Source organism: Syzygium oleosum, unplaced genomic scaffold (assembly GCF_021117445.2).
Source record: "Syzygium oleosum isolate NSW1041296 unplaced genomic scaffold, Sole_v2.1 Sole_v2.23, whole genome shotgun sequence".
Classification (NCBI taxonomy): domain Eukaryota; kingdom Viridiplantae; phylum Streptophyta; class Magnoliopsida; order Myrtales; family Myrtaceae; genus Syzygium; species Syzygium oleosum.
In genome coordinates, this window is record NW_026607507.1 from 4,025,824 (window position 1) to 4,147,719 (window position 121,896).

The 121,896-nt window shown below is 40.6% G+C and overlaps 16 protein-coding genes and 3 pseudogenes across 23 annotated transcripts in view; 5 read left to right on the top strand and 14 right to left on the bottom strand.

Annotated features, from left to right (window-relative positions):
• The window catches only part of LOC115682382 (uncharacterized), a 2,542-nt gene extending 1,655 nt beyond the window's left edge, over positions 1–887 (bottom strand). Inside the window, exon 1 of the mRNA XM_030606595.2 lies at positions 1–887. This exon is cut by the window's left edge and continues 601 nt beyond it. Within this exon, the coding sequence (XP_030462455.1) occupies positions 1–542 (542 nt within the window). The 5' untranslated portion in view covers positions 543–887.
• Positions 888–4,998: 4,111 nt separating this feature from the next.
• LOC115682321 (uncharacterized) lies at positions 4,999–6,741 on the bottom strand. The gene is made up of 3 exons (XM_056302442.1): positions 6,411–6,741; positions 6,006–6,161; positions 4,999–5,355 (listed from the first exon to the last, which is right to left on the bottom strand). Exons 1-3 carry the CDS (start codon positions 6,594–6,596, stop codon positions 5,014–5,016), a joined length of 684 nt encoding a protein of 227 aa, XP_056158417.1. The 5' UTR covers positions 6,597–6,741; the 3' UTR covers positions 4,999–5,013.
• Positions 6,742–6,866: 125 nt separating this feature from the next.
• LOC115682386 (uncharacterized) lies at positions 6,867–7,764 on the top strand. The gene is made up of 2 exons (XM_030606599.2): positions 6,867–7,190; positions 7,358–7,764. The coding sequence occupies exons 1-2, from the start codon at positions 6,935–6,937 to the stop codon at positions 7,585–7,587; spliced, it is 486 nt and encodes a 161-aa protein (XP_030462459.1). The 5' UTR covers positions 6,867–6,934; the 3' UTR covers positions 7,588–7,764.
• A 1,448-nt stretch (positions 7,765–9,212) lies between these two features.
• Positions 9,213–13,738, top strand: LOC115682385 (tetraspanin-19). Of its 4 annotated transcripts, XM_030606598.2 has the most exons (7): positions 9,215–9,605; positions 10,668–10,767; positions 10,948–11,028; positions 11,118–11,222; positions 12,329–12,517; positions 13,181–13,240; positions 13,476–13,738. In XM_030606598.2, exons 1-6 carry the CDS (start codon positions 9,445–9,447, stop codon positions 13,190–13,192), a joined length of 648 nt encoding a protein of 215 aa, XP_030462458.1. In that variant the 5' UTR covers positions 9,215–9,444; the 3' UTR covers positions 13,193–13,240; positions 13,476–13,738. The 4 variants fall into 4 exon arrangements, with proteins under 4 accessions (XP_056177473.1, XP_056177474.1, XP_030462458.1 ...); XM_056321498.1 differs by lacking the exon at positions 13,181–13,240 and having other exon boundaries at positions 9,213–9,605; XM_056321499.1 differs by lacking the exons at positions 13,181–13,240; positions 13,476–13,738 and adding an exon at positions 12,688–13,098 and having other exon boundaries at positions 9,213–9,605.
• A 4,909-nt stretch (positions 13,739–18,647) lies between these two features.
• LOC115682284 (expansin-B3-like) lies at positions 18,648–21,608 on the top strand. The gene is made up of 4 exons (XM_030606458.2): positions 18,648–18,975; positions 19,546–19,852; positions 20,248–20,377; positions 20,914–21,608. Exons 1-4 carry the CDS (start codon positions 18,810–18,812, stop codon positions 21,106–21,108), a joined length of 798 nt encoding a protein of 265 aa, XP_030462318.1. The 5' UTR covers positions 18,648–18,809; the 3' UTR covers positions 21,109–21,608.
• A 2,665-nt stretch (positions 21,609–24,273) lies between these two features.
• LOC115682282 (lanC-like protein GCL2) lies at positions 24,274–26,876 on the top strand. The gene is made up of 6 exons (XM_056321584.1): positions 24,274–24,568; positions 24,680–24,858; positions 25,405–25,516; positions 25,610–25,726; positions 25,816–26,136; positions 26,276–26,876. The coding sequence occupies exons 1-6, from the start codon at positions 24,380–24,382 to the stop codon at positions 26,612–26,614; spliced, it is 1,257 nt and encodes a 418-aa protein (XP_056177559.1). The 5' UTR covers positions 24,274–24,379; the 3' UTR covers positions 26,615–26,876.
• A 2,051-nt stretch (positions 26,877–28,927) lies between these two features.
• Positions 28,928–31,735, bottom strand: LOC115682285 (uncharacterized). The gene is made up of 5 exons (XM_030606459.2): positions 31,304–31,735; positions 30,951–31,165; positions 29,818–29,988; positions 29,478–29,713; positions 28,928–29,331 (listed from the first exon to the last, which is right to left on the bottom strand). Exons 1-5 carry the CDS (start codon positions 31,371–31,373, stop codon positions 29,028–29,030), a joined length of 996 nt encoding a protein of 331 aa, XP_030462319.1. The 5' UTR covers positions 31,374–31,735; the 3' UTR covers positions 28,928–29,027.
• A 13,410-nt stretch (positions 31,736–45,145) lies between these two features.
• On the bottom strand, positions 45,146–49,012 carry LOC115682320 (uncharacterized; annotated as a pseudogene).
• Positions 49,013–56,927: 7,915 nt separating this feature from the next.
• On the bottom strand, positions 56,928–57,776 carry LOC130141004 (uncharacterized). The gene is made up of 2 exons (XM_056321586.1): positions 57,555–57,776; positions 56,928–57,472 (listed from the first exon to the last, which is right to left on the bottom strand). Exons 1-2 carry the CDS (start codon positions 57,647–57,649, stop codon positions 57,172–57,174), a joined length of 396 nt encoding a protein of 131 aa, XP_056177561.1. The 5' UTR covers positions 57,650–57,776; the 3' UTR covers positions 56,928–57,171.
• Positions 57,777–66,471: 8,695 nt separating this feature from the next.
• LOC115682283 (uncharacterized) lies at positions 66,472–68,965 on the bottom strand. Its single transcript, XM_030606456.2, has 5 exons — positions 68,826–68,965; positions 68,471–68,685; positions 67,355–67,525; positions 67,051–67,286; positions 66,472–66,911 (listed from the first exon to the last, which is right to left on the bottom strand). Exons 1-5 carry the CDS (start codon positions 68,893–68,895, stop codon positions 66,662–66,664), a joined length of 942 nt encoding a protein of 313 aa, XP_030462316.1. The 5' UTR covers positions 68,896–68,965; the 3' UTR covers positions 66,472–66,661.
• Positions 68,966–72,804: 3,839 nt separating this feature from the next.
• Positions 72,805–76,515, bottom strand: LOC130141003 (uncharacterized). The gene is made up of 5 exons (XM_056321585.1): positions 75,316–76,515; positions 74,967–75,181; positions 73,901–74,071; positions 73,575–73,810; positions 72,805–73,429 (listed from the first exon to the last, which is right to left on the bottom strand). Exons 1-5 carry the CDS (start codon positions 75,383–75,385, stop codon positions 73,180–73,182), a joined length of 942 nt encoding a protein of 313 aa, XP_056177560.1. The 5' UTR covers positions 75,386–76,515; the 3' UTR covers positions 72,805–73,179.
• A 1,944-nt stretch (positions 76,516–78,459) lies between these two features.
• LOC115682354 (protochlorophyllide reductase) lies at positions 78,460–81,407 on the bottom strand. 2 transcript variants are annotated; one of them, XM_056302396.1, is made up of 5 exons: positions 81,248–81,407; positions 80,992–81,093; positions 80,239–80,773; positions 79,203–79,561; positions 78,460–78,832 (listed from the first exon to the last, which is right to left on the bottom strand). In XM_056302396.1, exons 1-5 carry the CDS (start codon positions 81,308–81,310, stop codon positions 78,677–78,679), a joined length of 1,215 nt encoding a protein of 404 aa, XP_056158371.1. In that variant the 5' UTR covers positions 81,311–81,407; the 3' UTR covers positions 78,460–78,676. The 2 variants fall into 2 exon arrangements, with proteins under 2 accessions (XP_056158371.1, XP_056158372.1); XM_056302397.1 differs by having other exon boundaries at positions 81,195–81,333.
• Positions 81,408–87,398: 5,991 nt separating this feature from the next.
• LOC115682353 ((+)-alpha-terpineol synthase-like) lies at positions 87,399–91,052 on the bottom strand. The gene is made up of 7 exons (XM_030606548.2): positions 90,752–91,052; positions 89,785–90,046; positions 89,328–89,703; positions 88,987–89,202; positions 88,536–88,674; positions 88,088–88,336; positions 87,399–87,932 (listed from the first exon to the last, which is right to left on the bottom strand). Exons 1-7 carry the CDS (start codon positions 90,977–90,979, stop codon positions 87,630–87,632), a joined length of 1,773 nt encoding a protein of 590 aa, XP_030462408.1. The 5' UTR covers positions 90,980–91,052; the 3' UTR covers positions 87,399–87,629.
• A 3,847-nt stretch (positions 91,053–94,899) lies between these two features.
• On the bottom strand, positions 94,900–96,405 carry LOC115682318 (uncharacterized protein At4g04980-like; annotated as a pseudogene).
• LOC130134627 (actin cytoskeleton-regulatory complex protein pan1-like) lies at positions 96,324–97,680 on the bottom strand. The gene is made up of 2 exons (XM_056302481.1): positions 97,617–97,680; positions 96,324–97,552 (listed from the first exon to the last, which is right to left on the bottom strand). The coding sequence occupies exon 2, from the start codon at positions 97,521–97,523 to the stop codon at positions 96,552–96,554; it is 972 nt and encodes a 323-aa protein (XP_056158456.1). The 5' UTR covers positions 97,524–97,552; positions 97,617–97,680; the 3' UTR covers positions 96,324–96,551.
• Positions 97,681–100,249: 2,569 nt separating this feature from the next.
• Positions 100,250–105,894, bottom strand: LOC115682352 ((+)-alpha-terpineol synthase-like). Its single transcript, XM_030606547.2, has 7 exons — positions 105,652–105,894; positions 103,374–103,635; positions 102,917–103,292; positions 102,587–102,802; positions 102,138–102,276; positions 100,967–101,215; positions 100,250–100,798 (listed from the first exon to the last, which is right to left on the bottom strand). The coding sequence occupies exons 1-7, from the start codon at positions 105,877–105,879 to the stop codon at positions 100,496–100,498; spliced, it is 1,773 nt and encodes a 590-aa protein (XP_030462407.1). The 5' UTR covers positions 105,880–105,894; the 3' UTR covers positions 100,250–100,495.
• A 4,550-nt stretch (positions 105,895–110,444) lies between these two features.
• On the bottom strand, positions 110,445–112,076 carry LOC115682392 (uncharacterized protein At4g04980-like; annotated as a pseudogene).
• Positions 111,913–113,055, bottom strand: LOC130134777 (uncharacterized). Its single transcript, XM_056302454.1, has 3 exons — positions 113,048–113,055; positions 112,839–112,956; positions 111,913–112,774 (listed from the first exon to the last, which is right to left on the bottom strand). Exon 3 carries the CDS (start codon positions 112,743–112,745, stop codon positions 112,239–112,241), a length of 507 nt encoding a protein of 168 aa, XP_056158429.1. The 5' UTR covers positions 112,746–112,774; positions 112,839–112,956; positions 113,048–113,055; the 3' UTR covers positions 111,913–112,238.
• A 2,543-nt stretch (positions 113,056–115,598) lies between these two features.
• LOC115682357 (uncharacterized) lies at positions 115,599–121,648 on the top strand. 4 transcript variants are annotated; one of them, XM_056302327.1, is made up of 11 exons: positions 115,599–115,755; positions 116,093–116,320; positions 117,284–117,377; positions 118,102–118,205; positions 118,473–118,541; positions 118,743–118,858; positions 119,437–119,491; positions 119,738–119,858; positions 120,429–120,476; positions 120,608–120,702; positions 121,281–121,648. In XM_056302327.1, exons 4-11 carry the CDS (start codon positions 118,110–118,112, stop codon positions 121,380–121,382), a joined length of 702 nt encoding a protein of 233 aa, XP_056158302.1. In that variant the 5' UTR covers positions 115,599–115,755; positions 116,093–116,320; positions 117,284–117,377; positions 118,102–118,109; the 3' UTR covers positions 121,383–121,648. The 4 variants fall into 4 exon arrangements, with proteins under 4 accessions (XP_056158302.1, XP_056158301.1, XP_056158300.1 ...); XM_056302326.1 differs by lacking the exon at positions 115,599–115,755 and having other exon boundaries at positions 115,872–116,320; XM_056302325.1 differs by lacking the exons at positions 115,599–115,755; positions 116,093–116,320 and adding an exon at positions 116,480–116,880 and having other exon boundaries at positions 120,611–120,702.
• The last annotated feature ends 248 nt before the right edge of the window (positions 121,649–121,896 follow it).

Below are 121,896 nucleotides of genomic sequence, written 5' to 3' on the forward strand. Positions count from 1 at the left end.
CCATCTTTGACCAACACGTCAGGAATCAAAAGGTCGCCATCTCCTCCATCACCATCCAAACTCTCTAGACAAGTACCAACTTCACCACCCAGGTGAGCATTATGAAGCCCATCGTGTCCATTAGTTGCGAGCTTGGAGTTTTCATCATACGGAACAATGGCAAGATTTTCATTCTTGTTCAACTCCAGCAGACTGTTCCGACCGCCGTATGCAATGTCCATCGGCTTATCCTCCTCGGCCGAACGAGCAAAGAACAGAACGCCGTCATTGAAAGGCCACGGGTTGGGTCCTAAGAGGGTAACCTTCGCGGTAGCTAATCTCTCGTTGTGGAGATTCCCCCTGAGGTGATCGAACAACACCGAATCGCCATAACACGGCGACAGGCACAGAGTACAGAAGAAAATGAACTTCCTATTATCCTCGCGAAGCTCGACGTAGGAGTGCCCCTGTAACCTAACGTTGCGAAGAACCGTCCTAGCGGCCTGTTCTCTTAAACTGTGGGCATCAGTTCGAGGAAACGCCAAAGCCCTCCTTCCTTCCATCCACGACCGCGCAGTCAAAAACTGCAAGAACGAAAGCTAAACTTTGCCCGAAAGTAACCGCCTTCTCTATACAATCCAGAGTCAGTTCCAATGCCTCCCTGATGTCAAGAGAGCAGAATCTACACGAGCCATCCTAAATCCATCCAAAAACCCCCCCGGAAATCCGCAATTTCTACTTCTAGACAGGCCTGATTCGAAGGATCTCGAGTAGCTCGAGAAACCCTAGGGAGCTCCGAATTCTCACCAGCAATCGACGCGCGCATACCAACCTCCACAAGAAAGAAACCGCCAAACAAACACACGCTAGCTCTCAAAACTAAGCAACTCACCAGCCCGAATCCGGCGACCCCCCGGCCGGCCGATCCCTCGATAACCGAGGCCCAAAGAAGAACCGCGGCCAAAAACACACACGGGGGAAGCGGGAAGCGGAAATCGCTAACTGCTGCGGGAGTGGTACCGCCGCCTAGAAACACCCGAGCGGACATATTCGTAAGCTTCCCGGTATCCAGCAACTCTTGGACGTCCGCGGACGCTGGAACTGGGCGCGCGTGCCGAAGGCCATGGTCGAGCGCGAGTCGCGAGCGGCGAGCGAGTCTTCCATGGCCATCTCCATCCGGCGCGGCGAGAGGCGGAAGGAAGGCGGGGGAGAGGAGAATCGGGGAGAGGGAGAGGGGAAGTGAGAGGGGAAAGTGGAGAGCAAATTTTTTCTTTTCGGATTTGAGGGGGGGGTGAGAGGGAAAGCGGAGGAAGGGAGGAAGGAAACGACTCCTAACCGAATTTTGATAGAGAGAAGGGATGGATTTTTACTCCTGTGCCGTCTGATCGAGCGGCGAGGACCGGGTGATCGCGGTGGGCGGTGATCGATCGCGGGGCTCGGCTGGGGCGCGGCGGTACCGGAACGAGGAACAGATTCGGGATTTCGAGCGGATTCGAAATTCGATGCCCTTCTTTGATTGTGTGTAATCGGGCGCTGGGCTTGCGGTGGTATATGGATAAGTTCTGGGCGTGGGGGTGGAGCGTGGGGGGAGGTATCCGGTGCGGTCGTACGGTTTTTTGGGGCTCGTGCCGTTCGATAGCAACGGACCGTCGGTTGCGCTTACGTCAACCCGGGCCATGTGCGGGAACCCTCCGTCGATGGACCGAATCCCAACCGTCGGATTTTGATACGACCCGGAATTCACATGGAGCCAACTACATTTAATGATTCGAGTTTATATTATACATAGCGGCACCTATTGAATCCTTATTTAACCCAACCAACCAACGGTTCTATAATTCATCGAGAAAAGAGTTTTGGAAGAGTAACCTTTTTTTTTTTCATGGCTTTATTTACATCTCTTTTTTTTTGTCGGACAAGTCACTATCACTGTCGATTTGATTTCTAATTTTCCGTCTTCTCGAGAATTTTGAGAAAATATATTTTTGGCTTCCCAATTTCCTTTTGTGTTTCTCCCGTATATTCTTTTTTCGATTTTTTTCAATTTATTTGGAATGGGTGAAGATATCGTGACTAAAGCAGATAACATAATTACCTAAAAAAAAAAAACCAAAATTAATAGATCGTGACTTTTCTTCGATTTTTTTCCATTAGCTCCGTCCATATCTTCGGTTGACTTGTGCAAGGCTCATTGACAAGTAACAGGTGTGCTCATGTGACACTCAAGAGATTTATTATTTACAATTAGACATATCATCCTAGCCAAACGACAAAACGTTTTTTTCCCTAAATTTTCAGCATAATACAGAACGCTGTCCTAGGATTATATTCTTTTTTGGCAAAAACCGAATTTTTCGAGATGAATCTTGGATCAATCTCTTTTCCACTCATGCGCCTAGGAGTTTTAGGTAGGAAGTAAAGAGACGGTTTGAGGAAGCAGAAGGCCTACTCCAGTCACAACCTCGAAACTCAAGAAAGACCCTTGAATTTCAATCAACGAGCAGCAATCTATCGGCGGGGGGTCAACGAACTGCTTTCGCCATCCTTCGTTCATACAAGAAGATGAAAATCCCACGTACATCGAACCAACAGAGAGAAACAGGGGGGGCGAATAGATAGAGCAGAGCAACAGAGCCAACAAGAATCGATTTTGTGTCAAACTTCAACAGCAATACATTAGAGAAAGCGATCAGAAAACCACTTCCAGCAAAAGCACGAGCAGTCTAGAGCAGAGATCTAATCTGATGAACCAAAGAGGTCTCCTACCACTACTACCAAACCCACACCCCCCAAAGAAAAACAAGAACACAAAAGAGAGAAAGAGAGAGAGAGAGAGAGAGAGAGAGAGAGAGAGAGAGAGGCCTATGAAACAGAAGGAACCAAACAGTCAAACAGAAAGGCTAGATCTTTACATCGCAAAAATCGAAACCCACGACAGGAACCAAAAGAGAAGAGGAGGAAGAACATGTATAGAGCGAGAAGAGACGAGGCCGCGGCTGCATGTGGGGGTGGGGGGGGGGGGAGGGCGAGAGGGCCATCAGCGCCGGATGTTCTTGACCTTGTACCAGCCTTTCTTGCAGGAATCCCCCACGATCTTGAACCCCTTCTTGAACAGGACCTTGAGCTCCTTCGCCCTCTCCTTCACCTGCTGCTCGAAGCCCGCCATCGCCCGTGCGTTCCTTCCCGCGGAGAGCACGAAGAAGATTCTAGAGACGACAGAGACAGCCACAGAGCAGCACCACCGAGTCGGATTCCAACACGAATCTGTAGGGTTGCTCTGGCTTTATAGGGAGGCCCCTTCCCTTTTCCTCCGAACTAATCGCGCACCCGGCCGGGCGGATGCGAGCTCTACGTGTGTCGCGCCACGCTGGATCCCTTACCCCCCTCCCTCCCGAGCGACCTCCTCTTTCCCTATTTTCGCCGTGCAATTCCGAGGTTTCCCCATCGTGCGGTCCAGCTCAGGCGGACACGTGGAGGGCATCGAGTGGGAACACGATGATTGCCGGGGGGGGTTAAAAGATGAGTTCGTGGGTCCCACGTGGACCCCCGATGGCGCTTTCCTTTGTGGGGGAAAACCCCCATGCCGAAGATGTTCCTTCCTCGCTGTCCCGTGGGTGCCCACCACCGTCTTAGCCTTTGGTACGAAAGGGATCTCCAGTTCACCCAATTGCTTTTTTTTCCCCCCCCCAAAAAGAAAGACATTTTGTATTTATTCTGATTATTTTAGCACCGGATAACGTGAACGGGTGGGGGCCCGACGTTTATTTTACGTGCGCCATTTCGGTTTTCAAAATATCGATCGATTACGACAGGAGAAATGCAAAATTTCTCTTACAAATTGGATGAAGAAACTCATCAACAAAATCCCTTTTGATTTCACCCACTGCTGATAGAGAGTTCTCTTTCGGAAACGGGCTTGTGAATCATCGATTGTGCACTTGGGGTCATCTAACTTAGAATCAGCACGTGCATTAAAGCCAGGGTTATGTCCGAACGGCGCTAGTTGATGAGAGTTTCTTTGAAAACAAAGAAGAAGGAAAGTTAAATTCGTTTGGACTATTTTCTCAATTCTAATAAAATGATGAGTTGCCGACTAGAACATATATGGATAGAACTTATAGCAGCATCTCGAAAAATAGGTAATTTCTACCGAGCCTTTATTCTTCTTTTAGGTTCATTTTGTTCTATGGGTACTCGTGAGAGTAATTCGTCGCACCGGTGCATATAGTGAAGATGCATAGCAAGAGAAAAGTGCTGAGCTTCTCAAAGATAATTGTCCCTTGCGCCTAGGCATTCTTTGCCTATTCATCTGTGTTAGACTCGCTCCTTCTTCGGAAGAGATGTCTATCTCACTACAGGTTAGAAAACTAACAAACGATTCATTTCGAGTGATTTGAATTAGCATGTGCTAATAATCCATCATGCGAGACTAATCACGATTAGCGGAGATGATCATGGATTCCCAGCTGGAATTGCTCCTAAACCAGCCAAATCATGAACCTGTAAAGTCAACAATCCGAGCTGACGAAATCGACATTCAAATTTTCAAATGCTTATGGTTAACTGTCACGGTCTTCAATCAACCAAAGCACATCATATTCCACAGGTATGTACAGGTGGGTGCCTAACATGGAGCTTGACATTTTTTGGGACAACATCCCATCTAGAATATTCCTCGACAATTCTTGCTGGGACCTTTTCAAGCATCGTTCTTTTGAAGGACAAAGCAGAAAAGAAAACTCGATAACTTCATCAGTAAGATAACCAGAGTTATGCACATAAGTTTCTAACTTAATCGAATTGCCTGTTTGATTCCACTTATATTACAGCAAGAAAGGTGCTTTCTCACCGAAAGTAAGAATTCCGTTCGAACATTCAAAAAGTTGCGAAAAGAGTCATATGTGAATTCACGTGTCAACATATGCATTTTGCGAAAGTTTTTAAGTGTTTTGGATTTTCAGATTGGCAAAGCACAAGGGCCATGAAATTTTGACCGAGCGGAACGATAAAACGTAAAAGTCAATCCAAAATCTTTTATGATGTATATGTTATTATGAGGATCAGTGCGTTGTACAAGGAATGAATGAGGAAGGATGTACTCAAGTCTCCGCTCCAACAATAAGAGCAGCCGAGAATGCACCCGATGACGAACAACTGCAAGGAATTCTCGCCTGAGAAGTGAACGGCGCTAAAGATAGCGGAGCTCAAGAGAACGGCCTGCTGCCACTTTGATGTGGACGAGATAGATGTCAGCAGAAAGCCCCGGTAAACAATTTCTTCCAACAAAGGGGTGATGATGCAGAAGACAAGAACACAAGCCGCTCTTGAAATGTCGCTGCTTAGGAGGATCTCCTTGAGTATGAGATTGTTGACTGCCTACAAGCGTACACATGAGAGAAGAAAGTTACCATCTGATGCTAATATCGTGCCTTAAAGATTTAAGACAGGAAGTTAACTGTAGTAAATGCTGGGAGGCACAGTTTTACAACCCACGGACATGCAAAGAAGAGAGAGTCCAGTTGGGTGGAAGAAAATCTGCTGAACTATATGACACAACGAGCCACAAGCTTACACTTACACCTCGCTCAAGAGATTTCAAATAATCAGGGTTAAGTAAATACAACACAATCTATTTGCCAGACTTCATTCCCCTGTACTTATAAAGACTTTGGCACAGTTGCCAATCATCCTCCTAAAGGAGACAACTTTGCCTTGGTACTACATTCTCGTTTAGCAACATCAGTCAACTTTCAATTGGTTTAAAAGAGAAGACCATTGCGGTCTTCACAAGTCAGATTCGAAATTGGGTGACCAATGGGCAGTCGATTCCGACATAAACCCGATAATGGATAAAGCTAGGAGAGGTAGTTCAAGTTTATTGTTCCAAAGATAAAAATGTTGAAGCAATTGAGAGAACTGGTGGCTACAAATAATCTGCCTTTCCTTCCAATCTAAACAGGTCTTGTCTACCAAAGTAGTGATCAGCTTAATCCTAGAATGCAGTACGTCAATCAAATTAAGATTTCTGTCTGTGGATCAAGAACAGGCCGGCGAAGCACATGGGCAACCACGGACAGACCTCCAAAGCTCAGAGGAATATGCAAACTGAGCAAGTAAAACGCAAACGTGCTCCACACGCCCTCACCGTCCCACGGAACATCTGACGCCAGCGCCGGAAAACCCTGAAAAATCAGGGTCGACCACCCCGTTTCGATAACAACCAGCTAAGGCTAGACAGAAATGAAGCACAATTCGCTTTCCTTTTCGCCAACAGATATTGAGCAACGCATACACACGACCATTTAAAGATCGTTCCTATGTCAAAACCGAAAAAAAAAAAACCCACGAACGATCCGGGGCCGATTTCAGTCCGGAGGGAGAAGCTCTCAGAGCCATGGAAAGAGCAGAGGAGCTAGCAAAAGCGAGCCAACCTGAAAAGAAGCTTCATGGGTGTTCTCGTTCTTGGAGCAACGGCGTTTCGGAGAAGCCGAGGGCCTCAACTTGGAAGGGAAGAGAAGAGGGCATGGCGAGGGAGACACGGTCAGAGATTTGCCCAAGTCTCTGCATAAAACGATCGGATTGGGAGAAGCAAAGGGCGGATGAAGAACTAGCATCATCCGCCAATTCCGCAGCAGAACTTGAATCGAAAATCGAAAGGAAGAAGCTTTTTCGAGTATGGGTTGGTCGTCGATTCGGAATTTTGTGCTTTTTCCAGAATTTTGGATTTAATTCAGTGGCATGGAAGAACAAGAAAGTGACAATTTTTGCTGCGGATAAATAACGCGGGATATAAATTCTAATCAGAATTTTAAGTCCGATAAGAAATAATTAAATGAATTTTGTTTTTTGATTGCAGTGTTTTTTTTAATATGAGAAATTACAATTGAAGTTCTGGAACTGTTCGTCAAAGAGTAGGGAGTGGCCCGAACAGAGCTCGGGGGGGGAACCGCCGTCGATGGCGGCGAAAGGGGAGATCTTGGAGCTGAAGAGGAACTCCGGCCCCGGCAATAACTGGGACAAGATAGTGAACGGCGCGGTGAAGATAGAGAAGAGATTGTTCCCGAAGCACGAGTCGCTGGCCAGATCGTTCGAGGAGGAGCTGAGGAAGAAGAACACCGGGTTGCTTTACTTGGAGCTGGACGGCGAAGTCGCGGGCTATGTCATGTACGCTTGGCTTTCTTCGCTGTGCGCCTCCATCACCAAGCTCGCAGGTTCTTTTCGAAAAACCCTTCCTTCGTCTGCCATTTCTTTGTTCGTCCCGCATTGGCCGTCACCTGTTTGACGCAAGTCCTATGAGAGTCAGGCGCATTCATTTCTTTTTTCGTTCTTTTTACTACGTGGGTCTCGATCTTATGGAAACGCGAACGTCGCTCACCAGTCAAAGAGAGCTGTCAGAGGCAAGGGCATGGCGGGTCACTGCTGCGGGCGGCGATGCAGAAGTGCAGGGAGAGGAAAGTGCAGAGGGTCTCGCTTCACGTGGATCCCCTGAGGGCTCCCGCCATGAATCTGTACAAGAAACTGGGGTTCCAAGTCGACAGCTTGATCCGAGGCTACTACTCTTCGGACCGCGATGCCTATCGAATGTTCTTGGATTTCGATGCGGACTGATTCACTGTCCCAAAAACGAACGATGCCTTCATCTCAGACTCTTAAAGTTACCAGTGCATTGACAAAGACTGCAACGACTATGTTGAATGCACATGCACTTTTATTGATTGGGACAAAGACTACTATTTTTGGCAAAATGTTCAATGTTTATTCAAATCTCTAATTTTATTTTTCCAATCGAATCTTCGTACGTTATACTTCTGTTTTGTGATTATCGACCTTTCCCTTGAAAAAGTAAATGAGCTTGTTAACATGGTCATTAAGTTGGCATGAGCGTCTACTGAAAAAGGTATTACTAACTACACTTTCGCTGTATTCCCTTTCTCTCTCGTGCACATGCGGTCGATTCGTGCAACACTGTGGTACTTAATTAACTCATTTATGGTCATTCTTCGAATTAAATTAAGTCGACATGTAAATTTGCATGTACTTTCTTGAAATTGTTTTCAAAAGGTATTAGGGATGATGGCATGGGTTTTAGAATCTTTTCGATTTGGGCAATGTTGTTCTCGAACTTCTTTTAGTGCAATTGTGCCCTTAAACTTTTTCGGTTTGTGCAATATTAGTCCTTCCATCATATACTTTGACACAAAGGCATATGATAGTCAAATGGTTGTTAATTGCCATATCTTACTTCTTGCGTGCCGTGCTAAGGTGACACACCTCCAACCTCAGCACATCAACAGGCTTAGTTACGGCAATGCACATCAAACAATAGCCTCGCCACGAGCCGCCAAGAGTAGTGGCCCTTGGTGCGGTTGCAGGTGTGAGGCGAGGGAAGCTTCCTCGCTGCGGACGATAGCGAGGTATAGCGGTGAGCGGGAAGGAGCTCGCCCCCATGCCATTAAACCTACTGTTTAATCATTTGAAGTTCCAGGTTTGCATCGACAAGGATCCGACATGGATTTAGATTCGAAGTCGAGACGCTGGGTCGAGTCATATCAGTAGTAGCCGAGTCGCTTCCTGTTCGATGGAGACTCGAAACTTTTTGCCTTGGGCCCGAGCAGTTTTAGGTCACTCTCCATGCAACGCGAGGCCTTGCCGAACCAAATACGATTTACGCTTCACAAGACAAGTGCCACTTTGCTCATCCAATCTTCCACATCACCGCCGTGCACAGGCCGGCCATGAGGTCGCTATCTCGCCTGCGCACGGCGGCAAGGTCGCGCAGATTCCGCTTGGTGTACAGAGCCCAACTCTGCCCATCTCTCTCTCCTAATCTTTTCAAAATAGATTTCTGTCGTTTTTTCTGTTCTTTTGTATATAAAGCTCAAAAATTATATTGTACAAAGAAAAATTTCAGGGATGATACTACAGAAATCGAAAAAAATTACGGACCATCCACGCCATCATTTAAAGCGTTACTGTGGAAAAGAATATGAAAATCATCGATACGATTCTCATGAACATATCAATTTCAAAAAGGAATAAAAAGGCGAGATTTTTGGACGGATATCTGCATTGTTTTTCTCATAGAACAATCCGACATCAATAAACCAATCATGGGTACTACGAGCTAAATCAGAAAATATTACATAAATAGTATAAAAATGTCATTTTTTTTCCCTCCGGGAATCCTTAAAAATGTCTTGTTTTTTCCCCCTCCGGGAATCCTTAAAAATGTCTTGTTTTTTCCCCCTCCGGGAATCCTTAATCTTGCCTTAGCGAGGACGGAAACGAAGCAACAGAATCACAGCGAATCGCCGTTCCGTCGCTCCCGGGCGGTCGGATTCACGGACTCCATCGCGTATGATTGACGCCCCGAAGCCCCCCACCGTGTATTTTGATCAGGATTCAGAAGCTGCGCCAATCCCTCAATTGGGTTCTGTGTCTCTCCCTCCTCTCTCGGCTTGAAAGATGGGGAGCATGGTGAAGAGTTGCATGCAATCGATTCTGAAGTTGGTGAACTCCTTGATTGGAATGGTGGGTATGGCCATGGTTCTGTACTCGGTCTGGATGATTCGGGTTTGGACGAGGCACATGTCTGATCTCGATCATTCTGCTCAGCACGCCCCTTGGTTTGTCATTTCTTGCTCTTTCGCCTCGTTTTCTTCTATTTGTTTCTGGGTATATGTTAGGACATGGTTTTCTATTTGTGCGCCTGATTTGATTGCTGAGACTCTCTTGGGAATGCGTAATTTCGTCATTTTGGTATGAGAAATGGCTTTCTTTCGTTTTGATTTCCGAGCGAGCTCTGCATCCCCAGCTGAAGTTTGTGGTTGCAGCGTCGTGTTGAAGAAGTTGGCTGAGTTTTTGGTGGTAAACGAGTTTCACATTAGAGCGATTAATATATGCTCAACTTTGATGCGGGCCATTCTGCTTTTGCAGCAAAAGCTGAACTTGAGATCTTGTTGTGTGAGTGTGAGTTTTGAGTGGACGATGCATGTGTACTTCCTTTTTTCACGTTACTTTCTCACTTTACTCTTTTTTTGGTGGGCTTTGTGGCACTATAGTGTAATGGGAGGGGGGAACAAAAAAGATGGTAACTTTGTAGGCTGGATACTTGATATTTTATCATCAGCTTTCCCAATGTATTCATTTGTCTGGTTATTTTGATATCCTAGCGGACCTAGCTGAGAGGCATTTCGTTTTGGCTAGTATAGCATACGATAGCATGTTGACAATCGAGTCTCTACGGCGTAAAAGGATCTCACTTACCAGGACAAGGCTTAGTTACTGTTGTCTATTGAAGGGAGCTGAGAGGCACTGTTTGTTTTGCTTTTTACAGCTGAAGAAACATTATGTGTTACATAGAGTTTTGATCCTTCATTTATGCTGAAAATATGGCGCGACATAATTATAAGACTTAATGACGCGTCACGTTGTCACATTGTCCTTTCGAAAATGGAAAGTGCAGTGAAATCACTCTGCCGTATGTGCATGCTGGCAGAAGTTTTAAATCTGCTGCCTTTCAATGTAGCAACTAAAGTTGGCATATAAAGGATCAAGGCCGTAGGGTTAGGAAGGTGTTACACCACATTGCATACCAGTATTAATACTCGCTATGTTTTTATTTATGAATAGTTCCCTTGCATTTGTTCTGACAAATGTTTAAGAATAGTCGATTTGTGTCTCTGCAGGTTCATTTATACTTTTCTTGGTCTTGGAGTTACTTTGTGTGTGATCACATGCTCTGGACATGTAGCTGCAGAAACAGTAAATGGCTGTTGCCTTTACCTGGTAATTTTTCTTTTAACATCTAACTTCTAGATTTGCTGTGGACCTGTAATTTTGGAGCATAATTGGATTATGCTCTTTATTCCACAGTTGAAATTTTTGGCTTTCCTGTTATCCTACTTTAGCACATTCTTTTGGTATTGTTTATTATACAAATTCATCATTGGTATTTAATACATGCAGTATATGCTGTTCATCTTTTTGCTTCTCATTCTGGAAGCTGCAGTAACTATTGACGTCTTTCTGAATCGTGACTGGGAAGAGGTATGTTAAGAATTCTTGCTAAAGTACTTGGTATTATTTCTCAAAGGCTGTCTTGGATTATGTACTTAGTAAGCTTGACATTTTGACAGGACTTTCCAGAGGATCTTACTGGGAACCTTGATCTCTTGAAAGAATTTGTCAGGTCAAACTTTGAGATGTGCAAATGGATAGGCTTGTCAATCGTATCTATCCAGGTACGTGTGCTTGAGCACGTATTTGGCTTTGGGCAATTGCTTGAACTGTTGACCCTCCTTCTTCTTTTTCCTTTTTCCTTTTTCACTATTTGTTGGACTCGGGTTCATTGGGTTTCTCTCTCCTTTATTTATTTATCTATAATAAAGTGGGCTTCACTTGATAATGCTGTCTAAAGTTGAACCTGAGAAGCGGAAGTTGACAATCAAACAAGTTGATCTTTAACTTTGCTAATAGGATGACCTTTTCTTTTCTAATCCTTGCAGAAAAGAACTCAATTGTGTTAAGCATGTTTGCCGACTTCATTGATTTCCTCGTTTAGGGCTTCCTGCCAAATTCACAACTATGAGTTGTTGATCTAAAGGAAAACAAGAGGATTGTGCTGCGATATAGTTGATTGCTCTTTATCTTCCTTTGGCAATTGCACTTAATCTTCCTTGATTAACCCAATATTGTACTTTGACACAAAATTTGAAAAGGTTACGCTTGTTATATTGAACTTTTGAATGTTTGCACTGGCATATTCTGATAGTATTTGATTAAAGTAACAGAGAATGGTTCAGTAACCTAGACATTTGCTCTTCGCATTATACCTCCTAAGTTCATGAAATTTGTTAAAATTTCACGAATGCACTATCATGAAAATTAGGATTAGAGTAGTGAAGGCATTTTTTTGTACCTTTAGTTGAAAGCGCATTCATTCCCATGGTTGAGTTGAGAAAGGTACATCCTGTAAATGGGTTTAGAGAAGTCAAGGTTTCTTTGATACCTTGGTTCAAAAGTGCATAAATTGCCAAAGTTGAGTTGGTAAAGTGCAGTAATTCATTATGACGGTTCTAATATTGCCTTCTTGCGTATTGTGAATATCACCTGTCATTTGCTTTACTTTTGAAGATGGTGCAAATTTCTTTAATTTTATGTTTACAGACACTCTTTGGTCTTTAAACAATTCTTCAAACATTATTAACATGTCATTAACTGAGTGATGATTGACATGCATGTTGCCAACCCTGCGCATATGAGGAAATACAAACGAGCAATTCCTTTTTCCTTTTTTAGCTTTTGATTTCTATTGCCTCTCTTTGACTCTCTCATGCTTTTGTTTCAGGGACTATGCATTCTACTGGCAATGGTACTCAAAGCTCTTGGGCCGCATGAAAACTATGACAGTGACGATGATTTCTCCCCTGACAGAGTTCCTTTGTTGAAAAATGCTATGGTCCCACCACCTTATGTTGTTGCAGACCCTGCTTATGGATCCAAAAGCGAGGGATGGAGCATAAGAATCAATGAAAAGGTACTGATGTTGGCACTCTTGACCTGTCATGTATTGTATACCAATTCACCTATTTTAAGTTCTAGCTTGCTGGCTTTGTCAGCTTTGGCTTCATGGAAACTCGAGGTCTGATTTTTCTGGTGCCTCCACGGTTCTATATCTCCATTTTAACCAACTGTTCAAAATTGCAGGTGAACTTGCATTTTTAGCATGTGACGGGTAAACATGCATGATTTGTCTATTGAGGAAGATTCATACTAAGGTTATCTTATCTCAGTAAATTGGAGCTGGTCACTTCTGTTTCTTTTTGTTACATTAACATATCCTCTTTATTGTCCTCAATGATGATTCCTCAGAGATGATTGGGTTAATCCTATTTTGTTCAGCCTCATTTTGGATCACAATTTATTGTTTCTAGTCGATGTGATTCTGTCCGACCAGCCTGCACTTCGTGAGGCAGACAAAATGCCTACAGCTCTATGTTAATATTTGTTAGAGGGCATCCTGAAATTGAATTTATCTGTACCGCTGGACATTTAATATTGTTCTGTGTTTGTTTTTCCGATTCGAATTAAGATTCTTCATTGGACTGTTTACATGGATAGGATATTGCACATCTTTGTTGCTCATCCCAAAACTCATAACCTGATCTTTTACGTCATATTCTTGTTACTTTTAATGTAGACAAGGAGGTGACCGAACGGGTTCAATGAGGCGTCAACTGTTGACTGGTGGATGGGACGCGTAAGATGCTGCTCTTGGTCATGCCTGTTAAACGAATTGGAGGTTCATCGTGGGATGACTGGTCTAAAATTTCCGAGTTTGTGCACTTTGTAGTGTATACGTGTACAATAATGCAGATAGTTCTACAACTGTGCACCAAAAAGCGAAATATGCTAGAACTCAAGAATTTTTTTTGTTAATAGTGTAATGCTACTATATGCAAATATGGAATTAAACTCTCATTCTCGTCTTTCAGTGCCTCTTTTATCCGGTAGCTAACCAGAGTTTGGTGGTTCGGCAGCATGGAAGCAATGCAGTTTGACATGCATCACCATTATTCTGCAGTAGGATTACGGTTGCATCAACTTTTGATCCGGAAAATTTGGGGTAACTGATGTTTATAAATTGGTGTTTGATTAAACACTCGAATTCATTCTGATGTCAGTCTAGCTAAACATGGCATTCACTGATCAATGTGTCAGTCGTCTCGCTGTGCCTGTTTTCGGCGATTCTTATACTTGCAGGTGTTTCATCCGCTAGTTGCTGATGAAGTGGCATGTGACAGGCCAACCCAATACGATGTCGATTGATTCGGTAACGAGATTAAAAGAGGCAATTACGTCAAATTATGAATGATATATCTGATATCCTCTCGTGTTGCTTTAGGACCAAAAAGAAAAAAGAAGAAAGCACTATGGATTACCTGTCGACAGATGCAAACTAAAGGTTGCACACAACGTGACTCTTATGAGGATTCAAACGTATGCTTTAGATTAGGATAATGCGAGTGCTCCTTTCGTGCCATTAGTTGAGTGGATTTGCCAGTTATAATCCTTCAACCGCAGCAGCTTTAACTAACAATTTAATCATACTTTGTCGGACAACATGAATCAAAGTCGTCCAACGACTCTAGAGCACTCTTTTCTAGAAAAGGCAGCGTGAATTGCTCATGTGCGTCATAAAATATTCAAGACACATACTTTTGATCTCCGGATTTCTAGGTACCGTCGCGAAGCATATATCAGGATTTAAGGGAGAAGAAATTGCGATTTACAACTGAGAATCACAGTTTGGGAATTTATGTTACTAGATGATCTGTTTTTTAGTCTAATTTCAGGATCAAATGTGATTAAAATTTGGTGATGGGTCGTATATAATTTTCTTTTTGGGGTTCTGGGGCACCAAGAGTGCATCCTTTTTCGAGATACGAGAGCGTTGTATAAAGGGTCTGGTGCCAACAAGGTCTTCAAGAAGATGGTCAAAAGGATGCCTTTCCCATTAAGCTCCAGGCAGATCGTCTTTTCAAGACTTTAACCCATTTGTTCCTATGCGTTGTCTTCGAGCTTTAACGATATCTCGATTCTCTATCACATGCCCACTACTCTCTCACCTTCTCAATATAGTAATCTGTCATCCCTGATAATTAAACAGCCTTTCTGCAATCTGAACGAGCACGAGGACTGACCTCACAACTGTAGGTTACAGAGGCCATATCTCTGGATATAATGAACTGCAAAAAATGACCATTACCACCGTCTACTCTTTACCCAAAAGCGAATGAAGAGTCAAATGCATGTAAATGTGTGAAAACGGAAAGGGGTGTTCTATTTTTTCACCTGTGAAGTGAGATCAGAATGACAAGTGAGAATGGGGGAAAAGGTTGGTGATGGGTAATTTTCTAGCGAGAGAATGGACAAACACGCACTGGGTGCCGATTTGTCTGTATGAGTGGATATAACGGTTGGTGCCTGCAGATAAGTCACATGCCGGCAACAGATTCACATGTGCTCGTGCCAGCTTCGGACAAAAGAAGGAAAGAATCAAGCCTGCATTTTTCAAAAGAAACTTGCAAACTTGTGAGGATCTGCCGTTTTGTTTGTTCTGGGGAAAACTGTGTCTGAGCAAAATGTTTCATATAGATTCCATTGCAGTCAGCATCCTCTTTCTCTCCCCTGAACTTCCGAGGCTGTTGGATCTTGGATCACACCCCAAATGAAAACCACCACAACACAAGGACCAACAAAGTGAAAAATCACAACTTTCTTTCTCGTTGTTGCTGTAATCATTGTGCTGCTTTTGCTTTCTCTAATGTCTAGCGTTTGCTCGACGTTGGAGCTGTAGATTATGCGGGTGATTGTGGGGGTGAGTGGTTTGAGCAACATCATTAGTGGGATCTGAGAGGTTGATGAGGAGGGGAAGCACTGAGGACTACATTTAAGTGGAATTCGAGAGGTCGCTTGCTTCAACTTCCACTGTCTACTGTAATGCTCCACCCAACATGTACCGTTTAGGTTGTCCATTCCTTTTGTTTTCAAGAGATTGATCTCAAAGATGCGAGGAAGCAACTAAAAGATAAAAAAAAAAGAGCATCATTAAGAACTCAGCAAGCCACTTTCAAAAAACATAAGCAAGATTTCTAGAAGCCAGACACACGAGGACAGCATATACACTATCCGTTCCTCAACAGAACTAGGGGCGACATGAAGGCACTCGCACTATCTCTCTTGCTTTCTCGACGATTAATTTTCACCAGACAGTAATTCTCGATAATGCAACAAGTAATTTTTACATCTTTACGCGATGCTGGAAGTAAATATGATTACGAGCAAAGACAATCTCTAGCCCACCTCCTGGTCATCCGCTTGCTGAGGGTACCTAAACAGAGCTTCCGGGGGCCATCATGTAAAAATCCAGATGATGCAACTTTCCACATGAAGAAAGTGTTAATCCCTCTAGAGCTCACGTTCATCTATCCAGCCAAGATTCAGCTCACATGGGGTGGGGGGCAAGCTCAAGCGAAATCGCCCCATGTGACCCAGCAAGATTCTGTGATCTCTGGTGTATCATCGAGTGGGCGGTCCACTCCATCGGATGCGGATGCGCATCAGATAAGGTCCATTAATTCAGAGAAACATCTGCCTCAACGGGGCCACGACCTTAGGCCACATGATTCATTACCCTTAAAGTCCTCATTCTCCTCAAATACATCTACTGCTTTAACTTGACAGAACTCAATGCATTCTCGAAAGGGTGCAGATTTTTTGCACAGATCTGATTAGGTTAAACACAGTATGAATACGAGAGTGCCCATGCACCATTGAAATTGGCTCCGTGAGCCAAAAGGTCAGCAAAATCAGCTAGACCCTTTCACATGTAACTCTTGTACTTCCATGGACAAGTCCTTTTATACCTAACAAGAGACATCGCTGGATCATTTAGTCAAAGGGAATTGGAAACACATCGTTAAATCAAAAGTTGATTGTTTAATTAATGGAACAAGGGCCCAACTCCTTAAAAAACCCTCCATCTTAAGTCTAATCTCAATTCTGCCCGAACTTTTTTTTTTATCTAAAAAAACCCTAAACATTAGGTTTGATCCCAAATCTGTCCCGAATTTTGTTTTGTCTAAAAAAAATCAACAATTTTCAATTTATTCTCAAATCTACCTTCATGGTTTAATCCTAACTTGACATGACATTTCCACGTCAATAACAAATCCACATGAGCAAGGTTACATGGAAAATTATCTCCACAATGAAACCTTCTAGAATATGAAAATTAGGGATGACTAATGGCGATTTTTGGACAGAGGGCTAATGGGAGCAAATTTGGGATTAGAGTAAAAATTGGTGATTTTTCTCTTAGGCAAAAAAAATTTTGAGGTAAATTTGAGACTAGGCTTTTTTTTTTTGATCGAATGAGACTAGACTTAAAGTTGAGTTTTTTTTTAGATAGAGAAATTTGGGGCAGATTTCAACTAGACCTAAAGTTCGGGTTTTTTTTAAACAAAAAAGTTTGGGGCAGAATTGGGACTTTGACCTAAAATTTGGGTTTTTCTAGGGAATTAAGCCATGGAATGAGTTATAGAGGGCTATAGTTATTCTTATGATCCATGCAATTAGGGGTGAGAAATAGGAACCGCCCTGGACTGGAAACTGCCCCTAATCGAATCAAACTGACCGGCTCTGGGTGATCCTAGGGGCGCTGGTCCGATTCCATAAAATTCGAAATGGGGATTTTCAATTTGGTTCCTAGTTCCAATTGCGGAATTGCCAACCTAGACCTCTCAAATCTGATCTATTATTATTTTTTTATTTCTTAAAAATCTTTAAAGAAAACCCTAATCACATATTCATAAATTACACTTGCCCTTTCCCTGTTCCCTCTCACGCTCACTCTTTCCCTCTCACCCCTCTCACGCTCGCTCTTTCCTTCTCTGCTCTCATGCCTCTTTCACAATCGCAACCTTAATCGCTCTTTCCCTCTCACACCTCTCTCGCTCAACTGTCACTCATGACTCACGACTCTCTCAGTCGCTCTCTCTTGCGACTCTCAGATTGCGCCATCCTCTCTCGCTTGAGTCTCGTCCCTCTTGCTCGAGCTCAACACCTCCCTCTCGCGGTCTTATCTCGAGTCTTGACTCTCGCTTCCCTCTCTTGCTCTGTTTTTTGCATCTCATCAAGGTAATATCCAATGCTCTGTTTTTTGCCCTTTTTCGTACAAAATACAAATTATAGGTTGAACGTGAGGCTGCGTGATTTTGCAATTTAGGATTTTACTTATAGTGCTGGAAGTGTATGGTTTTCAGAACTCATGAGATTGCGATTGGTTCCACTGGATCGTAGCGGACCGACCGGGCCAGTCCAATCTAGTTCCTGGATCACGTGGTCCAAATCCCGGTCTCCAATTAAGAACAGGACCGCTCGCAAAACCGAGGACTCTTACATGCGATGATAAAATGCGACCTCCACGTGTCGCAAGAGACATAAATGTTGAAATGTTACCAGTTGGAACTAGTCATGGCCACGGGCCAGTTTCGGCCCGGAACCGGCCCGGTCAAACCCAGGCCTAGCCCGTTGATCGGGCCAGCGGTTCGGAACCGAAACCGGCCTGTGGCCTATGGACCCGGTTTTGGTTCCAGCAATTTTGGAACCGGCCTGGAACCAGCGGTTCTGGACCCAATTCCAAAAATTTTTTTTTAAATAAATAAATTAAAAAAAAAAACAGAAAACCTGCAGCAGGGCCTGCACGTCTACAGGCCCTGCTGCAGCCCGTTGCCAGGGCCTTTGCAGGCTGCCTTGGCAACGGGCAAAAAAAAAATAAAAAGATAACCGGAACCGGCCGATTCATATATGGCCACGAACCGGAACCGGCCGGTTCCGAACCGTGGCCATGACTAATCGGAACACTTTCTTTGCCGATGCTGACCAAAATGCCCTCCCCATTCCCGGGCGCGTACGGTCAAAGCGGAATTAACGCCTTAACAGCCGGTGGGCCCCCCCCGCACGCCCCCCTTCGGGGGAGCCGAAGTGGCAAGCACCGTAAATAAACGCGTCCTCCGTGTCCACTCTCGAATTGAAAAATCAATAGAGAGGCAAAAGCGAGGCTCGCAGCTTTTCTGTTTCTTTATAAATTGGCGTTAAACAGAGACGCTAGGAGTCTGCAGCGCTACAGAGTAGTATACAGAGTAGCAGCTAACAGCGTTCTCGACCCCTGTGGCAAGTGTCGGCGAGCCTTTTCGAGGGCTTCCCTTCCCCCCTCTCTCTTAACTGTCCCTCGGTTTCTCCGCCGCGAGCTGGTGGCGGGGACAATGCAGCGCCGCCGTGGCCCCTCCTCTGCCCCGCTCCTCGCTCGGCTCTGGCTCTTGCTGGTGCTGCGGTGCGCGTCTGCGCAGGTGAAGAAGCAAGTGGCCGTCACGCGCTGGAAGCCCGCCACGGCCACCTGGTACGGCAGCCCCGACGGCGACGGCAGCGACGGTGAGTTGGTCCCGCTCCGACCCTTGGTGTAGCTACATTGTTCGGATCTGCTGATAATCGTTGAGAATTCTCAAAGCTTGTGTTCTGTACGCGAGTCGCCTCTGAGTCATCTAGAGCTAACTGGGTAAATGTAAAGGGTTGTGCATTTCGGGGGATTCATTTGTTAGGCTCCACTTCGCACTTTGCATGTAGCTAAAAATGTGCCATGAAGACTCGGTGAGTCTGCGGAGTTAAAGCTCCCTCGAGAACTCGCTAATGGGGGATGTTCTCGTTGGACAGACTCTTTGAGTCTTTGGGTTGAAAATGTGTGCAATGTGAGGAGAGAAGACGGTAAACAAGAAAACGTAGACATCTCTCTCCGTCTGTGTGTGTGTGTCTCTCTCTCCTTTTTTACATGCAACAATATGTATGACAGCGACGCCTGAAATTCAATATGACAGTGACCACTACTACGTATCATTCTTGTGAAATCTTGGTAGTTCACCAAAAAATGGTTTCCCGCGGGATCTGGAATCATGAAAATCAATTGAATGCCATCTGATGGAAACTCTTTTGGGGCTGAAAATGCAGGTGGGGCGTGCGGGTACGGGTCGCTGGTGGACGTGAAGCCGCTGAGGGCTCGGGTCGGGGCGGTGAGCCCGGTGCTGTTCAAGGCCGGCGTGGGCTGCGGGGCGTGCTACAAGGTGAAGTGCGTGGACCAGAGCATCTGCTCCCGGAGGGCCGTCACCATCATCGTCACCGACGAGTGCCCCGGCGGCTACTGCTCCGGCGGGAACACCCACTTCGACCTCAGCGGCGCCGCCTTCGGCCGCATGGCCATCACGGGCGAGGCCGGCCCGCTCCGCAACCGGGGCGTCCTCCCCGTCCAGTACCGGAGGTAGGGCAGCTCGTTCTGCTCTTTTTGACTCTGCGGAAGCACAGAGTCGCGCTGTCTCTCCGCCCTTTACTTTTCAACGGTCTTTGTGGGGATCGAGGGTGCTCTGGTCTTCGAGAAATTCAGCAAAAAATGTTGGGGGCTTCTTGAGGACACTTATTAAAGAATTCTTAAAAATCACTTGGGAAACAATTAAAAATGACAACATAAATCTACTGACTTTTGGCTTTAGCAATGAATACCGGGAATGCGCGCAACAACATCCCGATCATTTTTCAAGAAAATATTTTTTAAATTATTTATTTTGTTTTGCGAAACAAACCCACCGGAAGAGACTCTCTTTTCTTTGTTTTTTGGGTTAACGAGACATGGTTTATCGTATGATATTGGGATTGCAGGACACCGTGCAAGTATCCGGGCAAGAATATAGCGTTCCACGTGAACGAAGGCTCCACGGACTATTGGCTCTCTCTCTTGGTCGAATTTGAGGATGGAGATGGCGACGTGGGTTCCATGCACATTAGACCCGTAAGTCTTTCTCTCTGTCTCTCTCTCTCTCTGTCTCTCTTCTTTTCCTTCTGCCCTTGTGCTTCTTTGGTCCTTCAGAAATTAAAGGGGAAAACAAAAGAGTGAAAGTGTGTTGAAAGCACCACCAAAGTTAGTTTTTTTTCCATTCGATTCATTCTTTTGTCTGTCTTTCTTATTCAATTCCACCACTGAAACTTTTGGGGTCCCATGGAATTCACAAATGGTGCCTAACTTTAGGAATGTGCTCCTGTGGAAAAGTGCCGCATCTTCCGCTTTAATTAACTTCAGAAAAGGGACCTTATAAACGTGCTAAGAAAAGAGTCGCACCAAAGAGCACATGATGCACTTTGGTAAAGTCGCGCGATATTCGAATCTTTCGTTGAAATCTTTAACACCCTTTTGGAAGCCAACTCCTGTAGTCGCGGCGGATCGTGCAGACGTCACGTCGCACGGTAGTCCCTCGACTTGTGGGCTCGTAATGGTGTCCATATCGTCACTAAAACTAAACTTCTTGTCGTGTTCATGGATATGGGCAGGCGAGTTCGAGCGAGTGGGTAGAGATGAAGCACTTGTGGGGGGCGAACTGGTGCATCATTGGGGGTCCTCTGCAAGGCCCCTTCTCGGTGAAGCTGACCTCATTGTCGACCTCAAGAACGCTCTCGGCCAGAGATGTCATCCCAAGGAACTGGTCTCCCAAAGCCACTTACACCTCTCGCCTCAATTTCTTCTAACTCCATCATCTATCCGCCAAAGTCCCCCTTTACCTAGCATCCCGTCCCAAAGTAGCTTTTGCCGGTTCTCTTTTTCGAAGAAAAGTAGCGAGTGGAGGTGCATAGATTGGCATCCCATGCTCTTTCTTCTTCTTCTTCTTCTTCATTTCAATTTTCCCCCTTGATGTGTACTTTTTTTCTCATTTGGGTTTTCTTGGAGGCAAGTGTGGGCGGGAGTGTTCGTGTTGTGTAGTTGATGTAGCCCCTCTCCGAAGGAGAGAGAGCGTGCATAGGCTTTGCAATAGCATGTGTGCAGAGATTGGGTTGGTGTGGGGTTAACGAGATTGTGGGGGCCATTGTTTTGTCTTGATGATGACTTTGGACCGTTTAAATTGAATCTGCTTGTCGATCCATGTTGTGGGGGGGAGACAAAGGTCAGTTGTTGTGGGGACACTTGTTGTGAGTTTGTTTCTTCCGTCGATTCAGTTGTAGTCGAAGGTGAATTTTAATTGTTCGAGCTACTTGCAGGAGTGATTTCTTTAGTGTCTGTATACCTTAATTGACCGGTTGTCATCATGCCCAAAATCTAGGCCTAAACATAAGGCCAAATCAGGTCACAACAATATAATTCACCCATAAAGCCCACTCTATAGAATGCTTAAACAAACCCCTTGATCATAACCCCTAAAGCCGTCGATGGGATGTAATGGAGAATTCATCAATTGTGAGTTTTAAATTGACAGAGTTTAAGCGAAAATTATGACACGTGGTGTTGGCCAACTCTAGACTTGAAAGGAAGATGAAGCCCGAGTTAAGAAGCATCTATTAACCAAGGGATAAATGGAGCTAAAAGATCGTTGGCGATTACAAGTCGTCTAGACTCAGACTCCGCAATCCTGAAGTAGAGCGCAATTGGAGATTCTTGTAGATGAAGTTCGAGATGCATAATGAAATCACGCATTAAAGATAGAGGAGGAATCGGGGGCAGAGGACATCTAATATATACATGCATAGATTATTCAATAAGCTTCTTACATCCCTTCTGTACTTTAGTGATTCCTATTAAAAGGTCTGTGTTTCAATTCTGTCATCGAGTAACTATGGCATCCAAGAACGTGTAACAACATCAAGCCAATTATCGAGTTTGACTATATTGGACATGCGATGGTTAGATCAAGAAAAATGAGAATTGGCTGTGGAATGAGAAGAGCACACTTTAAGCATGACCGCAATGGCACAGACATGGAATGGGAATCCGATGAACTTTTTGGCAAGCAATAATTCCTTTTGTGGGACGCACTGTTTTGCCGGAACTTGCATTAAAATCGTCACGGATGCGCGAGTCGGGCCATTTATGTGGCCACGTGCAACCGCAGCCTTAGTCCGAAGGCAGTCCAAACGATCCCTACACAACGGTGACCGAGGAGGGACATGACTGAATGAGTAAGCAATGCGTGGCTTAGATAGCAAGGGCTTGACCACCAAAACCCAAAAAGGCAATAACACTTGCATGCTCTCGGCAGTGGCGATGCTGAGACTTGCATTCAAGTTAAGAAGAAGACTATAAGTCACTTGTTAAGCAATCAAGTTAAGAAAGTTTTGCGATTCTCAATACATCGATTGTCCTTGTAATATGCACGGCCGGTGCTTCTAAATAAGCCTACGAGCTTTTCAAAATTTTAACATACTTTCTTTGTGTGAAAATTCGTTCTAGAGTATAAGTCGTTGAACATAAAATTCAAGAGGGGTTTTTTTTTTTAAAATTTTCCTCAAGGCAGCAAGTTTGCCTTTTGGACAAGACCGCAGGGGCACGGGCACGGAATGGGAATCCTAAGAAACTCCTGCAAGTTGTAATTGCTTTCGGGACACACTGTTTGCCGACACTTGCATTAAAATAGGGCAACCGCAACCCTTAGTCCTAGGAGCGATCGTTTCCCGGTTCGATCCGGTCCGATTCCGATTTGGTATAATGGAACTGGTCAATTAGGGTTAAATTCATATTTTATTAATTTTTATTAATGAATTCATGTCATGAAGTTCACTTAAATTTAGTTTACATTTTACTAATTTTTTTGAAAAAATAAAAAAAATATATGTAATTGATCCGGTTCGGTTCCCGGTTCTCCCTTGGAACTGGAAACCGGATCTCCCAAACAACGGTTTCACTTATAGGAATTGGGAATCGGATCCAACCGGCTGGTTCGATTTGGCTCAGACGGTTTCCGATTTGGGCAGTCTGTTTTGCGCACCCCTACTTAATCCGAAGGCAAAGGGAGAGTGTGTGCATCTAGAAAGAGCTAACCATATGATGAACTCAATTCCAAAATTTTTTGAGTCTTGTCGATTGAGCTTCACCTAGGTATTTAAGTCCCAATCTTTACTCCGTAATCACAATCTTTAGAATCAAGCTCGATTATACAAACACTTTGAACGTGAACGAATCGAACTTCACTTCCCCAAACATCGGTGAGTAATAACGTGAGGCTTCAATGGCAAGGGAGTTTACTTCTCTCCTTGTGGTATTTACGTTTGGGTCTGATGGGAGTGGGGGAGCACGCCCTTAACATCTCCCGGGAGGTTAATCGGGCGAGATGAGAGAAAGCTCATGTGGACGCTACTAGACTGCCAAACCCAGTAGAGCAATGACACTAGCATGCAATGCCATGGGGCAGTGTCATTGTTGAGACCCGCACTTTAATTTAAAAAAGAGAGAAGACTTTGTTAATGAATACTACAGGTCACTTGTTGAGCAATCAAATTAAGAAAACTTTGCGGTGCTTTATACATCGATTGTCCTCGTGACATGCACAACCGGTGCTTCGCTTCTAAATAAGCCCACGAGCTTTTCAAAATTTAAACATACTTCGGGTAATGCAAAATCATCACTTTTTGACCGTATATCCTTTATTTGTGTTTATGAAATTAGAGGAAGCTTTTGTTCCCGAGTGGAAGTGTCGGCAAACATTAAAATATGACCAAAGGAGGCGGTGATGATGCAAAAGGCAAAAAGGGAATTTCCTTTTATCTTTTTTATTTGTCCGATCTTCAAGGCCCATGACATGAGGCGAGAACCGTCTAAACTCGCCGTGCCACGTCGACGAAGGTCATCGTCCACGTGTAACAACCTCCAGCGCGAATCTTCTCTTCTTCCCGGGAGGGAGTCGAGAAACTTCCATGCCCGTTGACCCCCGTCGGTCGGTCCCGCGAGGCGCGAAGTCAAACCCCCCCGCCGCCGCCCGCGAGCCGAGAGGATTTCGGTCGCCGGAGCCACCGCGCTCGACGGTCGAAGAAGATGGCGGACAGATTCTTCCCCAACACCATGCCGGACTTCGCGGCGGCGGCGACGTCTCTCGAAGGAGGCGGCGATGGAGGGACGGTCTCTGCTCCCGGAGATTCTTCCTCCCTCGCGAAGCTCCTCGCCATGCCTCACCCGGTCCTCTCCGAGAATTTCAAGCGCGCTGCTCTCGACCTCAAGGAAACCGTACGCTTTTTTTTCTCTCTTCGTTTCCCGAGCTCCGAGCGCCCCCGCGCGCGCGCTTTTTCAGGGTTTTCGGTGCGGCAGGTTCACCAGTTGTTTGTGGAAATGTCGCAGATAGCCGTGGAGACGTGGGGTGTCACGAGGCAACGCGTGCGGGACTTTACTCTGTACTGCGGTCCTCTGGGAACTGCTTTCTTGCTCTTCAAATCGTATCAGATCACGAACAACTCCAATGATCTCGCACTCTGCTCCCAGATTATCAGAGCTTGTGACTCTGCTTCTGCTGGATCCAGGTACTCTGTTTTCTCCCAGTTATTTGTCGTGTGAATCTTTCGGGCACGGGCTATGCTAATGCGCGCTGTCAAGTGATAGTGTGAGGGAAAGAAAATGAGTAGTACACAAAAGGAAGTCGCTGAGGTGTTAAGTTGATGGGGATGCGTTCTCTTACCTTGAAAATAACTATGTTATTTTTTGGAGTCTTTTCATTACTCCGTGCAAGAGTAATTTTGAGAAGTTAAAAGTGCGACAAAGCCCACTTTTAGCTTAAATATATGGATATGAAATTCGTTAGCACTGCTCGGGCACTTGCTGATTAATCAGAACTAAAAGGAGGTTTTGCAATTTTCAGAGCATTACTTTTCTTGTCTTATGTTTCCATATTTGGGAGCAAAATCTTTTCATCAAGTGTACTTATGGTTAACATGTCCGGAAGGCTCGTTGACAAGACCCTTATCGTATTTATCTTTCTTTCGGTGAAAAAAGAATGTATAGTTTGTTGGTGGGTCGACTCTTGAGGCTGTGCTGTTTTCTTAGCTTTCCCATTTTGTTATCGCCGACAGGGATGTGACGTTTATGTGTGGGAGGGCCGGTGTCTGTGCTCTTGGTGCGGTTGTGGCAAAGTATGCAGGCGATACTCGCTCTCTCACTCATTATCTAAACCGCTTTAAAGAGGTAGATTCTTGAAACTGTTTATTCTGTACTTTTCTGATTTTTAATCTAATTGTTTCGTAAGGCACGGTTTGTCGACCTGCATCTTCGCAACAGATTAAGTTGTCCAAGAGTATTCCAGATGAGTTGTTGTATGGGCGAGCGGGATTTCTATGGGCCTGCTTGTTCTTAAACAAGCACATTGGCGAGGGGACTGCTCCTTCATCGACCATGGTGACATTTTCATTGAATCTTTGATATCTCATTGCTATTCTCAATGCTTGTGCAAATTGCCGTAATCTGGCTAATGGTATTTTATGAAGCGTGCTGTGGCAGATGAAATATTCAAAAACGGGAGAGCATTGGCTAAGAGAGGAGGAGAGTCCCCACTGATGTTTGAATGGTACGGCGAAAAGTACTGGGGTGCTGCCCATGGATTGGCTGGCATAATGCATGTTTTAATGCATATGGAATTGAAACCAGATGAGATGGAAGATGTCAAGGGCACTCTCAAATACATGATTAGAAATAGATTTCCTAGTGGAAACTATCCTTCCAGTGAGGATGATAGAAACAGGGACGTTCTTGTGCATTGGTGTCATGGAGCCCCTGGGATTGCCCTCACATTAGTAAAAGCTGCTGAGGTAAACATAGCCAAGTAGTCTCTGAGCCTTCAAAAGGGTGTTTTCTTATGATACACGATATCGGCGTTTTCTCAAATCTTCTCTACTCGTAAAAAGCTTTCATGCTGATCACTTACTCGGAGTGTATGCTGCATGCCAGGTCTTTCCAGATGACGAATTCTTACGTGCTGCAGTCGATGCTGCGGAGGTAGTGTGGAATAGAGGGCTGTTAAGGAGAGTCGGTATATGCCATGGGATAAGTGGGAATGCATACGTGTTTCTCTCGCTCTACCGTGTCACAGGCAACGTGGAGTTCTTGTACAGGGCAAAAGCATTTGCTTGCTTTCTTCTCGATAGGGCTCTCAAGCTTATTTCCACTGGAGAGATGCATGGAGGTGATAACCCCTACTCCCTCTTTGAAGGGATTGGAGGTATGGCTTCTCTCTTTCTAGACATGGTAGAACCCTCAGCGGCCAGGTTTCCAGCTTATGAACTTTAAAAAATGGGGAATAGATGGAAAGAAAAGAAGGGTAAGGTGAGATCATGCTTGTGGTGGAGTTGATCGAATAAATGTTGATTACAAGTTTTATTTATATGTGACTAATGTATGTACGAGAATAACTAGCGGCATCATTGTCTGCCCTCCACATCCTCTCACGCAGGCTTCTGTATCTTAGATTTCATCTTGATGTACACTGCTTGTTTCATTATAAATAAGGGCATTTCTCATTATATCGTGAAGTGCATAGTTTAGTTTTAAATTGCTGGTGCTTTGTTCTGTTCATCCAAGTTTTTGCTTTGTCTTTCTGGCCACTTCTGCGACAACTTAAAGGGAAGATGTGTGCGTTAACTCTGTAAAACCAATTGAAGAGTGGTTACTATCCACAAGAATGTTCTGAACCAGGCCTTTAACTTTCCAGTTTCTTCCTTAGTTTGGAGGGATTGTTGTTAGCTCTGTGTTCCCAAGGGTTCCATAGTTTATTATCCCTGTTTTTACAGGGTAGGGGTCCATTGTATTAGGAGTCGTTTGTTATGCATTAGCAGATAATATCAGTCTCGGAGGAATGCAGCACATATGAATCTTATATTCTTTAATAACTAGAACTTAACAAATCCCTACCTTTTCAAGTTGCTCGAATTTGAGAAGTCAGCGAGGCCAAACAAGGTGTTAAGAATGCACTTGATGAGAGCGAAAGGTGAAAGGCATACGCCAGAGGGGCTTATTTCCTTTTATGGTCTGGAACTCCTCTGGGACTCGGGGAGTCCTAATGACGTTGGGTGCTTGTTTAGTAAGTTGAGAATGGGAAAGTTCACTTGATAGGGGAGTCGCTCACGAACAAAACCCAGATCCTGCTAAGTATAGTCGTTTTCTTACGGCAAGTTTAATAATGACATTGTCACCCAAATGACCAATTTCCTCAAGCATCATGAAGAATCCCACCCGTCGCCACTTCACGCGTACCATGCATGGTTCTGACATCGGTATTCAGTTCCGACCACCTTTCCAAAACATGCCACCTTGCGACCCTTTTGGCAAAATTTCGTGATTTGGGATACTGAACTTTGAAAGTTTTGAGCTTTATCAGAAACAAACTTCAAGGTTTTGACACTTGATGGGTGCTGAAGAAGCCATATCTCTTGAGCCCCACGCTCCATTTTTCTCTTGTTTCCTTCTTCCTTGCTCTGTGACGCGTTTCCATTCAGGAACAAGTATGAAATGAGACATCGGAGGGAGGAGAAGGTCAAGCATGAAGAGTGATAGCGGTGGTTAGCGATCTCCATTACTATGAGTTTCTTCTTTAGACTTTTTATCTTTAAATAGTCTACGGCAGGTTTGGCATATGAAAAGTCTACGTTAGCAAATGAAGCATAGAAAGGCAAAATTCAAGAGTACATAAGGAGTGGTAAGCACCATCCTTGTGAGAATTCCTCGACCGAAGTCTAAGTAATCCGAAATAACAAGAGCCCCTTTCAAACCAATTTAAGTCGAGCCCAAAGAGTGAAAAGCCATGCAAATGTACAATAATATCTTCGTTAGTCCCATAAATAACATTTTCTTTTTTTTTTTCTATTTTGGAAATTTAGTGATACTATTTCATGCTTGTTATTTTGTTTGAGTAGTTAATTTTCTTCGGGATAATTATCCCTAACTTTCTTTCTTTTTCATATATAAGGAACCCACTATTATTTTAGTAGTTAATTTCCTTCAGAATAATTTTGTCCCTAACTTTCTTTCTTTTTTCATATATAAGGAACCCACTGTAATGGACGTGAAGCAAATCCAATTGAGATTTTTTATTCAGATTTTCCAAAGAAATCAAGTGGTAGAGTTTCTTCAAGAATAATGTTGCCGTTAATTAAGCATTTTTCTATGCATAATTCTAAGAGGTATGGAAAACCAAAGTATATATCCTTATATCGTTAACTGATTCTTTCGTTTTCTCCATCAGTCTCTTTCTCCATCACACCCATCATTCCTCAGTTTTCTCCGTACACTCTCTTACAACCATCAATCCAGTTCTCTCCCTTCTCTTACAAGTGAGACCCATGGCGTTTACTACATATACTTGAGAAGAAATATATTAATTTTAGGCGATACTTGTATGTAACAGCTTCCTATTATATTGTGTAAAAAAATCTCCGAGAGAAATTGCTATTAAACTCATCCTTGTCAGCCAATGTGCATTCACAGTTTTATTTCTTGCTGCTGTGAAATGCAGGATATTTGCTTTTATTGGACTCTAATGGTTAACACTTGGCGGATCTTCTTTTTCCAAATTCATCCATTCTCAAAGCTAATGAAACACGAGAGTTCATAACTGATGATATTCAAACAAAGCCTCATTTTCCCCAAGTAGGAAGTTCAAGATTTCTTAGCGATTATAGACACTAAGAGGCGTTGAGTGATTTTATCAACTCTCAACACGGCCAACACGGCCAACTTCCGCCGTAGTCAGGGGATTCATAACTAGATTTTGCTTGTTCAGGAAGTCAACTATGAGACTGTTCACTTGGTCAGGAAGTTGCTCATGGACAAAATGGCTCCCTTCCGGCATGAAGGTGATGTCTAAGTTAGGTACAAAGTGCTTCACTTGCCCACTCCTTATGTAGTCCTCCATGCCCGGAAACTTCAGGAAGAAGTCTTTCTCTCCCATGATCAGCAGCGCCGGAGCTGTAACTTTTGGATCCACCGTGCCATATTCCTTTCCTATATTCCTAGACCAAAATTGCAACGAGTCCGATGACTTAAAGACATCAATCAGAGGGTGTTGATTTGTTGGCTTTTAGCAAGAACATTTTTGGTCTCTTGAATCAGATTTCTCTCATTTTATTTCCCCTAAATCTGGGTTTGCTATGATTACCTGTATGGAACCTGCAGGGCGAACCGAAACCCGGACTTCTCATACAAGGATGCATAGGCCGCGAGATCTTCCTCGGAGAACCATGGAGGTAGCGGGGTGGACGCGTCGACCAAGTCCATGATCTCTTGATCATCTCCAGCGACAGGGAGCTCGCTCCTGGAGAAGAGGATGTAGATGTTTCTTACGACCGTCTTGACGTCTAGCCTACTGAAGTCAGCTTCCGCTCGCCCAGTTTCCTGAAACCAATTGAGGAATTAGTAGAGAGGTGGCGGACAGGCGGTGGAGAGAGAGAGAGAGAGAGAGAGAGAGAGAGAGAGAGAGAGAGAGTTAAGAATTATACCTGCCATCTGAGAACGTAAAAGCCTTTGGGAAAGAGATGGTATTGGATGGTCGAGGATCCGGGTAGCATGAAGGGGATTCCCAGTGTGATGACTCCACAAACTCTCTCTGGCTTGACCACTGCCAATAGGTATGCTGGCAGAGCTCCAAAGTCCTTCCCCACCAGGAAGGCCTGGATTCAACACTCCACATCACCAATGGACTTTTCTTTTTAATTAACAAGATAAATCACATAATTATAGTACAATTTTGCATCTGTTTCTGTTCTCTCGACAGTTGATTTCTACTGTCGTCCTCTTGTTTTATGCTAGATTATAATCTTACTTATGCTCTTTGTAAGTGCTACGCTTGGCTAGGGAATGTCCTGACTAAGGGAGAAGGTAAGCAAATTACCATTAGTTTGACAGAAAAAAATTGGCTATCATTCGCAATGGAGATCTTTTTTGCCTTGCAGGAAACAAGCTCAGTGAAGGAGGACGTGCATCGCATGTTTGATAGGTGACCTTATTAAAAGTCTAAAATGTTCGCAGTTTTTATGCCACAGATCCTTCTTAAGATTTATCAGGTCATAGCTAAAACGTCCCAATGTTGGAAGTTAGGCAGATGACACAGAGAGATGAAGAAAATGTCCAAAGGGACGATACTATTTTGGTCCCCAAGAGTATGCCCTATCCTTTGCTTTCATAACTAAAGGCCATGTGATTGTATATAAAAACGAAAGCATTGTTTATCTCTATATGACCAAGAAAGATCCACATCAAGAAGCTCGGCCATCTCTTGATTGATGGTTCCAATGACGATTGCATTGTGTTACTGTTGGTGCCAAGAATTTGTTTCACAACGGACAAGATGTAGACTGACTGATACATCAAAATTAGCAATTGGCCAATAACAGAGAATATGCATGAAAAGCAGCAATTTTTATGGAACTACTTGTGGAGAAGGGAAAGGATGTTGAATGAATATATGAAAGATTCTCAAGTCTCAACTCTCAACAGCAAAAATTTGGCCAAAGTTAAGAAGTTTCAACATCACTAATTATCTGATCATCCCTATAATGGTCGTGCATATCAAGATTAGTACTTCTAAAAGGGAAAAAATGTAATGGAGCGTGATACATTAATATGGTGGTACCTTTGCAATGCCCAGAGCATCAAGGAGGGCAACAACATCTTCAACAAGATCGGCATAACAACCCTTCTCAGGGTCAAGAGGCTGATCGGAAAGCCCATAGCCTCTAAAATCGATGGCAATGGCGCGGTACCCGGCATCTGCGACGCCGATCATTTGGTGCCTCCATGTGTACCATATCTCTGGGAACCCATGCAAGAACACCACCACCTTTGGACCTGCAGAGTGCACCCAGCAAATTTATGAACTGGGTTATTCTTTATATGATGAACTCAGCAGCATATATGAGTGAATGACACTGAACAAGTCATGTATATGTGTGTGTGTCTCTCTCTACACTTTCCTTTATTATGTACCTTCTCCAATTTCAGCAACATGAAGCTTCACATCTCTTACTGCTACATAGCTGTGCTTGGTTTTCTCCATCTTTCCTGGAACACAAACACACAGACCCAAACAGAGGAGAGAGGTAAGCAGGTAAGGAGGAGTGACGAGTATGACATTGTAGACGGCCTTTGTTGTAATTAAATAGTTGGTTTCTACTAAAATGCCGACTAGGCAGTTTTAATTCCTCCCCAAGTCAAACAAACAGATAATTCCACTCAAAGTTGTAGATTCTCAAGAGCATCCTTGGTTTAGATAATCTGCTAATTACAGTTGTACACTTGGGTCCAAACGATCTTTCCCACAAGAAAGATTTGTTGTGAGGGTTCCCCAATTTTTTATTAAAAACTGATTCACATAGATCCTATGTATGGTCATGATTTGAAGCTGATACAATTGACTTAACTCTCATTCGAAGTTCCTATGCTTTCTTCTGTTAGATTGGTAAATCCATTAAGTCTTCGATAGTTCATGTCGTAAAAGCAAAAAAAAATTGATGTGTTTGGAGTATTACGTACCAGACAGTTTGCTGACAGGATGACATTCTAGTTGACAAGAAATGGAATAATAAGAGCCCGTCCACCAAAAAAAATATCAGAAAATCCAAGCTCAGGGTTAAAGAATGTTCTTTCGAATCGCGCTTTTTAATTTCATAATCATCCGGATGGCCAGTGACAAGGGAACAGTGAAATCACCATCTGTATATTTTATTTTTTGATGCAAAAAACAAAAAAGAAAAATATGATGCCGTGCCCAACCAAAGTTATGTTAAAAAATCTGCAGGACCTGTTTGGCTTTTTTCTTTTTCCTACTTATGGAAGCATTCAGATGATTTGTTGATGGCATATTCCTGCCTAGACAGTTAAAAGACCATTTTAAGGATTGCTAAGGCTCAGTAGAGCTCATACCTGACTATATCATCCGAAATCTAACAAACCCTCCAATATATGTCTGGGATCTTGCCGAGTCAGAGTTAACACCAATACTGCTGCTTCTACAAGTTCTCTTCTTTGGATAATAGAGATTAAATCTAATCTCCATTGGGTTATTCCTAGATGATTCAGGTGGAATAAGGCATGAGATTGGCAGGCAATTCCCACGTCTTGCTTCGTTCCATTTTATCCGAAGTCTGTGCTGGCACCTGATCACATGGCCAACCCTTCCATCATCTGGACTGATTCATCCATTATGCTTGCCTCTTGTGTGAGGTCGAATGCGACACAACGCGAAACATGGCAACAAATCAGTTAGAAGTGTTATGTACTCATCCTCTATCGAGTCTAGTCTATGCAAGCATCCCTAATGCGTAATAAGTTTTGCTCCAAGGTTATCGATAGAAGAATTGAATTATTGCCAATTTGTTTTTCATGCTAGTTAGTATGATTATTCTAGAATGTCACGTTAAAATGTTGTTACTTGAAACGCTTCTTTAACGAATTAACGAAGTCACTCTTAAAAAGCTAACAAAAAAGGAAGTACAACGATCTTTTTCTCAATCTTTTTTTTTTATATAGAAATTGAACTATTGTCATTTTTTTTATTCTAGTTAGTATGATGCCTGTAAAATGTCGTGTTAAAATTCCATAGCTCATTTGTCTAATTAACAAAATTACTTTCTAAGAGGTTACAGAAAGGCCTTGATCTTTTCCATTTTCAAGCGGTTGAAAGTTGAAGTACTCTTAATTTGTTTTTCTTTTTTTTATTCTGGTCAATATGATTCCTCTAGACTACATGAATTTTACTGACAAAATAAAGAAGCCCTGTGGAGATGGGTTTTCGAGTTCTTTTTTATTGATGAAGAGTTGAATTATTGTTGTCTATTCATCCTAGTTGATATAATCCATGTAGTCTAGATATGCAAGATCTCCATGCTACTAAATCTGTAATATGCTTTGTCCCTGACATTTTTCATTATTCATGCCTATCTGGTCAGTTCGATATGGCAAATTCTGTTCTGTGTAATGAGTGGACTTGTTTTCTGTGTAAATCACCACAAGTCTAGGTTGTGAAGCAGTGTTATAACCAGTCTACTATTGAAGTTAAATCACAAAATTTGTCTATTTTTCATTATCTCTCCAAAGACACAGTGATTCTCTGTTTTTCTCCATCACTCTATCATTCCTCAGTTTTCTCCATTACACTCTCTTTGAACCAACAATTTAATTCTCTCCCTTCATTTACAAGTGCCCCAAAGGCATTTACGAAATTTACTGAAGAAAGAAATAATTTAGTCTTAGGTGAAGCTTATACGTAACACGAGTGCACTAAAACCTGCAAACCTGCCGTGCTGAATTGCGTAACAAGTACTCGGAGATAAATTGCTATCGAACTCCTCATTGTAAATCAATGTGCATTGATAGTCCTAATTCTTTCTGCTAGTGAAATGTAGGATATTTGCTTTTGTTGGACTCTAATGGTTGAAACTTGCAGAATCTTCATTTTCAAAGCCAACGAAACATGAGAGTTCATTACTAGTGATATTCAAATAGAAGACCTCGTTATCCTTAAGCAGGAAGTTAAGAATTCTTAGTAATCACATATTCTCAAAACTGTCCAATGAGTTTATTTGCTCTCATCAATACCAAATGCTGCCGTAGTCAGGGACATATAATTAGATATTTTGCTTGTTCAGGAAGTCAACTACAAGACTATTCACTCGCTCCTAAAGTTGTTCATGGACGAATGCACTGGGATTCTAGTTTCACTCCCAAGCTAGCATGAAAGAAATACCTTTTTATTTTGAATTAAAAGAACACCATTTGTTATGGAATGTATTACAGAATGTAAGCCAGGAGACCAATAAGCTGGTGTTCTTAGGAGCACTGGGATTCTCGTTTCTCTGCCAATCTAGCTTGAAAGAAATACTTTTTTAATTTTGGCTTAAAAGAACACCATCTGTTATGAAATGAATTATGGAACCTATGCTGTAAGGTATGCAGAACACCATTTGTTATGAAATGTCTAGTGATCATTTCTTATAAATATTTATTATGGAATGTATGCTGTAAGGTATGCATTCCTGCATGGGGCAAGAGTGCTCCACGTATTTATAGGAGACAAATTTGATTCATTTAAGACGTTTAAGAAAAGGGAAAAATTATCATAATTATCTATATGATAAGAATTGGGTAGTCGGTACAATGTCCTAAATTTGGCCAACTACAAGAAACTAAACGTGCTTTTCAACTAGATTATCCCTTACGGGACTTCCATGTAAATCTAACCAACTCTGATTTTCAAACCTACGGAAAGTTTATTAAATTTCATGTCTAAAAATCAAATGCTAACTTGGTATTGCTTAAGAAGCACAATCATCCATAAGAACAGTTCAAAAAATCAACAAATAAGAGGTTTTACCTATGAAATAAGACATGTTTTTTTAGCTGAATTTCAACTAGATCATCTCATAGAGGCTTGCCGTTAGCTTAGACTGGTCTACCTTGAATCCGGCTAATTCAAGGTGGTCTACATCTTTCGCTTAGTATAATTCCCGCCAATATTACCTGTTTCCACCTTTTTCAGATTACCACGCTTGCCCTTTTCAAAATATATGGAAAGTAAACCAAGGCTTGACTTCCTACAACTGTGTTGAGGACGAGAACTTATTCTAACTTAATGGATTCTATAATAACATCAAAAGCATTTCGGGCTTCATTTTTTTGATTTAGAATATAGTTCCGTTCCTCTTGGCTGTACAAAACATATGAGAGTAAAAAAATATAATAAATTTTATTACTCAACTTTGCTTTGGGGCTATGTCGGACTTTTTTTAGCTCCTTTTTCGGCTTGAGTAAAACATCCGACCATTGGCATAGGGTGCCACCATTACTAATAGGAGACACGATTTGATTCATTTAAGGCATTGAAAAGAAGGGACAAATTATCATAATTATCTATCTATATGATAAGAATTGGGTAGTCGATACCGCTCAAAAGCCAAACAATGGTCCTAAATTTGGCCACCTATTAAACATTAAACGTGCTGAATTATCCCTCACAGGGCTACGGTGTAAATCCAGCCAACTCGATTTTTAAACCTACGGGAAGTTGATTAAATTACATGTCTAAAAACCAAATGCTAAATTGGTATTGCCCAAGAAGCATGATCATCTATAAGAAAAAACAATTCAAAAAATCAACAAATAAGAGGTTTTACCTATGAATTAAGATTATGTTTTTCAGCATGCTTTTCAACTAGATCATCTCACAGAGGGCTGTGGTTAATTTGGGTTGATCTATCTTAAATCCGGCTGATCCAAGGATGGTCCACATCTTTCCTTTAGTATCATCCTTGCCAACATTACCTATTTCTAGCTTTTTCAGGTTGCCACGCTTGGCCTCTTCAAAATATATGGGAAGTAAACCAGTGAAATCTTGACTTCCTCCACTGTGTTGAGAACAAGGACTTGTTCTAACTTAATGGATTCCATGATAACATCAACAGCTTCTCGGGCTTCAATTTTTGTTTATTTAGAATATAATTCCGATTCTTGGCTTTACAAAACATATGAGAGTAAAAAAAAATATTAAATAAATTTTATTACTCAACCTTGCTTTGGGGCCACATTGGAATTTTTTTAAGTTTCTTTTCCAGCTTGAGTAAACCATCGGACCGTTGGCGGAGGGTGGAGGGTGGCACGAGACATGATTTGATTCATTTAAGACATTGAAAAAAAAATAAAGTTGGTTGGATTTAAAAAATATTTCTTTCTTAGTAAATTTGGTAAATGCCTTCAGGGCACTTGGAAAAAGAGGGAGAGAATTCAACTAGTGGTCAATAGAGAGTGTAATGGAAAAATATGAGGAATGATAGGGTGATGGAGAATAGAAGAGAATTGATGTGTCATGGGAAAGATAATGGAAAAAACACAAATTTTGTGATTTAATTTCAATTATAGACCGGTAGATCCTTCTAACTAATCATGGGAGAAATACGCCCGTCTCTCGGGATAATATGGGAGCCCACTGATATCAGACTGTGGTGGATTTCCGGCTCAATGCCGTGAAGATTAGCAATTTCAAATACCCCAATGGAATGTTTGTTGCGGAAGCTGACCATGCTTAAGGGCCCATAAAATCGCAACACATTTGCACGCGAATAATCGAACACGGCATAATAGTGCCCTGCGAACAAGTATTATAGACTTACTAGCATGGAGATCCTGTGTATCTAGGCTACATGGATTATATTAATTAGGATGAATATATGATGGTAATTCAACTCTTCATCGTTAAAAAGAGCTCGAAAACCATCTCCACACGGTCCTTTTTAAGTTTCTTAAAGAGTGATTTTATTAGTATAATTCAATTGGTGGTCAGTAGAGAGTGTAATGGAGAAATATGAGGAATGACATGGTGATGGAGAATAGAACAGAATCGATGTGTCGTTGGAGAGAGATAATGGAAAAAACACAAATTTTGTGATTTAATTTCAATTGTAGATCGGTAGATCCTTCTAACTAATCGTGAGAGAAATACGCCCGTCTCTCGGGATAAAATGGGAGCCAGGCGGTGGTGGATTTTCGGCTCAGTGCCGTGAAGATTAGCAATTTCAAATACCCCAATAGCATGTCTGTTGTGGAAGCCAACCATGCTTAATGGCCCGTAAAATCACAACACATTTGCGCGCGAGTAATCGAATATGGCATAATAGTGCCTTGCGAACAAGTATTACAGATTTACTAGCATGGAGATCGTGTGTATCTAGGCTACATCAATCATATTAATTAGGATGAATATATGACGATAATTCAACTCTCCATCGTTAAAAGAAACTTGAAAACCATCTCCACATGGTCCTTCTTAAGCTTCTTAAAGACTGATTTTATTAATATAATTCAATTGGTGGTCAGTAAAGAGTGTAAAGGAGAAATATGAGGAATGACATGGTGATAGAGAATAGAAGAGAATCGATGTGTTGTTGGAGAGAGATAATCGAAAAAACACAAATTTTGTGATTTAATTTCAATTGTAAACCGGTAGATCCTTTTAACTAATCGTGAGAGAGATACGCCCGTCTCATGGGATAAAATGGGAGCTCGCTGATATCAAGTGGTGGTGGGTTTCTGGCTCAGTGCCGTGAAGATTAGCAATTTCAAATACCCAATGGCATTTCTGTTGCAGAAGCTGACCATGCTTAAGGGCCCATAAAATCGCAACATATTTGCGCGCGAGTAATCGAATAGGGCATAATCGTGCCCTGCAAACAAGTATTACAGGTTTACTAGCATGGAGATCCTGCATATCTAGGCTACATGGATTATATTAATTAGGATGAATATATGACGATAATTCAACTCTTCACCGTTAAAAAGAGCTCGAAAACCATCTCCACACGGTCCTTTTTAAGCTTCTTAAATAGTGATTTTATTAGTATAATTCAATTGATGGTCAGTAGAGAGTGTAATGGAGAAATATAAGGAATGACAGGGTGATGGAGAATAGAAGAGAATCGATGTGTCGTTGGAGAGGAATAATGGAAAAAACACAAAATTTGTGATTTAATTTCAATTGTAGACCGATAGATCATTCTAACTGATCGTTAGAGAAATACGCCCGTCTCTGGGGATAAAATGGGAGCCCACTAATATCAGGCAATGGTGAGTTTTCGGCTAAGTGCCGTGAAGATTAACAATTTCAAATACCCCAATGGCATGTTTGTTGCGGAAGCTGACCATGCTTAAGGGGCCGTAAAATCGCAACACATTTGCGTGCGAGTAATTGAACAGGGCATAATAGTGCCCTGCGAACAAGTATTACAGATTTACTAGCATGGAGATCCTGCATATCTAGGTTACATGGATTATATTAATTAGGATGAATATATGACGATAATTCAACTCTTCATCGTTAAAAAGAACTCGAAAACCATCTTCACAGGGTTCTTTTTAAGCTTCTTAAAGAGTGATTTTATTAGTATAATTCAATTGGTGGTCAGTAGAGAGTGTAATGGAGAAATATGAGGAATGACAGGGTGATGGAGAATAGAAGAGAATCGATGTGTCGTTGGAGAGAGATAATGAAAAAAACACAAATTTTGTGATTTAATTTCAATTGTAGACCGGTAGATTCTTCTAACTAATCTTGAGAGAAATACGCCAGTATCTCGAGATAAAATGAGAGCCCATTGATATCAGGCGGTGGTGGGTTTCCGGCTCAGTGCCATGAAGATTAGCAATTTCAAATACTTCAATGGCATGTCTGTTGCGGAAGCTGATCCTGCTTAAGGGCCCGTAAAATCGCAACACATTTGCGCGTGAGTAATAAAACATGGCATAATAGTACCCTGCGAACAAGTATTACAAATTTACTAGCATGGAGATCCTGCATATTGAGGCTACATGGATTATATTAATTAGGATGAATATATGACGATAAGTCAACTCTTCATCGTTAAAAGGAACTCGAAAACCACCTCCACAGGGTCCTTTTTAAGCTTCTTAAAGAGTGATTTTATTAGTATAATTCAATTGGTGGTTAGTAGAGAGTGTAATGGAGAAATATGAGGAATGACAGGGTGATGGAGAATAGAAGAGAATCGATGTGTCGTTGGAGAGGGATAATGGAAAAAACACAAATTTTGTGATTTAATTTCAATTGTAGACCGGTAGATCCTTCTAACTGATCGTGAGAGAAATGCACCCGTCTCTTGGGATAAAATGGGAGCCCACTCATATCAGGAGGTGTGGGTTTTCGGCTCAGTGTCGTGAAGATTAGCAATTTCAAATACGCCAATGGCTGTTATGGAAGCTAACCATGCTTAAGGGCCCATAAAATCGCAACACATTTGCGCGTGAGTAATCGAACAGGGCATAATAGTGTCCTGCGAACAAGTATTACAGACTTACTAGCATGGAGATCCTACGTATCTAGGCTACATGGATTATATTAATTAGGATGAATATATGACGATAATTCAACTCTTCACCGTTAAAAAGAGCTTGAAAACCATCTCTACACGGTCCTTTCTAAGTTTCTTAAAGAGTGATTTTATTAGTATAATTCAATTGGTGGTAGACCGGTAGATCCTTCTAACTCATCATGAGAGAAATACGCCCGTCTCTCGCGATAAAATGGGAGCCCACTGATATCAGGCGGCGGTGGGTTTCCGGCTCAGTACCGTAAATATTAGCAATTTCAATTACCCAATGGCATGTCTGTTGCGGAAGCTGACCATGCTTAAGGGCCCATAAAATCGCAACACATTTGCATGCGAGTAATCGAACAGGGCATAATAGTGCCCTGCGAACAAGTATTACGGACTTACTAGCATGGAGATCCTGCGTATCTAGGCTACATGGATCATATTAATTAGGATGAATATATGACGATAATTCAACTCTTCATCGTTAAAAAAAACTCGAAAACCATCTCCACTGGGTCCTTTTTAAGCTTCTTAAAGAGTGATTTTATTAGTATAATTCAATTGGTGGTCAGTGGAGAGTGTAATGGAGAAATATGAAGAATGATAGGGTGATAGAGAATAGAAGAGAATCGATGTGTCGTTGGAGAGAGATAATGGAAAAAAACACAAATTTTGTGATTTAATTTCAATTGTAGACCGGTAGATCCTTCTAACTGATCGTGAGAGAAATACGCCCGTCTCTCGCGATAAAATGGGAGCACACTGATGTCAGGCGGTGGTGGGTTTCCGGCTCAGTGCCGTGAAGATTAGCAATTTCAAATACCCCAATGGCATGTTTGTTGTGGAAACTAATCATACTTAAGGGCTTGTAAAATCGTAACACATTTGCACGAGAGTAATCTAACAGGGCATAACAGTGCCTTGAGAACAAGTATTATAGATTTACTAGCATGGAGATCCTGCATATCTAGGCTACATGGATTATATTAATTAGGATGAATATATGACGATAGTTCAACTCTTCATTATTAAAAAGAACTCGAAAATCATCTCCACAAGGTCCTTTTTAAGCTTTTTAAAGAGTGATTTTGTTAGTATAATTCAATTGGTGGTCAGTAGAGAGTGTAATGGAGAAATATGAGGAATGACAGGGTGATAGAGAATAGAAGAGAATCGATGTGTCATTGGGAAGTGATAATGAAAAAAATACAAATTTTGTGATTCAATTTCAATTGTAGACCGGTAGATCTTTCTAACTGATCGTGAGAGATATACGCCCGTCTCTCGCGATAAAATGGGAGCCCACTGATATCAGGAGGTGGTGGGTTTCCGGCTCAGTGCCGTGAATATTAGCAATTTCAAATATCCCAATGGTATGTCTGTTGCGGAAGCTGACCATGCTTAAGGGTCCGTAAAATCGCAACACATTTGAACGCGAGTAATCGAACAGGGCATAATAGTGCCCTGCGAACAAGTATTACGGACTTACTAGCATGGAGATCCTGCGTATCTAGGCTATATGGATCATATTAATTAGGATGAATATATGACGATAATTCAACTCTTCATCATTAAAAAAAACTCGAAAACCATCTCCACAGGGTCCTTTTTAAGCTTCTTAAAGAGTGATTTTATTAGTATAATTCAATTGATAGTCAGTAGAGAGTGTAATGGAGAAATATGAGGAATGACAGGGTGATGGAGAATAGAAGAGAATCGATGTGTCGTTGGAGAGAGATAATGGAAAAAACAAAAAATTTGTGATTTAATTTCAATTATAGACCGGTAGATTCATCTAACTAATCATGAGAGAAATACGCCCGTATCTCGAGATAAAATGAGAGCCCATTGATATCAGGCGGTGGTGGGTTTCCGGCTCATTGCCATGTAGATTAGCAATTTCAAATACCCCAATGGCATGTCTGTTGCGGAAGCTGATCCTGCTTAAGTTCCCGTAAAATCGCAACACATTTGCGCGTGAGTAATCGAACATGGCATAATAGTACCCTGCGAATAAGTATTACAAATTTACTAGCATGGGGATACTGCATATTGAGGCTACATGGATTATATTAATTAGGATGAATATATGACGATAATTCAACTCTTCATCGTTAAAAAGAACTCGAAAACCATCTCCACAGGGTCCTTTTTAAGCTTCTTAAAGAGTGATTTTATTAGTATAATTCAATTGGTGGTCAGTAGGGAGTGTAATGGAGAAATATGATGAATGACAGGGTGATGGAGAATAGAAGAGAATCGATGTGTCGTTGGAGAGAGATAACGGAAAAAGCACAAATTTTGTGATTTAATTTGAATTGTAGACCGGTTGATCCTTCTAACTGATCGTGAGAGAAATGCACTCGTCTCTCGGGATAAAATGGGAGCTCACTCATATCAGGCGGTGTGGGTTTTCGGCTCAGTGTCGTGAAGATTAGCAATTTCAAATACCCCAATGGCTGTTACGGAAGCTAACCATGCTTAAGGGCCCGTAAAATCGCAACACATTTGCGCGCGAGTAATCGAACAGAGCATAATAGTGCCCTGCGAACAAGTATAACAGACTTAAGATCCTACGTATCTAGGCTACATGGATTATATTAATTCGGATGAATATATGACGATAATTCAACTCTTCATCGTTAAAAAGAGCTCGAAAACCATCTCTACATGGTCCTTTTTAAGTTTCTTAAAGAGTGATTTTATTAGTATAATTCAATTGGTGGTAGACCGGTAGATCCTTCTAAATGATCCTGAGAGAAATACGCCCGTCTCTCGCGATAAAATGGGAGCCCACTGATATCAGGCGGTGGTGGGTTTCCGGCTCAGTGCCGTGAATATTAACAATTTCAAATACCCCAATGGCATGTCTGTTGCGGAAGCTGACCATGCATAAGGGCCCGTAAAATCGCAACACATTTGCACGCGAGTAATCGAACAGGGCATAATAGTGCCCTGCGAACAAGTATTACGGACTTACTAGCATGGATATCCTACGTATCTAGGCTACATGGATCATATTAATTAGGATGAATATATGATGATAATTCAACTCTTCATCGTTAAAAAAAACTTGAAAACCATTTCCACAGGGTCCTTTTTAAGCTTCTTAAAGAGTGATTTTATTAGTATAATTCAATTGGTGGTCAGTAGAGAGTGTAATGGAGAAATATGAAGAATGACAGGGTGATAGAAAATAGAAGAGAATCGATTTGTCGTTGGAGAGAGATAATGGAAAAAACACAAATTTTGTGATTTAATTTTAATTGTAGACCGGTAGATCCTTCTAACTGATCGTGAGAGAAATACGCCCGTCTCTCGCGATAAAATGGGAGCCCACTGATATCAAGCGGTGGTGGGTTTCCGACTCAGTCCCGTGAAGATTAGCAATTTCAAATACCCCAATGGCATGTTTGTTGTGGAAGCTAACCATGTTTAAGGGCCTGTAAAATCGTAACACATTTGCGCGCGAGTAATCTAACAGGGCATAATAGTGCCCTGAGAACAAGTATTACAGATTTACTAGCATGGAGATCCTGCATATCTAGGCTACATGGATTATATTAATTAGGATGAATATATGACGATAATTCAACTCTTCATTATTAAAAAGAACTCGAAAATCATCTCCACAAGGTCCTTTTTAAGCTTTTTAAAGAGTGATTTTATTAGTATAATTCAATTGGTGGTCAGTAGAGAGTGTAATGGAGAAATATGAGGCATGACAGGGCGATAGAGAATAGAAGAGAATCGATGTGTCGTTGGGGAGAGATAATGAAAAGAACACAAATTTTGTGATTTAATTTCAATTGTAGACCGGTAGATCTTTCTAACTGATCGTGAGAGAAATACGCCCGTCTCTTAGGATAAAATGGGAGCCCGCTGATATCAGGCGGTGGTGGGTTTCCGGCTCAATGCCGTGAAGATTATCAATTTCAAATACCCTAATGGCATGTCTGTTGCGGAAGCTGACCATTCTTAAGGGCCCGTAAAATCGCAACACATTTGCGTGCGAGTAATCGAACAGGGCATAATAGTGTCCTACGAACAAGTATTACAAATTTACTAGTATAGAGATCCTGCATATCTAGGCTACATGGATTATATTAATTAGAATGAATATATGACGATAAGTCAACTCTTCATTGTTAAAAGGAACTCGAAAACCATCTCCACAGGGTCATTTTTAAGCTTCTTAAAGAGTGATTTTATTAGTATAATTCAATTGGTGGTTAGTAGAGAGTGTAATGGAGAAATATGAGGAATGACAGGGTGATGGAGAATAGAAGAGAATCGATGTGTCGTTGGAGAGGGATAATGGAAAAAAACACAAATTTTGTGATTTAATTTCAATTGTAGACCGATAGATCCTTCTAACTGATCGTGAGAGAAATACGCCCGTCTCTCGGGATAAAATGGGAGCCCACTGATATCAGGCGATGGTGGGTTTTCGGCTCAGTGCCGTGAAGATTAGCAATTTCAAATATCCCAATGGCATGTCTGTTGCGAAAGCTGACCATGCTTAAGGGCCCGTAAAATTGCAACACATTTGTGCGCGAGTAATCGAACAGGGCATAATAGTGCCCTGCGAACAAGTATTACAGATTAACTAGCATGAAGATCTTGCATATCTAGGCTACATGGATTATATTAATTAGGATAAATATATGACGATAATTCAACTCTTCATCGTTAAAAAGAATTCGAAAACCATCTCCACAGGGTCCTTTTTAAGCTTCTTAAAGAGTGATTTTATTAGTATAATTCAATTGGTGGTTAGTAGAGAGTGTAATGGAGAAATATGAGGAATGACGGGGTGATGGAGAATAGAAGAGAATCGATGTGTTGTTGGAGAGGGATAATGGAAAAAACACAAATTTTGTGATTTAATTTCAATTGTAGATCGGTAGATCCTTCTAACTGATCGTGAGAGAAATACGCCCGTCTCTGGGGATAAAATGGGAGCCCACTAATATCAGGCGATGGTGGGTTTCCGGCTCAGTGCCGTGAAGATTAGCAATTTCAAATACCCAATGGCATGTCTGTTGCAGAAGTTGACCATGCTTAAGGGCCCGTAAAATCGCAATACATTTGTGCGTGAGTAATCGAACATGGCATAATAGTGCCCTACGAACAAGTATTACAGATTTACTAGCATGGAGATCATGCATATCTAAGCTACATGGATTATATTAATTAGGATGAATATATGACGATAATTCAACTCTTCATCGTTAAAAGGAACTCGAAAACCATCTCCACAGGGTTCTTTTTAAGCTTCTTGAAGAATAATTTTATTAGTATAATTCAATTGGTAGTCAGTAAAGAGTGTAATGGAGAAATATGTGGAATGACAGGGTGATGGAGAATAGAAGAGAATCGATGTGTCATTGGAGAGGGATAATGGAAAAAACACATATTTTGTGATTTAATTTCAATTGTAGACCGGTAGATCCTTCTAACTGATCGTGAGAGAAATACGCCCGTCTCTTGGGATAAAATGGGAGCCCACTAATATCAGGCGATGGTGGGTTTCCGGCTCAGTGCCGTGAAGATTAGCAATTTCAACCATGCTTAAGGGCCCGTAAAATCGCAACACATTTGTGCGCGAGTAATGTAACAGGGCATAATAGTGCCCTACGAACAAGTATTACAGATTTACTAGCATGGAGATCCTGCATATCTAGTCTACATGGATTATATTATTTAGGATGAATATATGACGATAATTCAACTCTTCATCGTTAAAAGGAACTCGAAAACCATCTCCACATTATCCTTTTTAAGCTTCTTAAAGAGTGATTTTATTAGTATAATTCATGCAGTCTAGAGGAATCTTATTAACTAGAATGAAAAAAGAAATCGAGAGTACTTCAACTTTCAACCACTAAAACATGGAAAAAAATTAATGTAGGCCTTTCTATAACCTCTTAGAAAGTAACTTTGTTCATTAGACTATGGCATATTCCCTCCCCATAGACCTAGACCAAAAATGCAAGGAAGATGACTTATAGAACTTAATCAGCGGTTGCTGATTGATTGGTTTTTTGCTAGAACAATTTCAGTATCTAGAATCATATTTCTCTCAATTTATTTCCCAAGTTAGTGTCTGCTATGATTACCTGTATGAAACCTGCAGGGCAAATCGGAACCCGGACTTCTCATACAAGGATGCGTAGGCCGCGAGATCTTCCTCAGAGAACCATGGAGGTAGCGGGGTTGACTCATCAACCAAGTCCATGATCTCCTGATCATCACCAGCGACAGGGAGCTCGCTCCTTGAGAAGAGGATGTAGATGTTTCTTATGACCATCTTGACATCTAGCCTGCCAAAGTAAGCTTCTGCTTGCCTAGGTTCCTGATATCAATTGAGGAATTAGTAGAGGTGGCGGATGGGCGGTGGAGAGAGAGTGTGTGTTGTTAGATGAGATTTTAACTGCCACCTGAGAATGTAAAAGCCTTTGGGAAAGAGATGGGATGGGAGGGCCGAGGGACCGGGTAGCATGAAGGGGATGCCTAGTGTGATGACTCCACAGACCTCTCGGGCTTGACCGCTGCCACTAGGTATGCTGGCAGAGCTCCAAAGTCCTTGCCCACCAGGAAGGCCTGTATTCAACAGTCCATATATCAATTGACTTTTCTTTTTAACTCACATAATCATCCTATGATTTCTTGATTTTGCATCTGTTTCTGTTGTCATGACAGTTAATTTTGTTGTCTCGTCCTCTTCTTTATTGCTAGATTATCATCTTATTCATGCTCTTCGTAAAGTGCTATGCTTGGCTAGGGAATGTCCTCACTAAGGAAAAAAGTAAGCAAGTTACCATTAGTTTGACAGAAACAATTGTTTATCATTCACAGTGGAGATCCTTTTCTAACTTGGAGGTCTGAAGCTCGGTGAAGGAGGATGTGCATTGCATGTGTGACCTTATTAAAAGACTAAAATGTTCTCGGTTTTTGACCTGGATCGTTCTTGAGATTTATCAGTTCATAACTAAGACGTACCTACCTCAGAAGATAGGAAGAGGACAGAGAGAGATGAAGATGTCCAAAAGGACAATACTATCTTAGACCTCAAGCATATCCACTTTCATTTCACTCATGGTCATGTGAATATATATAGAAAAAAAAGAATTGTTTTTCTTGTATGACCAAGAAACATCCACATCAAAAAAGCTCAACCTCTCTAGATTGATGGTTCAATGACGAGTGCATTGTATTATTGTTGGTGTCATGACAAGAATCCGTTTAATAACAGACAGACATAGACTGACTGAAATATCAAAATTAGCAATTGGCCAAAAACAAACAGAGAACATGCTTAAATAGCAGCATTTTTCTAGAACTAATCGAGGAGAAGGAAAAGGATGATGAATGAATATATGAAAGAGTCTCAAGGCTCAGCTCTCAAAAGCAAAAAAATTGCCAAAGTTAAAAGTCTCGAGCAATAATTGTCTGATCATTTTATAATGGTCGAGCAGATCAAGGTTAGTATTTCTGAAAAGGAAAAGAAGCGACAGATTAATGTGGTGGTACCTTTGCAATGCCCAGAGCATCAAGGAGGGCAACCACATCTTCAACAAGATCAGCAAAAGAACCCTTCTCAGGGTCAAGAGGCTGATCAGAGAGCCCATAGCCTCTAAAATCGATGGCGATGGTACGGTACCCGGCATCTGCGACACCGATCATTTGGTGCCTCCATGTATACCATATCTCTGGGAACCCATGCAAGAATACCACCACCTTTGGACCTGCAGAGTGCACACAGCAAATTTATGAACTGAGTTGTTCTTCATATGATGAACTCAGCAGCATATAGGAGTGAATGACACTGAACAAGACATGTATGTGTGCGCGTCTCTCTCTCTACACTTTGCTGTATAGTGTACCTTCTCCAATTTCAGCAGCATGAAGCTTCACATCTCTTAATGCTACATGGCTGTGCTTGATTTTCCCATCTTTCCTGGACCACAAACACACACGCAAACAGAGGAGAGAGTTAAGCAGGTGAGGAGGAGTGACGAGTATGACATTGTAGACGGCCTTTGTTGTAATTAAATCGTTGGTTTCTACTAAAATGCCAACTAGGCAGTTTTAACTCCTCCCCAAGTTAAACAAACAGATAATTCCACTCAAAGGTGTAAATTCTTAAGAGCATCTTGGTTTAAATAATCTGCTAATTCCAGTTATGCACTTGGGTCCAAACGATCTTTCCCACTAGAAAGATTGGTTGTGATGGTTCCCCGATTTCCTTATTTTAACCTGTTCACATAGATCGTATGTATAGTCCTGATTTGAAGCTGATACAATAACTCTCATTCGAAGTTCCTATGCTTCTATTTTCTTATGGTTGAAGAGTTGAATTATTGCCTAGTTGGTTTATATGCTAGTTAGTATGATTATTGTAGAATGTCACGTTAAAATGTTGTCACTCGAAACGCTTATTTAACGAATTAACAAAGTCAGTTTTTAAGATGATTCTTGTTCCAGCTCCAGTAGACTCCCGATTTCTCCAAGCTTGGGTCGCTGACCACCTGAACAATAGAGATTTTGATTCGCAACATAAGGACCATTGCCACTTTAAATTGACTTGGCCCTCATAGACAGACATTATGCGGTTCGTTAAAACTGCACGAGTTTTTACTACAATTGTTAGCACACAGAAACTATGGATCCTATATTTTAAACTAAGTAATGCTTATTCTGAACTAATATTCTTAGCACTAAACCCTTGGATTCCCAACACGCACCAGTACCTCTGCCTCAGCATTTCGTGTCAAGACATTGCTGAAGAGTCTCCATGACAGACCGAAGAGATATTTATGCTTTAGGTTTTCACCAAATTAGAGAATGCATCATTCAAGTGTTATCCTAAAATACAACTGACCTGTGCAGGTCATTTTCCATCCTCCTCTTCAGAGACTTATTCTTTGGTGATGTATTTCTGGAAGGGACGAGAAGTCTGAACAAGGGAATGTGCTCTCTGAATAATCTGGTGGTGGAGATGCAGCCTGGATACAAAGAAGTGAATGTGGTTGCGGTCTCTTCGTGGTAGCGCCAGTGGAACTCCTGCATGGTGAGGATGTTGCACACTCTGCCGTCTTTGTAGGCCTTGGCACCATCGAACTCGCAGCCATGCTCACCCCATTCAATCCTCCTGCTAAGACCCTCAGGTCGCTCAAGTTGGCCTCTGGTGGTACATTTCCTGCCAAAGTGATTGTGTTCCCTAAAACCAAACGAAATGACCCAAAGTATGATGTATTATCTACCCCATTGCTGCAATAGCTAACTGCAGGATTTGAGGATTCATATAAAGCATGATGGCTGCCTTATTTGACTGCTATCATCAGATATATTTATTCGGTGCAGATAAAGATTAGACTGCCCAGACATCATGGAGCTAGTTTAAGTCCTCAAAACACTCCATGTATTTTAAACTTAACTTAATCTTACAGACTCAATTTGCTTATACAATATATCACAACCAATGCACGTGCTCAACATTCTATCGACTGAAGTGATTTTTCCACTTCATAAAGAAGGTTGCTGGTACTTGTCAAATGATTGACCTAGTGTTATTGACACGATTATTAGGTGCAGTTTACTGTTGGAAACATTTTTGAATTTGAGGAACTAGTTAAATATGAGCAAACCATTATATGTAAATGGGTGTGTCCCCAAATTTTTCTATCCATTCTTAAATAGCACTACCGATCTCCTAGGCAGTGTTTGCAAAGAAATTCACTACCCAAGCTTCATCTACTCTCGTGATAGGTGATACCTACTGCTCACCGTTGTCATCCGCAACCCCCGCCATCCGCTGGCCACTGCCATCCCCGCTAGCCGCCGCCAGCCGCAGCCCATCGATAAATGAAAAAGAGTGTAAGAGGGAGATATTTAAGAAGGCCTATCAAACGAATTTCAATTTCGGGAAGAAAAATTTTATATCATTATCAAACACGTTTTGTTATCATTCGCGTTCTAAGACTCCTATTGTATTGTTTTCTATTTCTTGCGCAATACTGTGGTGTATGTGGGAGTAATTCCACGAATAAAATCCACGAAAATAACCACCGCCAAGCACTTGCTCTGAAACGGCGCTTCAAGAATCTCTTCACGTCAAACAACGGCACTGACTCCAATATCCATGCAAGCAAGGCACGCCCATGCGGCTTCGCCAAATAAAATCTAAGAATATATAAAGATATAAATCGCAGATAACCCAAACCGACTTCTGCGGGGTACCGTATCTTTTATTTCTTCTTATTCTTTCCATGACATGTTGACCGAGTCAAAGTCCAAAATCAAAGTCCATGTTGGACTTTCCCGTTTGAGAATAAAGACTGCAAATTCGTATCCGGAAATTGTTGTGTGCTTCAACGAACTTGTATTCAAATAGAAGGTCCAAGATTAACTATCCATTATTGATCGTCACTTCAACACACAAACAATTTTCATATTTTTTGGCAATCTTTATTCGGATCGAATTTCATACGACGAGCTCAAATTCGAGACATATTTTAACACTTTCGTTGTTCTTTCTCGTTGTTTATTGCCACTATTGAAGTAACAAATCAAAAACAAAATCAAATAGATCTCAAAATAAGCATATCGTAGATACTCTCCTTGATATGTTACCTTCATGCTTATTCGTAAAAGATTCTGTAATATACACCTTTGTCTATGAGCTCTTTTATATATATATAAAAGAACAACGATAGATAGATAGATAGATCTGTGGGCTCTTCAATTTCGCACCAATCTCTTCGACCACCCCCATGGATCCAGCTAGACGCCTCCGACAAACCTTTGATTTTCTTCGCGTGGTTGATGTGGAGCATGTTAAAATCCGATATAAACTGTCTGCCAAATGAGTACAGTACAATTCTTTTAGTCTGATTTTTTGTTTTTGGCTCTCATGTATGTTATTTTATATCTCCAGCCAATCCGAACGCCAGTATGCTGAAGCAATTGTAACTGCGGTCCGGAATGATATGAACGAGGTCATCAATTTGATCAAGATGCATGAAGTCTTAGTTTTGCATACGGTAGAGGAAACAAGGGTATTCACGCATTTACTGCCGGAATACTTTAAAAATCGCGGTATCCTCGACCGCGTGCAAATCGGCAAGGTTGGCGACGAAAACAGGTGGAGGATCCGCTGCCTGCTCGTAACGGCCGGACTCACGCCGAACGATCAGAGCTTCTTCCACTTCCCGGCCTAATTATTTGCAAAATATTCAGTTTCTGCAAACGTTATTGCATTTAATTCTTCACCAATGTAGATCTTTTTCTTTTCCCTGATCGAAACTCAGAACTTGGCAATGCAGCTGCTAGAATTTTTAGACATATTTCAGCAAGCTAAGCAGTTTTTTTGTCCATGTACCTATTTTTTCTGGCTATTAGTATATTACCAAGTTTGATGTCTGTCGCCCCTACCCCAATCCCCCCCTTGTACCATAGTATCCTAGTGCGCCACAGTATTTTAGTGCGGGTCTCTGAAGTTGGAAAGCTTTACTCTGCCAAAGGCTCTACATACGTTTACACGAGGTTAAATAAGACATCCTAAGCAGAAAGAGTCCAAACTTTTTTTTTCCTTCTTAGAAAGCTGTTGAAGTTAGTCAGTACACCAATAGGCATGCAGCCCTGCTAGTAAATGGATGGGGGTGGTGGGGACGCCAGTATCACAAAAGTCAAAAAGAGAGGAGTGTTAGAAATAGAACAGAGAAAAAAAAGGTGAGTTAGTACTCTCCCGATAAAGACGTCCTAAATGAATCCTCTTCTTAAGCAGAATCCAAGAGTTTCATGTGACACGACAACAACAGGCCCTTTGTTTCCCCTTCTCGCTGGGTGGGATCATATCTTGAACCGTTGAACATGACTAATCAATCCCCCTACACGAGGAAGGAAAATTCTTTCCGAAGAAGACGGTGGTTGTACAGCCTTTAACTTTCTTATCACCAACCTATCTCCGTCTTTACTCTCCCAAGCCTTTTAACGTCTTTTAACCTTTTCACTAATCACGAGTCTAAGGTTCTCATTGGCTAACTGTCCATGCAATGCCTAAGATTCATCCTAACCACGCTAGAAAGAACATTAACAATTAATGTATTGAAAGTGCACTATAGGAAAATCGAAAGGCACAAACAGCACCCTAACGATTGTCTCTAAATACATCCAAAACAATAGGTATGACTATTATCCTTTACAAAGTACAAAGACTTGAGAGGATAATGAACTGGTATACATTCACTGTACGTATTCTTGGGAAACTGAAAACTCATGGAGTTCGATTACGATATGAAGAAAATATCTAATCATGAACCTGTTAATGTTAGGAGGACCAAAGCATGTATTGGTTAGGACTAGGCAAAGACTAGGTCCTTTTACGTGTCAAAGCCCGCCTAGGCTCGATTACGGTATGAAGAAAATATAGTAACTATTACATCGCGGGCAAGTTTAGACAAGTACTTTTTGACTCGGTGTTGATCCTAGCTCGCTTGTTGATCGGGTTTAATAGATAGTGGTTAGTAATTCAGAGGTGAAGATGCAATAAAAGAGGCGAGGGAGAAAAGTAGAGAGAATCAAGTGGGTGGAATTAGAAGAGAAAAAGATTTATTGGGAATGTAAAACTTAGGTTATCGAAAACTCTTCAAAGATTGTTAGAGTAAGTGCGATAATATCTTTATCTAGATAATACGCGGTTATCCTAGTTTATTATTAATACATATCATATGAATTATGTTATTATATCAAGTGCATTTTTTCCGTGAAACAAAGGGCTTATAACCAAGAAAAAGAGAAAAAGAATCGACACATGGAATCGGTAAAGACAACCAATCTCTTGTTTCCGCAGCTCGAAAGCACAATGGTTGACTTTTTTATCACACCACTTCCTATCGACTCTTCTTCGTAAACTCCTAGGTCAAAGCTTGTGCATCGAGTGTCTAATTATTTTTGCCAAGTATGTACTTGTCTTGAAAATAGGTGACAAAATTTGTTGAAATTCCAGACTTATTTTCCATATGAGGAGATAAATTTGTTGAATTTTCGCAACTATCGAGGGTCTCTTCGCAAAGAATGACAATGTTGATAGTTTCTTTCCTTAGATAAGTTTTAGATTATTTCTAGAAATTTTGTTGGTTAGGAACAGGTTCTTGTACGTGGCTCTCATTCATAATGGTTCCAACCTGATTCAGGCATGAGAGGTTGAGACCGGTACCCCATACTAGCTAGAAATGATTTTTAAAGATAAAAAGTTATATGTTTAGATTATTATAGATAGTAGAAATTCTATAAGCAACATTACACTATATGAAATTGACGAGCAAATATCATATAGCCGAGAAGAAATGGGGTTTTCTACAACTAAATGAAATTAATGATGAATTTAAAATACGCATTGTGCTGGTTTCATATTTTAAAGCAAGAAAAAAAACATTGTGTCACCTTTCTGTTTGTTCGGTCTAGGATGCCATTTTATTCAACAATTGAAGCTCCTTTTAAACTCACTCATGTAGGGGTGAAATAGTACATAAAATAAATGATGACAATTGAACATCCTCGATTTCCACCATGGCCATTTCGCTTGATCCCATACGTTTTATCCGAGCATGCGACCTTTAAAGAAGGCATTTTCTCGACAACTTCACGACCCTATATGGCAGTTCATTCGCCGGAAATTCTTTAACCTCTTATGAATATAGGTTCTCTATCACGATAATCACTTATTACTGAAGATTTGGAACAGATATTGTAGATGCGCAATCCGGTCCGGAGTATCCGTTGAAGCTTTTAACAAAAGAATGGACCTACGTGCACAGGAACGCGTGTTAAACGTTCGGATTTTATTTATCCGGATTGGCCCTATGTGACCAAGAGTAAGTATACGGAGCAATAAAAGAGGAAGAAGAGAGCTAGATACCTTACCTGAGCATAGAGATTGCTATTTATAGAGGTCTCCATTCTTGTCCGACAGATGATGGTCAACCGATGCTGCATTAATGGCGACAAATGCTGACTTGCAAATAGTCTCAACACGCAACACTCAAATATAATATAACCAACCCACCATTTGAGATTTTCCTGTGTGTATCGATCGCAACCTGTCCCAAACCCTCACGCTCTCTCTCGCTCTCTACGGTTTTGTTGCTCCCCTTCTCACCTTGGCTTCACCAATCCGTTTGGCAATGTCGCTCCGACCAAGCGTGAGCACGGAGGTTCACCGGAACTGCTACAAGGTGGCAGTGGACGTTGGGGAGGGGCGCCGGCGATGACATGGTGGAGATTCACAAGAAATCGTCGGGAGGTGGGCTTTCAGAAAAAGAGGCGGGAGGGTCTTCAGGCTCAGCAAGTGATGCCTTCGCTTCACTCTTCTGCTGTTGAAAAGAAGGTGGAATTCTCTTCTTCGATTTGATTATTAGGGTTTTGAGTGGTCTGCAATTGGTTTTGTTCTTTATTTTATTTTGCGACTGATTGATTGAATGATTCTATCCCAATGATCGAGTGATGATTATAACCGTGTCAGGATAAGGATTAGTTGTATAGGGCTTTGTTTATTATTTTAAATGGAGACTAGTTTTTGGCTATTCATATATAAATTGGAGCCTTTAATTGTATGTCATTAAGGCCTTCCTCTGGAAGGAGTCTTTCTTTGCTTCTTACGGAAATTGGGTTCATCGTAATATACAATTCGCAGAATTATAACGACATTGATCTCCTTGTGCATGTTATTCGTGTATTCTAATTGGGATGCGATTCGTGATAAATTGAAGTGTTATCACATAACCAGCGTAGTGGTATGTTGAGCTCATTAAAAATGTGACTAACTGCATAAGGGGCTTAAGCTATTGGAGGTGAGGAAGATAAATTGCTTGAAAATCGAGCTACTTTATTGAGTTTTGAGTTTGGTTTATTGACGTTATAAGCGTCCATCATCTTTAGTAATTTGAGAGAGTACGTTTGGCAAAACACTCAGTTTGTCATAATTTTTTTTCCTTCGATTTAGTGCGTCATCGACCACCAAGCACTTCCATGCCTTCTTAACAAGAAAAGCATCAAGAAGGAAGCGTGTTGGACCATCTCAAACATCGCTGCTGGAAACAAGGAGCAGATTCAGGTAAGATATTTCTTAATGCTTCTCTTTATTTTCTTTTTTGTTTTATTCCTTGATTTAATGCAACCTGAATTTTTATATAGAGCGTAGTGGTTTGTCAACATCTTCATCGTGGATGACCGTTCGTCTGTGTGACACTCTACAGGCTGTTATAGAGGCTAATTTAATTGCTCCGCTCGTTCATTTACTTCCAAATGCTGAATTCAACATAAAAAAACAAGCGGCATGAGCAATCTCCAATGCTACATCCAGCGGTTCTTATGAACGAATAAAATATGGGCAATCTCCAATATAATTGCTCCGCTCGTTCATTCACTTCAAAATACTGAATTCAACATCAAAAAGCAAGCTGCATGGGGAGTCTATAATGCTACATCCGGCGGTTCTCATGAATAGATAAAGTACGAGTTATCTTTGTGTAAGTGTCTCTTTTTGTATTTGAGTAGTGCTATTTCTTAGCTTTCGGTTTCACTTTGTTGCTGCAGGTTCCTTGTTAGTCAATGGTGTATCAAGCCCCCGTGTGATCTTCTCATCCGTCCTGATCCAAGAACTGTGACCGTCTATTTAGAAGATCGTGAGAACATATTGAAGAATCCATGTGACATCTTTAACTTTTCCTTCCGGTAATACTTCATCAAAGTAATTCTTCATTCATCAAAGGTTAGTTCTTTGCAATACATAGATTAATGGCCCAATTTTCCACACGAGTAGCAAAAATGAGATACCAATCCAGCCAAATGTTCTTACCTTCCATTTTTGTCAATTTCCCAGTCTTTATCAGCTTAATTTCCACCCATGCTCTCCCAGCTTTGAGTAAAAAGTTTAGGGGTCGATTTTGCATAAAATTTGCACTTTTCTAAGATGTCTAAGATGGAGGATTTCTTTGCAAAATGTTAAAACATGAAAGTTTTAGACAACGTGCGTAATAAATTTGGTATTTTTAGAATTGATTTGCCATTTTTCCCACATTTTTTTAGCATTTTTGAATGAACCGGGTCAATTCTAGGGGAGGCAAAATCCAAGCCTTTCGGGTCTGATTTAGGAGAAGTGTCCTTAATTAAGATTGAACTCCACTTCTTAAGCTTTTAAGCTGGTTGGTCAAGCTACTTTATTGAATCAAAACATAATCAGCAAAATTCTCAAGGCTAATAAGGCTAATCAGCCTTAATGCATGCTTGAACTTGAGCTTCTTGAATGTGGATGATTAGATCAATGTTAGGTCGGATTGCATGATTCCGCCGATGATTAGATCGAGTCTAATTAGAGATTAATGATGTTAGCAAGGATAATAATCATTAATCTTAATGAATGAACCATGAACCCTTAGTTTGAGGTGACGGGTTTAATAAAACGAATTCTCAGTTATTAATTGATGAACATTGTTTGAATGAATGTATATGGTGAATGAATTGAATGTTGAATGAAATCCATGATCTTGGTCGTGGTCACACATCCCGAGGTGGTGGTGGCCGAGGAGTCCAAGAAGTCCGACGGTAGAGGGGGTCCTTTGGCCGGGCCACAATTAGAATAGTTTAGCCTAGAATAGCTTACTTCTAATTAGGTTAGCTAGTTAATGAACTTAAATTCTAATTAGTTTAGGCTTCATTCAATATAGTCTAGCTTAATAGATAATAATTAATTAGACTAATTTCATAATAAATGGTTAGTTTAGAATAGTTCAGTTTCTATCACTTAATAAAATGGTTAGATAGTGTAAGTCTCTAAATTCAAACTTACATTCAAGCTTACGGGGGTCGTCCATGTCCCAGGTCTTATGTCTAGGCCATGTGATATTTTTTGTCTGACTTTACTTTACCCCATTTAAATTCATTGCTTGAGGACTAGTTTGATAATAAAGAAAACAACCCCACAAAAACAAAAACAAGATTATGTGATCAAGGTACCGAAAGGGTCAAGTCTCCGATTCTCTGGTTGGGTTTAAATTGAATGCTTTAGCACCGCTACAATTAGGAGGGAGGGCTTCTTTAATCCCGGTGCTCTAGGATTCTAGTTTCTCTCCCAAAGTTTCTGGCTTAGAAGAACACTATCTACGCAGCAATGTATGGTCATCGTTTGTTATGGACCGTTTGTTATGGAGAGCTCATGCACTACAATTACGAGGAAGACTAATAAGCGCGGTGTTATCACGAGCACTGGGATTCTAGTCGTCCCGGAGTGTGAGTGTGTGTGATGGTCACTCGGGAGACTAATAAGTCCTAGTAAGTCCGGTGTTCACTACTTTCTCTCCCAAGCTTTTAAATTCAATGCTTTCCACAAGTTTTAAATCTTCAATGCTTTCCACGTGCACTGGGATTCTAGTCGCGCCCGAGTGTATGCCCATAGACCACAAGTTTTAAGCCAAGTTTAAGCCCGGTGTTCAATACTTTTATTTTGGAACTGTGGAATGTATGCATAACACATGGTTATGGTGATAGTTTGTTAGGGACTATGGGAATGTTTAAATTCAATCCTTTGGAGCTTTCTCCTGACCATTTGGGAATGCACTCATTTTTGTTTCGAAATGCTCACAATTCTCTCCGTGTCATTCAAATTCAAAGTGTCATTCAAAGAGCAAAACACCAGGATAACCATAGATAACCACCAAGATAACCCAAGATAACTAAGTCGAATAACTCTCAGGCACACTACATATGGAAAACACGCACTGTGCTCATGGAAACACTACTACACATAAGCACGGAAACACTACACATGAGCACGCACACACTGCCGACACTGATAAAGACCATATGAACCTACAGACAACCTACACACTGGACCGATAGAAACACTTGGGCACTGAAAACACTTGGATAGAAACACTCGGGCACTGAAAACACTTGGAAACACTTGATCTAAGATCAGGGGAATGTGAAGGTTAGGCTCGGGTTGGATACCTTGAATCCCGCTGATTCAAGGATCGCCCACATTTTTCGTTTAGTGTCATTGCTACCTACGCTACCTACGCTACCTATTTCCACCTTCTTGAGCGAACCCCGCTTGCCCTCTGCAAAATATGTGGAATGTAAGCCGATAAACGCCTTGACTTCTTCCATGGTGTTTAGTACGAGGACTTCTTCATCCTTGATGGAATCTACAATATCATTAAGATCATCTTGGGCGGTAGTTTTCTGATCTGCAATATACTTCTTTTCATCTTCGCTGTAAAAAATAAAAATAAAAAAACAAATGAGAGTAAAAATATATATATAAGAACTAGGAATAAATAAACTTTATCACTCACCTTGCTTTGGGGCTACTTTTGACCTTTTTTAGGTCCTTTTCTGCCTTGAGCAAAAGCTCCGAGCGTTGGCGGAGGGTGGCACCGTTACTAGCCATTGGAGAAGAGATAGGGGTGGCGGTGGAGACAAAGGAGAATCAGAAAGTGGAGACAAAGGAGAGTCTGAAAGGAGAGAACTGTAGAAGAGAAGCGGGTGGTCGTGGAGAGAAAGGAGAGTAATAGAGTATATATAATGAAGGGAGAGAAAGGGTCGCAACAAAGCACACCAAGGTTACGTAGTCACGCAATTACCAACAAGCACACCGAGGTTACCTAGTCACGCAATGCTCATAGAGCATGTCATAAGTTCGTCCAGAGTAGTGTTGAGAGTAGTGTTAAGATGTTGCTTAATAAAAATAGTTAGATGTATTCCAGAATGTCAGAACTTAGCATTAAGTTCTGCACTAATATTGTATGGCATCAAGATCACATCTCATCTCTGACAAGATCAAATCTTTTGCCTTTCACGCAACGTCCCTGCAGTTTCCAAACGCGGGCAATGAAAGGGAGAGGGGGCGTTTTTGCGTGGGGGTTGGTAAGTGGTGTTTTTGCGTGGGGGTTGGTAAGTGGTGTAGCTTCGATCATTAAAAGCAGACGGAGACGGAGAGAGACTGGTCAAACCCCAGTCAAAATCGACATTTTCTAGTCACGTACGTGCGATTAACAGTAAACCATTGTTTTACTCTGCATTTATTTGAACGAGAGCCGTGTGTACCATTGGATTTGTTTTCTCAAATGCTATGCACATGCAAAATAAATGGTTTTCCGCGGCAAATTTATATCCGATTGGCCATTAAACAAAAACGCGAAATGGACGGCTAAGAAACAATTTGCTTAGAACCTGATGACTTTATTCATCATGTTTCGGAAAATGAAATTTATTCATCATGTTTCGGAAAATGAAAATTTAAAAATCAATTTCTTATTCCTATGTTTCTCTGCCTAAAACGCAAGGACAGAGTAAGTCTGCATTGCGGGGACCGCTCAAGTCTGCATATAATGATTTGGTTTTGCTGGAACAATTTTATATTAGGTAACAAACAAAACGCAATTTAGTTTCACAAGCTACTTGATTATATTCATAAGATGTATTTTTTTCTTTATTAATAAATGCATAGATACTTTTAACTTTATCACTCTTGCACATAAATTATGAAAACTACACATATTAGGTATGGTAAAATATTTAAATTAAGTATAAATTACATTACGAAATCAAGGCGACCAAAGTAATTGTGGGCCAATTAAAATGTTGGACTAAAGTTCTGAGGTAAATTTTAGAAATGAAAATGGTAATGACAATTGTGGGACATTATAGGAATTTGCTAAACACTCATTTTTTATATTTCAAGTCCCATAATTCTCTAGAAATCTATGAAGGAAAATGCGTTTAGCTGGGTCCCAAGGGTGGGTAAAGGTAGAGCAATATTTATATGCGTGGCATTCCGCCCAATCAAATAGGAAACACAGAGTGTTAAAAATATTTTTGAATGTATAAACAGTTAACAACAATGGATACCGGCGAGGATCGTTATCTCCTAATTTTTTGTTGCCCGGTGTAATTTTTTGAGATCAACTGTTGTAACCTATATAGTTTGTGATAAAGTTTTTGTACCTATAGTTTCTACTTATAACTTAGAATTTTTCTCTAAATTCATTTTCGAAACAAGGAAAAATGTTCGTGTTTCGAAAAATTAATAAAAAAGTATAACGTTGCAAAAGTTAGAAAAAGTAAAAAATAGAAGTTATTTAAGTAGAGCTAGTTAATTTTACTTTGGGTTATATATCTATATGCTAAAAACAAGTCAAGGAAAGATAAAAGGGTAGGCATTAAAGAATTTGCGTTTCCTTTCAAGTCGGTTGCCCATTCTCGTGTAGTGGAACATTTTAGAGCATAACGGCCACCATTATACTAGCACCGCCCAATTGGACCCCTTCCATATATTTTAGCACCACCTGATTGATCGCGCTAATATCCAGTGAATTATTTATTTATTTATTGTTGAATTGTCATCTGTTGAATTTTTCTTTTATTGTTTCTTATTTTGTGATGTGGATGTTCTTGGGTTCTTCCTTACTTACGAAACCCCACGCAAACTCATGTTTTTTCTCGTCTGACAAAATTTTTTTTTACGATGAAATTCTCGCAAACTTAAAAGCACGAAAAAGATCTAAGGAGAGTTATATAGTAGGCAAGGATTTCGGGTCGGGTCGGGAATCATGAAGACCCCGACTCGGACCCGACCCGTTGACACCGTCATAGGATAGTATTAACTCTTGTCCATCCTCGATTTGCGGTTGCCCGAGTCGAGCTTGGCTCGGTTCAATTCGGACCGGTTTAGGCCGGAAATCAGCAGCGGTCAGTGTTGGCGTCCCTCGGGTTCGAGGAACTGGGGTTTCTTTTTCTTTTTTAAAATTTTCTTTGGCACGTCTTGCGCTTGGCATGTAAATTGGATTTTAATAAGAAAGGGAAAGAATTATATATGAAGGAAATGATGGAAGCGTGTTGAACAAAAAGTGAACTCTTCTCCTTTTTGTGGGGCCCATGTTATGGTAATGATGCTGTGTAAGGAGAGGCGATAATGTGACAAACCCCCTTTTTGGGTAAAGCATTGAACTCTTTTTAATTTCTTGGTCGAAAATTTCATTTATATAATTAGAATTCTGCACATCGCTTTCTTCGAATTAATTTTGAATCCTGTTCAAATAGCCTCCATATTAATTTGATCTCGTATAGAAAATATTTCTAGTTAAAACTGTTCATTCAGGATGGTGATGATGCGCATTTGCTAATTTGCTAGCTTGAATTTAGAATAACATGTTTCGATGCATATCACTCTAATTTGAATAGACATGAAGTACCATGGAAAGTAAAATAAATGCAGGATAAACGACAAATGGTTTTGCATCATTCCGTCGACTGTTAATCGCACGACATGATGGGATCCTTTCAAGAAGGGAAAAAGAAAGTCAGTTTGACCGGGTTTTGACCAATCTCTGTCCGTCTTCTTCAACATGTTGCTTGAAGCTCCATGCAAAAACCCTCTCTCACTCTCATTGCCAGCGACTGCCAACTGCTGGAAAGGGACAACCCTTTCTTTTCTTTTTGTCTTTTGCGATCAAGGAAGCCATGTTTTCAGCTTTTGCCCGACATACCTTGAAATGGTTCTGTTTCCTCTACAAAGCAACATTATTATTGTCTTGTGCCAAGAATATAACATCGATTAGCTCGAGATTTATCTCAGAAATATGACTATTCACTCGCAAGTGGTACACCATTCTACAGGTATAAGGTTGAGTGTATAACCCGTGGAATGCTATGAACTTAAATTACGAAATGTCAAAATGACGATGGAGCAATGGTTCATACAGACGTCTGAAGAGGAATCATTCAATCTCAAAGTTCAAAGCTTTTCTAGGAGTTAAGTAGGGGGATTAAAGTTACCCATTTCATAGACAATGGGGGAGAAGCAAAAAGATGACAGCCGAGAGTAGAACAAGTCATTAAGCTGATGAAGTCAAATTATAACCGTAAGTAAAGGAATTCTTCAATCTAAAAGAAATCGAGAAAAAAAAGAAGATGATAAGTGATCTGCATGCATATAATCGAGTTAAAAAATTCAACGATGGATGTCAACAATATTTGTTTGCATTGGTTATACTTATGGTTCAAGGATATAGAATACTTATGATTGGACCAAACTTTTTCATAGAATTAATAAGGCCCGATGATTAATCACGACATACACCGTCGGTGCTTAAAAATATTTCCACAAGCGATTTAATCCATCATTAATTTGTTGACCGTAACTTTTCATTATCGTGCTAATCCTCCCCATATTAGCGGAAGTAGGCTGTTGGATAAGACCGCTTGTGATTTTTTTTACAGCAATGATATTTGCTTTAATTTTCCCGTTATTTATTCAACCTTGGTAAATGTGATTTTTTTAAACGAGGCTTTCCCATTTTCTTTACTCTTATTTATAAGTAGTAATTCGAAGATTTCACGGGCTTATTTTATGCCAATAGACATGAAGTACCATGGAAAGTAAAATAAATGCAGGATAAACGACAATGGTTTTGCATCATTCCGTCGACTGTTAATCGCACGACATGATGGGATCCTTTCAAGAAGGGAAAAAGAAAGTCAGTTTGACCGGGTTTTGACCAATCTCTGTCCGTCTTCTTCAACATGTTGCTTGAAGCTCCATGCAAAAACCCTCTCTCACTCTCATTGCCAGCGACTGCCAACCGCTGGAAAAGGACAACCCTTTCTTTTCTTTTCGTCTTTTGCGATCAAGGAAGCCATGTTTTCAGCTTTTGCCCGACATACCTTGAAATGGTTCTGTTTCCTCTACAAAGTAACGTTATTATTGTCTTGTGCCGAGAATATAACATCGATTAGCTCGAGCTTTGTCTCAGAAATATGACTATTCACTCGCAAGTGGTACACCATTCTACAGGTATAAGGTTGAGTATATAACCCGTGGAATGCTATGAACTTAAATTATGAAATGTCAAAATGACGATGGAGCAATTTCACTTACTAATTGACTTGGTTTATACATACGTCTGAAGAGGAATCATTCAATCTCGAAGTTCAAGGCTTTTCTAGGAGTTAAGTAGGGGGATTAAAGTTACCCATTTCATAGACAATGGGGGAGAAGCAAAGAGATGACAGCCGAGAGTAGAACAAGTCATTAAGCTGATGAAGTCAAATTATAACCGTAAGTAGAGGAATTCTTCAATCTAAAAGAAATCGAGAAAAAAAAGAAGACGATAAGTGATCTGCATGCATATAATCGAGTTAAAAAATCCAACGATAGATGTCAACAATATTTGTTTGCATTGGTTATACTTATGGTTCAAGGATATAGCATGCTTATGATTGGACCAAACTTTTTCATAGAATTTAATAAGGCCCGATGATTAATCACGACATACACCGTCGGTGCTTAAAAATATTTCCACAAGCGATTTAATCCATCATTAATTTGTTGACCGTAACTTTTCATTATCGTGCTAATCCTCCCCATATTAGCGGAAGTAGGCTGTTGGATAAGACCGCTTGTGATTTTTTTTACAGCAATGATATTTGCTTTAATTTTCCCGTTATTTATTCAACCTTGGTAAATGTGATTTTTTTAAACGAGGCTTTCCCATTTTCTTTACTCTTATTTATAAGTAGTAATTCGAAGATTTCACCGGCTTATTTTATGCCAATGGACTGAATTAACTTAAGAACCTTCACTAATTAACTTACTTTCGTGGGCTGCAATTCGATTAAATTAAGCTCAATTCGGCCCATCTTCCCCATGGAATTTTCGGCCGAGGATTGTCCTCTTTGCGGTCGAGATTAGCCGCTCGACCTACTTAGGGTTTATTCTAATTAAACTGAAAGCCTTTTAACTTTATGAGCTAAACTCAACACAATTAAGCTTAAATATTCTGATTTTTGGGGTTAATTTTCAGCCACTAATCCTCCAGGCTTAGCCGAACTTTGCTTCACTGCGAGGCTAGTCCAAGTGACTGATTTTGCATCCACCACTGCCAGTTCAATGCTCATGCAATTAATGATGAATGTCCTTAAAACTATATGTTATGCAATTTAATATATTATTTTTGTATAGGGTAAAAATCATGAAGTTAAACGAATAAATCGTTAAATGTTTAGAACAAGTGTTCCTTTTTTTTTTCGAAAGAAAAAAGAGAAAATGACACAAGCAAACACTAAACTTTGTTCCAAACAAATGTTCAATTTAGTCGCGTCATTCAATATAATTCACAAGTTTCCATTATTACAATTCATTTCGATTCATATCCTAAACCAACAGCTTTACCTTTTTGGTTGTAATAAACATTACTATAGTTCCATTATATTTTGAAAAGAGAACCGGTCGCTCGTTTCTGGTCCATGATGCGGAATATGGCATCTTTTGCGCATGCAAGTTTCCTAGCCAGGTTGTGCTGCAGAAAACATTGTCATGAATGCTAATGAAAAGCTAAATTGAAGATTTTGCTGGGGAATTTTACTGATCGACCTGATTAGTTTCTTGGAGCGATGGTAGCTTATCGGTTTGGGTTTCTGTGTAGTTAGGACGGTGAAGGTTTTCAAAGTCCCTGTTTTCTTTGCCATAATTACTTGCAGGAAAATTATATTGTGTTTATGGTTTCGAGTTGGTACATCAACTGAGCTAAACTCTGCAGATGGGTCTGTACTATCCCTGCTGAATGAATCATTCTCCAGTTCGTGCGAAATTTGTGATGAGAAAATGATGGTGTCTATTTTGTGTAATGTTGTCTCAGACTGTGAAGGAAACTCAAACTGTTGCTTTAAAAAGTTTCCAAGATGGCTTCTGGGGTTAGCTTGGACCAAAATTTGTGATTTCCAAGTTACGTTGCATTGCTTTATAACCCATTTACCGTTTAAAAGTGTTCGTATTGTACGTAAAACATTCACATTTTATAAAATTTTACACTTATAACATAAATCAGAAATTCTTCGTATACTATCATAACCGTAATATTAAAAAAAACTTACACTTGAACGTCGTCACGAAATACTTGAAAATTTTGAAAAAATTGAAATATCAAATGCTGAGTGTACAATTGGTACGTTTATGAAATCTTGAAGGGCACAATTGGTTCGTTTTTTACTCTTTTTTTTTTTTAAATTTTTACCACATTATCTCTTTGACTTTTATTTATCACGAAATATTTAGAAATTTTCAAGATTTTCAATATTAAATATCAAATTGTCCAATTATTTCATTTTCATAACTTAGAGAAAAAGTCTAAGTACGTAATAAGTTTCTACTATAAATAGAATAATTTTATCCAAACGGGTGTCTTATTATTATTGTTGTTGTTGTTTTTATTATTAGTATTAGTAGTTGTATTTCACATTTTCTCGACTTCTATACCCATGGCCAGTATCGGAGCTAGGATATGACTAGATAGGTTCCATTCAATTAAGCACAAGGCACTCTACAACCCTTGAATTTATAATCATAGAATTTCAATGTAAGCGACTAATTTTGCACCAAAAAGATACCAAATAAATGTGCAAATGTTAGGAACAGATTACACAATTATATTGGGAATGGAAGTTTTCCTAGTACAATTGTAAATATGAATGGCTTTTATACATAAGTGCAGGTGATAACCTTGGAAGAATGTGATCAATCGATTTACTTAACCAACACTAACGTATTGTTAGAACACATCAATGCAGTCAATTAATTTTGGTAGACTGATTTAGTCGATAGAGCGATTGAACTAGAACCTACTTGTATTCCTTTAAAGACGAGACAATGAATCCTAGTCACAACGTGTTACGCAAAAAGTGCCACATGTCATTAAGAATACATAGATTCCATATAGGAAAACCAAAGTCCCTTGTGCGGTAAGATGAGCAATTCCGGCTCGTTTCATATGGTTGAAGAGTTGAATTATTGCCAATTTATTTTTCATGCTAGTTAGTATGATCATTGTAAAATGTCATGTTAATATAGAAAATTGAACTATTATCAATTTTTTTTATTCTAGTTAGTATGATCCCTGAAAAATATCGCGTTAAAATTCTGTTGCTCATTTGTCTAATGAACGAAGTTACTTTCTAAGAGGTTACAAAAAGGCCCTACATTGATCTTTTCCATGTTTTAGTGTTGAAAGTTGAAGTGCCTCTCAATTTCTTTTTTCATTCTAGTTAATATGATTCCTCTAGACTACATGGATTATACTAACAAAATCACTCTTTAAGAAACTGAAAAAGGGCCCTGAGATGGGTTTACCAGTTCTTTTTAATCGATGAAGAGTTAAATCATCGTCATATATTGATACTAGTTAATATAATCTAAGTAGTCTAGGTGCGCAAGATCTCCATGCTACTAAATTTGTAAGGAAAAATGACATAAACAGTCATGGACTTTGACCCAATGTGAAATTTGGTCCTTGAACTTTAAATTTGTTCAATGTAATCCCTGAATTTTAGCTCAATGTGTAATTTGGTCCCTGAATTTTTAATCTGTTGAATGTGATCCCTAAACTTTTGGTACATGTTCAATTTAGTCCATGAACTATTTGAAAATGTTCAATGTAGTCCTTTCGTTAATTCCAGTTCAAAGATTACATTGAACATTTTCATATAGTTTAGGGATTAAATTGAATATGTATCAAAAGTCCAGGGATCATATTAAACAAATTAAAAGTTTATGGACCACATTGAACATTAGCCTAAAGTTTAGGGACTATATTGAACAAATTAAAAGTTCATGAACCAAATTGCACATTTGGCCAAAATTCAGGGACTGTTTGTGTCATTATCCAATCTGTAATATGCATTTGTCCCTGACATTTTTCATGATTCATGCCTATGTGGTCAGTTGGATATTGCAGCTTCTATTATGAAGTGATGAATGAACTTATGTTCTGTGTAAACACCCATGAGTTTAGGTTGTGAAGCAGTGTTAGAAGGATCTACCTATCTACAACTGAAGTTAAATCACAAACTTGTCTATTTTCCATAATCTCTCTCCAACGACACATCGATTCTCTTTTATTCTCCATCACCTTGTCATTCCTCAGAATTTCTCTGTTACACTCACTTTTGACCACCAATCGAATTCTCTCCCTTAAGGCATTTACCAAATTTACTTGAGATAGAAATATTTTAGTCTTAGGTAATGCTTATACGTAACAAGAGTGCGCTAAAACTTGCAAACCTGCCCTGATGAATTGCGAACAAGTACTCCAAGAGAAATTGCTATCAAAACTCCTCCTTGTAAATCAATGTGCATTGATAGACCTAATTCTTTCTGCCAGTGAAATGCAGGATATTTGCTTTCATTGGACTCTAATGATTAAACTTGCAGAATCCTCATTTTCCAACTTCATCCATTTTCAAAGCTAATGAAACATGAGAGTTCATTACTGGTGATATTCAAATAGAAGGCCTCATTATCCTTAAGTAGGAAGTTAAGAATCCTTAGTGATCACAGATACTGAAAAGTGTCGAATGAGTTTATTTACTCTCACCAATATGAAATTCTGCCGTAGTAAGGGACTCATAATTAGATATTTTGCTTGTTCAGGAAGTCAACCACGAGACTGTTCACTTGCTCCGGAAGTTGCTCATGGACGAAATGGCTCCCCTCCGGCATGAAGGTGATGTCTAAGTTTGGGACAAAATGCTTCACTTGCCCAGTTCTTATGTAGTCCTCCATGCCTGGAAACTTCAGGACATAGTCTTTCTCTCCCATGATCAACAGCGCTGGAGCTGAAACTTTTGGATCCACTATGGCATATTCCCTCCCCAAAGACCTAGACCAAAAATGCGATTAAGATGACATATAGACCTTAATCAGCGGTTGCTGATTGATTGGTTTTTGCTAGAACAATTTTAGTATCTAGAATCATATTTCTCTCATTTATTTCCCAAGTTAGTGTCTGCTATGATTACCTGTATGGAACCTGCAGGGCAAACCGGAACCGGGACTTCTCATACAAGGATGCATAGGCCGCGAGATCTTCCTCTGAGAACCATGGAGGTAGCGGGGTTGACTCATCGACCAAGTCCATGATCTCCTGATCATCGCCAGCGACAGGGAGCTCGCTCCTTGAGAAGAGGATGTAGATGTTTCTTATGACCGTCTTGACATCTAGCCTGCCAAAGTCAGCTTCTGCTCGCCCAGGTTCCTGAAATCAATTGAGGAATTAGTAGAGGTGTCGGATGGCCGGTGGAGAGAGAGAGTCAAGAATTTTACCTGCCACCTGAGCACGTAAAAGCCTTTGGGCAAGAGATGGGATTGGACGATCGAGGGTCCGGGTAGCATGAAGGGGATGCCCAGTGTGATGACTCCACGGACCCTCTCCGGCTTGACTGCTGCCACTAGGTATGCTACCAGAGCTCCAAAGTCCTTCCCCACCAGGAAGGCCTGGATTCAACAGTCCATATATCAATTGACTTTTCTTTCTAACTCACGTAATCATCCTATGATTTCTTGATTTTGTATCTGTTTCTGTTGTCATGACAGTTGATTTTGTTTTCTCGTCCTCTTCTTTGTTGCTAGATTATCATCTTATTCATGCTCTTTGTAAAGTGCTATGCTTTGCTAGGGAATGTCCTCACTGAGGGAAAAAGGAAGCAATTTACCATTACTTTGACAGAAACAAATAGTTTATCATTCACCATGGAGATCTTTTTCTAACTTGTAGGTCTCAAGCTTGGTGAAGGAGGACATGCATCGCGTGTGCGACCTTATTAGAAGTCTAAAATGTTCTCAGTTTTTATGACCCGGATACTCTTGAGATTTATCAGTTCATAACTAAAACGCACCTGCCTCAGAAGATAGGTAGAGGACAGGGAGAGATGAAGCAAATGTCCAAAAGGACAATACTATTTTAGACCTCAAGCATATGCACTTTCATTTAACTAATGGTCATGTGAATATATATAGAAACAAAAAATTGTTTTTCTTGTACGACCAAGAAACATCCACATCAAGAAGCTCAACCTCTCTAGATTGATGGTTCAATGACGATTGCATTGTATTATTGTTGGTGTCATGACAAGAATCCGTTTAATAACAGACGGACATGGACTGACTGAAATATTTAAATTAGCAATTGGCCAAAAACAAACAGAGAACATGCATAACAAGCAGAATTTTTCTGGAACTGATTGAGGAGAAGGAAGAGGACGATGAATTAATATACGAAAGATTCTGAAGGCTCAACTATCAAAAGCAAAAATTTTGCCGAAGTTAAAAGTCTCTAGAGCAATAATTGTCTGATCATCCCTATAATGGTAGTGCAGATCAAGGTTAGTATTTCTGAAACGGAAAAATGTATTTAAGTGTGTAAGATTAATGTGATGGTACCTTTGCAATGCCCAGGGCATCAAGGAGGGCGGCAACATCTTCAACAAGATCAACAAAAGAACCCTTCTCAGGGTCAAGAGGCTGATCGGAGAGCCCATAGCCTCTGAAATCGAAGGCGATGGTGCGGTACCCTGCATCGGCGACGCCAATCATTTGGTGCCTCCACGTGTACCATATCTCTGGGAACCCGTGCAAGAACACCACCACCTTTGGACCTGCAGAGTGCACACGGCAAATTTGTGAGCCGGGTTATCCTTCATATGATGAACTCAGCAGCACGTGAGCGAATGTCGCTGAAGAAGTCATGTATGTGTGTCTCTCTCTCTCTCTCTGTAAACTTTCCTGTATTATGTACCTTCTCCAATTTCGGCAACATGAAGCTTCACATCTCTCACTGCAACATGGCTGTGCTTGACCTTCTCCATCTTTCCTGGAACACGCACAGACTCACAAACAGAGGGGAGAGAGAGAGAGAGAGAGAGAGGTAAGTAGGTGAGTGGGAGTTATGAGTATGACATTGTAGATGGCCTTTGCTGTAATTAAATATAATTGATTTGTACGAAAATGCCGACAAGGTAGATATAACTTCCCCCCAAATAAGACAAACAAGTATTTCAACGCAAAGGTGTAGACTCTCAAGAGCATCCTTGGTTTAGAATATTCTGCTAATTACAGTTGTGCACATGGCTCCAAACGATTCCTACTAGAAAGATTAGTTGTGAGGGTTCGCCAATTTCCTTATGCATAGTCATGATTTGAAGCAGATACAACTAACTCAACCCTCACTCCAAGTTCCAATGCTTCTTACACTTTTCCCATTAAATTAGTAAGTTCATTAAGTTGATGCTTTGACCGTTCATGTCGTAAAAGGCTGAAAAATTTGAAGTGTTTAGAAAATGACATACCAGACAGTCTGCTGAAAGAATGAGATTCTAATTGACTAGAAATGGAATCATAAGAAACCGTCTACCAACAAAACTATCAGAAAATCCAAGCTTAGGGTTAAAGAATGGTCTTTCTAACGGTGCTTTTTTTTTTTTAAATTTCCTAATCATCTGGACGGCTAGTAACTGCGGAACAGCGAAATCACCTTCTGCTTCCTTCATATTTAGATGCAAAAAAAAAAAGGAAAATTATCATGCCATGCCCAATCATTGTTATATTAGAAATATCTTGCAGGTTCTGTTTGTCTTTTTCCTTTGTCCTACTTGTGGAAGCATTCAAATGATTTCGCGATGTTATATTCCTGCTTAGATAAGAACTCCTGTACAAGAACTCCTCGTTCCCTGTGACTTGGTAGAGCGAGAGAAATACATATGCATTCCCACTTATCCCATGGCATATACCAACTCTTCTTAACAGCAGCCCTCTATTCCACACTACCTCCTCAGCATCAACTGCAGAACGTAAAGATTTGTCATCTTGAAAGATCTGGCTGCGGCATATACTCCGAGTAAGTGATCATCACGAAAGCTTTTTATGAGTAGAGAACATTTTAGCGAAGATAAAGCTTGGGTAGTGCATTTCTTTGCAAACACTACCTAGGACATTGGTAGTGCTGTTTAAGAATGGATGATAGAAAAATTTGAGGACATATCCGTTTACATTTAATGGTTTGCTCATGGGGCTCACCAGCTTATTTCCACGGAAGACATGCATGGAGGTGATAACCACTACTCCCTCTTTGAAGGGATTGGAGGTATGTCTTATCTCTTTCTAGACATGGGAGAACCCTCAGGGAGCGCTTTCCAGCTTATGAACATTGAAAAGGGGGAATAGATGGAAAGAAAAGAAGGGAGAGGTGAGATCACGCTTGCCGTCAAGTTGATCGAACTAGTGTTGATTACAAGTTTTATTTGTACATGATTGTAGCGTGTATGGGAATAATGACCCGCATCATTTTCTACCCCCCACATCCTCACACGCAGGCTTTCGTATCTTAGATTTCTTCTTGATGTACACTTCTTGTTCTATCATTATAAATAAGATATCATGAAAATTGCTTGTGCTTTGTTCTGTTCATCCAAGTACTTGCTTGGTCTTTGTGGCCACTTCAACAACTTAGAGTGAAAATGTGTTCGTTAACTCTGTAAAACCAATTGGAGAGTGGTTATTTATCTGCAATCATCTTCTGAACCAGGCCGCTAACTTTCCAGTTACTTCCTTAGTTTAAAGGGATTGTTTGCTAGTTCTGTGTTCCCAAGTGTTTCATAGAGTCTATTTCCCCTGTTTTTACATGTTGGAGTTCATTGTATTAGGAGTTACTTAGTTTGGTCGGTTGACCTTTGTGGACTTCATGCGTTAGTAGATAATACCCGTCTAGGAGAAATGCAGTACAGAAGCATCTTTTTATTCTCTAATAATTAAGGCTTTACAAATCCCTACTTTTAAGTTCCTCGGGTTTGAGAAGTTAGCGAGATGAGAATGACACCATCGATAGTGTCAAGATGAAGACCTTTTGGCCAAACAAGGTATGAAGAATGCTCTTGGTGAGAGCGACAGGCGAAGGCGTACGTAAGAAAGTTATTTCCTCTCATGGTCTCATACTCCTGTGGTACTTGGGCTATAACAACCCAGTCGGACAAGTGAGGAGAGTGATCATCCGGGCGAGAGAGCCTGGACAAGGAGTGGCCCCCAATAGACTTATAAGATGGCGATGAAGGTGAATTGCGCACCAAACAGAGGAGAGCGTTTCTGGATTATATATGTGAAACTAATCAAAAGAGGCATCTTTTGAGGTAATGACAACTTTAGCATGATAGCACTATTAGGATGGTAGACCTCCTGGGAAAGTGTCTTCCTGTACCACAAATGAAAAAATTGTCAGGCTTGATATGGGACAGATCAAAGCGGACAATATCTCAAATAAGTTAATCTACGGGTGTCATAATATGATATCAGAATAGTGCCTCCTCAAGTAGGTGTTTGATTAAGGGACAAACCACGTAGAAGCTAGTAGGCCTGTAACGACCCGGTCCAACAAGCGTGAGGAATGATCGCCGAGGCGAGAGGGCATAAATAAGGAGTGGCTCCCGATAGGTTTCTAGGATGTCGAAAAAGACATGAATGAATGTGCACCGAACATGTGGAGATGGTTCATGGTTTATGTACGCGAAACTATAATTAATATATAAGAGGTACCTTTTGACATACAAAAGATGTTTAGCATTGGAACTTCAATGTTAAGCGTGCTCAGGCGAGAGCACTATAAGGATAGATGACCTATTGGGAAAGTGCCTACTAGAATAGCAAAGGACAAAATCTTTAGGCTCGGTATGGAAGAAGTCAAAGCGGATAATATCTTTAATGAGTTAAATTAAGGATGCACGCGGGCAGTCCTAGTTATGTTTGGTTCTTGTTTAGTAAAGTTGAGAATGGGGAAGTTGACTTGACAGGGGAGTCTCTCATGAACAAAATGGTGGCCCCCTTTGGCATGAAAACCGTGTCCTAGTTGGAAAGTAAGTATTTCATTTGGCCACTTGTTATGTAATTTTCCCCGTAAAAAGTACTTCATATTACAAAGGGAAGGAAGGACAAGTACAAAACTGGGGACACCTATTGAATGGAGTTAGGACATACGCTTGTTGCGGTTCAAAATGTGCTAAGGAATTAGCACAAAATAAGACTAAGCATGAAAATATATAATACGAGAGGCAAAGTACGAGATTGGAAGACCTTCTTCTCTAGATAGCATGTAAAATAATTAAAAATTCAATTTTTTAAAATGTGGAAACCAAAATCCAGAAAATAAGGAAAGTGTTTTTTCGAAAAATGTTTTTCGCGAAACAAATGCACCTTAAATTGATGCTGAAGGACCCAAAAATTTTCATTTTCCCAGAAAAGTCAGGAACCTACCGTATAACTCTACATTTTCTTCTTCTTAATTGTTGGAAAGTTGTATTGCTGTCATTTCTTCACCCCATTTAGTATAACCCGTGTAGTCCAGATACACAGAATCTTCATGCCAGTAAATCAGCACTGTGCTTTGTCTATGACATTTCTGATGATTCATGCCCATTTGGTCAGTTTGATATTGCAACTTATGTTCTGTGTGACGAGCAAACTTATGTTCTGTTTGATCACCTACGAGTTTAGGTTGCGAAGCAGTGTTATAAGGATCTATCGGTCTACACTTCGGTAGTAGCGTACGTTTTTTTTTTTAAGTTAAATCACAAAATTTGTCTATTTTCCGTAATTTCTCCCTAATGACATAACTATTCTTTCGCCTTTCTCCATCACTCCTTCATTCCTCCGTTTTCTCCATTACACGCTCTTTCGACCACCGATCCAATTCTATCCTTTCTCTTACAAATAGTAGGGTGATGCTTATATCCACCCGAGAAAATCAGTGCGCTAAAAGCTGCGAACCTTCCCTGCTACAATGCCCAATACGCACTCAAAGGGAAACTGCTATCAAACTCCTCTTTGTGCATTGACAGTCCTAATTCTTTCGGCAAGTAAAATGCAGGATATCTGCTTTCAATGGAGTCTAATTGTTAAAATTCGCCAAATCTTCATTTTTGCAAATTCATCCATTTGCACAAAGCTAATGAAACATGAGAGTTCATTACTGGTGATATTCAAGTGGAAGGCCCCATTTTCCCCAAGTAGAAGTTAACAATTCTTAGTGATCACTTATTGTGAAAGGCGATCGATGAGTTTATTTACTCTCACCAAGATCAACTTCCGCCGTAGATAGGGTCTCATAACTAGATATTTTGCTTGTTCAGGAATTCAACTAAGAGACTGTTCACTTGCTCCGGAAGTTGCTCATGGACGAAATGGCTCCCCTCTGGCATGAAGGTGACATCTAAGTTAGGGACCAAGTGCTTCACTTGCCCACTCCTTATGTAGTCCTCCATGCCCGGAAACTCCAGGAAAAAGTCTTTCTCTCCCATGATCAGCAACGCCGGTGCCGTAACTTTTAGATCCAGTGTGGCATATTCCGTCCCCAAAGTCCTAGAACGAAAATGCAATGAGTCAGATGGCATATAGACATCGATCAGTGTGTATCTATTGATTGGTCTTTAGCGAGATCATTTTAGTCTCTAGAATGAGATTCCTCTCATTTTATTTCGCCAGAATTAGTGTTTGCTATGATTACCTGTATGGAACCTGCAGGGCGAACCGAAACCCGGACTTCTCATACAAGGATGCATAGGCCGCGAGATCTTCCTCAGAGAACCATGGAGGTAGCGGGGTCGATGCATCGACCAAGTCCATGATCTCCTGATCATCACCGGCAACAGGGAGCTCACTCCCTGAAAAGAGGATGTAGATGTTTCTTATGACCGTTTTGATGTCCAGCCTACTGAAGTCAGCTTCCGCTCGCCCAGGTTCCTGAATTCAATTGAGGAATTAGCAGAGAGGTGGCAGACGGCGGTGGAGGGAGGTGAGAGAGAGAGAGAGAGAGAGCTTTAAGAATTTTACCTGCCACCTGCGAATGTAAAAGCCTTTGGAAAAGAGATGGAGTTGGATGGACGGGAGTCCAGGTCGAAAAAAGGGGATGCCCAATGTGATGACTCCGCAGACCCTCTCTGGCTTAACCACTGCAACAAGGTATGCTGGCATAGCCCCAAAGTCCTTCCCCACTAGGAAGGCCTGGATTCAACCCTCCGTATCATTAACGGACTTTTCCTTTTAATCAAAGCGATACATCACATAATCATAAAACGATTTCTCGATTTTCCATCCGTTTCGGTTCTCATAACAGTTGATTTTCTAGTCCCGTCCTCTTCTTCATTGCTAAATTATCATCTTATGCTTGCTCTTTGTAAGTGCTATGCTTGGCTGGGGAACGTCCTGACTAAGGGGAAGAAGTAAGTAAGTCACCATTAGTTTGACAGAAACTTTTTTTGCATCATTGACCGTGGAGATCTTTTCTAACTTGTAGGTTAAAGTCTAAAATGTTCGCAGTTTTTAGGACACGGATTCTTCTGGAGATTTATTGGGTCATAGCAAAAATGTACCATCGTTGGAAGATGGGGAGAGGAGACAGAGAGATGAAGAAAATATCTGAAAGCACAATACTATTTAGGACCTCAAGAATGTGCCCTTTCATTTGCTTTCATACCTAATGATTATCATGTGAATAGATCCAAACGAAAGCATGTTCATCTTTATATGATCAAGAAAAATCCACATCAAGAAGTTCAACTATCTCTAGATTTGGGATGGTTCCAAAGACAATTGCATTGTATTATTGTTGATGTCGTGACAAGAATCTGTTTCACGACAGACAAGATATGGACCGACCAAAATTAGCAAATTAGACAAAACCAAACAGAGAAGATGCATGAACAGAAGCAATTTTGTTGGATCTAATTGAGAAGAAGGAAAAGGATGGTTCAATGAATATATGAAAGATTCTCGAGTCTCAATTCTCTACACTCTCAACAGCAAAAATTTGGCCAATGTTAAAGACTCAACAATGTTGTGTTGTCTCATTATCCCTATAATGGCCGCGAAGATCAAGATTAGATTTATGAGTTGGTACCTTGGCAATGCCCAGGGCATCAAGGAGGGCAACAACATCTTCAACAAGATCAGCATAACAACCCTTCTCAGGGTCAAAAGGCTGATCGGAGAGTCCATAGCCTCTGAAATCGATAGCGATGGTGCGGTACCCGGCATTGGCGACGCCAATCATTTGGTGCCTCCATGTGTACCATATCTCTGGGAACCCATGCAAGAACACCACCACCTTTGGACCTGCAGAGTGCACCCAGAAAATTTATGAACTGGGTTATTCTTCACATGATGAACTCAGCAGCAGATATGAGTGAGTGTCACTGAACAAGTATTGCATGTGTGTGTCTCTCTCTACGCTTTCCTGCACTATGTACCTTCTCCAATTTCAGCAACATGAAGCTTCACATCGCTCACTGCCACATGGCTGTGCTTGATTTTCTCCATCTTTCCTGGAACACACAATGCCGAGGAGGAGTGATGAGTATGACTTTGTAGATGGCCTTTGTTGTAATTAAATAGTTGGTTTCTACCACAATGCCGACTAGGCAGTTTTAACTACTTCCCAAGTCAAAACAAATAATTCAACTCAAAGATGTGGATTCTCAAGAGCATCCTTGGTTTGGATAATCTGCTAATCACAGTTGTGCACATGGGTCCAAAGGATCATTTTTCCTAGAACGATTAGTTGTTAGGGCTTGTCACACCCTGAATCCAACAAGAATTGGGACAAGACACGGCTGTCATTTCCACTTAAAGAAAGCAGCCTCAAACATAACTAACAACCTATTATTATATATATGTATGTATGTATGTATGTATGTATGTTAAACCAACAGATTGGTTAGACCATTAGTTTCTATAATCCATCAAAAAGAATATGTACATCTCTAACTAACATCTAAACCAACAAACTCATCTCAATCATATACAACTCGGCTTAGAAATAAAGAACTAACTAAGTTCATATGCAAAATTCCCTTTATCAAAATGCCTGGATATAAAGCGAACTCTCTCGTTCTATTTGCCACTAACCAAGCAACCTCAATAACATTTAAGACGAATGATATGAGCAATCATAGCCCAGTGAGTAGTACATCTCTTTTAAACAGATTGAACAATCACTATGCATATATATAAAGCTATACCAGAAACTCAAACTCCAAACCCAAGATATAATATACAAATCAAATCAAATATGAGTTGTTTCATTTAAACAAAGTTTTATGCAAATTTGAAATACTCATTGAATCCACTATTACAATTCAAACATCAATGGTAAGTCCATCGATCAATCTTTATCAAGTCACACGTTAATAGTCCATTTCACTGACCAATTGATTGCTCAATATCCAATTATAATCACGACATAACACCTAATGATAAGGCAACGAATATTGCCCCATTAGCAAGGTTTCACCTATTATCAGCCGGTGATTTGGCATAGAAGGATATCCTAAAATCAATATACATACCCATGAATCCCTAATCGGGTTCACAATGATAATGAGCATCAAACCATCATCCTCAAATGTTAAAAATTAAATCCATAATCCATCTTGTAAACTAGAATACACTCTATAAACCAATACAAATAACTATTCGCAACTCAACTCATCTGCCAAAAGTACTTTTTGTCAGGCATTTCTTAAATTATTTTAGAACTCATTTCATAAATCAGTTCGCAAAGCAATACATATATACATACGTACATATATATATATATATATTCAAACTTTTGCACTATCTTTCATAAGACGTTTCTAAAACATTCATAGATAACCAAGGAGAAGTAAATGCTCAATCCAAATTTCATTCAATAAAAGTGCCGTTTCATTACTCATATTATATCTATTCCATATCACTTTTGAAATTTGAGTTTATAAACTCGAAGAAGATATCTCACTTGAGAAAGCCTAAAACCAAACTTCGCTACCTCAACTGCAAATTGATTAAACTAAGCTCAATCGCTAACAAAACAACTCGACGCACCAACAAAACGCTTGCCCAAAGTGATTATTCAAAGCTTTCCATAACTCGGAGCTTGAGCGCGAAACTTTAAAATTTCGCTCCGACTAAATCGTTACTTCAAATCGATTTTCGTCATACCCCACGAATCTACAACGCCCTTATTTACCATTTCCATGTAATCCCACATCTAAACAACTTCTAAATTGGATCTCGCAGTTCAAATTTCACATAACTTCACACATATATCCTAACTTTGAAAATTTCTTCGATTAGATGAACAAAGAGCTTGAATCCTTACCCGGTATTGCGAAACCAAGTAAATTTAGCTTGACGAGGTCTCCGTGACGGATACTCCTTTCCTTTTTTCTTTTCTCTCTTCTTCTTCTTCTTCTCTGTTTGCGATCACTCTCTCTTTTTCTTCTCTCCCTTTTTCTCTCGATCAAGTCTCTTTGCCTTAAATAAAGTGGTCTTCTTTTTTCTATATTTTCATTAGCCACTTGATTTGACCAACGCAACAACTCCAAATATTATAGGGCTCCCCAATTTCCTTACTAAAATTGATTGTCATAGATCTTATGCATAATCTTGATTTGACTCTGATACAATTAACTAAACTCTCACTCCAACTTCCAATGCTTCTTACCCTTTTTCTGTTAGATTTATAAATCCATTTGGTTGACGCATCAACAGCTCATGTCGTACAAGTAAAAATTTGAAGTGTTCAAAGTATTAACATACCAGACAGTCTGCTGAAAGGATGCGATTCTAATTGGCTAGAAATGGAAAAAGAAGAACTCGTCTACCAACAATAGTATTAAAAAATCCAAGCTTAGGATTAAAGAATGGTCTCTGACCGGCGAACAGCGAAATCATCATCTGTATATTTCATTTTTTTAGATGCAAAAAAGAAAAGAAACATATTATGCCACGCCCAGTCAATGTTATATGACAAAATATATGCCACGCCCAACTAACGTTGTATAAAAAAATCTGCTGATCTGTTTGATATTTGTCCTACTTGTGGAAGTCAAATGATCTGTTGATGGCATACTCCTGCTTAGACAGCGAAGACCGTTTTTTAAGAATTACTAAGGTTCAGTAAGCTCACACCTGAACTATCACCCGAAATCTAATTAACCCATTTATCTATGTCTGGGATCTTGCTGGATCAGAGTCAACACCAATACTGCTGCTTCTACAAGTTCTCTTCTTTGTATAGTAGAGAATAAATCTTATCTCCATTGGGTTAGTCCTAAATGATTCAGATGAAAAAAGCATGATATTTGCAGGCAATTACTACATCTTGCTTCATTCCATTTCATGTGATGGCTGTGTTGGCACCTGATTACCTGACCAACCCTTCCGTCATCAGGACTGTTTCATCCGTCGTTTGCCTTTTGTGGGAGGTCAAACACAACGCAATGCGATCCATGGCAAAGAATCAGTTAGAAGTGCAATAGACTCCTCCACTAGCAAGTCTAATCTATGCAAGCATTCCTAGTGCATATAAAATTTTGCTCCCAAGGCTATTGACAGACGAGAGTCTAGAGTGAGCATGAGGTCGGGTAGTTGGTCACTAGATAACATTGCTCTTGCAAATGTTTAATTTAATCTCCGAGACGTAGTTTCGACATGTTTACATTTTTACATAACACAAAATCTTTTTCTACATTTGTACAGGGATTTTCATCCAAGCGAAATTGATTTGAGAAAGACAGATTCGTGATAATGCTGACCAAGTAGGGAAGTTCCTATTTTCTCGCCTGTCTAAGCTAATCCAACGAGTTTCTCGCTGATCTCCCAGAGCTTACGTGCCTTCTCAGCATCACTGGCTTCTTTGGAGAGTTGATTCTCGAAGGAAGATGAGTTCTTGTTCCAGCTCCAGTAGACTCCCGATTTCTCCAAGCTAGGGTCGCTCACCACCTGAACAACAGACATTTCCTTCGCAACATAAGCACCATTGCAACTTTGAATTAACTTGGGCTTCATAGACAGACATTCTGTGGTTTTTTTAAAACTGCATGAGTTTCCACTACACTTATTAGCACACAGAGGATCCTATATTCAAATTATAGTGCTTATTCTGAAATAATACTCTTAACACTGAACCCTTTGATTCCAACAAGCACAAGTACCCCTGCCCCAGCATTTCATGTCAAGACATTGCTGAAGAGTCTCTGTGACCGACAAAAGAAACACTTACACTTTATAATTTCAAGCAAACAAGTTGTACGTGCATTTTCACCAAATTAAAGAATGTATCAGTCAAGTGATGTCCTAAAATATAACTGACCTGTGCAAGCCTTTTTCCAGCCTCCTCTTCAGAAACATATCCTTTGGTGATGTATTTCTGGAAGGGAGGGAATAGAAGTCTGAACAAGGGAATGTGCTCTCTGAACAATCCAGTGGTGGCAATGCAACCCGGATACAAAGAAGCGAACGTGATTCCGGTCTCTTCGTGGTAGCGCCGGTGGAACTCCTGCATGGTGAGCATGTTGCACACTTTGCTGTCTTTGTAGGCCTTGGCACCATCGAACTCACCTCCGTCTATCATAGGTGAGCTGCTCACCCCATTCAATCCCCCTGCTAAGCCCCTCAGGTCCCCCAAGTTGGCCTTTGGTGGTACATTTCCAGCTAAAGTGTTTGTGTTCCCTAAAAAACCAAAAGAAAATGACCCAAGTATAAGTAGTTTCTACCCCATTGCTGCTACAGCTAATTACAGGATTTGAGGATTCATATAAAGCAATATGGGTGCCTATATAGATGCTATCATCAGACATAGGTCATCAGTGCAGATAAAAATTAGACTTCAATTTACATATCATAAGCCCACACATCATGGAGCTAGTTTAAATCCTCACAACACTCCACGTATTTTGAACTTATCTTTATCTTACAGATTCAATTTGGTCATCCATAATATCACAATCAATGCAAATGCTCAACATTCTAGCGACCAAAGTTTTTATTCCACTTCATGAAGAAGGTTGCCAGTACATGTCGAATGATTGACCTAGTGTTCTTGACACAATTGTTTGATGCACTTTAAATATGCAAAACATATTGGAATTTGAGTAACTAGTTAAATATGAGCAAACCAATGTAGGTAAACGCATATGTTCCCAAATTTTTCTGCCATCAATTCTTAAACAGCACTACCGATCTCCTAGCCAGTGTATGGAAACAAATGCATTTCCCAAGCTTCATCACGGACAAGGATTTAGATTTTGAACCTTCTATTCTAAAGCAATCTTCTTTTCAAAGGAACAAACTAAACATGCCCAATTCACTTGGTCTATACAGCTAGCTAGCTCTGTGTGGAGCAATACCTGTAATGGACCCAACAATGATGAGGCGCTTCAAGGGGTAATCCGATTGCTTGAATTCATCAAGCAACAATCTTGCAAGTAGGAAATGACCCAGATGATTAGTCCCGACGCTGAGCTCAAACCCTTCGGCCGTGAACGACGGCTCTTTCGCGGTGGGCTGATAAACAGTAGCATTACAAACCAGCACATCCAACGGCCTACCCGAACGACGGAAGTTGTCAACGAATTGCCTCACACTCTCAAGAGAGGCAAGGTCTAGATGTATCACGGTGTAGTTCTCTTTCGGAATGCCAAGCGATTTAGCTGCTTTCTCCGCTTTGAGAAAGTTTCGGCACGCCATTATGACATGCCAATTCCCCGATTCGGCTAGTGCCTTGGCTGTGGCCAGGCCTAACCCAGACGACGCTCCCGTGATCACCACATTGAACTGTCTTTCCGTCTTCTTTTGTTCTGGTTGGAAATCTTTGATCATTGGCGCCGTGGTCGCTGTCTGGGCTCTAACTACGAAAAAGGGCACATCCCTTTTCTTGAAGTCCTGCATTTGAAGGGTCTCTCTGTGTTAAATTCTCCCAACTTATCAGTCACAGCATGCCCTTCCGTTTCTTGTAACAATGACACACTTGGCAAATGAATTGATCTCATCCAAACGTTTCTCTGCGTACTCATAATCTATATCCCTCCTCATCTGGCAAATTCCTATCATCTTTCATACTTCTAGAATGAACAAATGAAAAAGCAAGATTTCGATTTTACCTTAGCGAAGGTGGCGGGGAGGAGCAAATCATCCTTGACGTGGTCTCTCAGTGAAATTCCTGCAAGACTGGTGTCCTTAATGTGAACTGCCGTGTACTTCCCCTGCAGAGACGAGATAAAGTCAATCGCTAATCTCACCTGAGCTTGAAGAAAACTGTGATGAAAAGAAAGCTGCCCAAAATCGAAGGAAGAAACGACAGGACATGAAACGGTGAGCGAATAGCCACAGAGAAGAAGGGCTGAAGAATGATCATACGTCCTTGGGGGTGGAAATTGCAGAGGGAAGCGAGAATGCCGCACGGAGTGCCATGGCCTTCATGTGATGATTATCTCTTCTCGCTTCTTCTTCTTCTTCTCCTTCTCCTTCTTCTTAGCAGACTTGCACTGACAAAAATGTGTGGTTCCGATAAGCTGGTCGGGGTCGGAGGATGTAGACCGACTTGGCCACGTGGAGCTTGAGACATCCAATCGTTGTCTTAGCCTGGGATTCTTCTCGATATAGCACGTGCCTACGTGGCATTCATGCACCCTGTGACGTGGCTTGGAGAGATAAAAAAGTGTGGTAGCCAATAGGGCCAACATTGCGCACCACATTTTTCTCTCTTAAATATTTTCTTGAAAAATCACGTGACGGTTATTTCTTCATAAATGGAAACGTATTAGAATAAATTTAATTAAAAATTCATTAAAAATAATTGGTCCATTTGACTTTCTTTTTATTTTTTTATATATGTTATGGCTCCTTACACACACATAAAAATGCCTATTAGATCGTTCACGAGTGCCTACATAGGTTCGGAACGCAAAGATATTTCATCGAACCTAAATCGTCATGAAAATGGGTGAACAGAAAATTTGACGATGACCAAACTCCCGTGTTGATAGCTAAGTGAAGAATTTTTTAAGGGTTTATATTAAAATAAGACTTTCATTTACACATCATGGAGCTACTTCAAATCCTCGTAGTACTCATTGTGGTTTAAACTTATCTTAATCTTACAAAAATATTACTCCTGATCTCCTAGGTAGTACACAATATTATTGAGATTAATCGTAATTATAATCATACGAGTTTACATGATGGGCGAAATTGCAAGTAAAAAGACTCTTAAATCGCGACACAAAAAAACTTAAATCGCTGACATTTCTCTCAATTTAAATGTGAAACGTTATGTCTTACAATTATTTAAGATAATTCCTTTTTCTAGATGGACTAAATCTTGCAACGATCACCTTTTTCGTTGATGTACATCTTTATTAGATTTGGCAAAAATAAACTTGAACCGGTTGATCGCCCTGAAAGATAAGGTATTTGGAAACTGCAAAAAACCGGATCAACCCAACCTTGACCCGTATATTTTTGGATTGGGTCGAGTAAATCCGGTTTAACCCTTTTGACCCAGCTTAAGAATAATCTTCTTCCTCTTTTTTTCTTGGGTTTGAATCATGGCTGAAAATTTGAAATAGTCAAAGTTACACTATAGTCATGATATGTGTAATAATACTTTGAGTCGAAATAATTTGAATATTGTTGCGAAAGAAAGCGATCGAACAGTAAAATTGACAGAATAAGGAAATAAATCGGACACCAGATTTACGTGGTTCGGTCGTAGTGACCTATATCCACGAGGAGAGCAGCAACGAATTTCACTATAAATCAAGCGATATAATGGAGATTATAACCAAACTTTAAGTGTTTCTTATGTCCCAATTACACGTAACAACTCACGCAGTGTTTAGTCTCATAATTTCTCACGAAATAATATCTCAATCTCACGAAGAAATTAACAAATCTTACTATAAGATTTTAGCTGTCAAACATTAACTAATCAGGATGTAATTTTTGACGATTTTCGGACAATTCACCCAAAAACAAACTCTTTGAGAATATTTATATGCATAAGCCACAACCAAGGACAAGGAGATATGTATTGGTCAAAGAAGTCAACACCGAATATTGGCAGGAAAAGAAATTTCCTTTTTTTCGTTATTTTCTTTCTTCGCCTGATACATTAACCGAGTCAAGGTCAAATTCAAAGTCCCACGTGGACTTTCCAATTCAGCCCAACGACTCTGCATGTTGATAAAATTGATGTCTGTATATTTCCTCTCTGCAGTAAATTTCTTTCTTTTTTATTAATTTCCAAAATTCAGGTTTTCGTTTCGAACTCAAACTCGAGATATAAATAATCATAGACATATCATAATTCGCCTTCTAAATTTCTCTACATGATGTAATGAAATTCTATTTGGTCCTTAAGGGAAAGGGCCATCGACACATTACTCAGTAAACTAATGGAGTCGACGAATCTTAATATACCTAGCATTGCTCTAATAATTTATGAGTTAGGTAGTACTCATGGAAATAGTTTGTGATCGAGTATCGGGGCACAAGGTTAGTACTCATGAAAAGTTAAGGGGATGAGTGTGAAAACACTCTTAATGAAGTTCAAGATTTAGCAAGGCAAGGCTAAGGCAATAAGTTAGGAACTCCACCTATATGAACAGAAGACGTGGTGCCGCTTCTAATAAAAGTCGGATGAATTTTTGTAAATGTTCATGAATGCAAGAGGAAGTACATGGCTGTAAAAGTGCCAAGGCATAAGAAATTTCTAACCAAATGTGTGTAAGTTCATTTGTGCAATAATTCGATTAACAAATGGAATCATGGTTCAAAGTTTTATCTAACACCAATTTCGTATAGAATTGTTTACACTAATTGAATGTTCAAATCTTAATAGTTATTGTCCTGTATGAATGAATTTATATAAATTAGTATAGATAACAAAATAAGTGGGGGATTGTTGGAGTGGTTTGTTGTCATCAAAAGACGTGATTGTTGAACACGAATAAAAAGGTGATAGTTTGATATAAAAAGAAGTCATTATTTGTTGACACCTAATTTTTGCCTATCCGTTTAAGGTTTAATCGCACGAAAATTAGGAATTAATTTTTAACCTCTAAAAAAAATATATTTTCTCATTAAATTGCATAGCATATAGACATTAGGAGGATTTGCATTGATAATATTAAAAATTATTAAAATTTGTTTGTTAAAAAAAAAAACGGGGTCGGTTTGGACCCGACCCTCCTGAACTTGGGCCCCCTCCTTCTATACTTTTCACCTGGCCCAACTCAACCTCCTTCTTTCCTTCTCTCTATCCTTTCAGCCACGGCCCGGCCCTGTCTCCTTCCCTTTCTTCTTAGCCCAACCCCAACGCACCTTCTTCTCTGATTTCTCTCCCTCACGTGAAAGACAAAACAGAAGGACACTCTGCACGAGGAGGGCGATAGTCGAGATTTCAGAAGGGGAGAAGCGATGGCACAGCGCTGCATCCTGGTAACACAAGAACCCAGGAGATCCTGCGACCGTTTCAGCAAAGAAAGGGATCTGATCCAATCCCAAACACGAGGACCCGGCTGCTGGGGTATACAGAGATAGAGAAGCCGCGCTGATCAATGGCGTCTTCGAGCTGGAGATGGAAGGGGAAGGCGGTTGGCGTGGTTGACTAGCAAAAGCCGTCTGGAAGAGGACAGAGAGCGAGGGGGGAGCGCACAGAGAGAGAACGAACAGAGAGAGGAGAGCCGAGAGAGAAGGGGAAAAAGAAGAGGTTTTTTTGCTCGCTCGCGGGTGGTCCGTTTGAGTCGCCATTGTTCCCGTTGAAGGCTCCACCTACCGGCCACCATTCGTCGCCAAACAGCCCCACGAACCAGGTAGGCCCGGTCTAATCCTGCTCTGTTTCGGCCTCCCTTCCCCTGCCTCTCGGGTACCGGGCACACCGAACCTATTCGGTGGTCGCCCGGCCCCGTTAATGGAGGCTTACACTTGCTTCGCTCTCAAACAAGTCGTTTTAAACGTCGCGTGTCAAAAAAGTCCATGAATCTCGTTAAAATCAGCCCTGTAACTCCATTTCCTAGCCGCCTATCATCCGTTTGACCAAATGTCTCAACCAGACCGTTTAAGCTTTAGAGTGTCAAATCTGGTCGTGTAATTTTTTGGCGTTTCGATGCAAACTGACATGAACTCGTGACCAGATATGGTTGTTTAGAGCTTTACACATCACGTTTGAGCCAAAAACCGTTTTGAATCTCGGTCTAAAATCCATATCCGACCCCACCTACAAACTGTTCGACAAAATATCGAAATGAAACTCCGAATCTGTTTTTGCAAAACCGACGCTCTAAAACTTTGGTATATGCACGGTTTGTTCTAATATGGTCACTGACTTCAAGTTTCTTTTGTTTTTCATGTGATTTTGTCGCGATTCACACATCGTCCGAGTTGCCGTGCTTGCATCTCCCCTCCGTCGGAAGGCTTTTCGTCAACGTGATGACTGCGGTTCGAGGCCGCCGCCGCCCGTTAGTTATTTTCTATCCCATTTCGTGTATGTCATGTTGCTTAGGCTTAATGTTTTTCTGGTGGCCGTGAGTTTGGGGGGCCGGGAAATCGACTTCTTGCTCGCCGACTCATTTTCGTGGTCGGGGTTAGTCGACAGTTCGGTGGCCGCGTTGGCCCGGCGGCGAGGGTGTAGAACCGGTGGCAGTCGTCGGTGTCGGCCGCGCAAGCCGATGGTCAGGGGGCGGTGAGGTTCCTGGCGTTGTCTCGATGAAGGCATGAAGAAGGAGTTCTCGGCGAGTACGTGAAAGCAGAAGACCACGCACAGTAGAGGGGAGAGAGAAATAAAAAATAAAGAGAAAAGAAATAGTGAAAAAAAAGGATAATAAAAACAGAGGAAAATAGAAAAAGAAATGAGAAAATTAGAAAAGAAGATTGAAAATTCGGATGTAATCCGGGCGGGTCGGACCGCTGAGTCAGACCGGGTCCTCTGACCCGGTCCGAGGTCTTCTTTTATTATTCATTAAAAAAATTAAAAAATTAAAATTTTCAGAAAAATTCCGAAAGTTCAGAAAAATTCGGAAATGTTTAGAAATCAGTTTTTGAGTTAATTTCATTAGATTTTAGCGTTAATTTCATTCTAGACTTAGGCTGTGTTCGTTTGGGGAAAAATATTTTTTCGGAAAATATTTTCCGTGTTTTCCAGTGTTCGGGGGCGGAAAATGTTTTCCGTAGGAAAACATTTTCCTTCCCCACCCCCAAATCTTTCATTGTTTTGAGGAAAATGATTTCCTCTTTTCACAAAGAGGAAATCATTTTCCCCCAAATTGAAGGCAAAATTGACCATGGGAGGTAAAATATTTTCTGTGGGAGAGGAAGTTGATCGTCGGTTACCACCATTGGCCGTCGGTCGCTGGCCGCCCGCCGCCGCCGCCGGCGGTCGCCGGCCGCCGCCGCATCCGGTCGCCGGTGAAAAATATTTTCCGAAACTTTTTCATATTGGTCGCCGAACACCGGAAAATTATGTTCCGGGAAAACATTTTCCAGGAAAATGACTTCCGGGAAAATATTTTCCAAAAGGATAATATTTTCCGCCAAACGAACGGATTAGCATAGAAATTTTTTTTGAAAACCTTTAAAAATTGCTTCAAAAATCGAACAAGCCATTATGGCTTTACCTTGGGACTTTTGATTGCCTTTTCCTTTTTAGAGATGATGGTAGGTTATCGGTTGTTTATTTTCATGCCGACTATTTGGTTGCACACCTTTAATACATTAGTTGTTATTTTCCATTTCTAGCATGGTTAGGATAAGCTTTAGGCTTCTCGATAGACTGCCATGGTGCATTAGTTAGCAAGCGGTCAAGTTTAGGTATTGAAATTGCACTAGTTAAATGACTAGTGTAATCAAGTCCATAATCCTTAGAATATCTGGTTGTGTATATGTCGAGACAACACTTCCGCATTTTGATTAGGGTTTCTGGCCAACCCTTGATTATGGCTAGTGGCAACTCTAATTGAATACATAGTTTAGATGATTTTCGTTGCATGAGGTATGAGGTTTGGGAGCACCTCGGTCCTTGGATTAATGAACTATTTGGTTCGTCCTTCAAACGAATTAATCAATGTTTACATACATCGACAAATACCTTTAGACCTATACATATTTATTTTTCCCGATCGGAATGGGTAGATCGCGACATTGTTGACATAAAGACAAGTGATGGTTGACATAAAAAGAGATGATGGTGGGGATAAGGTACATATTCTCAAATAATGTGTTGATTAGTTATTTGAAATATGACAAAATCATACATTGTTCATTACAACTGTTCAAGAACAATAATCTTCTCTTCTTTACAGTATTCTTCTCTTTTCACACACAAGTTTCGCAACACATTCAAGGTGAAATTCCAAAAGAAAAATTGAATAATTGCCGAACTCATTTCTTGGTGGCTTTTTGGTGTATATCCTGAAGGTATATTAATTCTAAACCCGGCAACAACAATAGTAGGGACAAATAATATCTAAGGATATTGATCATCATCACGTATCAAAGCATCAAATAACTATAAAGTAGTGCTCTGTATTTTTTTTCATTAGCATTCAAATTTCACCAACAATACATATAATCAGCCAAAGCACAAAGCACTGAACAGCATGTGCTTCTCCGGCGAATCTTATGAAGCTTGTACAAACACCCATCACTATCTTAGAGCACTCAGACACACCCCCAAAGCTAAAAGACACGCATAAGGTAAAAAGCTCTCTCCAAAAGCCAGACCTCGATCAATAATGTATCCCTAATTAAGGGGCACGGATTCGAATAAAGCCGACACAATATGGACCTTGGTTTCGTTATCGGGAAGGCCGTGTCCGTCTCCATACTGGTAAAAGCATTGAGAAGCTCGTGCCAAGTTCAAGCAGGCACCAAGAAAAGGCTTGAACCCTGGATACGGGTAGTCCTCAAACACTTCTCTATTCATCTTCTTCCAGGTTTCGCGCACCAGATGCCCAACGTGTTCCCGCGCGGCATCTTCCGAAGCGCCGGTTTCATTCATGTAGCAATCCAGCGCCTTGAAGTTGTCCCCTCGTGCCAATTCATACTGTGCACGGACCACATTGATGGGATACAAACATTAGTGCTGAGATCCATCTCACATTCGTGTCAAGTGAATCAAAAAGAATAGCCGGTCACTATGAACATGCCCGAGGATGTACTGTTTTTATAAGAGATGAAGGACAAATGTCAGTGAATTACCGATGATGTACTGAGATCATTGTTGAGTCGAAGGATCTTGCCAGAGCAGTGCATGACACTTGGAATTTTGGAAACGTAATCAACTCCCTCTTCCATTAATTTGTCTGTGGTCAGGAAGTAGCTGTGCAGCAGCATAATCAGCCCTCCGATCGAATCCACCGCATTGCCCATGTACTCCTTCAGTGTAGGTTTAATGCCCTTGTTGTACCAACGGGCCTCCTTAATGTACGCCTTGCATTCGTCCGCCCACTATAGCATTAAAATTCGAAAAGTGTGTCAATGACCAAGTCGAGGGACGTTCTTTTCTCGTACTTTTTCGGATTCTCAAATGTTTAAAGAGAAGTCCTTAAGCGAAAGGTGGAAGTTAGAGAAACGAGTTGCCCAGCTGCGGCTAGGGTTAGGAATCCACAGACATTATTAGGTGAAAGATTGAGCAGGCCGAGATTACCACTTTCCGAATGTAAGGGATAGGGTTGATTCCTCGCTCTCTCATTGTCCAATACCCAATTTCGTTGGTTGTGTTGTACAGGGCCAGAAAACAAGCCCTAATTGTTGGAGGAAGCTTATCGACATCTGTGATGTCCCACCTAGATAAAACATCACAATTTCACTAGTTTTGTAAGTTTTACACAATCAAAATACTTTCTGGTAATAATGATGAAAATTAGTGCTTATGTTACTTTATTAGCTCAAATTAATCAATTGCATAGAGGAAGAAAAGCTAACCTAAAAAATGATATGTCCAAAACACATCAAAGAATTTAATTCATAAAATATAATTCTCAAGATCTGTTTTATCCATCTCATTCCATCATTCATAGACTCATTAATTCCCTATCTTTGTTCTTGGCAATATTAGTTTCAAGGGAAAATGATGATGGCGACAATATCACACGAACCTGACAATAAAATCTGTTAAGAGCTCAAGCTCTTCCAGCGTCCCGTACACATCATAAACATCATCAATAAGTGTCACCATACTAGTGATCTTGGTCGTCATTTCTCTGAAATCTGTATATTGAGGTTCAAAAACCATTGCACAGCACCAAAAATAGTGTTCAACTAGCCTGTCCCTACAGAAGGTCATCTCATTCGCTCCAAGTTCAACCCACCACCTGAAAAATTTGCCATGTGATGACTAAGTCGATCAAAATGCGGTCCTACGTGTGTCGTATTTGCATGAATTTATATCCTCACGTCAAATGCATCTATCAACTATGTATGGAGTGCTTGCGGATACCTTGCCATGTTGCTAACTTCCTTCTTATGGATTGATTGCACTATATTGAAGTCTAATTTAGCCAATCGTAGCAAAGAAGGGATCCTGTCTTGCTGTTTCTCGTACATGTCCATGAACCACCGAGCCTCCAACCTATTTGGCCTCCAGTGGATCGGCATATCTAATGCATGACTCACGTCGCTCACTAGATTGGCGGGAACGTCGTCGAGGTTTAGATCCTTCAGATGCTTAGAAGCAAAGTTCCCAGCTTCCTCAACTATGGTTTCACCTTCCAGTCCATGAAAAGAAGCCTCATAAAGACCAAGAAGCCCCTTCACATCCTTCTCGAGCGATTCGTGGAACGTACCCGTCTTGTTCATAAACCTTTGGAACACATCTATACGTCCAACAAAAGGAATGGTAAGATAAATCTTGCTGTGTCAACATTATTTGCAAAAGGTTAGCGAGTGGCTACTACCTTGCGGTACTTTATATCCATGTTGCCTCAGTAGCCGGAATCGAAGGGAAGCGGCATAGAGATCGTCTGAAAGCTGAACATCTTCAGCGTTGTTATAGAGGGAACTGAGGGCATTCTTGATCTCCGTCTCGAAATGGTATCCGAGCCCTAGTCTTTGAACTACGTCAATGAACTCGAGCTCGGCCACCTGATTCATCTCCCTGTGGAATTGACCCTTGACTTCTTCCTTCAACCTGTGAACTTGCTCTGTATATTTATCCACCTAGGCACATGAAAAACTCAGAAAAATGAGATCTTTATCAAAGTTAATGCATAAGCAGAATTGAATTTTGTTTCGAGTGTTGAAACAGATCGATCCTCATGCTATTTGCAAAAACATTTGAGTAAGCATTGTTGAGCTCTCGCCTATATATTGAGAATACAAATCTAATTCACAAGAAGTACACATGCACATATCTTAATCACAACACAGTAATCCTTTTGTTTCAATGTCGTTTTGGCATTATTGGACTCTATCTCATCAAGGAAAACAGAATACAGGGAAAAATTGCAAATTCGATCCCTGAACTTATGTTTTTTTTCCTTTTTCCTGTTCTCAATATGGTCCTTGAACTTAAAAATATGTACAATCGAGTAATTGAACTTGTAGAACTTAGCCGATTAAGTTCTTCATCAAATTGTCGAAATTTAGTTAAACGTATCTTTGGTTATTGTCCTTGTAATTTCAAGATTTGATTGTCCAAATGGCGCTGAGTTTTTCCACATCATATGTTCAGCTAGCATTGACACGCACTCGAGCTCCAATTTGCCACTACAGACCAAGAAATTTTGACAGGAAATTTTTCCACAAGTTCGAGTCCCAAGTTGGGAAAAGAATACAAATTCGGGACCAAATGCGAATATTTCCCATATAACTTAAGCTAGGCTGGGTTGTGTGCTGTAAAAAAGAAAGAAAGAGAATCATTACCGCAAAATCAGCATCGAGTGACTGCACAAAGCCATAGTCCCAAACGCTAGGTTTCCAATTCGCCGAACGTCTCGTGACATCTTGATCCTCAACGTTCAAAGCGCATCTTGCGAATCGAGCGCCGGGGGAGACGGCGGCGGAACGAGGGCGACCGAAGAGTGAGAGAGAGGGTTGGCTAGGGCGGATTGAGGAGGGGAGGAAGTTTGTGAGCGAAGCAAGAAGAGCCATTGCGAAATACGTTGCTGAGTCTCTTAGTATGCTAAACCGTCCTTTATATAGGCGTTGGTGAGGGAGCACTGGTTGATCATGGAACATGATGGTATAGCTGCTTTCGGAGTACGTTTTCCATTTATCCGTCCCATCCACTAAGCATCGTGATTTATGTATTTATCTTTTGATTTAGGCTCTGTTTGTTTCGCGCAAAACGATCAATTTGGAAAATATTTTATTAAAAATTATCGTTTGCATCGCTTACAAAAAAGATTGGACGAAAAATATTTTCACATTCTACGAAAATATTTTGTTATTGTCAATAATAAAGATATTTTCCATCGACTAATTTTTCTAAGTGGTGCAAACGGTCATATTTAGGAAACATTTTCCATATCGTTCATTTTTCGCGAAGCAAATGGCGCCTTAATCTAAAAAATGATCGTCCTCGGCACACTATGAATGGTATGGACAAACAAGCCCTCAATTATCATCGTACTTAGAAATTTCAATGACTCTTTTGATTTTAATCTTTTTCACCTCGGGGCTCTTATATTTACCCCTTTTTTCTCGCCTGAAAAGTCTTCTCCATCGATCGGTGTCCCCCATCAAAGAGTTTTTCAAAATTAAGTAGACAAATGAAGTGATTACTGATTTTATCATCCCGAGCACGACGTTAAAAGGGTTCATCTCAGGCCTCGTCTGAATCTCGAGATCCCTGAGATGCAAAGCAAGTCGAAAGTATTACCTGGGAAGGGATAAGAAAAATATACCTACCCAATTAGGGGTGCGAGGCGTACAGATACCGCTACGTTAAAATAAAGATTAGATCTTAGCAGCTGGCGCCACGGGACGAGGACAAGCTCACGAGGTCTGGGGAGCGAAGAAATTCCAATCCCCCCTCCCCCTCTTTTTAGTGACGTGACCCTTCAAGGGACTTTACATATCGCGAGTTTTTCAAAATCAAGTAAACCAATGAAGTGACTAAAGCAAGAGGCCGGGGACCATCGCAAATCACGTTTTCCTATTGCTGATCTCGATGCCCAGCAATCGCAGATCATGTGTGGGTGGGGCAATTCTTTATACTTGGTAAGGGATTGAAGCAAAGTCACAGCAAATGAATTATGAGGAGTTGGAGAACAAGAGGGACAGATCCATTCTACGGACATAAAAAATGCGGACATCTTTCTTGCACCGTGTGGTCATTTCCTCGTGTTTCATGGTATTGATCTCGCTTTCCTTTGCTTCTCTGCTCTCCTCGTGCTTTCTTTCCTCTCTTTTTCTTCTTCTCCCAGAGGAGAAATCTTGCCCTTTTTCAATTATTAATGATTTGCCCTTTGATCATAGCGAGCCGAGCACGTGCAAAATTGAATAAACGTGTAAAATGAGAGGAAAAAAATGATAGATCGAGAGCGGGTTCGAATAAGAAAAAGCAATTCCTATTATTCTATGAAGGGATGAACTCTGCTGTTGCTTATTGTGAAACCCATCTGGTGTTCCCTCCACGAGATACGCCCGTTTAACACGATTATGCGGTTTTCTATGCTTTAGAAAGCTTATAATCTGATCTTTCTATAACTATCATTCAAGTCAAAAGTGTTGCGGAAGCCAAACGATCGAATAATAAATTTGATAGAATAAGAAAATAAATCGGATATCAAATTTACGTGATTCGATCGTAATGATCAACGTTCACGGGGACAGCAGCAACGAATTCCATTTTAGATCGAGCGATACAACGGAGATTATAGCCACACTCGAGTTACTCAAACACTCTAAGTGTTTTCTAAGCCCCAATTACACTCAATAGCTCATACAGTGTTTAGCTCTATAATTCATTACGAAATAATATCTTAATCTCGCGAAGGAATTATACATAAATCTTACCATAAGATTTAATCAGCTTGAATATTAATTCTTTTTTGAATGTAATTCACGAAGGAAACCAACTACCAAGCACTCGCAAGGTAGCGGGGCTTGAAGAAGTCTTCGTTGAAAGCATCCCCTGACCATGAGCATATATATATACATGATATCCACCGCCTGAATAGTAGTCCCACGTTGGTCAACAAAAGAAGTCCACGCCTGGGATCAGGAAACAAAATCCAGCCATGCTTTTCTTTTCTTTTCTTTTTATTTTATTTCTTCTTTCCACTTGAGCACAATATCCTTTCCTTTCTTTCTTTGTTGACCGACTTCAACGTGGAAGCTCCATGTTCGACTTTCCTGTTTCAGCGGGCAAAGACTCCGATGCACATTCCAACTTTAATTCGGAATTTGATTTCGTATATTTTCCTTTGCTAACTTTCGGACTTCCGTAAAATAATATTTAATCTCATATCGGGTTTTGTCTGTCGGGCTCAAACTCGAGACATATTTTAACAAAAAGAACAAATTAAACGTATTGAGTTTCATGAGCCATTAATATTCCCGTGGTTAAAAGATGTGATATCTTCATATTTCAATCTTTAAATCAAAACGTATCGGGTATCATTAGAATCGAGGGACTATTATCCTCAAACATGCACAAATCCAACACAAACGACAGCACTCCCATGTTTGGAATGGAGGTTGAACATGGCCCTATGACTAACCCTTCAATCATTTGGGCTGATTCATCTATTGTTTGCCTTTTTGTGCCAGGTTGAACGTGACGAAAGGGGAAACCTAGCAAAGAATAAGTGAGAAGTGTAATGTACTCGTCCTCGGGAAAGTCTTTTCTGCAAGCATCCCTGTGCGGGGAAGTCCATCCAAGGGCAATTGATTTGAGAAAGAGGGTTAATTATAATGGCTTTCCAAGTTTCTCAGCTAGCGGAGTTCGTCCCAGCCTGCGCCAGGCGCTAGGTTCGGGCTCTCCACCCTTTACGACGCGAACACAAGCCTCCTCGACGTGGAAAACTTCACTTCGTGGCCTCAGGAACCACCATCCCAAGGGAAATGTAAGTCGAAATTTTCTCGACCGTGCTTTTCTTCTTCCTCCTCCTTCGTCGTTTTGGTTCTGACCATTTGCTTGTGTTTTCCTCCTCAGCTGCTGCTTCTAGGAGCTGCTCGCCCTCAACATTGCTCCCGTCGGCTTCCTAGACGTGCTCACAGGCACTGCTCTCGCTTGGCATTCGACATCCTCGACATTCGGAGGCTGTTCCAAGTGATTGGAAGACAATCCTGTCCCGTAAGAAAAAACCAATACGAAAATGGGAAGAGTCAAAGAGAGAGGGAGGGGAGTAGGTTCCCTTGGACCTATGGATGTTAATCTTTTCACTTACGGTTGTTCATAGTAATAAAAAAAGAATCAGAATCACATTTCTTGACGAAAGATGAAAAAAGAATAATTACTTACGATGCGTCGACTGTGTGTACTCCAATTATTTACGATTTTTTCGATGGCTGAACAATCATTGATATACACTTTAACCTCATAGGGCCGATAATTAGCCGATTTACATGGAAATTGTATGACCTTTTACCGTCACTGATTAAGACCATGATTAATGTAGTATTACCTGGCATAAATTAAACTAACCGACTTTAACGACAATGTCCATCACTTTTAGTCCGGCTGTAAAATTCAAGATATTTCTTTGATAAGGTGATTCGAATAAATTCATATTTTTCATTTTCACTCTAGTCATTGATCTTCAAATTACCAACTACTCTAAAGTGCGATACCGATCCAAATGAATTATAGTTCATTGAGATCGTAGTTTCGATCTCCTTTTTTTTAAAATTTTTTTGAAGATATAGAAAATTAACGAAAAAAAATTAAGGTAAACTCTTAGAATTAAGGAGTATTTATTCCTTAATTCTCATACCATGACGTTATATTTCTTTTTTTTCCTCTTTTCTCATGATATCACATGAGGATCACTCTAGTTAGTAGATCAACCAGCGCAATCTTCACCGTTGGACATGGAGATGTGTGCTATGTGTTTTGGCTAGCGTCGGTCACGGACAATCCTTCTCCATCGGCGTATTTCCGGCATCCTCGCTCACAGGATTAGAGAAAACCTTTTGCAATCCCATTGTATGTCGTGGAAGTTTTGGCGAGCTTACTCTGTAGTTTTCTTCTCTAGCTCAGCTTTCCACGTTAAACTTCTTGTGTCCCAATTTTACATTGCCGGGCTGATTTGTTGCTGCAGTTTTCAGCATGCTCTTATAATTAGACAAAGAGGGGAGTAGAAATTTTCCCGGTGTCATATTATCTCTAGTGTGCATTGTGTGACGTGGTCGCGGCACGGGCTTTTCTGCAACAGCTTGTTATCGAAGCGCGCTTTATAGTCTCATATAAAAGTTCATGCTCTTACATGAGGATAGTACATTCGGTGACTTCTGTTTACATAACAATATGGTATCTAATAATCGGTACTTTAACAAGACCATGTTTATTCGGAATTGATCTTGCAGACGATCTTACTGACCTTTCTTGCAGATGATCTCACCGTATGTGCTACGAGGCAGGTAAGTTATTCAAAGGTATTATTGTTAAAGAGATACTAGATTCATAGAGGATCGGCCTCGATCTCATCGGCTAATCTTTGAGTCAACTGGTCAGCTCGGTCATCTTGTCCGCCCGCAAAGTCATAGGCGCAAAACGCGAGTTGAAAAGCTCGCCAGAGCAACTTTACGCATGTTGTACTTTTGCTCTCGGTGATGGTTATGCGAGCCCCCTTGGTTGCTGCTTTTATCTCTCTCCGTTCCTGGACAAGATTTTTTAAGCCGAAATACATAAACAATGTATCTTCTTTTCTCTAGTTGTTTGCACTTGTAAGTAAATCGTACCTCCAGTGCCAACTCTATGCAGCCTGAAGAAACATCCACCATCGATTCTTTAATTCAAACCAAAATGCCGAAATCAAAGTGAATGTTTTGGCTCAGGAAACCCTTCGTCTCTTCGTCTTTGCTCCTCTCTAATGCATCCACCTCTCCTTTGATCTGTCGCCAACATTTTTTCCCCCAATTAGTATGACACATATATAGTATAGGCACAAGGTATGTCTCTACAGGTAGAGGTACTTGGAGCCTACCTCGTTGAAGTATGATTCGACTTTGTCAAGAAGCTGGCTCAAAGGAGGGATTACTTTCCAGTTCTCTAGCTCAGTAGCTATGCCTTCCAATCTTGAATAAAGCTCTGCCGCCATCCTCAAGGCCTCGAGCTTCTTTGTTGGGAAGCCCTCAAACGTTGCCAAAACCTGATTTCGACTTAGTCCAGAAGATTTTCCAGGTTAAAATGACCCCACTGCTAATGACTGAAAGATAAACAAATGAGAGTAACTTTGTCTCAACATTTGGTCTCTCCACCCATTGTTCTGACATATTTTGATGTGGAAATGTAAGAAGTTCGGATCACTAGAAAGTGGAAGATAACAGAACGAAAGTACCTGTGTCTCATCGGTTAACTTCTCCAAGCGCTGTTCGACGAACTTGTGGAATTTAAGGAGTTCAGACATGTCCTTCGTTTGAAAAGTACTGATGGCTGCTTTTATCTCCTTAATCAAATTGCTGTGCTCTCGGACTTCTTCTTCAATCTGTTGAAAATATGTTGATCTATAGAACCAAATGAAGCCACAATGTGGCTATTTAGTTTTTTTGCTCACTAACTCACTGCGACAAGGGAATATATATCAATACCAGTAGAGGAACCTGACCTTTCAGCGATCTCTGCCATGGCATCGGCCATTCCTTGTTTCCCTCCTGAAGACCCTCCGACTGGTGTTCTTTTGCCTTTCGATGAGTTTTGGTTTTTCTCTCCACCTTCTACCTTTGCCTTCAAGTTTCTGTACAACTTGCTCATGTTTGTAGATCTCTCTAGCTTGGTATTTGCTTTCTTGGCACGCAGAGCTTTTGCCAAACTACCTGGAGGAGGTGGTGGAAGTGCACCTCCCCTGGATGGTGGCATGGGGGGCAGTGGAGCTGATGATGATCCTTTACTTGGTGGAATTGGCGGTGGAGGTGGGGGCAGAGTTGTCTCTGGTTTATTGAATGATAAAGACGAGTCCCCTGGTAGCGTAGCTGGAGGAAGAGGAGGCAGCAGTGGCGGCAGTGGTAGGATTGCTACATCTAGGCCTTCCGTTCTCGGCTTCTTCACATCTGAACTAACACTTTGTATATCTTGGAAACCATCTGATTTTATAAAATCCTTTGTCCCGTGGTTACTTTCTTCTGCAGGTAGTCTTCCAACAACTGCTTCATTTTCGGGAGTCGACACGTCTGGTTTCTTGTTCATGTCACCACCTTCTAAAAGGTTGTGGCTCTGCATTGGTGCATGAGAAAGGGTGTAGAATGGGAAACACTTCATGTCGAAAATCTTTAGTTGCTTCACCGCTTGAATTCGGAGAGGCAGAAGAAATGGAGGCCTGAAAGAGATGTCAGTGAATTCGGGCGGCCTCATGGAAGGATTCAGCTCGGGCGGGAATGATGTCGGAGTGTCAGGTGAGGAACAGGTACTTTTGTTGTCCAAGCAGGACTCACTCAAGGTCTCCCCAAAAACATTACTCTTTTCGTTGCTGTCACTGATTTCCTCATCTTCATCCATCGCATCAAATAACTCCTTTGCAATGTTAATCATGTGATGGAGCTTGGCAAGCACTCTGGCACCTAAATGAAACGCAGTGCTCTTAGTCTAGGAAGCATCTAAAAATAATCTAATCGGATAACTTACCGAGTTGATCTAAATCGACACTGTCCGTTCCATCTTCAGCAATATCTCCAGTATGGGGTATCCGCTAGTTGTTTTTCGCCCACAAGTTTCTGACGGATCTTAGAGCACTATATAGATGGATCAGTCCCTATGCGAGTGCCCTCTTGTTAGTTGATGTATTTAATAGATGAAAGTAACAAGTCAGATTCGAATTTCGCTAATTGTCAACGGACCTGACGTACTGATATTTCTACTCTTCCCGAGTTCAAATTGGCTGATACGACGTCAGGATATAACTCGTGCAGATCTTCAACGGTTCCAATCATCAGCTGAAGCAAGACATGTACCAGGAATTATTAGTCACGGCAAGTAAACCAGCTTGTGAACAAAAACTTTCATAAGCGCGAGGGTAACCGTCATGTGACATACTCAAAGTATTCAATAATTTCTCGTAGCATACCCACCGTGCGTAACTCAATATACAACCTCCGTGGGAATTTGGAAATTGCACTCATATATTATTTTAGAATAAGGAATTGGCATACTCCTTGTAACTTTCGAAATTGCACTGGTGTTCCTTTTAACCTCCTAGGTAGTACACAATATTATTGTGATTAATCATAATCATATGCGTCTACATGTTGGGCAAAATCGTAAGTAAAAAGACTCTACATCGCGATATAAATGAATCTTAAATCTCTAACGGTTCTCTCAATTAAAATTTGAAATTTTATGTCTTACAATTATTTAAGATAATTCCTTTTTTTCTAGATGGACTAAATCTTGCAACGATCACCTTTTTCATTGACATACATCTATACGAGACCTGGCAAAACAAACTCGAACCCAATGATCACCTTGAAAAATAGGGTATTTAGAACCTGCAAAACATCGAGTCAACCCGACCTTGACCCATATATTTCCGGGTTGGGTCAAATCAACCCGGCTTAACCCTTTTGACCCAGCATAAGAATAATCTTCTTCCTCCTGTTTTTTGGGCTTGAATCATCATTGAAAATTTGAAATAGTCAAAGTCACACTACAGTCATGATATGCGTAATAATACCTTAAGTCAAAATAATTTGAATATCGTAGGCATACTATAATTTGCCTTCTGAATTTGTTTACATGATGTGACGAAATTCTGTTTGGTGCTTAAAGGAAAAGTCCATTGACTTAAATAATTTAGGAATATGATAATATTTTCAGTATTTGACTGAAACCTGAATATGAACTAGAAAATATTTTTCACCATTTGGTATAGAAAATTTGATTTGATTTTCCTTCGTGCACTTCTTTTAATAATTTTTTAATAATTTTTTTCTTTTCTTTTTTTAAAAAATTGAATTTTTAATTATCAATTATTTTTATTTTTTATTTTTTTATTTTTCCTTCTTCTTAGGCCACTTGCCAGCCACAGGCGAGCTCAAGCCTCGCCACAAGCCGGCGAGGTTGGAGCTTGCCAAAGGTAGGCAAGCTCGAGCTCGCACGTGGCCTGTTGCCGGCTGTCGCCATGGCCGGCGATTGGCCGAAGAAGAAGAAAAAAGAAAAAAATAAAAATAAAATAGAGAAAATAAAAATTAATTGCTTTTTTTTAAAAAGAAAATAAATAATAAATAATAATTAAAAGGATTGCATGGAGGAGAATGTGGCCGGTCACCGGCCGTCACCATGGCTGGCGATTGGCCGAAGAAGAAGGAAAAAGAAAAATTAAAAATAAAATAAATAGAAAATAGAAAAATTAAAAATAATTAAAGTTTTGATTTTTTTTAAAAATAAAATAATAATAATAATTAAAAGGAGTGCATAGAGGAGAATGTGCTTGGTCTGGGTGAAAAAAAGAGGAGGCAATCGTTTTCTCCACTTTTGAAAGTGTTTTTTCCATTGGCGAAAAATGTTTTGCTTGACTAGTTTATTTTCTATGAAAAAAAGGCCAGAAAATCCGGAAAATCAAGGAAAGGGTTAAGGTAATAAGTTAGGAACTTCACCTATATGAACATAAGAAGTGATGTCGCTTCTAATAAAAGTTGGATGAATTTTTGTAAATGTTCATGAATCCAAGAGGAAGCACAAGGCCATAAAAGTGCTAAGGCATAAGAAATTTCTAACTAGATGTGTATAAGTTCATATGTGTGATAATTCAATTAACAAATGGAATCATGATTCAAAATTTTATCTACCATTGATTTCGTTAATAGAATTGTTTACACTAATTAAAGGTTTAAATCTTAACAGATACGTTCTTGTATGTACAAATTTGTGTAAATTAGTACATATAACAAACTAAGTGGGGGATTGTTGAAATAGTTTGTTGTCATGAAGAGACATGATTGTTGAACATGAAAAAAAGATGATTGTCGGATATGAAAAGAAGTAATTGTTGACATGAATAGAAGTGATAGTTGATCATGAAAAGTGATGATGGTGGGGATAAGGTACATATCTCAAGAAATGTGTCGATTGGTTATTTGTAAATAAGACCAAATCATACATTAATCATTACAATTATTCAAGGAGAGTAGTCTTCTCTTCTTCATAACTCTATGTTCTTTACAATATTCTTCTTTTTTCACACATAAGTTTCATAACACATTCAAGATAAAATTTCAATAGAAAAATTGAGTAATTGCCGAACTCATTTCTCTGTGATTTTAGTGTATATCTTGAAGATATATTTGTTTTAAACTCGACAGCAACAATAGTGGGGATAAATAATATCTAAGGACAATGATCGTCATCACACATCAAATAACTATAAAGTACTGATCTATTTTCATCAGCTTTCAAATTTCCCCAACAATTTACGTAGTCAGACACAACACAAAGCACGGAACAACATGTGCTTCTTGGGCGAATCTTATGAAGCCTGTACAAACACCCATCACTATCTTAGAGCATCCCTAATCGAGGGGCACGGGTTCGAATAAAGCCGACATAATATGGACCTTGGTTTCGTGATCAGAAAGGCCATGTTCGTCTCCATACTGGCAAAAGCACTGAGAAGCTCGTGCCAAGTTCAAACCAGCATTGAGAAAAGGCCCAAACCCGGGATACAAGTTGTTCTCAAACACAGCTCTATTCATCCTCTTCCAGGTTTCACGCACCAGATGCCTGATGTGTTCCTGTGCGGCCTCTTCTGAAGCGCCAGTTTCATTCATGTAGCATTTCAGCGCCTTGAAATTGTCCCCTTGTGCCAATTCATACTAAGCACGGACGACATTAATGGGTTACAAACATTAGTCTCGTGATTCATCTCACATTCGTATCAAGTGAATTATAAAAAATTGCACGTCACTATGAACATGCCGATGATGTATTGTTTTTATAAGAAATTATTTACAAGGGGAAGGACAGATGTCAAAGTAAATTACCGATGATGTACTGAGATCATTGTTGAGTCGAAGGATCTTAGAGGAACAATGCATGAGACTCGGGATTTTCGACACGTAATCAAGTCCCTCTTCCGTCAATTTGTCCGTGGTCAGGAAGTAGCTGCCCAACAGCACAATCATCCCTCCAACTGAATCCACCGCATTGTCCATGTACTCCTTCAGTGTAGGTTTAATGCCGTTGTTGTACCAACGGGCCTCCTTTATGTACGCCTTGCATTCATCCGCCCACTATAGCATTAATATTCCAAAAGTGTGTCAATGACCACCAAGTCGAGGGATGATCTTTTCTCCTACTTTTTCGGATTCTCAATGTTCAAAGAGAAGTCAAAAGCGAAAGGTAGAAGTAGAGAAACGAGTTGCCTTGCACGGGCTAGGGTTAAGAATCCATAAAATTTTATCACTTGTGCAATCAAGTTTTAAAACTTGTCAAATTAATTCAATAGAATCCTTCCATTAACTTCGTCCAATTTGGCTAATGAAAAATACCGACGTGACTTTTATTTTATTTTATTTTATTTATTCTACATAGCAATGACGTGGCTAAAATGACGTCGTTTTGATATAAATTTAATTTTTAAAATAAATTTTATTTAACAAATAAATTAAATTTAAAAAAAAGTATAAGGGGAGAAACTAGGTTGGGAGGGTTGCAAGTCCTTGCCGCCGCCGCCCCACCATCGCCGAGAAGCCTAGCCAGGACCCGGCGACCCTCACTGACCATCCCCCACCATTGTTGGCCCTTCCTGGCGATGGTAGGGCGGCAGTGGCAAGGGCTTGTAGCCCTCCCCGCTGGTTTCTTCCGTTTTTTTTTAAAAAAAAAAATAGTTTTTTTTAAAAATTTAATTTAAATAAAATTTGTATTAAGAATCATATTTGGACCAAAACTACGTCATTTTAGCCTTATGTTCCATGATTTAGCCACGTCATTGCCACGTAGGAGAGAGAAAATACTAAAAAATGACATGTCAGCATTTTTCGTTAGCCAAGTTGGACGGAATTAACGAAAGGACACAACTGAATTAATTTGACAAATTTTAGGACTTGATTGCACTTTTTTCAAATTTTAGAACTTAATTGCACTTTCGTGACAAATTTTAAGACCTCCAATACACATATCCCTTAGATCAAAGATTGAGCAAGGCGAGATTACCACTTTTCGCATGTAAGGGATAGGGTTGATTCCTCGCTCTCTGATCGTCCAATAACCAATTTCGTTGGTCGTGTTGTACAAGGCCAAGAAACAAGCCCTTATTGTTAGAGGAAGCTTATCGATGTCTGTGATGTCCCACCTAGATAAAATATCACCATGTCAACAATTTTATATGTTTTACCGTCAATCGAAATACTTTTTAGTAATAATGATGAAAATTAGTGCTTACTGTTACTTTATTAGCTCAAATTAATCGATTACATAGAGGAAAAAATGCTAACCTAAAAAATGATATGTCCAACGCACATCAAAGAATTTAATTCATAACATATAATTCTCGGGATCTGTTTTGTCCTTCGCGTCAATCATAGACTTATTAATTCCCTATCTTTGTTCTTGGCAATAGTAGTTTCAAGTGAAAATAATGATGGTGCTAATATTAGACGAACCTGACAATGAAATCTGTTAAGAGCTCAAGCTCTTCCAGCGTCCCATACACATCATAAATGTCATCAATAAGTGTCACCATATTAGTGAGCTTCGTAGTCATTTCTCTGAAATCTGTATATTGAGGTTCAAAAACCATTGCACAGCACCAAAAATAGTGTTCCACTAGCCTGTCCCTACAGAAGGTCATCTTATTCGCTCCAAGTTCAACCCACCACCTGAAAGATTTAACATGTGATGACTAAGTCGATCAAAATGTGCTCCTATTTGCATGAATGTATATCCTCACGTCAAATGCATCTATCAACTATGTATGGAATGCTTGTGTATACCTTGCCATGTTGCTAACTTCCTTCTTATGGATTGACTGCACTAAATTGAAGTCTAATTTAGCCAATCGCAGCAAAGAAGGGATCCTGTCTTGCTGTTTCCCGTACATGTGCATGAACCACCGAGCCTCCAACCTGTTTGGCCTCCAGTGAATCGGCATATCTAATGCATGACTCACGTGGCTCGCTACATTAGCGGGAACTTCGTCCAGGTTTAGATCCTTCAGATGCTTAGAAGCAAAGTTCCAAGCTTCATCAACTATGGTTTCACCTTCCAGTCCATGAAAAGAAGCCTCATAAAGACCAAGAAGCCCCTTCACATCCTTCTTGAACGATTCGTCAAACGTACCCGTCTTGTTCATAAACCTTTGAAACACATCTATACATCCAACGAAAGGAATGGTAAGATAAATCTTGATGTGTCAACATTATTCGCAAAAGGTTAGCTAGTGGTGACTACCTTGCGGTACGTTATATCCATGTTGCCTGAGTAGCCGGAATAGAAGGGAAGCGGCGTAGAGATCGTCTGAAAGCTGAACATCTTCAGTGTTGTTATAGATGGAAATGAGGGCGTTCTTGATCTCCGTCTCGAAATGGTATCCGAGCCCTAGTCTTTGAACCACGTCAATGAACTCGAGCTCGGCCACCTGATTCATCTCCCTGTGGAATTGACCCTTGACTTCTTCCTTCAACCTGTGAACTTGCTCTGTATATTTATCCACCTAGGCACATGAAAAACTCAGAAAAATGAGATCTTAATCAAAGTTAATGCATAAGCAGAATTGAATTTTGTTTCGAGTGTTGAAACAGATCGATCCTCATGCTATTTGCAAAAACATTTGAGTAAGCACTGTTGAGCTCTCGCCTATATATTGAGAATACAAATCTAATTCACAAGAAGTACACATGCACATATCCTAATCACAAGACAGTAATCCTTTTGTTTCTATGTCGTTTTGGCATTATTGGACTCTATCTCATCAAAGTAAACAGAAAATAGGGAAAATTGCAAATTCGATCCCTGAACTTATGTTTTTTTTCCTTTTTCCTGTTCTCAATATGGTCCTTGAACTTAAAAATATGTACAATCAAGTAATTGAACTTATAGAATTTTAGCCAATTAAGTTCTTCGTAAAATTGTCGAAATTTGGTTAAATGTATCTTGGTTATTGTCCTTGTAGTTTCAAGAATTGATTGTCCAAATAGCGTAGAGTTTTCGACATCAAACATTCAACTAGCATTGACACGGGGAAAAGTGCTGAATAAGTCCTAAACCTTTTGGGGTGGTGCCAATTTAATCCTAAAACTTTTTTTGATACCAATTGAGTCCTAAACCTTTTGATAAAGTGCCAATTCAGTCCTTTTGGCCGGATTTTGCTGCCATTGTTGAGTTGGATTGGAGAGGCTTGATGTGTGTCTAGTGTTAAAAGAGAGTTGAGATGGAGTGGTGATGGCTGTTTGGGCTTCGTTGGGGCTGTATAAATACATGATTGCGTAAGAGAGGGTCCTTATCTTAGAGATCTCTATCTGAATTCCTATTGGCTTGCGTGCCTTTGGAATTTCGATTTTGTCTATCTACTTGGCGCTCTCTACTCCACAGACCAGATCTTCGGATCCTCTTATTTTATTTTTTATTCGTGGTGGTTGTATCAAGCAGCGGAGAAATTTCAGAGATAATTTTTGTAAATTCAGATTTTTCCAACCAATGGGAGCATGCCAACTGGGGCAATTTGGATAACCCTATCTCTGCATGAAATTCAATGTTCATCAAGTTGGGACCGCCCCAGCTTCTTGGTTATAGAATTCTTGTACCTACAAGAATATCCCCCACCAAAATGATCATGGAAGGACGTTGATACACCTAGAAATATTGATTTTGGCGAATTTGATGCTGTAGATTAAGGTGATGATTAATTGCTTCTATATATTGCCATCGATCATGTGTACTTACTCTGGTTTAACTCGGTCTATATTTATGGTGTATTCAATGCCATGCATACATATGCTCATGAAAGATATGCACATCCAAATAAGGTTACAATGAACTAAGTCATCATTAGCATTACTCGAGCGCTAAATCGATGACCAATAGGAGCTTCTCCTCATAAGAATCGATTCAGAAGAAAACGGAGAAGATAAATTGCGGGTTGTACATGGAGCACGAACTTCCTTACTCCTAGGTTCGAAGACTTCCGCTTTACATGCATAACAAGAGTAACTTTTTCTTTTCTTGATTTTCAACTAAAGCTAGAAGTTATGATGCTTCACTTGTTCCCAAGCAAAATGGGTTAGACTTGGTGTGCATTCATTTTACTGAAAATTTAATGATAAAGAAAAACATTTTCCATAGAAATCATTTTTAAGGAAAATGATTAGTTTTCATCTCTTTGGTAATTTAGGGAAAGTAATTGCCTTATTAGCAAAAGGGGAAGTCATTTCCTAGCCGCCGGCAAGGCTCGCCCGGCCCTCACCGGATCTGGCGAGGTCCAGCCTCGCCCAGCCGCCGGCGAGGCTCGCCCGGCCCTCGCCAGAGGTCGCGATGGCCAGGCGAGCCTTGACACGCACTCGAGCTCCAATTTGCCACCATAGACCAAGAAATTTTGATGGAAAATTTTCCAGAAGTTCGAGTCCCAAATTGGGAAAAAAAATACAAATTCAGGACCAAATATGAGTATTTCCCGTAGAATTTAAGCTAGGCTGGGTTGTGTGCTGAAAAAAAATAAGAGAAGAATTATTACTGCGAAATCAGCATCGAGTGACTGCACAAAGCCATAGTCCCAAACGCTAGGTTTCCAATTCGCCGAACGTCTCGCGACATCTTGATCCTCAACATTCAAAGCGCATCTCGTGAATCGAGCGCCGGGGGAGACGGCGGCGGAACGAGGGCGACCGAAGAGTGAGCGAGAGGGTTGGCTAGGGCGGATTGAGGAGGGGAGGAAGTTTGTGAGCGAAGCAGGAAGAGCCATTGCGAAATATGTTGATGAGTCCCTTAGTCTGCTAAACCGTCCTTTATATAGGCGTTGGTGAGGGAGCACTGGTCGGTGATGGAACATGTTCGTACAGCTGCTTTCGGAGCACGTTTTCCATTTGTCCGTCCCATCCACTAAGCATCGTGATTTATGTATTTATCTTTTGATTTAGGCTCTGTTTATTTCGCGCAAAACGATCAATTTAAAAAATATTTTGTTAAAAATTATTATTTTTATTACTTATAAAAATAATTGGACGAAAAATATTTTCACATTCTACGAAAATATTTTGTTATTATCAATAATAAAGATATTTTCCATCGACTAATTTTTCTAAGTGGTGCAAACGGTCATATTTAGGAAACATTTTTCATATCGTTCATTTTTCGCGAAGCAAACGGCGCCTTAATCTAAAACATGATCGTCCTCGACACATTATGAATGGTATGGACAAACAAGCCCTCAATTATCATCGTACTTAGAAATTTCGATGAATCTTTTGATTTTAATCTTTTTCACCTCGGGGCTCTTATATTTACCCCTTTTTTCTCGCCTGAAAAGTCTTCTTCATCGGTCGGTGTCCCCCATCAAAGAGTTTTTCAAAATTAAGTAGACAAATGAAGTGATTACTGATTTTATCATCCCGAGCACGACGTTAAAAGGGTTCATCTGAATCTCGAGATCCCTGAGATGCAAAGCAAGTCGAAAGTATTACCTGGGAAGGGATAAGAAAAATATACCTACCCAATTAGGGGTGCGAGGCGTATAGATACCGTCACGTTAAAATAAAGAATAGATCTTAGCAACCCGCGCCACGGGATGAGGACAAGCTCACGAGGTCTGGGGAGTGAAGAAATTCCAATCCCCCCCTCCCCCTCTTTTTAGTGACGTGACCCTTCGAGGGACTTTACATTTCGCGAGTTTTTCAAAATCAAGTAAACCAATGAAGTGACTAAAGCAAGAGGCCGGGGACCATCGCAAATCACGTTTTCCTATTGCTGATCTCGATGCCCAGCAATCGCAGATCATGTGTGGGTGCGGCAATTCTTTATATTTGGTAAGGGATTGAAGCAAAGTCACAGCAAATGAATTATGAGGAGTTGGAGAACCAGAGGGACAGATCCATTCTATGGACGTAAAAAATGCGGACATCTTTCTTGCACCGTGTGGTCATTTCCTCGTGTTTCATGATATTGATCTCGCTTTCCTTTGCTTCTCTGCTCTCCTCGTCCTTTCTTTCCTCCCTTTTTCTTCTTCTCCCAGAGGAGAAATCTTGCCCTTTTTCAATTATCAATGATTTGCCCTTTGATCGTAGCGAGCCGAGCACGTGTAAAATGAGAGGAAAAAAAAAGATAGATCGAGAGCGGGTTCGAATAAGAAAAAGCAATTGCTATTATTCTATGAAGGGATGAACTCTGCTGTTGCTTATTGTGAGACCCATCTGGTGTTCCCTCCACGAGATACGCCCGTTTAACACGATTATGCGGTTTTCCATGCTTTAGAAAGCTTATAAGCTGATCTTTCTATAACTATCATTCAAGTCAAAAGTGTTGCGGAAGCCAAACGATCGAATAATAAATTTGACAGAACAAGAAAATAAATCGGACATCAGATTTACGTGATTCGGTCGTAATGATCAACGTCCACGGGGACAGCAGCAACGAATTCCATTATAAATCGAGCGATACAACGGAGATTATAGCCACACTCGAGTTACTCAAACACTCTAAGTATTTTCTAAACCCCAATTACACTCAATAGCTCACACAGTGTTTAGCTCTATAATTCATTACGAAATAATATCTTAATCTCGCGAAGGAATTATACATAAATCTTACCATAAGATTTAATCAGCTTGAATATTAATTTTTTTTAGACGTAATTCACGAACGAAATCAACTACCAACCACTCGCAAGGTAGCGGGGCTTGAAGAAGTCTTCGTTGAAAGCATCCCTTGACCATGAGCATATATAAACATGATATCCACCGCCTGAATAGTAGTCCCACGTTGGTCAACAAAAGAAGTCCACGCCTGGGATCAGGATACAAAATCCAGCCATGCTTTTCTTTTCTTTTCTTTTTATTTTATTTCTTCTTTCCACTTGAGCACAATATCCTTTCCTTTCTTTCTTTGTTGACCGACTTCAACGTGGAAGCTCCATGTTCGACTTTCCTGTTTCAGCGGGCAAAGACTCCGATGCACATTACAACTTTAATTCGGAATTTGATTTCGTATATTTTCCTTAGCTAACTTTTGGACTTCCGTAAAATAATATTTAATCTCGGATCGGATTTTGTCTATCGGGCTCAAACTCGAGACATATTTTAACAAAAAGAACAAATTAAACGTATTAAGTTTCATGAGCCATTAATATTCCCGTGGTTAAAAGATGTGATATCTTAATATTTCAGTCTTTAAATCAAAACGTATCGGGTATCATTAGAATCGAGGGACTATTATCCTCAAACATGCACCAATCCGGCACAAACGACAGCACTCCCATGTTTGGAATGGAGGTTGAACACGGTCCTATGACTAACCCTTCAATCATTTGGGCTGATTCATCTATTGTTTGCCTTTTTGTGCCAGGTTGAACGTGACGAAAGGGGAAACCTAGCAAAGAATAAGTGAGAAGTGCAATGTACTCGTCCTCGGGAAAGTCTTTTCTGGAAGCATCCCTGTGCAGGGAAGTCCATCCAAGGGCAATTGATTTGAGAAAGAGGGTCAATTATAATGGCTTTCCAAGTTTCTCAGCTAGCGGAGTTTGCCCCGGCCTGCGCCAGGCGCTAGGTTCGGGCTCTCCACCCTTTACGACGCGAACACAAGCCTCCTCGACGTGGAAAACTTCACTTCGTGGCCTCAGGAACCACCATCCCAAGGGAAATGTAAGTCGAAATTTTCTCGACCGTGCTTTTCTTCTTCCTCCTCCTTCGTCGTTTTGGTTCTGACTATTTGCTTGTGTTTTCCTCCTCAGCTGCTGCTTCCAGGAGCTGCTCGCCCTCAACATTGCTCCCGTCGGCTTCCTAGACGTGCTCACAGGCACTGCTCTCGCTTGGCATTCGACATCCTCGACATTCGGAGGCTGTTCCAAGTGATTGGAAGACAATCCTGTCCCGTAAGAAAAAACCAATACGAAAATGGGAAGAGTCAAAGAGAGAGGGAGGGGAGTAGGTTCCCTCGGACCTATGGATGTTAATCTTTTCACTTACGGTTGTTCATAGTAATAAAAAAAGAATTAGAATCACATTTCTCGACGAAAGATGAAAAAAGAATAATTACTTACGATGCGTCGACTGTGTGTACTCCAATTATTTACCATTTTTTCGATGGCCGAACAATCATTGATATACACTTTAACCTCATAGGTTCGATAATTAGCCGATTTACATGGAAATTGTATTACCTTTTACCGTCACTGATTAAGACCATGATTAATGTAGTATTACCTGGCATAAATTAGACTAACCGACTTTAACGACAATGTCGATCACTTTTAGTCCGGCTGTAAAATTCAAGATATTTCTTTGGGTAAAAGGACACTAGAAGTGCCATAAGTTGTGTACGGAGATCACTTTGGTACCATAACTTTTTTTCGGATCACTTTGGTGTCAACTTTTTTGAAAAACGATTACTTTAGTGCCAATGCTGACATGGCCGCCGGAAATCTGACGTGGCTCTTTTTTTATTAATTTCCGATGCTGACATGGCTCACCAGAAATCTGACGTGGCTCTTTTTTTGGCCGGAATTTTGGCCGGAGTCACTAAAGTGATCTCTTTTCCTCCGACTTGGCACCAAAGTGATCCGAAAAAAAGTTATGGCACCAAAGTGATCTCCGTACATAACTTATGGCACTTATAATGTCCTTTTGCCTATTTCTTTGACATGGTGATTCGAAAAAATTCACATTTTTCATTTTCACTATAGTCATTGATCTTCAAATTACCAACTGCTCTAAAGTGCGATACCGATCCAAATGAATTATAGTTCATTGTGATCGTAGTTTCGATCTCCCTTTTCTTTATTTTTTATCTTTTTGAAGTTATAGAAAATTAATGAAAAACAATTAAGGCAAACTCTTAGAATTAAGGAGTATTTATTCCCTAATTCTCATACTATTTGGGAGACGTTATATTTCTTTTTATTCCTCTTATCTCATGATATCACATGAGGATCACTCTAGTTAGCAGATCAACCAGCGCAATCTTCACCGTTGGACATGGAGGTGTGTGCTATGTGTTGGCTAGCGTCGGTCACGGACAACCCTTCTCCATCGGCGTATTTCCGGCATCCTCGCTCACAGGATTAGAGAAAACCTTTTGCAATCCCATTGTATGTCGTGGAAGTTTTGGCGAGCTTACTCTGTAGTTTTCTTCTCTAGCTCAGCTTTCCACGTTAAACTTCTTGTGTCCCAATTTTACATTGCCTTGCTGATTTGTTGCTGCAGTTTTCAGCATGCTCTTATAATTCGACAAAGAGGGGAGTAGAAATTTTCCCGGTGTCATATTATCTCTGGTGTGCATGGTGTGACGTGGTCGCAGCACGGGCTTTTCTGCAACAGCTTATTATCGAAGCGCGCTTAATAGTCTCATATAAAAGTTCATGCTCTTACATGAGGATAGTACATTCAGTGACTTCTGTTTACATAACAATGTGGTATCTAATAATCGGTACTTTAACAAGACCATGGTTATTCGGAATTGATCTTGCAGACGATCTTACTGACCTTTCTTGCAGATGATCTCACCGTATGTGCTACGAGGCGGGTAAGTTATTCAAAGGTATTATTGTTAAAGAGATACTAGATTCATAGAGGATCGGCCTCGATCTCATCGGCTAATCTTTGAGTCAACTGGTCAGCTCGGTCATCTTGGCCGCCCGCAAAGTTATAGGCGCGAAACGCGAGTTGAAAAGCTTGCCAGAGCAACTTTACGCATGTTGTAGTTTTGCTCTCGGTGTTGGTTATGCGAGCCCCCATCGGTTGATGCTTTTATCACTCTCCGTTCCTGGACAAAAATTTTTAAGCCGAAATACATAAACAATGTATCTTCTTTTCTCAAGTTGTTTGCACTTATAAGTAAATCATACCTCCAGTGCCAACTCTATGCAGCCTGAAGAAACATCCACCATCGATTCTTTAATTCGAACCAAAATGTTGAAATCAAAGTGAATGTTTTGGCTCAGGAAACGCTTCATCTCTGTCTTTGCTCCTCTCTAATGCATCCACCTCTCCTTTGATCTGTCGCCGACATTTTTTCCCCCAATTAGTATGACACATATATAGTATAGGCACAAGGTATGTCTCTACAGGTAGAGGTACTTGGAGCCTACCTTGTTGAAGTATGATTCGACTTTGTCAAGAAGCTGGCTCAAAGGAGGGATTACTTTCCAGTTCTCTAGCTCAGTAGCTATGCCTTCCAATCTTGAATAAAGCGCTGTCGCCATCCTCAAGGCCTCGAGCTTCTTTGTTGGGAAGCCCTCAAACCTTGCCAAAACCTGATTTCGACTTAGTCCAGAAGATTTTCCAGGTTAAAATGACCCCACTGCTAATGACTGAAAGATAAACAAATGAGAGTAACTTTGTCTCAACATTTGGTTTCTCCACCCATTGTTCTGACATATTGTGATGTGGAAATGTAAGAAGTTCGGATCACTAGAAACTGGAAGATAACAGAACGAAAGTACTGTGTCTCATCGGTTAACTTCTCCAAGTGCTGTTCGACAAACTTGTGGAATTTAAGGAGTTCAGACATGTCCTTTGTTTGAAAAGTACTGATGGCTGCTTTTATCTCCTTAATCAAATTGCTGTGCTCTCGGACTTCTTCTTCAATCTGTTGAAAATATGTTGATCTATAGAACCAAATGAAGCAACAATGTGGCTATTTAGTTTTTTTGCTCACTAACTCACTGCGACAAGGGAATATATATCAATACCAGTAGAGGAACCTGACCTTTCAGCGATCTCCGCTATGGCATCGGCCATTCCTTGTTTCCCTCCCGAAGACTGGTGTTCTTTTGCCTTTCGATGAGTTTTGGTTTTTCTCTCCACCTTATACCTTTGCCTTCAAGTTTCTGTACAACTTGCTCATGTTTGTAGATCTCTTTAGCTTGTTATTTGCTTTCTTGGCGCGCAGAGCTTTTGCCATACTACCTGGAAGAGGTGGTGGCAGTGCACCTCCCCTGGATGGTGGCATAGGGGGCGGTGGAGCTGATGATGATCCTTTACTTGGTGGAATTGGCGGTGGAGGTGGGGGGCAGAGTTGTCTCTGGTTTATTGAATGATAAAGACGAGTCCCTTGGTGGCGTAGCTGGAGGAAGAGGAGGCAGCAGTGGCGGCAGTGGAAGGATTGCTACATCTAGGCTTCCGGTCTCGGCTTCTTCACATCTGAACTAACACTTTGTATATCTTGGAAACCATCTGATTCTCTAAAATCCTTTGTCCCGTGGTCACTTTCTTCTGCGGGAAGTCTTCCAACAACTGCTTCATTTTCGGGAGTCGACACGTCTGGTTTCTTGTTCATGTCACCACCTTCTAAACGGTTGTGGCTCTGCATTGGTGCATGAGGAAGGGTGTAGAATGGGAAACACTTCATGTCGAAAAGCTTTAGTTGCTTCACCGCTTGAATTCGGAGAGGTAGAAGAAATGGAGGCCTGAAAGAGATGTCAGTGAATTCGGGCGGCCTCATGGGAGGATTCAGCTCGGGCAGGAATGATGTCGGAGTGTCGGGTGAGGGACAGGTACTTTTGTTGTCCAAGCAGGACTCACTCAAGATCTCCCCAAAAACATTACTCTTTTCGTTGCTGTCACTGATTTCCTCGTCTTCATCCATCACATCAAATAACTCCTTTGCAATGTTAATCATGTGATGGAGCTTGGCAAGCACTCTGGCACCTATACGAAACATAGTGCTCTTAGTCTAGGGAGCATCTAAAAATGGTCTAATCGGATAACTTACCAAGTTGATCTAAATCGACACTGTCCGTTCCATCATCAGGAATATCTCCAGTATTGGCTATCCACTTGTTTTTCGCCCACAAGTTGCTGACGGATCTTAGAGCACGACATAGATGGATCTGTCCCTATGCGAGTGCCCTCTTGTTAGTTGATGTATTTAACAGATGAAGGTAATAAGTCAGATTCGAATTTAGCTAATTGTCAACGGACCTGACATACTGATATTTCTACTCTTCCCGAGTTCAAATTGGCTTATACGGCGTCATGATATAACTTGTGCAGATCTTCAACGGTTCCAATCATCAGCTGAAGCAAGACATGTTCCAGGAATTATTAGTCCCAGCAAGTAAACCAGCTTGTGAACTAAAACTTCACTCTGCCTTTGCTGTTGATCGGATTACTTACCTGATTAATGGGAACGGAGCTATCGCAAGGAGGAAGGTCGATAAAATCTCGGAAGATCAATATTTTCTTCCGGAGCTCTACTAACAAGATAAAATCTCCCGCCCACCCACATGAGCTTTCGACCTTTGTAGCTACCTCTTTTTGGTTTTTGGCATAACTCCTGCAAGCGTGGAACAAATGGAATCGGACACATGCTCAAATGATATTTATGCTAAATTTTTCATTAGCGGAGACATGTATCGACTTTTGATCTACATGGTTGGAGATATGTTCTTTTATGTTGCATTCTAAATATATCAACAACAGACGTTTGCTATAACCAAATTCGGCTCACTGCCATTTATAATAACCATGAGTTCATACTTGTTGCGGGATCAGACCACACATGATCATCGACTGGGACATTCTTCATAATGCGTGACTGATAAAAGAGAACAACAAATCATGCAATTTGACGTATTTACCTGAAATTGTTCTACGTTGTCGCGGACTAAGGTGTATGTCTCCCCTGAAAAGCCAGAAGCCATTGCTATGATTTAATGTCCTTAATTTTCCAGCAAATGTCGAACCGGAGGAGGATATGAATGTCAAAAAGTGTGATGATGTGTTAGTTCTTCCTATTCTCAGAGCTTGGAAACTGGAAAGCAAAGTTCCGGGCAATAATTGAACAAGAAATCAATCCGACGAATGAATAGCTACACTTAAGATTGACGATCAATGGTGCAAAGACGGGATAAGTCTCCAATAGGAAGAAGGATGAAGAGAGAGAGTGCGAGTAAAAGGTTGTGATTGGTGAGGACAGAGACAATGGCAGCAACCGCCTGCCTCCTTGAGAAGGGCCAAAACTGTGGAGGCGCACCCGTCGTCTCATGTCAATCTCCGTCTCCCTTCATAGTTGAGCCTAATTACAGGGGTAAAGCTTCTCTCCTTCAATTTAGGAGCTGTTGGGACTCCAACGCCTCCACTTGTCTGCGAGTCTGTTATCATACCAAAATGACGTCGAATTCATTCTCTCATATCGCCTTTGTTTAGATCATTGCACTGAAGTTAGAGAATCGGGAACATGATTCCAGGCTAATCATAAGGATTTACTCTTGCCCATATCTGTGCCATTACTACCCGAACGGACCAACCTTAGATAAAATTAGCGCGCTTTCACTCTTTACTTGCGGCGTTTTGAACGAAGAAAGACCTGAATTCTTGTGTGCTAAAACATATGCACAGACATTCATTTCTTCAATGAAAAACTTATGTTATTTGATTCACAAGCGCATACAAAAAGACTTGCAGGAACTCGTTTGGGTTACCGAGCCAAATTGATAACTGCCAAGCTCGGTACCTCGTCGCACCAAGTTCAATACTCCAATGACAACTTCTAGTCTAATAAATCATAATGTGAATGAGATGATGGGCTGTGACCTCAGTAAGTTGACATAAAGTATGACAAAACGACGACCATTGCCAAGATGCATCATCCTCTGCTCATTTTTTTTGCAGGCTTGAAAATGAATAGTATGTTAATACCATATCACCATGACCCAACTAAAGTTATTTTGACTGATCGTCTGATCGATGCTATTACTTCTCGAAATCAAAAGCAATGGTTCCTCAGCGGACGCGGCGCCGATGCCCTGATGGCCGATTGGCAATTGCAAGACCTCAGAGAACCGATCCGCAGGAAAGATAGGACCGAAACCACCATCGCCTTCTCCTTTGCCACCACCTTCTCGTTGCAAAGACGGTGGGAGTTCGACTCGTCAGCTGCCAACCCATCCGCCGATCCTAACTTGTAGGTCTTGAGGAAAACCTGCCGGTGCCTGGCCCGCTCGCGCCTGTAACTGAAGGAGGGCCTCAGGCCGGCATGGGACTCTCTCTTGCGCCTCGACAAGTTCCTCCATCTCGAGGTGGTGTTCCTAGCAAGAGTGTTCATGGTCGTCCAGATTCAGGTATTGAACTTCAGATGATGATGGGATATGATTCTCGGGACGTGATTCTTATATAACACGAAGAATTTTCTAATTGCACATATCAAAATGGTGTGATCTTGGAGACTTTTCGTGATTATTTAAAGCGTTTTTAGTACAGTAGTCACTCGTTGACCGTTTTCCGTTCTCCTCTTTCTTCTTTGGCGGGCGCAAAAGATGACATTAAATGTCGCATTCAAGAAACCACTAGGAAAGTCATGTGTGAATTTAATGAAATGTGAACGTGTTTCAATTGAAAATTATTGGAAAGATTCATGTTTAGGTCTGAATTCTTTTTTTCCCAGTACACATCTAATTTATTTATGTCTTACTCAAGTAGGACCGCTGACGTTCTTAATTTACGTTGCCCATAGTCCGCATAAATTGAATTTGCATTGAGTTTCTTCATTTTATCAATAAGATTATATGGTGTTCATGGTCTGTCCGATAGCCAACAGGAGAATTGGCAGGTGTTGAAATTTTTGGGCTCTTTTGGCGTTTGTTGCTGGCGCCTGCTGCTTGCAGCCGTCCTTGGATCTTAGGATGATGGTGAGGGATTGTTTTTGCTATGAAAGTGTTTCCAGTTGGTCCTGGCCATGTAGTTTATATAATAGTATTGGATGTTTTCATTGACATATAAAGGTGAAATTTTTTTATATACGACCCTCTTAGATGTAGATTTTGTCCCCCACCGAATCTTTCTATTCAAATGCAATAAATCTCACGTTTGGATTACACGTCTCTTGTTTATAGAGTCATCTTTGAAGCCTAACTCTATAGGAGAAGCATAATTCGTGTGCTATGAGATATGAATATGATGCGCAATAAGTTGGCACGAAAGAATATGAGTGGGGAGATAATAAGATGATGCTGATGATGATTGCAGAATGCGAACGGAATTTGCGGAGAACAAGCTGGTGCTATGGAAGGCAAATGCAAAGTGACAGACCAAAAAAGCCCGAAACTTTCTCATACCCTTCTGTTCCTCCCCTGTGCTCCCACAAGCCATGTCCTTCTCTTCCTCTCCTCCTAACCCTTCTTCTTCTTCTTCTTCTTCTTTCTGCATTGGCCCCACCATTTCCTTCTCGTCATGTCCTCTCACACGCCATAGCAGGTACTTTTTGGATCTCTGGCTTTTTCGTGTGCGCGGTGGTGTGGGGCTTGGGGATATTGTTCTTGTCTTTCATGAGTATGAAAGTTTTTGGGTATTGCCCATCTCTTTCTGTACTGCCTTAAAATATATTGTTTTTTTTTTTACTTTTCGATTAGATTAGGGAAATTATTTGTTACGCAAAAGGTGTGCAAAAAGACCCTTTGATTGCGCTTGTTGATGCATTCCTCTGCTAAAAAGCTTCTTTTGCATTGTGCTTCTTTAATTGGAATATGCCTAGTGTGTTCCACAGTTATAGCTGTTGACCTTTGAGAGAGAGAGAGAGAGAGAGAGAGATGAAGACGATGATGATGTTGGGAAGTTGAATTGTGGAAGCAAAGCATGGCATGGGTGCAATCATTGGTGACCCAAGACTTCATAACCCTATTTGTTCTTCATTTGCCTTTTGCTTTCGGTTTAAAAGGAGTGGGGAGAGAAAAAAGAATGCCCATGTTTGATTTGGGCCCCTGATGAGATTAAGCAGGCATAGACAATGCATTCCATCTTGCTCATCTCTCCACCGAGTAATCCCCTACCCGTTTCTATCTTGCATGGTTACTTATATCGAATCCTTTGGTTCTGATACTAGCCTCACAAAATGTGTACCAGCTATTTCTGAGTAGTTAGTGATGGAGCTTCATCTAACCTGCATTGTGATTTCCCTCCTTTTATGTTTTGTCCTTGTTCTGCGTCTAACTGTTAAATAGACTTATGTCGATTGTGTACGAGTCATCCTAACTGGTAATCTTGAGAAACTGTGATCATATTTTATTCCCAATGTAGGAAATGTTCTTTCCTACACTTTTAAGGTATTCTATGTCTGCTGCATGGGATGGACTAACGAGTGTTTGTGCAATGAAGGGTTTATCTGTCTATTTTGTCCTGCATTATTTAGATACTGAAGTTCCTTCCAAAACACAAATGTAGGTTGATGAGGATGAAGTTTACTGGAGACAGAAAAGGGACAATGAAGAGTTGGAATGGTCGCATGACACAATATCACAATTAGCTCAATGTTTTAGTGAGTAAACTTTCCTGGCAACATTCCATCTGTGCTATTACATTTACATACTGGCTGAAGCTGGATCGATTTTGTTCTTCTCATTGACTGCTCTCTAAACTTTGAATATGCAAGTTTTGCTTGCTTCTGATGTATCTGAGAAAATATTGACCACATTAGCCCTTTTTCCTTTTAATATCTCCGTTTTGATGATCCTTGTATCAGCACTAGGTACTTTTCAGTTTAGCACAAGTGCTTTCTTACCTTTATCAAATCCTTGATTAGTAGACATCTATTGTCAGAAGGGATCTGTTTCCTTAACTCGTGTTGCTGTTTTCATGCTATGAGGAGATGATGCAGTAGAGTACTTGGGAGGGTATCAAATTGGAGGCATTTTGATGGATTGTAGGTTTCATTTGTTTGTGGGATGAAATATCTAAACCAGCTCATGTAGCGTCCTAACTTCATTCTACTCAATTTCTTTTTGAGATAATCTCTGAGGTTATCATGTCTTTTTTGGAGGTGCTCATGTTTATCTTTGAGGAACCCTCAGGTTAAATGATATATGAGCACATTTTATTTCATTCCTCGCTACTTATCCTATACTTTGTCAGAGTCTACAAACTGACTTTGAATACTCTTGTATTACAATTTCCAAAGAGCAGACTACTTTTGCTAATATGCATTGTTCTTTTAAAAGTAACGTTCAAGTTTCAACTTATTAATAGATTCATGGCTATTGTAGCTAATGCTATGGTTGGACCACGATCATGGATTGGAGGACTTTTCAACCGCTCCACCAACAGACGTAATGACAAATATGTTGACTACCCTTTCAATCCTCTTCAGGTAAATAAGTAGATCAGCTAGTTCGGGTTTTCATGCATTCACTACTTAGTCTAACTCTTCTAATCCGGTGCTACATCAAGTATCGATATGTTAAGTGCTTATTATTTATTTAAGAATCTCTTAGAAAGCCATTTGATGTTGTTGCTTCCAAGACCACATGCAAAAAAGATATCTTTTTAAGGATTATAGAGAGATTGCAGTTTTAAATTTTTTGCCCAACTATTTGTGCCCTGCCCTTTTAACTCTCAAAATGCTTATTCTTACCAGGTGCAAAGGCTTCAAAGACTTCAAGAACGTTTACAAGTACCATTCGATGAGACGCGCCCGGATCATCAGGTACTACTTCATGCTACCTCATTTTTCCTCTGGCTCTAAGTGATCGGACCACATTTTCTGGCCTCTTGAGAGGAGGTGTACGTGCATCAGCATTAGTCATCGTGGTTCTAAAATCATCCCTGCAGTAATTTTCTGTAAAATCATTTTCAGAATTAGAATCTACATCTGTGAAGGAAACTCAATGATATTTCTTGTTGGCAGGAATCTCTTAGATCATTGTGGTATGCTGCCTTTCCAAATGTCATTTTGACGGCCTTAATATCGGAGCAATGGAAAGACATGGGCTGGCAAGGTCATAATCCATCAACTGACTTCAGGTATTCTTGCTTCAACCAGTCTTGTAGTAATGCCATACTATAGGCACAAATTGATCTAAGTTCTTTTGGATAGATACTGGACAGTCTATAGAATAGATCTTGAAAATTACCAGTCGCAAAAGCTATTCTCTTGGTTCATCTAATAGGGGGAAAATTGAACTTGCTCTTTATAATCCCCTGTTACTTTATCAACAGTCAGATGTGCATAAATGCTGAATATGAAGGATCATATCCTTACTAAAGTTCTGTGGCAGGTTTGGAGATGTATTTTGTTTTGCAATCGAATTATATTGGGTGCTTTCATAAGTTCTTATTGTGAAAAAATTTGCGGTGCTACTTACAGTGATTCTAAATATTTGTGTTAAATAGAGGAAGTGCTATCTTTGCGGTGATAAAGCAATTCATCCACAGAGATATCCCTGTCATGCTACTATGATTTAACCGCAAGTAATAAGCAATTAGGATGCTAGACATCACATGATCTGTATATGCCATGACACTATACCTTCTTTTGTCAAGATCTGATTTGAATATCGATGATTCTCATCTATGCACTGACGATTAACCATTCTTTTCAGGGGCTGCGGTTTTGTTTCCCTGGAGAATTTGCTGTTTTTTGCCAGAACTTACCCAGTAAGTATTCTCTCTTTCTCTCTCTCTCTCTCTCTCTCTCTCTCTCTCTCTCTCTCTCTCTCTCTCTCTCTCTCTCTCTCTCTCTCTCTCTCTCTCTCTCTCTCTCTCTCTCTCTCTCTCTCTCTCAATTGTGTGAGCTTGACTCTTTGCACTCTTATATGTGGAAGTGCATAATCTTTGTCCATGAAATTCTTGCTTTCTTTGATGTCTCCATTTTAACTAATTATAGGAATATTCAACATGAAGAAATCTTTTCATAGGTTGTTGTTCAAGGAAGGTGGGAAACGAGCAACCTGGGAGTATCCATTCGCGGTTGCTGGCATAAATGTTACTTTTATGTTAATTCAGATGCTAGATTTATACTCAGGTGGGTACAGACTGTCTTTTATCATGGGTTTCTGTCATAAGGACTACCATCGGTTTACCTTTTGGGACGATGTGCGTGTCGGTGCTTTGAGCATTTCTGATTACAGAGTCTTTCAATAGAAAGAATCTTAAATTAAAACCTTGGGAGTGATGCTCTGAAATTGTCAAACTTGATGCCATTTCTTGTTGGAGATGTTTCATTCATCTTTCTGATTGATTGAGGAGTTCCTCTTTTATCCTTACAGTCCACAGTGATTCATGCGACTCCTCTCAAACCTCAAGTAACTTAATCTTTTACTAGTGTTTGAGAAAATGTTGAATAAATTGTGTGCTATCTGTTTTGGAGATGGAACTAAAAGCAGGGAAAACAATGCTGCTTTGATGTTCTTTAATTATTTGCTGATGTGGATTATACAGTGCTGTGGAGTGACTTCATTGCTAGACTTTTATTGATACACAGGCTAATGCGTTCAAGCTTCCTGTGCGGAACCATATATTAGCATGGCATCTGTTTGTAGATATGAATGATGGTTTTATAAGTTGATCAATCAATCTTGTGTTTACTTTGCAGTCAAACCAAGATGTCTTCCAGGAGTCAATTTTGTCAAATTGTTAGGAGGTACTCTGCCATTTAGTACTAATTCTTGATCATTTTTCGTTTTCATCGAACTTCAATCTCTAAAACTCAGGTGCACCGCCTTCTGCATAAGACTTATCCTTTACTGACTATCATCACAATTTGATTGGCAGAAGATGAAGAAGCCTTTGATGTACTATACTGTATAGCTTTCGAAATGATGGATGCGCAGTGGCTTGCCATGCATGCTTCTTACATGGAGTTCAATGTACTCTCTCTCTCTCTCTCGCTCTCTCTCTCCTTTGTCATTAGCAACAGCATCATAGTCTGGTACATCACGCATATTTAATGAAATGACGATTGTGCAAACAATCATGATCATAGATAGGCCTACATTAATAATCAAAGGTGCTTGATCTGATCCCATTTGAACTCTTTATCTGGAAAAGGAAAAGTATATGAGGGTTTGCATCGGATAATGCTTGATTTCCAGATGCCAGTTTTCAGAGATAATGCTTGATTTCCAGATGCCAGTTTTCAGAGATAATGCTGGTGCTTTTGTGATTTCGTAATCAACTAATATACCTTCTTTCTCCACACGTGTACCTGCCCTTTTTCCCCTTCTTTCGACATACTTCATCAGGTTTATACCCATCGCTCGTGCTTTAAGAAGATTTCATGTGGGGTTCTCACTTATGTATAGTTCTTCCGCTCTTTAGCGGGGCTCTTTGGCCACAGAAAGAAAGTGTTAGCACAGCATTGGAAGCATTAAGGTTCTCACTTGCATTTGTATGGAGTCTAAACAACATATCTGCCCTGACACTAGACTATTTACGTCCTTGTTAGGAGGTTCTTCGGGTGACGAGGACGCAGTTGGAGAGAGAACTGTCGCTGGAAGACGTCCACCGAATCCGGGATCTACCAGCCTACAATCTGCTGTACCAATAGAGAAATTAACTGCTTCAGTTCAGATATAGAGCGTCCAAGACTTTGTATTCACACGGTGAAAAGTTAAGGAAAACGTCCGGGCTCAGGTTTCGCGCTGGCCGACCGCATGCTGTGCCCTTCTTCTTGAGGATTTGCAGCTACATGTAGCTGAAATGTGTAAACTTTTGGTGGACTCAATGAGAAAAACTTTGGGAAATTGAATCGGAATCTCTTGACTCCTGTGAAGTCATGACTAACAATTTCCAGACATTGACGTTTTCCAGTGATTGAAACTGGCAGGGTCTTGTCTTCCCATTCACTATGTCTTGCCTTGAAGCTCCATGTATTTACCACAGCCAAAAGCTTAAGATATTATCAGGTGGAGGGAGGTCAAGAGCACATAAGACGATCCGTTGTCAATGTGAGATATTTCAATCATAGAAATTTAAGTTGTGAAGAAATAACCAAATGTTCGTCTATTTTGCAAGTTTGCTAATGCGAATAAAAAAACATAAAAGATCTTGTGGGATCATGT

Excerpts from the sequence above, each read along its gene's own strand:
- LOC115682321 (XM_056302442.1), bottom strand. The coding sequence starts at position 6,596 with ATGATGCTAGTTCTTCATCCGCCCTTTGCTTCTCCCAATCCGATCGTT. Across the intron at positions 6,162-6,410 it reads CCCATGAAGCTTCTTTTCAG|GGTTTTCCGGCGCTGGCGTC; the intron begins GTTGGCTCGCTT and ends CTGATTTTTCAG. Across the intron at positions 5,356-6,005 it reads CTGTTCTTGATCCACAGACA|GCAGTCAACAATCTCATACT; the intron begins GAAATCTTAATT and ends GTACGCTTGTAG.
- LOC115682386 (XM_030606599.2), top strand. The coding sequence starts at position 6,935 with ATGGCGGCGAAAGGGGAGATCTTGGAGCTGAAGAGGAACTCCGGCCCC. Across the intron at positions 7,191-7,357 it reads CTCCATCACCAAGCTCGCAG|TCAAAGAGAGCTGTCAGAGG; the intron begins GTTCTTTTCGAA and ends GTCGCTCACCAG.
- LOC115682385 (XM_056321498.1), top strand. The coding sequence starts at position 9,445 with ATGGGGAGCATGGTGAAGAGTTGCATGCAATCGATTCTGAAGTTGGTG. Across the intron at positions 11,029-11,117 it reads TGAATCGTGACTGGGAAGAG|GACTTTCCAGAGGATCTTAC; the intron begins GTATGTTAAGAA and ends ACATTTTGACAG. Across the intron at positions 11,223-12,328 it reads TGTCAATCGTATCTATCCAG|GGACTATGCATTCTACTGGC; the intron begins GTACGTGTGCTT and ends CTTTTGTTTCAG.
- LOC115682284 (XM_030606458.2), top strand. The coding sequence starts at position 18,810 with ATGCAGCGCCGCCGTGGCCCCTCCTCTGCCCCGCTCCTCGCTCGGCTC. Across the intron at positions 18,976-19,545 it reads CGACGGCGACGGCAGCGACG|GTGGGGCGTGCGGGTACGGG; the intron begins GTGAGTTGGTCC and ends CTGAAAATGCAG. Across the intron at positions 20,378-20,913 it reads GTTCCATGCACATTAGACCC|GCGAGTTCGAGCGAGTGGGT; the intron begins GTAAGTCTTTCT and ends GGATATGGGCAG.
- LOC115682282 (XM_056321584.1), top strand. The coding sequence starts at position 24,380 with ATGGCGGACAGATTCTTCCCCAACACCATGCCGGACTTCGCGGCGGCG. Across the intron at positions 24,859-25,404 it reads TCTGCTTCTGCTGGATCCAG|GGATGTGACGTTTATGTGTG; the intron begins GTACTCTGTTTT and ends TATCGCCGACAG. Across the intron at positions 26,137-26,275 it reads CATTAGTAAAAGCTGCTGAG|GTCTTTCCAGATGACGAATT; the intron begins GTAAACATAGCC and ends GCTGCATGCCAG.
- LOC115682285 (XM_030606459.2), bottom strand. The coding sequence starts at position 31,373 with ATGGAGAAAACCAAGCACAGCTATGTAGCAGTAAGAGATGTGAAGCTT. Across the intron at positions 29,714-29,817 it reads TTTACGTTCTCAGATGGCAG|GAAACTGGGCGAGCGGAAGC; the intron begins GTATAATTCTTA and ends AATTGGTTTCAG. Across the intron at positions 29,332-29,477 it reads GCCCTGCAGGTTCCATACAG|GAATATAGGAAAGGAATATG; the intron begins GTAATCATAGCA and ends ATTTTGGTCTAG.
- LOC130141004 (XM_056321586.1), bottom strand. The coding sequence starts at position 57,649 with ATGGCTAGTAACGGTGCCACCCTCCGCCAACGCTCGGAGCTTTTGCTC. Across the intron at positions 57,473-57,554 it reads AAAAGTAGCCCCAAAGCAAG|CGAAGATGAAAAGAAGTATA; the intron begins GTGAGTGATAAA and ends TATTTTTTACAG.
- LOC115682283 (XM_030606456.2), bottom strand. The coding sequence starts at position 68,895 with ATGGAGAAGGTCAAGCACAGCCATGTTGCAGTGAGAGATGTGAAGCTT. Across the intron at positions 67,287-67,354 it reads TTTACGTGCTCAGGTGGCAG|GAACCTGGGCGAGCAGAAGC; the intron begins GTAAAATTCTTG and ends AATTGATTTCAG. Across the intron at positions 66,912-67,050 it reads GCCCTGCAGGTTCCATACAG|GTCTTTGGGGAGGGAATATG; the intron begins GTAATCATAGCA and ends TTTTTGGTCTAG.
- LOC130141003 (XM_056321585.1), bottom strand. The coding sequence starts at position 75,385 with ATGGAGAAAATCAAGCACAGCCATGTGGCAGTGAGCGATGTGAAGCTT. Across the intron at positions 73,811-73,900 it reads TTTACATTCGCAGGTGGCAG|GAACCTGGGCGAGCGGAAGC; the intron begins GTAAAATTCTTA and ends AATTGAATTCAG. Across the intron at positions 73,430-73,574 it reads GCCCTGCAGGTTCCATACAG|GACTTTGGGGACGGAATATG; the intron begins GTAATCATAGCA and ends TTTTCGTTCTAG.
- LOC115682354 (XM_056302396.1), bottom strand. The coding sequence starts at position 81,310 with ATGAAGGCCATGGCACTCCGTGCGGCATTCTCGCTTCCCTCTGCAATT. Across the intron at positions 79,562-80,238 it reads CATTGTTGGGTCCATTACAG|GGAACACAAACACTTTAGCT; the intron begins GTATTGCTCCAC and ends TTGGTTTTTTAG. Across the intron at positions 78,833-79,202 it reads CTGGAAAAAGGCTTGCACAG|GTGGTGAGCGACCCTAGCTT; the intron begins GTCAGTTATATT and ends TCTGTTGTTCAG.
- LOC115682353 (XM_030606548.2), bottom strand. The coding sequence starts at position 90,979 with ATGGCTCTTCTTGCTTCGCTCACAAACTTCCTCCCCTCCTCAATCCGC. Across the intron at positions 88,675-88,986 it reads TTAACAGATTTTATTGTCAG|GTGGGACATCACAGATGTCG; the intron begins GTTCGTGTGATA and ends TGTTTTATCTAG. Across the intron at positions 87,933-88,087 it reads ATGATCTCAGTACATCATCG|TATGAATTGGCACGAGGGGA; the intron begins GTAATTCACTGA and ends GTCCGTGCACAG.
- LOC130134627 (XM_056302481.1), bottom strand. The coding sequence starts at position 97,523 with ATGATTAACATTGCAAAGGAGTTATTTGATGCGATGGATGAAGATGAG.
- LOC115682352 (XM_030606547.2), bottom strand. The coding sequence starts at position 105,879 with ATGGCTCTTCCTGCTTCGCTCACAAACTTCCTCCCCTCCTCAATCCGC. Across the intron at positions 102,277-102,586 it reads TTAACAGATTTCATTGTCAG|GTGGGACATCACAGACATCG; the intron begins GTTCGTCTAATA and ends TATTTTATCTAG. Across the intron at positions 100,799-100,966 it reads ATGATCTCAGTACATCATCG|TATGAATTGGCACAAGGGGA; the intron begins GTAATTTACTTT and ends GTCCGTGCTTAG.
- LOC130134777 (XM_056302454.1), bottom strand. The coding sequence starts at position 112,745 with ATGATTAACATTGCAAAGGAGTTATTTGATGTGATGGATGAAGACGAG.
- LOC115682357 (XM_030606555.2), top strand. The coding sequence starts at position 116,827 with ATGAGATTAAGCAGGCATAGACAATGCATTCCATCTTGCTCATCTCTC. Across the intron at positions 117,378-118,101 it reads ACAATTAGCTCAATGTTTTA|CTAATGCTATGGTTGGACCA; the intron begins GTGAGTAAACTT and ends TGGCTATTGTAG. Across the intron at positions 119,492-119,737 it reads TTTTTGCCAGAACTTACCCA|AAATCTTTTCATAGGTTGTT; the intron begins GTAAGTATTCTC and ends TTCAACATGAAG.